Source organism: Aquarana catesbeiana, linkage group LG02, assembly GCF_042186555.1.
Source record: "Aquarana catesbeiana isolate 2022-GZ linkage group LG02, ASM4218655v1, whole genome shotgun sequence".
NCBI classification, from domain to species: domain Eukaryota; kingdom Metazoa; phylum Chordata; class Amphibia; order Anura; family Ranidae; genus Aquarana; species Aquarana catesbeiana.
The window spans coordinates 551259751-551385573 of record NC_133325.1 but is presented as its reverse complement, the minus strand read 5'-3'; the positions used below and the strand labels follow the sequence as shown (position 1 = coordinate 551385573).

The following is a 125823-nucleotide window of genomic DNA, read 5'->3' as shown; positions in this document are numbered from 1 at the left end:
AGGTATTGAATTTATTCTTCTCCTCAGTCTTCACGAGGGAATCGGGGGGCTTCAGTAATCAAAACTGTAGTGTTTATCCTTATGACACATCAAAGGAAACACCTCCATGGTTAATAGAGGACAGAATTAAAATTAGACTTGGGAAACTTAACATTAATAAATCACCGGGACCAGATGGCTTGCAACCGAGAGTACTTAGGGAACTCAGTCAAGTAATTGCCAGACCATTGTTCCTAATTTTTACTGACAGTCTACTGACTGGAATGGTACCAGCTGATTGGAGAAAAGCCAATGTGGCACTAATATTAAAAAAGGGCCCAAAATACATTCCTGGGAATTACAGACCAGTTAGCCTAACATCAATAGTATGCAAACTCATGGAGGGGATGATTAGGGACTATATACAAGATTTTAGTAACAAGAGATGCGACGAATTGCACAAATACCGTCCAATATCGTTGTTGAACACAGACCTCAAGATCTTTACCAAGATTTTAGCCAATCGTCTGATAGCGTTTGTTTCCAAGTTAGTTCACTATGACCAAGTTGGTTTCGTCCCAACTAGAGACGACACAAATAGGGCCTTGAACCTTATGCACTTGGCCCAGTCCAGGAAAACTCAGATGTTGCTGATTTCAGCTGACGCGGAGAAAGCCTTTGACAGGGTCAACTGGCTTTTTATGAAACGCACTTTGGGATACCTGGGCCTGGGACCCCATATGTGTCAATGGATAGAGGCAATCTATTCCCACCCCTCAGCAGCAGTCCGGGCCAATGAAGCAATCTCCTCTCCCTTCTTTCTGAGCAATGGGACGAGGCAGGTTTGCCTGTTATCGCCCTTGATATTAATATTGGTACTAGAACCCCTGCTGGTAAACATTAGGGAAAATCAGAATATTAAAGGCATTGGCGCAGGCAACGCACATCACAAAGTTGCGGCGTACACCGATGATTTATTATTCTTTTTTTACAAGCCCCGAGACTTCTATCCCCAATTTATTGCAAGCTCTTAGAACGTACTCTACCCTAATTATAAAATTAATGTGCACAAATCAGAAGCCTTGAACATAAATTTACCTGAAGTGACCCTCAGGAACATACAACAGAATTTCCCATTCGCATGGGCCCGCCACAAAATCAAATATCTGGGCGTATATCTAACTCCCTTATTGTCTGAGGTTTTTCAGGCAAATTTTTACCCCTGGCTCACTTCCTTACGCCTAGATCTTCAACGTTGGCACAAGAATTCTTTCTCCTGGCTTGGTAGGAATAGTATTTTAAAGATGACGGTCCTGCCAAAATTATTGTTCCTCCAAATGTTACCAATAGCAATCCCAAGCCACTTCCTTCGCTCGGTCCGTGGGGAGTCTTTGAATTTCCTATGGGGCTACAAATCTAAAAGACTATCCCATCGCACCCTGTCCTCATCAAAAGACAGGGGTGGTATAGGTTTCCCAGACCCATTTAAATATTACTATGCGGTCCATCTGACGAGAGCCCTAGACTGGACCAAACATGCCTCAGAGAAGGAGCGGGTGGGGGTGGAACAGGCAATGTCCCTCTTCCCGCTGTCCACTTTGTTGTGGCAAACTTCTACCTTGCCGGTACCTCTAAAACCCCACCCATTGATTGGAACTACATTAGTGGTAGTAGCAAAATCGGAATGCGTCACAATGACCCCCCACACCCCCTCACCTTTGTCACCGGTTATTAGAGCCCAGGAGTTTCCTTCTAGTTTATCGGGAGGAGGTTCAGGAATTTCCTCTCGTCCAACAGATATAGACTTCAAGACTTTCTTCAAGTGGACTGATGGTGCACTATAGAGGAAATCCAAGCAATGCTGTCGCCCCCGCTGGACAGATGGCAAGCGACACAGATTAGACACTTTCTCACTGCCTCACATTTTGTGCCCTCCGCTAGCTACTCCACACCTGAATTTGAGAGGTTATATCTAGAACCTGCCCCTCTCCGCCATCTACTGTCCTTAATGTACAGGATGCTGATTGAGCCCCAAGACAGCTACATACCTCCCTTTCTACTGAAGTGGGAAAACTACCTGAATCGGGCTTTATCAAAGGACCAGAGAGAACGCATTTTGTTTTTTGCTCACCATTCCTCAATCGCAAGTAGGTTTCAAGAGGTGGAGATTAAGTTGCTGACCCGCTGCTATAGAGTACCCACTCTCCTACATAAGATCTATCCTTCAGTTCCCTCTTCCTGCTGGCGATGTCAACAATCTGACGGTACACTACTGCACGTATTCTGGACATGCCCTTGGGTCCGCCCCTTCTGGAACAATATCAGACAGGTGATTTTCAGACTGACAGACATTTCACTGGCAGATGACCCCGCGCTGTGCTTACTCCACCTCACTCCGATGTCAAGGCGTCGTTATAAAAAGTCCCTAATGATACATCTCCTTAATGGTGCTAAAATATGTATCCCGCAAAAGTGGAAAAGTGTGGAACCCCCCAACGATTGGTCAATGGATAGCTGTGGTGAATGAAATTAACCAGATAGAACAATTGACGGCCGCATTACATCGAAAAGAGGAAAAATTCAATAAAACCTGGTACTACTGGCACGAGTTCCGGTTCTCTCAAGATTATAACACCTCTGTGACCCCCTCGGTAGAGTAATTGTAACCATGCATGATTCACGATTCCATAACCACCTGCTTTTACAACCAACTCCCCCCCCCCTTTTTTTTTTCCCCTCTTCCCCTAACTCTACTCCCTCCTCTTCTTATTTCATATGATCCTGTTCTCTCCACTTATCCTTATCTTTCTGCCATCTTCTCTCCGTGACAAAGAGCTTCTTCGTCATGCTTGAAAAATTGTTTGGGTACACCTGACTTGTGGCAATAAAGTCTTATTTTATTTTAATGTTTCTGTACTCATTCCCATATAGGGTTGATGGAGCCATACGAACAACCACCGATTTGTTAGGCTCTTATTAAGGGTTGCTATATTTTTATTGCTGTACTCATTACCCCATTTTTTAATGTACAAACGTATGTTGTTGGACTTTTTTGCCCTGTCTGTTGTGCTCAATAAAAACTTTTAAATAAAAAAAAAAAGAAAGATTTTAGTAACAAGAAAGGTATCATTAGCAGTAATCAGCATGGATTCATGAATAATCATTCTTGCCAAACCAATCTTTTAACCTTCTATGAGGAGGTGAGTTGCCATCTAGATAAAAGGAAGGCCCGTAGACGTGGTGTATCTGGATTTTGCAAAAGCATTTGACACAGCTCCCCATAAACGTTTCCTTTACATAATAAGGTTCCGCTGGCATAGACCATAGGGTGAGTACATGCATTGAAAACTGGCTACAAGGGCGAGTTTAGAGGGTGGTGATAAATGGAGAGTACTCAGAATGGTTGGGGGGAGGGGGGGGGTAGTGGGGTGCCCCCCAGGGTTCTGTTCTGGGACCAATCCTATTTATTTTGTTTATAAACTATGTGGAGGATGGTGTAAACAGTTTAATCTCTGTATTTGCGGATGATATGAAGCTAAGCAGGGCAATAACTTCTCCGCAGGATGTGGAAACCTTGCAAAAAGATCTTAACACATTAATGGGGTGGGCAACTACATGGCAAATGAGGTTTAATGTAGAAAAATGTAAAATAATGCATTTGGGTGGCAAAAATATGAACGCAATCTATACACTGGGGGGAGAATTTCTGGGGGAATCTAGGATGGAAAAGGACCTGGTGGTCCTAGTAGATGATAGGGTCAGCAATGGCATGCAATGCCAAGCTGCTGCTAACAAAGCAAACAGAATATTGGCATGCATTAAAAAGGCGATCAACTCCAGAGATAAAACGATAATTCTCCCGCTCTACAAGACTCTGGTCCAGCCGCACCTAGAGTATGCTGTCCAGTTCTGGGCACCAGTCCTCAGGAAGGATGTACTGGAAATGGAGCGAGTACAAAGAAGGGCAACTAAGCTAATAAAGGGTCTGAAGGATATTAGTTATGAGGAAAGGTTGTGAACACTGAACTTATTCTCTCTGGAGAAGAAACACTTGAGAGGGGATGATTTCAATTTACAAATACTGTACTGGTGACCCCACAATAGGGATAAAACTTTTTTGCGGAAGGGAGTTTAACAAGACATGTGGCCACTCATTAAAATTAGAAGAAAAGAGGTTTAAACTTAGACTATGTAGAGGGTTCTTTACTGTAAGAGCGGCAAGGATGTGGAATTCCCTTCCAGAGGCGGTGGTCTCACCGGGGGGGAATTGATAGTATCAAAAAACTATTAGATAAGCACCTGAACGACCACAACATACAATGTAATACTGACATATAATCACACACATAGGTTGGACTTGTGTCTTTTTTCAACCTCACCTACTATGTAACAATGTTGATGTCCCTTATTAATTTTACATTGTATTTTTTTAAAATGTAACTGATTACTCCCAAAAACTGTCATCTGAAGTAAAACACATAGCCAAGTATTATTCTCCACAATTTTTTTATTGTGCATTAAAAAAAGACAACAAATAAAATTAGACATGCTATCTGCCAATAGAACGTAACCAAAAAGTGCATTCTATGCATCCAAAAATATAGAAAATATACCAAATCAAATCATTATTCAACCAAAAAATAAAATAAAAGCCTCATGCATGTGTCCTGCTTCTTAACATAGGGGGTCAACAATGCAAAGAATTGGTGAAAGCAGGGGTCTGTCATCTGGAGATAATTCTGAAAATCATCTGGATTATTCTCCTGGAGCTCCCGCAGCAAAGGCATATGACATAATTGGTCACGATTAATAAAGCAACCAATTTTTGGTCCAAGAAATCCTCCTCCTCTGGTTCCTGGACTGGAATTGGGTCAAAGCAATAACTCCAAGGCCAATAATAAATAACAGGTTATCTCCTCCGATTCTGCAACATGGCTGGTTGACGAACAGCCGTTCAGAAATAAACTGAAAAGCGTAAAATGAAAAGCGTGCAATGAAAAGTGCAAATCAACATTCACCAAACTTCTACTAACACAAAATTAGCAGAAGGAGCCCAAAGGATGGCGCTAAAGAGCTGAAAAACCACATAGTGCGTCACTACGTTCGTGTTTGTTGGCCAACAATTGTGTGCCGTTTGTATGAAAGACAAGTTTGGGGCCAACGCCCCCTTTGGACAAAAGTCCGAGGTTTTGTCTGCGGAAAATCCGATCGTGTGTACGAGGCTTAAGGAGGAGATTTCCTAAAACTGGTGCGCACAGAATCTGGTGTAGCAGTACCCAATCAGCTTCTAGGTTTTATTGTCATGGCTTGATTGAACAAGCTGAAGTTAGAAGCTGATTGGTTATATTGCACAGTTGCACCAGATATTCTGTACACCAGCTTTTGTAAATCTCGCTTACTGGGCACTTAAACCCCCCTCCTGCCCAGACCAATTTTCAGCTTTCAGCACTGTCACTCTTTGAATAACAATTGCACGGTCATACAACACTGTACCCAAATGAAATTTTTATCATTTTTTTCACACAAATAGAGCTTTCTTTTGGTGGCATTTATTCACCACTGGAGTTTTTATTTTTTTCTAAACAAAAGACGGAAAATTTTGAAAAAAAAAAAAAAAAAAAAGATCATGTTTTATAGTTTGTTATAAAATTTTGCAAAAAGGTCATTTTTCTCCTTCATTGATATGCGCTGATGAAGCGGCACTGATGGGGACAGATAAGGAGGTACTGATGGGAACAGATAAGGCAGCACTGATGGCCACTAATAAGTGGCACTGGTAGATAACACTGATGGGCAGCACTGTTGATGAGGCACTGATTGGTGACATTAATAGGCGGCACTGTGGGCAGATAGGTGACGCTGGTGCTCACTGATAGGCAGCACAGATGAGCTGGTGGCTGCTCTCCTTGATCTGGACTGTATCCCTCTGACAGCTGCCAGTGATTGGCCTTTTTTTTTTTCCTTTTAAATAGCCGATTACCGGCTCCGTTTACATCACATGATCAGCTGTCACTGGCTGACAGCTGATCATTCCGATCTGCGCACGTCCAGCAGGGGGCGCGCAGGCCGCTTGAGCACGGGAGGACGTCTATTGACACCCTCCCGGCAAAGTAGGTCCGCGCTGTAGCTGTAATTCGGCTATAGCGTGGGTCTGAATCGGTTAACCTCCCTGGTGGTATGATTATTTTGGATTTTAGGTGCTGAAAGCGGTACAATTATTTTGCATGGAAATTTGGCGTTTTATATTGTAGACCTGTAATTCTTAACAATAACACACTTAAATCTGTCCAAACAAGAGTCTAGTAGATATCCCGGGTATGATGAAGTTTGAAACACAAAAACATAAAATTATAATATAATAAATAAATATAAATAATAAAAAAAAATAATATGATAATAAAATAAATTCCCCACGATTCACTATTGCTCAATTCTGCAAGTGTTCTAATTTACTATCGTTGTTTTTTAGCTGGTCTAAAGCCACTTTTGATGTAAAAGGACACTTTTTGGTTGCTATGGACAATCTCAAGTTTCCAGGCAGAAAGAACAGTATATATAAAACTGCATGCAGGGCATGGGAAAAAGCACTGGGGATAAAAGGGATGTGAAATAATTTCATACAGTACTGTAATCACTGTATGTGTTATGGTTTGTACATTTTTTTGAATTTGCCGCCAGGGTCCGTCCCCGTGCGTCGTGACGCTCACAGGGAACGGAGCCTGGCACAGAGAGGCTTCGGAGGAGACAGAGCCCGCAGACACAGCGGGGAACATCGCAGGATCCTGGGGACAAGGTAAGTAAAGCCGCACCAGGATCCTGCAATGTAATCCCGAGTGTGGCTCGGGGTTACCGCTAATGGTGCTGAAATTTAACCCTGAGCCACACTCGGGAATACCGTCAGGGAGGCTACTGAAGAAGTCCAGCCTGAGCTCGTTTGGCTGGGCTTCTCCTATGGGTCTCCTTTGCACTCCTGTGACCTGTTTTCAGCAGAGAGCCGACTGAATTCCACTCTCTGCTGATGTCACTGGAATCAATCTAGGCACCACAACAATTGGACTGATGCTGCATCCACCTAGGCAAATTCGATTATGGAAAAAAAAAAAAAAAAAAAAAAAAAAAAAAAAAAACACCCCACACACACACCATACTATCCTTTTAAGCCTTTTTGTGACACTTACAAGTTAAAATCAGTATTTTTTTGCTAGAAAATTACTTGGAACCCCCAAAAGTAATATATATATATATATATATATATATATATATATATATATATATATATATATATCACACACACACTTTTTTTTTTTTTTTTTTAGCAGAGACCATAGAGAATAAAATGGCGGTTGTTGCAATATTTTATGTCACACTGTATTTGTGCAGCTGTATTTCAAAAGCAAATTTTTTGGAAAACAATACACTTCGATGAAAGAATTAAAAAAACAGTAAAGTTAGCCCAATTTTTTTGTATAATGCGAAAGTTGATCTAATGCCAAAAAAACACGATCTAATTTTAGCCAGAATCGTTCAGTTCTATGTGGGTGTAAAGCAATTCAAATGTCGATACCATGCAAACAAATGAAATTAAAAAGAAAAGTGCTTATTTTTTTATATTAGCTTGTTTGGTTTTTTTTGCTTTCCCTGACGTTTAAAAATATTTGCTTTTTTTTTTTTGAACTTTTAAAGCATGAATCCACTGTATACTTTGCATCCCCTTGACAACCCAGTTGTCAGGGAATTCCCTGCCTCAGCAGAGACTAATAAAACCCACCGTATGATGAAGCAGCAGCAAAACGAAGCCAAATAACATGAACCCCGAGATCATTCCCACACATGTGTGCCCGCCACCTTCTCAGGGGATCTATACTAATAAAAAGACAACTAGGACGGCTGTAAGATGTGGCGGATGATCTCCTCCGGCCCTTTTTCTTCCAGCAGTCGATGTCCTTCTGCAACCAATGGCTACGTGTTTTATTGGACCGCCGTGTAATTGTATAGACAATGACCTGCGCCCATACATCGAGCCATGCATGAATTAGCATAAAGAATCTTCCTGACGTCAGAGCGGAGGTGTGAGCACCGGGGGGAAACTGACATCACTGCAGCCTCTGCCGGCTGGTCCTCCAGGTGGAGCCGCTCTATCCCGAGCCTTTTTGTCGTTGATCCTCCGTCTGTGACCTCTGACCTCGACGGGGAGGCCTGCGCTGCCTGGGGTGGGGGGGGCTGCGATGTGAATGTGACCGGGGTGGTGAGAGGGGAGGGCCGCCGGTGAAGGTGGTGATGACAGGAGCAGACATGTATGGATGCGTGTATACTGGGTGAGAAACATTAGGCAGCTTTGTGCTTTCATCATGTACCAGTGCACGTACGCAGCATCCTATCCAGATGTTTGTATGGACACACAGACACAATGCATTCTTCCTCTATGGACCCATCACCAGAGACACTGAGCCTCCTCCATACACAGCTGCTGGCCTTTCCTATACATCTATTTATCCCATCTGCATCATTGTCCTGGCCATATCAGCAGTGAGATGCTGAAAAGAAATACAGTGACAAACAAGCACATGCACCCAGGATGTAAATGGCAATGGAGGCTTTTAGTTCAGGAATGCATTAAGTGTTATTGATGAGTGATCAGTGTTTTTTTTTTTTTTCCCCCCTTCATGGGCAGATGTTTATCATGTAGCCCTGTTTGGCCTCGCTGGATCCAGGTCATCAAGCAAAGAGATGATACTCCTAGCCGGGATCTGTAGACCCTGAACCCGCAAAGAAGAATCCTCACCCATGGCCACATCACGGTAAACTTCACTTTTGAATAGCAGCCGGGGTGGTAGGCAGTGTGGTTTTCTACACCAGTGCAGGCCATTTAGAGGGGAACTCCGGGAATGATCATTTTTAAAGATTATTTTTAAAACTTTCCATCTATTAAATCTTCTGCCCTTGTTGTTTCAACTTTTTAGATAGTAAAACATTTTTTTTTTTTTTTTCTGCCAGTAAATACCCTATACAGCCCACTTCCTGTTTCTTGTCTGACAAAAAGCCTAGGCTTATGACATCATGCACAGCTCTCTCTCTAACTTTCGTGAGAGTTTGCGAGGGAGGGGTGAGTCATAAGAGGGGCAATGGAAGCTGCAGAGCTGGAGGTGTGTGTGTGTGTCTGTGTAAATCCAGGAAGTGAACAGGCAGCAGCTTCATCTGCCCACAGTTAAAATTGTCGTCTGCGGACTGGTCGGTAAGTAGGCTTGGAACTTTTCCTTGGATTTATCCTTGGCCTTGTTTATATCTATTTTCCCTCTAATGCTACTGCAATGGCCAGTCATAGGTGGGGGTGGTGGACCCATTTTTTGCAACAATGTTATATTTAGTGTTGTCACCTCGTCCCTTTACAACCAAACATATATGAATTACACAGGTTCTGTGGCTGGTTAAGGTGGCAATTAAACTCACTTGGTGCCTTATCTGCATTAAATTAACCTCAACCTGTGTAATTCATATGTGTTCTGGTTTAAAGGGATGAGGTGGCAACCCTAGTTATATTGGTCAAGTAACGCGCTGACACCTTTGCAGCCATTGTGCAATTTGCTGGGTGCTCAGTGTGCACCTGTACCTTTTTAAGAAGGGGTGGGCTCCCTTCAGTCCATCTGCCCTCCACCTACTCATCAGAATACATGTGCCTCCACTGTGGAGTTACTCATCAGTCAGTGTCAGTGATAGGAACTACAGATACTAGGATGCCTTGGCGGGGCCTGTAGCTTACGCATGTACAGTAAAACCTTGATTTGAGAGCAACTTGGTTTGAGAGCATTTTGCAAGACAAGCAAAATTTTTTAATAAATTTTGACTTGATATACAAGCGAAGTCTAGATAAGTAGCGTCATGCCACAACTGAGTGTAAAAGAGCAACTCAAATGGTTGATTAAAACGGGAACATCTAAGTATGCAGACATCCGGGGTAAAGATGTCCACATAGATCGTCCTCCTCCATCGCCATCAATGTCATCCCTTCCACGCTGCGCTCCACGAGCGCTTCAAGCCTCGCTTTCAGATCGCTCTACTGCAGGGTAGTCTTCCCGGTCATGATTGAAAATTGACAGCGGTGAGAACCGGTGGTGCAGAGGATGATCTATGTGGACAGCTTAACCCCAGATGCATGCATACTTAGATGTGTCAATTTTAATCATCAACCATGTGAGTTGCTAAATGTTGTACATGTAATCATATTGCTCCAATTATAGGCGCCTTTCTTCTTATTTACACTCTGTAGCTCCTGCTGGATTTTGCTTCTAATCCCATTGTGGAGGCTTCCATTTGTGCATGGACATTTTTGGTTACACAACCTATCACATTGCTATAATCTTTTTACATGGACCATAAACTGAAGGATTTATAAATAAATGGTTTTGGAACGAATAATTGGAGTTTCCATTATCTCTGGGGAAATACACAAGTACTTTGAATTACAAGCATGTTTCTGGAATGAATTATGCTTGTAATCCAAGGTTTTACTGTATTTGCAAATGTGTGCAGGCTAAACCCCTGTTTTTAATGCATATTGTTAGACAGGTTGATTCGGTTGTCCTATCCTTGGCCTTGTTTATGTTAAAATGGATGCAGCCAGACTCAATGGAGGGAGGTTTCTGCAGCAGCATATTTGGCAGGTACAGAATCATAGTATATATATAAAATAGTATGCAAATTGGTTGGAGGGAAGCTTCAGAATAGCAAAGATGTTTTTATTACAAATTATGTGATCAGACTGCAGTTCCTCTTTAAAGGGTAAGTTCACCTTTACAGAAAAATCTCTAAGGTGAACTTGCACAGGGCCCCCTCCTCACCCCCCGGAGCTTAATCTCCCAAATGTACCCCATCAGGAGGGATGTTTAGGAGCATTCTAATTGGTCGGCGTCGTCACATGGGCTGCGCCAACAAATCGGAACCCCCGTAGCCCGTCTTCTCAGCGGGGAAGAAAAAGCGTGAATGCCGAGGGGATGTCTAAGCCCCGGAGCTATGAGGTGGCTATAGCAGGGCTCAGAATGGGAGATCGCTGCGCTGCAGGTCAGCGGGACTAGGTGGGATGAGGAGGGGGTCCTGTGTAAGTTCACCTTACAGATTTTTCTGTAAAGGTGAACTTACACTTTAAACTTACATTGGTCCATCTTGGTTACACCTAAAACTGGGAATGCACAGATCGAAATTTGGCTGCTTTTGCAGGAACCAACTGAATCTTGATCTGTGTAACCCTCTGTTCAATAAAAGTGATCGTTAGACCAGCTTCTGTCAAACAGTTCTGCTGGAAAACCAGCCACTGCAGCCCTGATCAGTAGAAGAGTCCCAGCTGTCACAATACGATAGTGCAGTGGGGGGAGATCCGTGCATCCACATCACTTGTGTGGATGTGGGAATCTGTGAGGTTTTTTCAGCCCACTGGTGTGTGTTCCCAGCCTAAAGTTGAACTCATTCCCCCAATCAACAAAAAAACATTATTTTTAATTCTCATGCTGCTAGTAAATAGATCGGAAAGTATATCATATTTGCTTGTTTTACATTTTGTTTTGTGTTTCCTTTTTTTTTTTTTTTTTTTTTACATTTCTGCAGTTACTTCCTGGTTTCTTGCCTAGGCAAATTATCTGATACATCCCAGGAGTCTTCAGGAGGGGAGGAGGAGTTTTCTCAGCTTAGCACATTCTCCTGCATGAGCCTTGAGCTAAGGGAAGATGGATTCCAGGAAGCAAATGCTACATGAATCCTTTGCCCTTACTCAAGATAGCCACGGCTGGGGGGTTGTTTTTAAAGTGATTTCTCAACAAAATAAAGCATGGAGACATAGATGGATGGGCAAGTTTGCTTTGAACATTAAATATTAACTTGTGTTTTTGGTTTGTGATGCTCAGATGCAGTCAAGTTCTGCTTTAAGTACAGTGGCTTAGTGGTTAGCAGGGATGAGCTCCAGTGTGTTCACATCCCAGTCATGTCCCTGTACTGGGCCAAAAATAAGCGGTCAAGGCATTCCCCATCACGCAGTTGTATGTACATATGCCTCTTTAATATGTGGGGGCGGGAATGCCCCAGCTGCAGATAATTGGCCCAGTACTTTGACAGCTTCCTGACAGGTCTACTCCCATGTGTTTGCAATAGCATTCAAACATGCAGGTAGGTTAAGGAGTAACTCCACTTTTGTTGAGAAAAATAAAACATTCCCCTCTGGGTGATCTTTGTACATTGCAGAGATTTTTAACAAACTTTGTTGCAGATTCTTACCTTTTTGTTATTCTGAAGAAATAGCTGTTTGTTGTGTCCATATGCAGAGTGAATCTGTATGGGAGTGCTTTTATGATTATCAATCGGCTGTACCTCCAGGGCTCTAATGGGGAAAGCTGCAGGGTCTGCATCCCTTTACACTTTTCCCTTTTGGAGTATCCTAACTAAAAATGTAGATTTTTGTTGTAGGGGATGCCTAAAATCTAACTTAGTGCAGACATCTGGGAAAATCATTAAGTCACACAAGCAGGAAATGATAATTCTGGGGGGCGTTCTATACATCATCTGTGTACAGAACATCTCCAGGTTGCCACATTGCATTGCCTTTTACAGAAAAATACAGCTCTGCAGATTAAAAAGGAAAGGTAATTTTTAATTCTATTCAATTACAATATGACTTGTGTAGCAATTGTATAAGTGCTGAAGTGCAGTCTCCTGCAGTAGTGTGTGTGTGTGTGTGTGTGGGGGGGGGTGTTTCTGTGTTAGTTGTATCAGGTGCTTTCCTTGTGGAGCCTCACCACTGATCTTGTCTTCTACCAGCTGTCAGCAGGGGATCTCAGCCCCCCCCCCCCTCCCACTGCAGTGATCGGAGCAGTGGAAGACAGCTCCGACAGGCCATGGAAGCGCCGAGTGGCGCTCAGCTGATCTGTGCTGCTTTTCTCTTCTCCCGGGTGTCAGCGAGGGATCTTGGCCCCCCTCCCTCTGCAGTGCTTGGAGCGGTGGAAGATGGCTCAGGTGGGCCATGGAAGCACCGAGCGGCCCTGTAAGGGGGTATTTGTGAGGTTTTATTGCAGGGGCACACCCCTTTTGCGTTGTGTAGTCCTGTGGTGGAGGGAATTCTGGCATTATGCAGCCACTTTACTATGTTCACACTGGGGATTCCTGACAGGCAGGGAGGGAGAGGGGGAGAGAAGATAGCGCATTGCAGGGCAAGCCCTACCCCAAAAATAATCCCTACTATGTTTTTTTTTCGTTGCCAAAATTTAATATAATACCTGGGCTTATTTTTGGGGAAACACGGTATATATGTGTGTTATTTATTCCCACACAAGTGGAGTTACCCTTTAAATGCTAAGTTCACTGTTTATTTTTTGTTTAAAAAAATAGTAAATGCATATGTTTTTTCAAGTAAAAAAAGTAGTTAACTCCCCCCCCCCCCCCCCCCCCCCAGGAGCCTGCATAGCATTGCACCGGCACAGTTATGCCATGTGGGGTTAGCTTCTTCACCGCCCCCCCCCGTATTATTTTCTTTTTGCACCCCCTTTTTCACGCCCTATGAGCACTATAACCCTGACAAAGTCTATTTTTAGATGAAACATGTAGGGTTTTTTCTTTGAGGATTGTTTTGCGGGGAATTTTTCTTTTGGATTGTGGGTTTTTTCACGCCTTTTGTGGGGGTATACACCTGGGATTAATGATGGATGAATGGTGATAGTTCCAGAGATTGCAAGTACAGGTAGTTCAAGATCAGAAAAACTGCAGAAATACCTTTTTAGAGACCCAGCAAGTTTTGCTTTGGGGCCAGCTACAGTTCCTTTGAAAGCCTGTTACCTCTGTCAGACAGTATAGCTTTCTCAAAGCAGATATAGATAGTCAGTCTGTGTTTGAGGGCCAGCTGCATTAAAAACAGAAAGGGCTAAGAATCGTAGATGCAGCCAGCAAGAATTGCAAGCAATTATTTGGCAGTATTCAGATTAACTGATTATCCGGTATCCTTATATAGAGTAGACCAATGACCACAGTTTTAATCTCTCATTTCTCATTTCACTTAAAGGTGTCCCCTTTAAGTGAAAAAATAAAAATAGTTAAATATATATTCTCACACTTTTTCATTTATTTTATATACTGAACAATAAAGGTTACGTTTTAGACCAATTGGTCACGGTGCGGTGGGTCACGCACCCTCGGTTTTGTATGAAACAAACTATAAGTGCAGTTAGCTGCACAGATACCACTTACACCTGGCATCTCCTGTTACTTTCCTAAAACAAAGGCTCCAACAGTACCAAGGCCATTTGAAGTTATAATTTCAGGCACGTAGTCCTTGAATTTTGATTTGCTGTATACTGGTCAAGGTAAATATGGCCTGAATGTATTACTTGCAAATAACCACATGCAGATCATTGGACGACACCTTACAATGGCAATGCAAGCATGCTGATTTTATGTCATAACTAGATAGGTAGCAATCATTTCACAATTTCAGCCATTTGAAAAGCCACCTGCAATGTATTTTTGACACCGACAGTTCTAGTTGTTCTTAATTTACTTATTATTATTATTATTATTATTATTATTATTATTTTGTGTGGTTGGGTGGAGAATAAGACATTGCCGATTCTACTCTAGGCTACAAGATGGAACAGTTGTTAATGGCTTCTGACAGCAGGAAGGACAGGTCACACATTTTTTTTCCATAGGAGGCGGTATAACATTTCACACCAGCCTTCCTTCGTTCTTCCCTCCCCTTTTTAAAATGCTAATAATATGTTTAAATACAATCTTTCTATTTCACTATATATCTTATTTTAGACTCGGTTATGTCATCAGTGGGACATTGCGGGACTCTGCTTCTCCATGCATTGCAAGTGGATCGTGACTGGTGGGAGGGGCCCGCAGGGTGTTGTACATAGCTTCCTGAAAACATCACACCACCCTGTCTCAGAACTCCTCTCAAGAGCCCTCAGCCCCGATGCAAGCAGTAGGCCAGCTCTTGATTGGTGGATGTCTGTCTGGATGAGTGGGCATTTCTAGGCAGATTGCGTTTGCATGCAGATTGTTCTAGGTAACTCCCACCTGTCATGCTCAGCCTCTATGGTTGAGAAAAACTTAAATCCAATGAATGAACAATGCAGGCCAAAGGCAGTAGGGCTGGAGAGGAAAAGCAATAGATGATGTCCTATAGCCATGGAATAAGGTGGACTCTGAATTCCTGCAGCTTCTAGTGCATACTGTGGGAAACTCAGTGTGTAGTAAAATCAGTATTCAATTTAAGTACAGGAGAGTAGCTTGTACAGATGTGTAGGACTAAGGTAAGGTTGGAGTTCAGCTTTAAATGGAACATGGCATACTTTAAAATTCCATGAGTCTGAGACGTGTTTTATATTTCTGAAATTATATGGGAATCAGTTGGTATTTTGGACAGTATCAGAAGTTAAAATAAGTAAGGGTGCAAATAGAAATCCTTCATAAGTAAACTTGCACAGTTAAAGTTTGTTAGGACTTAATATTCAAATTCTCATATAAGCCTAATTTTGGCTGTCTCTGTAAGCATTTAATAACAATACAGACTTTTGGATCACCCCTCTTATTAAATATACCAATATAATGACTTCCACTTATGATCAGCTTCTTAAGAATTACATTTGAGGCTATATACTTGTGTATAAGAATAATTTTAAAATATCTGTGTACATTAAATTAAATGGTATTTTGACCTTGAGAATGCACAGGTAAGTAGGTAAATTACCGGAAGTCTAACTTGGCAATACTAAAAGTATGTTTGTGTTTTTGTTCTTCTTTTTGTCCATATACACCAAAAACTTCTTTAGAATCCTTTCACATGGCAGGCAGTTGATCTACATTTTTACTACCCCTGACCACCCACCTACAAGCGAACACGGTGGTGCTTGCATGGGCACACCTACTGCCACCACAATGTGGGAACATACCAAGTTTTGACAAGTGACACTGTCTGCATCTACCATCAGTGGTACTCTCCCTTTTAAGTAAATGGGACAGGGCCTGACAAATTGCCTTGAATCTAGGAGCCAGCTAAAAATGAGCCAGTTTTTTTTTAACCACTTGCCAACTGGTTACTTTCATCCTCTTTCTGCCCAGGCCAATTTTGAGCTTTCAGCACTGTCACACTTTAACCACTTGCTTACTGGGGACTTAAACCCCCCTCCTGTCCAGACCAATTTTCAGCTTTTAGCGCTGTCGCACTTTGAATGACAATTGCGCGGTCATACAACACTGTACCCAAATGACATTTTTATCATTTTTTTCCCACAAATAGAGCTTTCTTTTGATGGTATTTCATCTCCTCTGTGGTTTTTAGTTTTTGTTAAAAAAAATTGAAAAAGACAATTTAAAAAAAAAAAAAAATTATATTTTTTTTATATTTTGTTATAAAATTTTGCAAACAGGTAATTTTTCTCCTTCGTTGATGTACGCTGATGAGGCGGCACTGATGGGTGGCAGTCATTGGCACTGATTGGCACTTGTGGGCATTGATAGGTGGCACGTGTGGGCATTGATAGGTGGCACTGCTGGGCACTGGCAGGTGGCAATGACAGCAGGCACAGATGAGGCATATATGCCTCCTTCCTCTTCGGGACCAATGTTCCTTTGACATAAGCTGGTGATCGGCTTTTTTTTTTCCTCCTCACGCTGTCAGCGTGAGGAGAAAACGAAACCGATCACCGAGCTTTTGTTTACATCATGTGATCAGCTGTCGGCTGACAGCTGATCACATAGTAAGGGGCCGGGACCGGCCCCTTACTCGGATCTGTGATCATCCGAGTCTCCGTGACTCGGTGATCACAGCGCGCACACCGTGCGCCTTGCAGGGTGCGCGTGGTGCGCATGCACAGGGGAGGACGTCCCATGACAGCCTCCCGGAAATTGAGGTCCGCGCTGTAGCCGTCATTCGGCTATGGCCCGGACCTCAAGTGGTTAAAAGAATTGTGTAGTCATGCAGCACTGTACCCATATGAAATTTCTATACTCAGTCGGGACCTGTCTGAGGTGGAACCAAGGCGCTCGGGGGTGTCTGGTTCAGAGCCTTTGCTGAGCCTGTTCAGTGATGCAGGTTCCTGCCCCGAGGTGAGGCTGAGAGTCTTCTGGACAGATCGTCCTGGACCCGCACCCAGTGCTCCTGTAGGAGGAGCTTCCGGAGCAGGAGGCTCAAGTGTACACCACCATGGTGTCACTTCCTGCCAGGTGCTCCAGTTCACCCCTGTCAGCTCCGCACAACTGCCCTTCCTACTTTCCTACAGCCCTGCACCTCCCCCTAACCCGCTGTTCACAGTCCCGCCCTTCTCCTTTTAACTTGCCCTCTCCATCCCCCGGCCTCATACACACATGAAGCACAGTGACGCCTGCCTTCCGGCCACCCGCCCGGCGCTGGCAGGGCTGCAGTCTGTTCCGCAACACCTATTCAGTGACTCCAGTTGTGCCCAGCTGCCTCCCATGCTACCCACTGGGGCTGACAAATGGCCAGGTGCCAGGGAGCAATTTTTAGCTGCGATGGCAATCTGGCGCCTGAGATTTGGCAAGCCAAATGCTTCACTCCCAGTTGAGGTTCAGTCCCACAATGCAAAATCGCCATTTGGCAGTAGGGAAAAAAAAAGAAAAAGGAATTGGGTGGCAGCATCCTTTCTAGGTCCTCTGAAAACCGATGTATTATGGATCATTTTTTTTGGAGGGGGTTGCAGTAGATACTGATGCTAGTGTGAATGGAGCTTTATTAACATAAGGGGTACATGACCTTGTCTTTTAAATCATGCTACATTTTAAAATTTAATTTGTTAAATGTTTGCATTCTGATTATGGACTTATGCCGCGTACACACGGTCGGACTTTTCGTCTACAAAAGTCCGACAGCCTGTCCGACAGACTTCCGGCGGACTTTCGGCGGACTTGCAGCAGACTTTCTAACGAACGGACTTGCCTACACACGACCACACAAAAGTCCGACGGATTCGTACGTGATGACGTACACCGGACTAAAATAAGGAAGTTCATAGCCAGTAGCCAATAGCTGCCCTAGCATGGGTTTTTGTCCGTCGGACTAGCACACAGACGAGCGGATTTCGGGGTCCGTCGTAGTTACGACGTAAAGATTTGAAGCATGTTTCAAATCTAAAGTCCGTCGGATTTGAGGCTGAAAAAGTCTGCTGAAAGTCCGGAGAAGCCCACACACGATCGGATTACCAGCCAGCTTTAGTCCGTCGGCGTCCGTTGGACTTTTGTAGACGAAAAGTCCGACCGTGTGTACGCGGCATTAGAGTCATGTATACAGCAATCTCATACAATATTATGCAATCTATGTCGCTCCAAGAAATTTAAAACTAAAATGGTTTTGTATGTTTGTTACAGAGGAAACCTAATGCACTGATATCATGGGAAGCTGCTGCAGTTGTCGAGAAGGACTCCCAGACAATCACCCTACCAAGTTTAAAGTAAGATACAGTGGTATATATAGTAGATTGCAATTTTAGGGTTCTAACTGAATGCATATAGATTGGTCAAATAGTTCAGTATATGAGTTTACTTTTCTTTGATTAGTTTGGTCACTACTTGGCCACGGCACCATTTTAAAATGCTTCTTGGTGGGGTTTGTGGCCTGTAGCAGCATGTGGTGATATGCACACTCTAGGAACTCTGTTTTACTTGTGTCCTATACTGCTGAATCTGCTTTCTGAGCAGCAAACTTTTACCCATATAGTTTGGAGTTTTTCCTTATTTTGAAAAGGACTGCCTGATTCCCCAGAGGGAGATTCTAAGCTATACAGATTTAGGCACCAAGACAATAATGGAGGCAGACCCCGTCTCAGATGGCGAACTGCTCTTTCTGGTTTCGTAGTATACACAAACTGCCATGAAAAAGGTGCTAGAGGCTATTTCTCTTGAGCAGCTTAGAAGACTAACTTCCTCCCTTACACCGGAACTGTACCAAATACAACTGCAGGCTGTCATGCAAAGATAATCTGGAAAACGGACTACAATGAGGTAATCTCCAGGACTGCCAGAGAAAGTGGCGATATCAGATCCTAAAGGATTTCTTGAAACACCCCTGATTGCCATATCCAGCATAAAGAAGTTCTTTCCCACTTTTGCGTTGGCCACCACCACCCAGTGCCCTCTTAGAAAATTCAAAGCCAAACTACCAATCTTCTTACAAGGGAAACTGGTAAAATTCTGTTTAAAAACAACATATTCTATTCCAAAATTGATGTATATCCTGCAGTCTTTATTGAACGGCAAGCTCACTGCACCAATTTTTTAGAATAACTTTGTATCCTCTTATCTAAAATACACCATGCTTCAGCACAGGTATGTGTTATTAAAGAAGACCGGTTCTTCTTTGCTCAGCCTGATGGAATGCATCAGTGGCGTGACCATTTGCTGTGAAGAATCAGCTTGAGGCCATTACGTTGAGTACTTCTCTTTTCTACTACCTCATTTTCATGGAGACATCATCCTTTTGTATGATGCTAACTATTTTTTTTCAGGGTCATCATCCGATATTTTCTTTTGGTTGATAATATTGATACCGCATTTTTTTTTCCAGGCCATAGCTATGGATATTTTGGCTCTCAACAGCATAAAAAGGATACATTTTTGGGTATGTTTGGGGATATTCGGGATGGGATGGTTCAGTGGAGCTATTGTTGGGTTGATCGGGATCCAGTATCCAATGACTCTGCGAGCGAGGTGGAAGATTTTCTTCCACTACCCCCTAATTTTCGGGCATTCCCACTAGACGTGGATCATAGTGCCAAGCATGTGGCAACCCCTGAAGCATAATGGGGAGGAGGAGGGATATATGGCTGCTAGCCTTGTGGGGACTAGGTACCATCTAGTGATGACCTTAAGGTTAGCTTCTATTAGAGAGGAGTTAGAGATTCCCTTAAATGATCTGGAGAAAGACAAGTGCCAATCCTCCAGTTCCCATTCGTTTTGAAGATCCTTCTCCCATGCCTCCATGCATTGAAGTTTAGAAGTTTGCCTAGCTAGTGACAAATAGATTATGGAGCGGTCTCCTTTTTGCTCTATGACCTCCCCACACCATCTCTCATATTCCGTGAACGCCGGAGGATTAGGTTTGGTCTTCCATAGTGTGTAAAAAGTGTGCGATTTGATGGAATCTAAATTGTTCTGAGCTGGGAAGTTCCAGTTTATTTTCACAATGTTTGAGTAAGAAAAGAAGTGTTTGATTTGGTACATGCCCTTATCTAGCCACCATTTGAATGATTTGATGTCCATGCCAGGAATAAATTGGGGATTATGAAAAATGTGAGCTAGAGGTTGGATTTCAGAGACCAGAGAGGGAAGGTTTTGCATAGTATCCCACAAGAAAAGCGAATGAGATGGAGTTGGGGACATTATAGGGGGTCTATTCTTCAGGGGGCACCACAGAAGGAACATCGGATTGAACCTTTCATCACTTGTTCCACAACCGGTGTGGTGTTTCTATTGCAATTCCCGGGCTGTAGTATGTGGGCAGGACCAAACGCACCATGCAAATCTGTCTTGGGGAGCATATTACCAACATTAAAAATGGATTCAGATATCATTCAGTCTCTAAACACTATGCCAACCCTCATAACAAGAATCCGGCCAATACCTTGTTCATAGGGATTGATAAATTTAGTGCTCATTGCAGGGGTAGCTCCTTAGTCAGGGAACTGTCCAGATTGAAAATGGCCTGTATACACAGGGTACGATGCTACACTCTGTACGGCTTAAATGTTGATGTTGACGTCAATGCGTTCATCGACAATGCTTGAGGTTACAGCATATTATTTGTGAAGTACACTATATGTGAACCTGTTTTGAGTTCCCAGCTGTTTATATTCCTTTGATCTATTGGCCTTTTTTCATAGGACAATTTTAGGGTGAAGGATTTGGGGGTTTGACCATATTGCTCTCTTGCAGTTTCTGGGTGATGCTACATTGTGGACATTTTGGGTAATTTTTCTTCATTTTATCACATGAGCTGGTCAACTATGACTTTTTGGTGGTATAGTATATCACCACTGACCGTTCTACGTTTTCAACTATTGAACCATAGTGTGTTCCTAATACTCATGGTGGCTCTTTGATTAAGTGCCATCATGTGTTGCCACTTGACTCTAGGGGATCCCTTTTATGGTGATTCTTACTGCTGATTGGGTCATTGAGTATTAGGGCCCTACATGGCCCAACATTCCCCTGGTACGACCATAGGTTGCCATTGTAGATTAATTGTAGATATTTTGATTTAAAATTAAAATACCGTATTTATCGGCGTATAACACGCGTCGGCGTATAACACACACCCCAAGTTTAGGAGGGAATTTTAAGGAAAAAAAACTTACATTTAAATGGCCATCAATGCAGCCTTGTCAGTGCAGCTTTGCCCCAGTGCAGCCTTGTCAGTGCAGCTTTGCCCCAGTGCAGTTTTGCCCCAGTGGCCAGTGCAGCCTTGCCCCCAGTGTCCATTACATGCTTGCCTTGGACAGATCGCCACCGACATACACAAAGTGTGTAGTTTTAAATATGGTGCCGCGGAGTTCGGAGGAACTCGGTGACTGAGCGGAGCCGAGATACACATAGCTGAGTGTACTCGGCTCTTCTCGTTGCCGCTCAGTCCCGCCCTATGATGGACATAACATAGGTCCAATGGCGGGACTGGGCGTGACTGTGAGTGGCGCCGGAAAGAGCCGAGAGCACTCGGCTATGTGTATCTCAGCTCCGCCCAGTCACTGTGATCTCGGCTGCGCTCGTTCAGCTCCGCCGAGTCCCTCCGAACTCCGCGACGCCATATTTAAAACTACATGCTATGTGAATATTGGCGACGATCGCTCCGATAGATCACAATTAGCGGGGATCGGCGTATAGCATATAAGGGGAAAACAGTGTGTGTTATACGCCGATAAATACGGTATTCATTGTATTTTTCTCTCTCTCTCCTTCTTCCTTTTTTTTTATATCGTATGTATGTATATTTGAATATATATCTCTATCTCTCACACAGTGGGGATGGAAAGTATTCAGACCCCCTTAAATTTTTCACTCTTTGTTATATTGCAGCCATTTGCTAAAATCATTTTAAGTTCATTTTTTTTCCTCAGTAATGTACACACAGCACCCCATATTGACAGAAAAACACAAAATTGAAAATTTTGCAGATTTATTAAAAAAGAAAAACTGAAATATCACATGGTCCTAAGTATTCAGACCCTTTGCTGTGACACTCATATATTTAACTCAGATGCTGTCCATTTCTTCTGATTATCCTTGAGATGGTTCTACACCTTCACTTGAGACCAGCTGTGTTTGATTATACTGATTGGACTTGATTAGGAAAGCCACACACCTGTCTATATAAGACCTTACAGCTCACAGTGCATGTCAGAGCAAACGAGAATCATGAGGTCAAAGGAACTGCCTGAAGAGCTCAGAATTGTGGCAAGGCACAGATCTGGCCAAGGTTACAAAAAAAAATTCTGCTGCACTTAAGGTTCCTAAGAGCACAGTGGCCTCCATAATCCTTAAATGGAAGATATTTGGGACGACCAGAACCCTTCCTAGAGCTGGCCGTCCTGCCAAACTGAGCTATCGGGGGAGAAGAGCCTTGGTGAGAGAGGTAAAGAAGAACCCAAAGATCACTGTGGCTGAGCTCCAGAGATGCAGTCGGGAGATGAGAGAAAGTTGTAGAAAGTCAACCATCACTGCAGCCCTCCACCAGTCGGGGCTTTATGGCAGAGTGGCCCGACGGAAGCCTCTCCTCAGTGCAAGACACATGAAAGCCTGCGTTGAGTTTGCTGAAAGACTCCAAGATAGTGAGAAATAAGATGTTTTGATCTGATGAGACCAAGATAGAACTTTTTGGCCTTAATTCTAAGCGGTATGTGTGGAGAAAACCATTATATAAAGTGGGTGCAGCGCTATAAATTCAAAGTGATTCAAGAAAAAAGTGAACAATTATGAATATTAATATATAAACAATAAGTGTCCATCATAAATAAATCCAACAGTCCATCTTGATAGTGAGACACTAATAATCACCACGTGAGTGTATAGTGAACACAAAAGGTCAAAATAGTCCCCCGAATGATGGAAACAAATCATGAATATTGGGCATAAAGATGGTTGATGCTATAAGGCTTTATAAGTCTGGTGGCAGCCGTGCCAATCAGGAGAAAAGAATGGAAATCCAAAAATGGAAATAAAATTATATAAACAATCTTGGTGACCTTCTCCGGGGTTTGATGCAACAGAAAAAGATGTGCAGATACCACCACCCATATGAAATGGAGGCTTACCAAAAAGTTGGGACCCAAAGCAGCGTATGCTGTATGAGTCAAGAAAGCTTAAAAGTTGCCCCCTGGCGGATGATAGGGAGATCCCAACGGTACTCTGGAGTCCTAGGGATGCCTCACCGGGGTGTCTTTTCTGTGTAGAGTTTAGAGATGTCCTACACACATATACTGGCAGAGGGTCAGTCTGGGGCGGGTTAGGAAAGGGTTCATTGAAGAGAGCAGGAACCTCTCCTTCAGACCTGCTTACGGTCAGCTGAGCTGAAGATGTTAGAGGAGAGTGTGTTTTTAGAGAGAGAGAGAGAGAGAGACACACACACACAGGGGCATGCTGTGTCACAGGATCTGTGGAGAAAACCAGGCACTGCTCATCACCTGTCCAATAGAGTCGCAACAGTGAAGCATGGTGGTGGCAGCATCATGCTGTGGGGGTGTTTTTCAGCTGCAGGGACAGAACGACTGGCTGCAATCGAGGGAAAGATGAGTGCGACCAAGTACAGGGATATCCTGAAGGAAAACCTTCTCGAGTGCTCAGGACCTCAGACTGTCTTGTTGGAAGGTAAACCTTTGGCCCAATGACCCTAAGCACACAGCTAAAATAACGAAGGAGTGGCTTCACAACAACTCTGTGACTGTTCTTGAATGGCCCAGCCAGAGCCCTGACTTAAACCCAATAGAGCATTTCTGGAGAGACTTAAAAATGGCTGTCCACCAATGTTTACCATCCAACCTGACAGAACTGGAGAGGATCTGCAAGGAGGAATGGCAGAGGATCCCCAAATCCAGGTGTGAAAAACTTGTTGCATCTTTCCCAAAAAGACTCATGGCTGTATTAGATCAAAAGGGTGCTTCTACTAAATACTGAGCAAAGGGTCTGAATACTTAGGACCATGTGATATTTCAGTTTTTCTTTTTTAATAAATCTGCAAAAATGTCAACAATTCTGTGTTTTTCTGTCAATATGGGGTGCTGTGTGTACATTAATGAGGAAGAAAAACTTTTAATATATATATATATATATATATATATATATATATATATATATATATATATATATATTATTTTTTTCTCTTTTTATGCTTGATCCTCTTCCCAGGGGGTGATGGGATATAACTATTGAGCTCTTTCCTTGCATTTTAGGAGTTAGCACCGATGTTTCAGTGCGACTTTTTGAGGGCGTTGCGGTGTAAGTGATGATCACACTCATAGTGCAATACCATTTTTATATTAAATCATTTTATCATCTATATCAGATTAAGAGGGAAATATGAAATGAGAAGGTGCAGGGAGCCAGGGCCATATAAATACCTTGGATTAGTTGCATAGGGGTTTAGCCAGGGAGGAAAAGGAAAGAATTGGGTTTTTTTTTTTTTTTGTTTTTTTTTTTTTATTTATTTATTTTTGTTTAGACTGCTGTCTCTCCCCCCCTCCCCCCTGTCCCTTTTACCTGTATAATGAGATTCCTGATTTGGTGAAAAGGGGGAGGGAGGTGGCAAGGTGAATTTTCTTGTGTTTTTTTTTTTTCTTATTGTTGTTTAATGTGCTGGTTTGTAAGCGCATGGTGTAGGGAACGTCACTAAGGAAGGGGATATGAAGAGTGAAACACACAATCAATGGGAATTATGCTAATCACCTAGGGTCTTTGTTTTTTTTTTTTTTTTTTTTTTATTTATTTTTTTTATAGATGTTATATTTAATATGGCCGTTAGTGGCCTCTTACACAATAGGGGGTAACACATGAAGGTATTTTAGGATTAATTGGATCACTTTAAATAAATTACTTAATAGAAGTGAGGAACTAGGCCATGATTGGCCAATAAACATAATTATGGGATAATTAACAATAACCACAGGGTATGTACAGGTGTGGTGGGTTTTCTTTTTTCTTAGAAGTGAGGAACAATTACGGAATAACAATAATAAACACGGGGAATGTATGGACGGGGCTGGGGGTTTTCCTTTTTTTTTTTTTTTTTTTTTTTTTTTTTTTTTTTGTTGGTATGTTTTAGGCTTGTTTTAATATGTTGGTTGTAGGGGGTGGGGGTGTCAATGTGGAATTGGATACACAGACCGATACGCACAAATATTGGGAATCTCATCAATCACAGGATATATTTGGTTGTCGAACATATGTTGGGGGAGGGAGGGGGTTGAGACAGGCAGCGGTTTTCTCATTCCCCTTTTTTTTTTTTTTTTTTTTTTTTTTTTTTTTGGGAGGGGATAGGGTCAGTTGTAAGAGAACGATGTTACCAATTGGTCTCTTATTAATGTTTAATATGTTAATCCTGCGTAATTATTGTAAAATATGAAATTAAGGATGTTTAATTGTGAATTGTGAAAAGTATAACAGAAAATAAAAAAATTTTGATTATAAAAAAAAAAAAAAATCATTTTATCATCATCCTTTTTTTCACTTTTTATACTATTGAGAATCATTCAATGTATATTTGATATAGTCGCATCCGGTTGATACATCTCGGCCGTGGGCTATTTGAAGGAGGATATCATTATAATTCTCATTTGTTTATTGTCATTTAAACATATTGTTTTCATAGTTGGTCTAGCCTTTCAGGTTTTTCCAATAATATGGATAACCAAATTTTTGGATGTGGGCTTATTGGCCTGTCTCGGGATGGCGGATCTAACTCAGTCATTTTGGTTAGCGCAAGCCGTGTTCTGTTATGAAGACCTATATAAGGTGGTGAGTCAGCACGCTGCCTGTGCCCCAGGACGACATCAGGTGTGACGAAACATACGTAGGGAGGAGCGACATGCTGACGTCACCACCTGTACGCGGATCCCAGGAGCAACGGGCTGCTATTGAGAGCCAGCCGGCTCGATTTCTAATGCCATTTTATTACAACTAAATTGTAAGTGCAATTTTGTTCTTTTAATTGAATAAAATAAGGATTTACACCATGCAAGCCTTTATTATCTTTCCATGGGGACCTTCTGAATACATGTGTATATGAGGCTATCCATTTGGTGAAAACGCTGGAAGCATTGGTGTACAGCACAGAGACCCGAGGCGGGGTAATAAGCCACAGGCGCATCTGATCTCCCGTAACAGGAGATAATTTACAGATGGTAAGAGGCAGTACGTGTAGAGGCGGAGGCACTATTAGTTTAACTTTTTCTGAGGTGTTGCGTTTGCGTGCCACTGTGGAAGATCACATTGAACTAGTATTTTCAACACATGGACTTTTTCTGGTTCTTCACCTGTCTTGGATCAATCAGTGACTTTTTCAACAATTGTTTAGGAGTATCTATTAATTCTTTTCACAGGCTGCGCAGTTATTAATTTGTGTATGTGTCACAGATTTAAGGTATTATCCTTATTCACTATCAATCAGCGCAACTTTGTATTTTAATTTTGTATGGTATTGTGTGTGTCTCACATAAAGTTGCAGCAGAGTTTTTTTTTTTAAATTTATTTGTATATGAATTTCAATTATTTTTGTTTCACAGATAGCGCAGTATTTTATTTTTGTTGTATTTTGATTTTGAATGTTGGGGTTGCCTGTCTCTGTATTAGCACCCAGTTGGGTTTTTCTAATCTAGAGTAGATGGTGGATAGTTGCGCAAGTCTGGCCACCTGATAGTACCAGAGTATGTTAGGGAGACCCAACCCACCTTGGGATTTAAGGCTAAAGAGGATTCGTTGCGAAAAGCGGTATCCTTTGTCTTCCCAAATACATTATTTTTTAATATTTTACCCTGAAAGGCTTTTATATGATTTTTCCTTATCTGGATTGGAAGTGATCGAAATAGGTATAATAGTCTGGGGAGTAGAGTCATCTTGGCAGGATTGATTGTAGTACATCTTTTCACTTCTATTTCTCCTAATTCAAGCAGGATTTCTTCATATTCGCTCAGCCTTGCTGATGACAAATGTTTTGTCCTTGCTCTTTTCAAGATTTCATTTGCATATTTCTTCATAACATCCATTCTAAAACATATCTTCCCTTTTTTGTACAGCACCTCTGGCACAGGTTGCAGCTGCAGTTTTCTTTTTGTGTTTCTTGGTGCATCCACCAACCGGATCTACCGTATTTATCGGCGTATAACACGCACAGGGTATAACATGCACATTCATTTTAAGAGGGAAGTATCAGGAAAAAAACTTTAAATTTTAAATAAGGAACTTTGAAGCAACATAAGTGTCTGCCCATCTGCAGCCTCACCATTGCCATCAATGCAGCCCGATCAATGCCCATCTGCAGCCTCATTAGTACACATCAATGCAGCAGCCTCACCACTGCTTCGATGCAGCAGCCTCAACATTGCCATCAGTGCAGCCTGATCAATGCCCATCTGCAGCCTAAAAGGGACAGGGAGGGGGGGCGGGACGAGCGCCGACAGATTACATACAGTGAGAATCTCTTATGATAGAAAGAACAGTGGTCCAACGGCAGCCCAGGAGACGGGACTTCCTATTACAGAGGCCGCCAAGTAAACAGCAGATTCTCACTGTATGTAATCTGACGGCGCTCGTCCCGCCCCCCTCCCTGTCCCCTACGAGGCAGCTAAAATTGAAGTATTGGCGTATAACACGCTATTTGCACTCGATTTTTAGGGTGAGAAAGTGCGTGTTATAAGGCAATAAATACAGTATTTCATACATGGTTTGAAAGGGTTTGCTGGCAACAGGGCAGGATGAGGAGGTTTTACACCATTTAAAAATTCAGGATATACAGAAAACGTGACAACATACTTCTGGAAAGCCAGCCTCCAGGGAAAGACTATTCAGACAAATTGGACACCTCTCAGTTGAACTTAATGCACCAGTCCCATCTTTGCCTTCGTCACCATCCTTTTCTTCATGTTGCTGGTCTCTAGCATCAGATGAGCAACATTTGCTCCTTCAAACCAGAAAGCAAAGAGTTCTTGGCTGTCTTCATCCAAGGCGACAATGAAGAAAGCATTTGCCAGTTCTATTACGGTGTACACCAGTGTTCCTATAGGTATGTCATTGGGCAACGTACTGGGATTTGGGACAGCAGGATTGCCTTCCTCGATGATTTGATTGATGGCCCTTTAAATCATGTACCATTTAATATACTGGCTTTTCTCCCTTTTTGACCTTTTTCTTTACAGGAAACAATGGCGTCTGTGCTCTACTTTCTGTTTTCTTTATGACACCTGCTTCAAGTAATTCTTTCATTTGTGCTCGTACACCAGCGAGTTGATCTGGTGACAGTGGATACTGTGATATGTGTGGGATTTGAGCTCCTGCTTTTATTTTGACTTTAACCGGAGGGACTTGTAGAAGTCCCACGTCATATTTTCCCTTGGCCCAGAGAATATCAGGTATTTGAGCAACAATTTCAGGTGGAATATTACCTTCAATCTCTTGCTCTAATTCAATTGATGTCAATCCACATATAATTTCTTCATCTAATTCTCCAACATGTACTTCTACTCTGTTGGGTGTATAGTGTACACAGGCTTGTAAGTAACTCAGTAGGTCTCTTCCCAATAGGTTGCATGGTACGGTGTCAGACAAGCAGCTTATGAAACAGATATTGTGGATTCCAATTTGTATGGGGGGCTTTTCCTTGAGAAGGATAGACTTCCCTCCCACTCCAACTGCTAGTGGCCCAGATGTAAGAAGGATGTCTTTTGGTAGGTAGACTTTTGAATTATAGTCCCGGCAGAGCCAGAATCGACTAAGTATGAAATTTCCTGATCTGTTAGTTGTGGAAAGCATAATGTTACAAAAGCGTCTTTAACATCCGTCTCAGAGATGCACAAATTAACTTCTGTGTGCTCATAAAGTTTATGCTGCTTTACTAACATTTATCATCATCTGCCTCTTTCTTCTGCATCTTCTGGTTTCTGAGAAACGGCTTCAATGCTACTGCACACTTCTCTTAGCAAAGCCCATTCAAATACTTTCCACTCTGGTTTTGCTGCCATCAACCGTTTCCTTATTGCTTCTCTGATTCCCATCACAACAGCATTCCTACAACCTATTGCAGTAACGTTAGTGCGGTCAGCCAGATCCACTCCTACTGTCTCTGCTATGGTCTGGACACGTTTAAAGTAGTCAAAAACATCCTCAGCCTTTTCTTGTCTCACATCCATCAAGCCACTTGATAATTCTACAACATTCTGTTCACTTTCTTTTACAGTGCAATTCACTTTCATGTTTCCTATCTTCTCCTTTAAGCCATCAATAACCTTCTGATTTCTCTCTTCTGTATTGTTCAATTTTCTCATTTACAATTTTCTATAGTACTTAGATTTAAAAAAAATCTCTGGCTTCAAACGGGCACAATCTTTTAAGAAAATATCGGCAAACCGCCTGTTTCCCTTTTCTACAAATACACAATTTTACACAGGAACATGAAGGGGAGGGTCACCTCACTCCTTTCTTACACAGAGAACAAGCGCAAAGGAGGGGTGTGGTGTGGAAACTGCAAGCAGGCTTGTCTCATTAGAATTATACAAATCATCCAAATGTAGCTTCGCAAACATTTCTTAAACATTTAGATAACATTTGCATTGCCTGATCTAATTCTCTTTTGCTAGACCCATCAGTGATATGCATTATAAAAACTTTGACAGACTCATAACTAGTTAAAGTTTCATCACATTTCATACTTTCAAAAATCCAATATTGTACACTAGGGGTGCAACGGATCAAAAAACTCACGGTTCGGATCGTTCCTCGGATCAGGAGTCACGGTTCGGATCATTTTCGGATCAACAAAAAAAAAAATCTCCCCCACTGTAATATCCACAATCTCCCTATTGGCAAGGTTTGGCAGGGCATTGGTGGGTATATTGGCGGGTATATTGGCAGAGTATTGGCAAGGTATTGCAGACTATTGGCAGCGTATTGTCAGGGCATTGCAGAGTATTGTCAGGGCATTGCAGCAGGGTATTGCAGCAGGGTATTGCAGAGTATTGTCAGGGCATTGCAGCAGGGTATTGCAGAGAATTGGCAGGGTATTGCAGCAGGGCATTGCAGAGTTTTGGCAGGGTATTGTAGCAGAGCATTGCAGAGTATTGGCAGGGCATTGCAGAGTATTGGCACTGCTGCCATCCGATCTCTCCCCTCCACTGTACAGATCAGTACACAGAGGGGAGAGAGGAACCGGCGTCATGATGTGATGCCGGTTTGTTACAAGTGATCGCTCCGTCATATGACGGAGCGATCGCGTGCTAAACGGCCACCGGGTGTACCAAGATGGCCGCCGCTCCGGAGCTAGGCCGAAGCCGCGGCCTTTCCTATGGCCGAGGCCACAGAGCGCTCCGCGGATCGCGGGTGTCCCGTACGGATCAACCTCCGCGGATCGGATCACGGATCGATGACGATCCGTTGCACCCCTATTGTACACATTTAATCACCTTGTCGCTCTGTCAATCTGCCATAAAATTTAACATACACAGAAACCCAAATTGATCATAACTCCTTCTGGTATTAGATCAGCTCTGTTTTAGTCTTGGTGTCATTTCTTAACCACTGTCCATATCTTTTTTGTCTGTCATGTCAGTCATAGGACTTACTTGTGCAACATCTACCTTTCCCGGCTTGAAGGGTCAATGGGAGAGTCCTCACTCTCGAGTCTCTAACAAATTGAGGGTCGTCACCCAAAAATTGTGTGTATATATATTTTTCTCCAGGCTACACACAGTATCCGTCAAATGGCACTTATTACACTTGGCCACACAGGCCTGTACACTTGCCACATAGGCATTACTCGCCACACAGGCTCGCAACTACAGTCCTCTGGTCAGACCTTCTCATAAGTCTCATAAATCTATTGACACCCCAAGCATAGAAACAAAACATCTGCATTGATAATTATCAGCTCTATTATTTCTGCAACAGGTAAAGTAAAGGAGTTATTTGGACCAAACTGTGTAACATCAACATTACTCTAATTTACACTTAATTTTACCTTTTAATCTCACCATCTCATCAACAGCATAAGACTTCTTCAGCCAATGGACCCCAGACACCGACTAATTACTCGCCACAGAGAGCAGAATAAGTAAGAATTATGCCCCGTACACACGGTCGGACATTGATCGGACATTCTGACAACAAAATCCTAGGATTTTTTCCGACGGATGTTGGCTCAAACTTGTCTTGCATGCACACGGTCACACAAAGTTGTCGGAAAATCCGATCATTCTGAACGCGGTGACATAAAACGCGTACGTCGGGACTATAAACGGGGCAGTGGCCAATAGCTTTCATCTCTTTATTTATTCTGAGCATGCGTGGCACCTTGTGCGTTGGATTTGTGTACACACGATCTGAAATTCAGACAACGGATTTTGTTGTCGGAAAATTTTATTGCCTGCTCTCAAACTTTATGTGTCGGAAAATCCGATGGAAAAAGTGTGATGGAGCCTACACACGGTCAGAATTTCTGACAACAAGGTCCTATCACACATTTTCCGTCGGAAAATCCTACCGTGTGTACGGGGCCTAACAGTTTCTTACTGTGGCCACTTGTCTGCTCAACGTGAGTTTCTAGTCTCTCTGGCTAGGAGCCCACTGGACTGTATCCAAGCTCAGGCACCAGCTGTTAAATCCGATTTAGGGGTCTTCAGACAAGACATTTAGATGAGATAGTGAGTCCAGATCTTAGGATAAGATAAATAGGTTTTATTCACTGCAGTGGAGAGAAACAACACACTGATATTTAGCACTACCAGGCCAAACAAAGAAGGAAGTGTCTCTGACTTAAAAACATCAAGTTTAACAATATATACGTATGAATGTGTATAAGTTATAGGTGTGATCATATAGATTAAGGGCAAGAGGGGGAAAAGGGGGTTGGAGAACCCCGGGACTTTTAAGGTGCTTATATATCACAAAGGATAGAGTAGGAAGACATATACAGTTTATCCATAAAAATAATTTTTATTTATTACAATTAAAACAAATACATAGCAAAAAAGATTTTCACTTAAAAACAATATAAGACTATCAAAAATACCACCTCTAGTGGTGAGCAAGCAGTTGGAGGAATACCATTTGATTGAATACCACTCAATTAAATACCACTCTACATGTTTCGCTTATTTTGGAGCTTCCTCAGGAGTTTTGACATAGATTGTGGTATACTGTAGTTTGTAGAAAAGACAAAAATATATACAATTTTACTGTTGTGTTGAGACAATGCAAGATTTTTCAATGAAACAAATATACAATTCTTTACTAATATTTAGATATGGATAAATAATTAATGCAATTGAAAAACATCCAAAAAGTCTATTGATCACGGAAGTAATACAACAAAAAAAATCATAATCTTACCAGGCTGCTGTATATACAGGATAAATTCTATTCGATAAACGATGCCAATAAATAGCACCAATAATATGGGAAGTTTCAACTACATCTCTCTCACATCAAAAGCTCCTGTCAATTTTTGGCCATAGAGGGATATATAAATTGTGTATCCTTTTATGAAAAGGAAAAAAATAAACAACAAATCGGAGTCCATGTATGAAAAGGGCAACCACACTAGCCATGATGTTGAAAAAACAAGAGTACAAACCTAAATCTCGCAACTTCCCAACACTACAAGGAAATCCTAATGTATGGGCCTTCACAAGCCTAGTAACTAAGGAAATCATGGAGACCAAGTGGAAAAACATGTCCCAGTCTAATCTGACCTCCTTCCCAAATGGAAGCCCTTAAATCTTTAGAGCAAAATAAAAACATTACAATCAAATCCTCAGATAAGGGTGGAAACTTAGTGGTGATGAACAATTGCCAGTATGAATCCATGGTGATGGCCATTGTCCAAAATCGTGAATGGTACCATCTACTCATCTTGCTTTAACAATTACTCGTTACCAACATTTAATTGGCACAGCTTACCACAAGGGTCTCATAAATAAACAAACTTGGGAATTCCTAAATGTAACTTCTCCTCGTACACCGACCCTATATGCACTCCCCAAAGTCCACAAAAGCACAACCAGGCCACCCAGCCGCCCCATTGTTTCCGGTAATGGCAGTCTTACTGAGACTGCCAGTGAGTTGATTGATGACTTTTTGAGACCCCATGTTGAAGGATTGGTATAGTATCTCCAGGACACCAATGACCTCTTACGCATCCTGGATGGAATTTCTATTCCGAAGGACTCATGGCTGGTAGCCCTCGACGTGGAAGCCCTCTATAATTCTATCCCCTACCAGTTGGAGGTGGATATTGTGGAGGGCTTTATTTTGGAAAATCCAGAAGTACCCAAGCAGTACAACAGGTTCATTTTGGACCTGTTACTATTCATGTTATCAAACAATATTTTCTTGTTCGGCGGCTCCCACTACCTCCAGGTACAGGGGGTGGCAATGGGGACCAAATGTGCCCCCTCTTATGCCAACCTGTATCGGGGGGGTTGGGAGCGCAAACTTTTCTTTAGAGATGACATGCAAACCTACTTTGGACAGATTCCCATATGGAGAAGATTCATTGATGACATTTTCTTCATCTGGCTGGGTACAAAGGATACTCTTCTCCTATTTCTTGACAGTCTTAAGTTTAACAATTACAACTTGAAGTAGTTCACATTTGAACTTAGCCAGCACAACCTTACCTTCTTGGATGTTCAAATCTTAGTTAACAGGGATGGGAATATAGGAACAACCCTATATCGTAAACCATCGGCGGGCAATTCCTTGCTCCACGCCACAAGCTCTCACCCTTTTTCGCTTATAACCAATGTGCCCTATGGGCAATATCTAAGAATTAAACGCAACTGCAGTGCAGACTCCGATTTTGAAAGAGAGACTATGCTGCTACAGTCGCGCTTGACAAAACGCGGCTATAGCAACAAGTGCCTCAAGAAAGCTTATTTGTGTGGTTTTATTTTCCGCCAGTTCTAAAGATGGGCCCCTTTGGCTTCGACTGCCTCTGAGACACGTTGTGCGCACGCGCAGTGGCAGCCGATGACACTCCCAGCGTCATGCCCATGACGCTTTTACTCCCCCCATTCATCCACGCCCCCGGCTTCCTTGTTACCCGCCCACATCACGGCGGCGACGTTAGACGCCGCCAGTGATGGAGGGCATAAAAACGCGGTTTATACACCGCTATCCTCTGCTACAGGCTCCTCACATAGGGGGAGAGTGTATGCCTCTCCTCAAACCCCTTGTCTGCTTGACCTTGTGAAACTGGTAAGTGCCCCTTCTGCAGCTGTGTTTGACACATACACAGACTGGACTTAGGGCTTCTTTTTTTTTTTTTTTTTTTTTTTTTTGAGAAACATTTTTCTTGTTTCTCCTTGCTTCTCAGGAACACTGTCTAATTTCAACTTCTGGATTTTCATGTTTATGAATCCCAGATGGTGGATTAGGGCCCCCTAGTGGACACTGATTATTTATGGCTTTTCAAATTTGTAACAAGGTGGTTCTGCCTTCAACACAATCAATCTTTGATTCTATTAAAGGTACCCTTTTGTTTATTTACGTTTTTCAACATCACGGCTAGTGTGGTTGCCCTTTTCATACATGGACTCTGATTTGTTGTTTATATTTTTCCTTTTCATAAAGGATACACAATTTTTATATATCCCTCTGTGGCCAAAAATTGACGGGAGCTTTTGATGTGAGAGAGATGTAGTTGAAACTTCCCATATCTTTGGTGCTATTTATTGGCATTGTTTATCGAATAGAATTTATCCTGTATATACAGCAGCCTGGTAAGATTATGAATTTTTTTGTTGTATTACTTCCGTGATCAATACTTTTTGGATGTTTTTCAATTGCATTAATTATTTATCCATATCTATATATTGGTAAAGAATTGTATATTTGTTTCATTGAAAAATCTTGCATTGTTTCAACACAACAGTAAAATTGTATATATTTTTGTCTTTTCTACAAACTACAGTATACCACAATCTATGCCAAAACTCCAGAGGAAGCTCCAAAATGAACGAAACATGTAGAGTGGTATTTAATTGAGTGGTATTCAATCAAATGGTATTCCTTCAACTGCTTGCTCACCCCTAGATGTGGTATTTTTGATACCCTTATATTGCTTTTAAGTGAAAATCTTTTTTGCTATGCATTTGTTTTAATTGTAATAAATAAAAATTTTTTTTATGGATAAACTGTATATGTCTTCCTACTCTATCCTTTGTGATATATAAGCACCTTAAAAGTCCCGGGGTTCTCCAACCCCCTTTTCCCCTCTTTCCCTTAATCTGTTAAATTATATGGGATGTGGTGCTAGATGTTGCCTATGTTTGCCCTTACTACTGAATTTGTGTGATCATATAGTTTAGTCCAATCAGCATTCATATCTTCTTAGGAGCAAGGAAACAGTTAAATGGGTGGTTACATCATGTAACTGGCAAAAAAATAGATTTCAGCACTATCTGGTCAGTTCAGACTGGTTTTGGTACGAAGGCCTATTTTGAGCAGCTTTCTGGGTTCTTATCAGTAGTTGTGTCGTCACATATCCAACAGTTTTAATTTCTGAGGAATTGAAACAAAGAAAAAGGAGAACATCTAGGGAAAGTAAAGTGACAGTCGCTAGAGATATATATATATATATATATATATATATATATATATATATATATATATATATATATATAGATATAGATATAATATAATTCTACTCAAAACGTTTTGCCTATGTCTTGTTCTCACTTCGTCATATAAAACTTCAAAGTCAGAACATTACAGATTTTAGAGATGTGGCCAGTGTGCTTATCAAAGGACCTACACAAATACTCCATCAAGGTAGATGTGGTAATATCAGATGTACGCTGTAGGGATTTCAAGAAATGCACATAATAAAAAAGTTTGGGAGTTGATATTTGTCTCGTAAGGGTTTCTTTAGATAAGATCCCTCTGTGATTGCAAAGGTCAGCAATGCGCATTAAACCCTTGTTGGTCCACCAGGCAAAGGTGTAGGGATTGAGAACTGGAGTGACGTCAGGATTGCAGACCACGGGAGCCATGGGAAAATGTGGGGACTTAAAACCGTGAGGCTTTGTTAATCTATCCCACAAATGTAATGAATGATAATGTGGGACACATCATAACCAGCCTGTCTTTTTGATTTCAGCCACATTTAAATGGCTATATGGGTTTTGTGGGATGTAGAGAGGATTCCAATTTCATCCAAGTGGGTTGAGGTGATAAAGAATGGAAATGGATTAGTTGTGCCGCATAAAAGTATTTAGCTAAGTCCGGGATTCCCAGGCCACCTCTTAGCTTGGGCATATATAACAGCTGACTAGTCTACCAGCATAAAGCGGTTATTAAATTATCCTGACTATGCTGGTATCATGGAATCTTGGACTTTAGGCATGTGAACTTTAACATCCTGTTTGGCATTTACCCAGTTTCCTTGTGCACCTTCTGGAATTGCTGATTGTATACTGAGAGTGGTTAAATGATGAGGTAGCATTTTACACACACGGTGTGTGATTAGGAGCCTTTTGCTGTGACCCAGCAGTGAATCACTTATTTACCTTACCTCAGTTTTTCTTCTTTATATCCCATATAAGGCTTCTTTTTCAGTTGTATAGTTTTTGTTTTACGTTACTATTATAATTTGGGTAAAAAGTTCCTACTAGTTTGGCTGTGTATAGCCGGGAGAGAATAGGAACATCTGCTTTTTTGTTTTAATGTATGGCCTTTTCAATACATGAGATTATTTATTTATGTTACTGTTACACTTGATGTCACATTGCCTACAACATATCAATTTACACCCATTAAATGTAACCTAATTGTTAGAAACGCAATTTACAATAAAGGAAATTTTAAACATCTATTTGCTCTCTCTTTGATAGAGCTAAATCACCAGGCGCTGATGGTCTACTTATAGAATTTTATGCTACTTACCTTGATTTTCTAGCCCTGAAACGACTTAATCTTTACACAGCAACATTTGAAGCTTCCCTCTGCCTATCTCAATGGAGGAAGCATTCATTTTATATTAATCCCAAAACCAAATAAGTATCCATATCACCCGGAGCTCTAAAGATCTTTCTGTCTTGCAGGTAAATGTGAACATTCTATCCCTTTGCCTAAACTAAGTTATTGAGTATTTAGTACATCCAATCTAGACCTAGTTTATCCCTGGGTAAACACCACCCTAAATATCCACCACAAATCATATATAAATACCCTGGCATAGACTCAACACTCCACCTAGAAGTATCATTAGGTAAAAAATTCTAATGTCATATGGTAATACTGAAACCCTATAGAACATACATCAAAAGAATATATATAGAACAATAACAGATAAGTCTTAATCCCAAATTGTTATAACCCATGCAAAATATGGCCATCCAGCACTTGATGTGTTCTATATGAATGACACTTTCTTAGCGCTTTAGTATCAGCAACTCCTCCCCTTGCTGATGGCATTTTAGATTTTTGCTCTGGGACTTTGGGGTTTGTAACATGATTTTTTTTTTTTTTTCCTTTTATATAAACTTGCAAACCACCCATGATTAGGTAGGTCCTAGAGTGGTAATACATTTAGATGCTGTTAAAGCATTTAACTCTGTAGAGTGTGATTTCTTGTGGAAAATCCTGCAGCGTTTCGGCTTTGGCCCCTAAAATCCTGAAAAGACTCAATGTTCTATTTCAAACACACCGTTCACTGTCATTGTGTGGACTTTGTATCCTTTCCCCTAGACCACGGAAAAATGACAGGGTTGCCACCATTCCCCCATTTTATACACTTTACTGGTGGAACTTATAGCCACAATACTGCATACAAAGTCTGGAATGAATGGACTATATAGTTGCATTTATGTAGGTGGACCATACACAAATTACTTGCTGCTTTACATGACAGATCAGGGACCCTGGTTACAGTTGGCTCTTCCCTTTTTTGTTAATTTTTTAATCTTTTTGTTGAATTATCTGGCCTGTCAATTAATTGGTCCCGCTCTGGAGAAAAACTCGCTCCCAGTTACCAGTACAAGCTCTATATTATATTTAGGAATACAGGCATGCGGATATCCATCGAACTACCTTAATTTAAAGTAGAACCAAAAAGTAAACCGTTTTTTTTTTTTTTTCTTTTTTTTTTTTTCCATTTTTGATAGATTAGAGGGGGTTATAACCCCTGTCTTATTATTATTATTATTATTATTATTATTATTATTATTATTACATTTATTTATTTATTTATTTTGCACTCTGTGTCCCATTTGGGGAGTTTTTCCTTCACTTCCTGTCCCTTGGACAGAAAGTGAGAGGAAATCCTTTCAAAGTGAGTGAATCCCCTAGTGTCCCCATTGGAAGGTTTCTCCTCTATAAGACCCCTTTCACACTGGGTGGTTTTCAGGCGCTTTAGGGTTAGAAATAGCCTCTGCTAAGCACCTGAAAACCGCCTCACATTCACTGTACTGTGACTTTTCACACTCGGGCGGTGCACTTGCGGGACATTACCAAAAGTATTGCAAGCAGCATCTTTGGGGCAGTTTGGGAGTGCTGTATTATTCACAAAACACCCTGCCCACTGCAATGAATGGGCAGCCCTTCTAAAGCGCCTTTTAAAAGCGCTTTAAAAGCACTGCAAAATGGGAGTTCTTAACCCTTGTTCTGGGGTTAAAACCGCCCCACTAGAGGCCGAAAAGCGCTGCTAAAACAGCGCTAAAGCGCAGCTCGGCGGGTGCTGTCAGTGTGAAAAGGGTCTTGCTGTCCTGGGGGCAACCCAAAATTTGGGATTTTCTTTCACCTTCACTTTTGGTGATAGCCGTAAACGGGATAAATCAATGAATTTATTTACCAGGGGCACAGACAGCAATAAAAACCTGACAGGTGTTTTAATCCCTCCCCACTCTATACACAACATTTTATACTTACCTGCTCTGTGCAATGGGTTTGCACAGAGAAACTTTGATCCACCTTTTTTTTTTTTTTTTTTTTTTGGGTCCCCCACAGGCGCTTCTGACTAAACCACCCCCCCTAGTTCCCCCAAAACAACCCACTGAGCCCTGTTCTGAGTTTCTATGAGACACACAGAGTGAGACTTTTTACATGTATATCTGCTGTCTTCAGCTTTATACAGTATACTGTTTGGAAAGTGCACGTCCTGTTAGCATTTTCTCTTCCTGATTCACCTGTGGGTGTGGATTCTTGCCGTACACTGTGAGACAGCTGATTGGAGGAGAGGCGCTCACCCCCCCCCCCCCCCCCACATAGAAAGAGACTTGCAGAGCTGTGCTGTGAATAGACTAGCTCTCTGCTAATCTATTTATAGCACCCACCCTGACACAAAATTTAGGCTGGTTTTACATGTCAGAAATTATCATGCCGATATCCGAAGAACAGAGCAGGAGAAAGCCGCGACCCAGGGCTTTGAAGAGAGATAAGAAAACACTGCAGATATATGTGCCCAGCTCAAATTTCATGAATCAGTTTACATCCACTTTAAGTCATAGACAGATCAAAATTTGGCCAGTTCAGCAGGAACCGACCAAATTTAGATCCATGCATGGTAGAGCTGCACGAATAATTGTTAAAAAAATCACGATCTTGATTCAATCCCCCTCACAATTTTTTGCTAGAAAATTACTTTGAACCTCTAAACATTATATATACAGTATTTTTTTAGCAGAGACCCTAGAGATTAGAATGGTTGTTGTTGCAATATTTTATGTCATGGGGCGGCACAGTGGTGTAGTGGGTAGCACTTTCACCTAGCAATAAGAAGGGTCGCTGGTTCGAATCCCAACCATGACACTACCTGCCTGGAGTTTGCATGTTCTCCCTGTACCTGCGTGGGTTTCCTCCGGGTACTTCGGTTTCCTCCCACACTCCAAAGACATACTGGTAGGGTAATTGCATCCTGTCTAAATTGACCCTAGTATGTATGAATGTGAGTTAGGGACCTTAGATTGTAAGCTCCTTGAGGGTAGGGACTGATGTGAATGTACAATGTATATGTAAAGCGCTGCGTAAATTGACTGCACTGTAAGTACCTAAAATAAAATAATGTCACACTGTATTTGCGCAGCGTTCTTTCAAATGATTTTTTTTTTTTTTTTTTTTTTAAATACACTTTAATGAATAAAAAAAAAATACTCAACAGTAACATTAGCCTGTGTGTGGGGTTTTTTTTTTTTTTTGTATAATGTGAAAGATGATGTTACGCCGCGAATCGCGATCTTTTTACTTTACTCTACTTTAATCTAAGCAAAAAAAAAGTGATTCTCCTTTTAGCCAGAATCGTGCAGCTCTAATGTATGGGCAGACTGGTTGTAAGTCGATTTTATGAATCTTCACTACAACCAGCCTGTTGTGTGTGGTTTTTTTTTTTTTTTTTTTTTTCTTCATTCAGTCACTGCCAGCATATATAGCCTCAAGCAGTAATCGCATTCTGATGGCTGGGAAAGGTTGAAGGAAAGAAAACTGCTTAATTTATGACCTGCCTTAGATCTTGCTACAAAGTGCCTTGGAACACTGTGTAACAATTTTTTAAAACAACTTTCTGGTCTGAATTCATTAAATATATGATTTGTTATATAGCAAGTATGGTAGTCATAATAATTTAGAGTTTCTGTTTTGCAAAATATGTGATGTGTTGAAATCTTGTTTCAGGTCACCAATGTGGACGATGAGGGGACAGAGCTGGGTTCTGGTATCATGGAACTAACACAGACCGAGCTGGTCCTGCACACCCGCAAGCGGGATGCTGTGAGATGGCCATACCTCTGTCTTCGTCGCTATGGATATGACTCTAATCTCTTTTCCTTTGAGAGTGGGCGGCGGTGTCAGACTGGTCAGGGTATGGTGTTTCTTTTTTCTATATGATTTACATACTGACATATCTATTGCCCCTCTAGTATCTCTCAGCAAGACTGCATAACATAAACAAATTAACCACTTCAATACCAGGCACTTACACACCTCCCTGCCCAAGCCAATTTTCAGATTTCAGCTCTGTCGCAGTTTAAATGACAATTGCGCGGTCATGCTACACTGTACCCATACAAATTTTTTTTTTTTTTTTTAGTTCTGAACTGAGTGGAGAGGGATTAGAATACCTGTAAGTTTTTACTCCTGTCTGTGCCCCCGTTAGGGAGATTCACACTCTTTTTCACCCTCTTACAGTTTGCCATTATCATTGGAAGTGAAAGATTTCCTCTCACTTCCTGTTTGGCTATGGGACAGGAAGTGAAGAGAAATATCTGCAATGGGACACAGATGGTGAAAGAAAAATCTGACAGTGGTTATAACACTCTCTTACGTTATCCAATATGGGGGGGGGGGGGTTGCCTACAGTTCTACTTTAATTTTTTTGGCTTTTAGCCCAGGCCTGGAAAAATCTCCACCAGAACTATGAGCCAAAATGTAGGAGCCAGCAATATGCAACTTGCTCCTTGATTGGATAGATTGATAGCAGCACAGCCATTTGCTCCCGCTGCTGTCAATCAAATCCAATGATGCGGGCGTTGGGGGGCGGGGCCAAGTCTGGCATTCGTGTTTGTGAACGCAAATGCTGGACTCAGGAGCGTGGCCACAAGGTAACCCCTTCGGGAGAGCACTTCTCCTATGGGGTTATCTGATGCGGGGAGGAGCCACGAGAGCGGCCGGGGAACCCCAGAAGAGGATGTTCAGGGTCACTCTGTGCAAAACGAGCTGCACAATGAAGTTAAGTATGACTTTTGTTATTTTTAAAAAATAAAAAACAATCCTTTACAATCACTATACATAAAGACAATATCTGAGGGAAAGGGAAAAAAAGGAAAAACAAACGCACAAACAAATATGCACGCCAATGGTAATAAAACTAGCCTAGTTAGTGAGATGAGACTGAGGGAAAGCTATAGACTGGGGGGGGGGGTGAAAGTCACAGAAGAGGTTGTAAAACTGTTGGATAATGAGTAAGAAAACCCATATCTAAATTTTAGTGTTCAGTGCCTTTAAAAGTATTCATACCCCTTGAAATTTTAAATGTACAGTAATATCTTGGTTTACAAGTAATGCGGTATACGAGTGTTTTGAAAGACTAGCGACTTTTAAAATTTTTTTTTTTTTGTCTTGATATACGAGCAGTAGTTCTACTGTAGAAAAGAAAGAATTACACTCACAATGTTAAGGAGTCTGGTGTTCATCCATGTAAAGCCACTGTGTATATGTACAGTAAAGCTGTCAGACACCCAGAGACAATTCCAGCTGGGTGGGGCGGGGGAACGTGTGTTCGGAGCACCCGGAAGTGATGTCAGCAGTTCGAGAGTGTCTCCGAGTTCTCCAGGAAGCGTTGGGAGCCACCATTGCCCCCAAACCTCTGGCCACATATAGCGCTGTATATGGTACACCAGCGGCTTTACTGTGCATATACACAGCAGCTTTACAGGTATGAGCTCCAGACTCCTTAACATTGTGAGTCTAATTCTTTTAATGTAAAAAAAAAAAAAAGATTCTTTTTTTTTTTCTCAACAGAGGTACAGTTCAGTATTCCTACTACAGTACTGTACAGTGTTAATATGAGCTTTTGCTCATATTTTGATAATTTGTTCCACAACCATTTATTCATATAAAAATTATCTGAGTTCCCATTATTTTTTATGGGAAAATTTGCTTTGATATAAGAGTGCTTTTGATTACAAGCATGCTTCTGGATTGAATTATGCTTGGAAACCAAGGTTTTACTGTATTTTATTGGGATTTTATGTAAAGAACAACACAAAGTGGCACATAATTGTGAAGTGGAAGGAAAATGATAAATTGTTTTCAAATATTTTTTTACAAATAAATATGTGAAAAGTGTGGTGTGCATTTGTATTCAGCCCGCCTGAGACAATACTTTGTAGAACCACCTTTCACTGCATTTACAGCTGCAAGTCTTTTTGGGTATATCTCTACCAGCTTTGCACATCTAGAGTGAATTTTTTTTTTTTAAAGCTCTGTCAGATTGGATGGAGAGTGTCTGTGAACAGCAATTTTCAAGTCTTGCCACAGATTCTCAATTGGATTCAGGTCTGGACTTTGACTGGGTCAATCTAACACATGAATATTGTAGCTCTGGGCTGTATGTTTAGGGTCATTGGCCTGCTGGAAAGTTAACCTCTGCCCCACTCAAGTCTTTTGCAGACTCTAACAGGTTTTCTTCTAAGATTGCTCTGTATTTGGCTCTATTCATCTTCCCATCAACTCTGACCAGCTTCCCTGTCCCTGCTGAAGAAAAGCATCACCTGCTACCATCATGTTCCACGGTGGGGATGTATTCAGGTTGATGTGCATTGTTGGTTTTCCGCCACACATAACGTTTTTGCTTTTTAGGTCAAAAAGTTCAATTTTGATCTCATCTGACCAGAGCACCTTCTTCCACATGGCTTCATGCAAACTGAACTTCTTATGGCTTTCTTTCAACAATGTTTTTCTTCTTCCCACTCTTCCATAAAGGCAAGATTTGTGTAGTGCATGACTAATAGTTGTCCTGTAGGCAGATTCTCCCACCTGAGCTGTGGATCTCTGCAGCTCCTCCAGACTTACCATGGGCCTCTTTGCTGCTTCTCTGATGAATGATCTCCTTGCCCGGCTTTTCAGTTTAGGTGGATGGCCATGTCTTGGTAGGTTTGCAGTTGTGCCATACTCTTTCCATTTTCGGATGATGGATTGAACAGTGCTCCGTGAGATGTTGAAAGTTTGGGATATTTTTTTTATAACCTAACCCTGCTTTAAACTTCCTCACAACTTTATCCCTGACCTGTCTGGTGTGTTCCTTGGCCTTCATGATTCTGTTTGTTCACTAAGGTTCTCTAACACACCTTTGAGGGCTTCATAGAACAGCTGTATTTATACTGAGATTAAATTACACACAGGTTGACTCTATTTACTAATAAAGTGACTTCTGAAGGCAATTGGTTCCACTAGATTTTAGTTAGGGGTATCAGAGTAAAGGGGGCTGAATACAAATGCACGCCACACTTTTCAGATATTTATTTGATTGTAAAAAAAAAACATTTGAAAACCGTTTATCATTTTCTTTCCACTTCACAATTACGTGCCACTTTGTATTGGTCTATCACCTAAAATCCCAATAAAATACAAGTTTTTGGTTGTAACATGACAAATTGTGGAAAATTTCAAGAGGGTATGAATACTTTTTCAAGGTACTTCTTGTTTTGTGTTTGTTTATTTTTTCCTTTCCCTCGGATTCTTTTTTTTTTTTTTTTAACATTCTGCTAAAACTTTTGTGAATTAAATTAGTACTGCTGGGCCTTGAAGAAGGGGACAAACCCCAAAGCTTGTCCTGAAAAAATGTATATTCATGCAAATAAAAAAAGTATCATGGACTGTACTCACACACACATATATAGTGTGTGTGTGTGTGTATATATATATATATATATATATATATATATATATATATATATATATATATATATATATAATAAGAAAGTACCCCTTTCACGCTTGTGTTCTCCTTAGAAACCTAGAATAGAGACGGCAGAAAAAAGTGGTCCATCAAGTCTGCTCCTGCTTGTAATAGCAGTTTGAGAATTCCACTTAATGTCAGGCATGTTGAAGTCACCCAAAATCAAAACCTCTCCCTTAATTTCCATTTGAGTGATCTCTTTAATCAGCAAGTTATCATAATCTTCAGTCTGTCCTGGGGGTCTGTATACTACAGTCCTTAGCAACACAAACCCTCTCATTTGTTTCAACCTGCTGGGGGCAGAAATGCTACTCTTCAATTCCATTTCTACCCCCATTTCTCAGTTTAAATGCTTGCCCAAAAAACTCCTAAATTCCATACCAAGAAGCTCAGTGTCCTTGTGTGAGGGATGCAGACCATATCTTTTGTACAGCTCAATATCAGACCACCTGCTAGCATCATGACTAACCTAAATAAAACCTTCAGCTTTGCAACAATCCTTTAACCAAATATACCTCTGATACACAAAGTACTTTCACTTGTTGTTTATTATGAACAGGTAAGACCTCTAAAAATGTAAGAGTACACCCTAACTGTTGAAGATCCTGGCCCAAAGTCCTTCTGTGCAAAATTTACGTCTTTCTGAGACATGTCATTTGTGCCAATGTGCACAACATCAGCATTGCACTCTTCACTAGCTTTTTTGCCCATCATTAAAATGCGCCTTTTCTCTCTTCTAGGGTTGTCCCGATACTGAGCATTTGCGCGAGTACTTGTACTCGCACAAATGCTCCCGATGCCAGATCCGATACCTGGGAGAGATAAATAAAGCGACCCGGCACAACCGGAAGACAGTGGGCGGAACAACGAAAGTGACGCTCCGTGACGACGTCAGCGGTTGGACATCCCGATGCCCATCTTGCTACACCCTGCACTCGGCCGCAGTAAGCAAGCAGCGGACATCTTGTTACACCCAGCCAGCCCATATAGTTCAGGCTGGGTGTAACAAGATGGCCGCTGCTACCTTTATGTGGCCAAGTGCAAGGAGTACCAAGATGGGCCGTCGCAGGCAGCCTTTCCTCATGGCATTTCAGTGCCTGCCCATCAATGCCCATAAATGCCACCTATCAGTGCCCAATGCCCATAAGTGCCTCCTATCAGTGCCCGCCATCATTTATTGCTCATCAGTGCCACCTAATCCTATCCGTGCTCATCAGTGCTGCTTAATCAGTGCCATCTATCAGTGCCCATCAGTGCTGCATATCAGTGCCTCCTAATCTGTATTGTGCTTTGAAATCTGTCACATGACATAAAAAAAGTATCAGTACTTGTACTCTGTCTTAAAAAAGTGGTATCGGGACAACCCTACTCTCTCCTAACAGTAGTACCAGGTAAACTCCTAACTTCCTTTGACACTTCCGTGTGATTAAGAAACACTTCTTACAATTGAATCACCAACAAAATGACTTCTCCTTTTAGGAGCCTTTGCCACAACACTTGCCTGCTTTGCAGCTTCAGAAAAAACAGTTTATTTTGGCAAAGCAATGTTTTACAGGGACCTCCTTACTATGCAGAGAAGGGTTGCCAATCTCACAAGCGGCTAGATTTGAAACCTTTGTATCTCCTTCTAGCACATAAAGAACAATATAACCATTTACCAACCTCGCACTGTACATTTACTGCGACAGTGCAGGCTGGCTGCGCAGAATCGTTTGCATGTTTCTGCATCTCCGGGTAAGGGGTGTTCGCAGGCCCCCCCTCCATGATCACCGCACATGCCGATCACCGGGTCCCGGCCAGTGATTGATTGCCGGCAGCCAGCCATCAGCTCTGAGCTTCACAGAACTCAGCTCTGGGAGTGTAAACAGCACAGAGCTGTGTTCAGTGACGGGATCTCGTTGTTTTCTTACTTCCTTTAAAACAACTAGATCCCCAATTAAAGCAGCACACAAACATGTGATCGTGTATATTATTAGCACTGATCACTGTAATAATGTCACTGGTGTTGTCATTTGCAATTAGTTCCCACAAAGTGTCAGTTAGTGTCAGATTGCCCACCATCCCGCTATTTGATTAAGATTTGATTTTTTTTTAATTGAATTTTATTTGATCTGTTTTTATAGCAGAAAGTAAAAGAAAAAAAAGTAAAAAAAACATTGTGTGTGCTTTTTTTTTTTTTTTTTTTTTTTTTTTTTTTAATTGTCAGTCTTTTTTTTTAATTTATATAATAAAAAAATAACAGTGGTGATCAAATACCACCAAAAGAAAGCTCTATTTGTGTGAAAAAAAAAATGTAATAACTTTCATATGGGTACAGCATTGCATGACTAAGCAATTGTCACTTAACCAATTAAGGACCGAGCTTCTTTCTGAGATTTTTTGTTTACAAGTTAAAAAAAACTTTTTTTTCTTTATCGTATATCACGGGACACAGAGCACCATAGTAATGACTATCTGGGTTTATATGCTACCTTTAGGTGATTGGACACTGGCAGCCAATAGTAAGAAGGTTCCTCCCATATAACCCCTCCCATACAGGAAGTACCTTAGTTTTTTGTCAGTGTCTTAAAGGTGTTGGTCACGGCTGTGAAAGCTCTTTCTTCAGATACTGTCCCAGTGAGGATGTTATAATCGGATCCATTCGGATGGCATATCATGATAAAGTGGATGGTACCCGAGCCCTGGTTCAAGAACAGGGTCTTGCCTGTAATGTTTCCTTATGGAGCTGGACCCTTGTGATATGGTATTCCTGGTCTTTACCCGCGGTGATGGGGGAAGATTGGGCCTATCTCAGGCCCTGCTGCGAGGATCGGTGAGTGCTTCCTTTGGAGGCCCATTTTTTACATTATTTTCCAAGTAATGTTATGCAGATTGTGCCAGATTGTGGTGTCTGTGTCCATTGTGAAGGTTCAGAGAGCGGTGCACTCGGACTAAGGTTCCCGCTGGGGACCGCGCGGACAGGTCGCGGGCGTGTGCACATGGGTAGCACGCACGTGCAGGTGGCGCGTGCGTGAGCAGCCCGCTCCATCCTGTGCATGATCTAGCGTTTGCGATGGCGGCATCGCGGCCGCATGTTTCTCGTGGGTGTGCGCATGCGCAGTAAGTCACGTGACGGCGCACGCACATATAGGGACGTCAGACACCCACGTGTGTCGGTGCTGTTTTTGTTGGCTCAGAGGAGCCAGGAGCCGATCGCAGTGGGACACAGAGCTGGGCACGTGAGTCGGGCATTTGCAAACTTTGTAAGGAGGCTATAGTGTTGGCTTTGTAAAAAATGGACAGTTTCCCCGGTGGGGCTTTAGACAGCAAAATCTTGATATTCAGAAATAATAAAAAAATGTATAACCAGTAAGTGCTTTTATTGAACCATGAACAATTGTAATGCTATAATTCAATTGGCATTACAACATAGAGCACTGGCCAAGTAGTACAATACATATTCCACAATATAAAGTCAACACATCTTTACACAAAATTATATACAGTCATACATTTCCGGGCTGTTGACGGTATAAATCCCCGACGCGTTTCGACCTGTGTACGGTCATCATCAGGGGGATAGTTGGTTCTATAAAATACATTGAATATCTTCAAAATTTAAGAACATGTCATCATAAATCTCATTGTAAGGTTAAAAGTGGTAGTATATTTACCGCTGAAAAGTAGAGGGAATAATCCTTTGGCCAGTAAAAGCCGTAAATGGATCCGGGGGGCCCCCATATTCGCCCCTGTCTCCCCAGAGCGCATGAGTCCAGCCCAAGGGGCTTACAAGGAGCCACATAGACGCCCTCCAGGGGAAGGAGAAGTCAGCACCTGCGACAAATACCCAATCAGTCAAAATGATTCTCAGCACATTGGCAAAAGTATGAAGTGTATGGGCTAACTGCAATCCTAGTGATCAATATATATTGATCTGGTGTCCTAAGGTTTCATGATTATAATTAATTATATAGAAAGTGGCACAACCATAAAAGAAATGGTTGTATAGTTATAGGGTTGTTTGAGTGGTGTGGTGTGTAAACACAGGTGAGTGGGAAGTGATATGTGGTACAAGGAATATGAAAAACTCTGAGTGATAAAGTAAAATTAAATGGATGGCCAGCGCAATGCTGACTACAGTGCCATGTCCAGGTGAATGAAATGAGTGTGTAGTGTCAGCCAACACATGGTGGAATAAAAGTGAAAAACAAATCAAAAGGAGAGTGTGTGAATGAGTAAAACCAAATGAAACAATCAAAAACATGTGTGGAAGATCTAAACTGATTATAGGAATAGGAGTATGAGTGTAGTGTTGTAATATCAGAGTAGTAAGGGTATATGTATAGTATAATAATTTACCTTGTGCCACAGTGTGGCTGATGTAGTAGAGTTTGACTTGTATGAACCAAATTACAATGGAGCAAAAAAGGTAAAAGGCTGGAGCCAAAAAAAAGGGTTTGTGCAGTGCCATCCATTACGGTCTGCGTGGAGTCATAATAAGACTCACAGGCAGCCGATCATGGATATATGCCTAAAGTAGGCAATTAATTGAGTAGGCACAGGTGCTGATCTCCTCCCCCCCCAGAGTAAGCAGCCCACATGTGGCTCCCCCGGCATCCCTGTAGGCGAAAAAAAAAAAAAAAAAAAAAAACAACCCCGGCAGCTGCCGTCAACTCCGCCACAAACCGCGAGATGTCGCGGCGCCGTGCACACGCCAAAGTAACTCGCACATGCGCACCTCGCCGCGGCTCATCCGGAGGTGATCAAGGGATGCCGCCGGCAGAGTGAAGCTCACGTCGGCGGACGATGAATACAAACGTCCGTCAATCAGAGCATGGGGGGGAGAGCTCAGATCCTGCATCACCCCCACATTCTCACCCTGCCGGGAAGCCTTCAGTTGGACCAGGACTCACCTCCATGAAGCTGACAGGGGCGGCAGAGGTCCACCATGATCCATGACGGCCATAATCTAAAGTACATATGTAAATGCAGTAGGCACTAAATTGTAGATGATAAGGTGATCATTGAATTTATGCAGGAGCTCCTGCCAATTTAGTGCCTACTGCATTTACATATGTACTTTAGATTATGGCCGTCATGGATCATGGTGGACCTCTGCCGCCCCTGTCAGCTTCATGGAGGTGAGTCCTGGTCCAATTGAAGGCTTCCCGGCAGGGTGAGAATGTGGGGGTGATGCAGGATCTGAGCTCTCCCCCCCATGCTCTGATTGACGGACGTTTGTATTCATCGTCCGCCGACGTGAGCTTCACTCTGCCGGCGGCATCCCTTGATCACCTCCGGATGAGCCGCGGCGAGGTGCGCATGTGCGAGTTACTTTGGCGTGTGCACGGCGCCGCGACATCTCGCGGTTTGTGGCGGAGTTGACGGCAGCTGCCGGGGTTTTTTTTTTTTTTTTTTTTTTTTTTTTTTTTTTTTTTTTTCGCCTACAGGGATGCCGGGGGAGCCACATGTGGGCTGCTTACTCTGGGGGGGGAGGAGATCAGCACCTGTGCCTACTCAATTAATTGCCTACTTTAGGCATATATCCATGATCGGCTGCCTGTGAGTCTTATTATGACTCCACGCAGACCGTAATGGATGGCACTGCACAAATCCTTTTTTTTGGCTCCAGCCTTTTACCTTTTTTGCTCCATTGTAATTTGGTTCATACAAGTCAAACTCTACTACATCAGCCACACTGTGGCACAAGGTAAATTATTATACTATACATATACCCTTACTACTCTGATATTACAACACTACACTCATACTCCTATTCCTATAATCAGTTTAGATCTTCCACACATGTTTTTGATTGTTTCATTTGGTTTTACTCATTCACACACTCTCCTTTTGATTTGTTTTTCACTTTTATTCCACCATGTGTTGGCTGACACTACACACTCATTTCATTCACCTGGACATGGCACTGTAGTCAGCATTGCGCTGGCCATCCATTTAATTTTACTTTATCACTCAAAGAGTTTTTCATATTCCTTGTACCACATATCACTTCCCACTCACCTGTGTTTACACACCACACCACTCAAACAACCCTATAACTATACAACCATTTCTTTTATGGTTGTGCCACTTTCTATATAATTAATTATAATCATGAAACCTTAGGACACCAGATCAATATATATTGATCACTAGGATTGCAGTTAGCCCATACACTTCATACTTTTGCCAATGTGCTGAGAATCATTTTGACTGATTGGGTATTTGTCGCAGGTGCTGACTTCTCCTTCCCCTGGAGGGCGTCTATGTGGCTCCTTGTAAGCCCCTTGGGCTGGACTCATGCGCTCTGGGGAGACAGGGGCGAATATGGGGGCCCCCCGGATCCATTTACGGCTTTTACTGGCCAAAGGATTATTCCCTCTACTTTTCAGCGGTAAATATACTACCACTTTTAACCTTACAATGAGATTTATGATGACATGTTCTTAAATTTTGAAGATATTCAATGTATTTTATAGAACCAACTATCCCCCTGATGATGACCGTACACAGGTCGAAACGCGTCGGGGATTTATACCGTCAACAGCCCGGAAATGTATGACTGTATATAATTTTGTGTAAAGATGTGTCGACTTTATATTGTGGAATATGTATTGTACTACTTGGCCAGTGCTCTATGTTGTAATGCCAATTGAATTATAGCATTACAATTGTTCATGGTTCAATAAAAGCACTTACTGGTTATACATTTTTTTATTATTTCTGAATATCAAGATTTTGCTGTCTAAAGCCCCACCGGGGAAACTGTCCATTTTTTACTATTATTGTTTCGGGGTGTGCAGCGCATGCGTCTCTCCCACATGTGTTTTTCTCTTTATAGTATTGGCTTTGATACAACATATAGCACAGTGAATTGCCTCAAAAAAAAAACACCTGTAAGCGATGTCTTCCAGAAAACGAGCTGTAGGGAACAGGGCTAATACAAGGGTTAAAGTGACTCCTTCAAAACAGGAGATCAACCTCAGGCTACTGCAGCACCTGTCTCCCCTGAAAGACCTGCGGCATTTGGCCTGGCTGAGCCATTGCATTTGTCAGGCGTTGTGGCCACCACCAATATCCCTGCTTCGGCTTATGTTACTAAGGATGACTTAAAGTCAGCTCTCGCTGGTCCTGAAGGCAAAATAGCGGGTATGATTGCCTCAGTAACATAGGGAGGGAAGAAACGAAATAGATCTCCCTCTCCTGAGCCTGGTCCCAGTGCTGAGTCACTTGAGCACCAGGACTCCCTTAGCCAATTGGGTCCTTGTGATTTGGATCCTGAATGGGCAGAGGATTTTGAGGAGGTGGCCATAGGGGATAAGATGCTGAAGCAGAGGAGTCCTCAGCGGGGGACTCAGGTTCTGAGGAACCGTTGTCAGCTTCACAATCCCAAAAACTGTTTATCCAGTCTTTAACCGAAATGATGAGAGCAGGTTTCAAGTTGCCCCCTGTACAAGGGCCAGAACTTTCCTGTTCTACATTGGGATCCTTGCGACCTCAGCAAGGTTCTCAGGCGTTTCCTGTGCATCCATTATTGGAGCAGTTGATTTACGCTGATTGGGAACATCCGAACAGAATATACTTACCTCCTAAAAGGTTTTCTTTTTTGTACCCGATGGAGGAAAAGTTCAAAAAAAGGTGGGATACGCCTTTAGTGGATGCTGCTATTTCTTCAGTAAATAAAAGCTTAACCTGTCCAGTGGATAATGCCCAAGGATTTAATAATCGAGCTGATAAAAAGCTGGAATCCTTGCTAAGGGCCTCCTTTGCGGTGGCCGGATCAGCAGTACAACCAGCTGTTGTGGCTATTGGGATCTGTCAATCCCTGAAGGACCTTTTTAAAAGACTGGTCAGGAACCTACCTGTTCAGGAGGAATATTCTGATGAATTAACAGAACTTCCTCGCGCTTTGTTTTGCAGTAGACGCATTAAAAGACTCAATCCAGCAGATGTCTCGCTTTGTGCTACTCGCAATACATAAGCGGAGAGTTTTGTGGCTAAAGAACTGGTCAGCCGAGATGCCATGCAAGAGGCTTTTCCCTTTCATGGGGAACGTTTGTTTGGAGAAGATCTGGATAAGTATTTCCAAAAAATCTCAGGCGGGAAGAGCTCCTTGGTTCCTGTCAAAAGAAGGAATAAGCAGCCTTCCTTTAAAATTCCGAACACTCCTGGGCCAGGCGCATCTTCTCCCAAGAAGTATCGACGGCCTAAACCACCTGCCTCTAAAAGACCTCAAGGTCAGAAAAGAACTTGGACTCAGAAGCCGAATAAGGCCAATGCCAAGTCCTCCTTGTGAAGGGGCGCCCCCACTATTACAAGTGGGGGGGCAGACTGCGGCGGTTCGCAGATGCTTGGGCAGGGTTGGTACAGGACAAGTCGGTTATTTCCACTATAACGCAAGGCTACAAAATAGAGTTCCGAGATTTTCCCCCAAATCGGTTTCTGAGATCAAGAGTTCCTTCGGATCTAAAGAAAAAGAAAAGCCTATTCCTAGCCTTAGAACAGCTAAAAAGGCAGGGGGTGATTGTCAAGGTTCCGCACAAAGAAAAGTTCAAGGGGTTTTATTCAAACCTATTCACAGTGCCGAAGCCAAATGGGGAAGTAAGGCCCATTCTGGATCTCAAATCCCTCAATTCCTTTCCAAAAGTACGAACCTTCCGGATGGTCTGGCTACGGCCCCTCGAGTCTTCACAAAGGTGTTGGCTCCGGTATTGGCTTCTCTAAGGCCCCAAAAGATATCAGTGATAGGATATCTGGAGGACCTTCTGTTGAAGGACCAGTCCTATTCCACCCTGTTAGAGAACGTTTCAACTACAGTTCATGTTCTGAGATGCCTAGGTTGGATTCTAAATATGGACAAATCAGCTCTTCATTCAGTTCAAATCCTAACATATCTAGGCTTGATCCTGGATACGACCCAGGAAAGGGTGTTTTTACCCCCCTTGATGGTCAGCTCAATAGTAGAGCTGGTCAGGAAAGTCAAGAGGGTAGAAAGACCCTCAATTCGATTGTGCATGAGACTGCTGGGGAAGATGGTGTCATTCAGCGCAGTTCCTTATGCGCAGTTTCACTCCAGGTTGTTCCAGGGAACAATCCTGGAGGCTTGGGACAAGTCTGTCCTAGCCTTGGATCATCCAATGTCTCTATCCCTAAGGGTAAAACAGGACCTCTCTTGGTGGTCAAAGACCAGCAACTTAAAAAATGGGAAGTCCTTTCCACCAGTAACTTGGAAGGTGGTAACTTCAGACGCCAGTCGTCTTGGCTGGGGAGCAGTATTGGAAGAGGCCTTCGTACAGACAAAATGGTCCCAGGTAGAAAAAACCTTGCCGATCAATCTGTTGGAAATTCGAGCAGCTCGCTTGGCCCTCGTATTCTGGACGGCCAGGCTGCGGGGGTCTCCGGTCAGAGTCCAGCCCGAAAATTCCACAGTGGTGGCATACATCAACCACCAAGGGGGTACCCGGAGCTGGGCAGCCCAAAAGGAATAAATCATATTCTGACTTGGGCAGAGAGACACGTGCCATCTCTGTTGGCAGTCTATATTCCGGGGGTGGACAATTGGCAGGCAGACTACCTAAGTCGTCAGCAGTTGTTACCAGAGGAATGGTCCCTTCACCCCGAAGTTTTCCTTCAAATATGCCAGCGTTGGGGGATGCCAGAGGTGGATCTCCTGGCATCTAGGTTCAATGCCAAGGTGGACAGCTTTGTGTCCAGAACCAGGGATCCACTTGCCGTTGGGACGGATGCATTGGTGGTTCCCTGGGATCGGTATTCTCTCATTTACGCCTTTCCTCCAATACAGATGCTGCCGCAACTGTTACGCAGGATGCAGGTGGAGCAGAAAACGGTAATTCTGGTGGCCCCACGATGGCCAAGGAGGTCTTGGTACTCACAGATTGTGAGGTTGGCAGTAGGGGACCCATTGTGTCTTCCATTACGGCCAGACTTGCTGTCCCAAGGTCCCATATACCATCCTTCTTTACGGTCGCTGAATTTGATGGCATGGCTATTGAGACCAAAGTACTAAGAGACCGTGGTATCAGTGGTTCTGTTCTGGCTACTTTGATAAATGCTAGAAAGCCAGTGTCTAGAAAAATTTACCATAGAGTCTGGAAGTCATACATCTCATGGTGTGAGAAGAGAAGATGGCACCCTCGCAAGTATACAATTGGAAGGGTTCTTGCCTTTCTGCAAGCAGGAATTGACTTATAAACTTATCCTTAGGAACCATTAAGGGACAAATTTCAGCCTTATCGTTTTTTTTCCAGAGGCCAATCGCATCTCATTCTTTAGTACGAACCTTTACCAAGGGAGTACTACGTTTAGGGCCACCAATTAAACCGCCCTTGTGCCCATGGGACTTGAACTTGGTGCTTTCAGCTCTACAGTGTCAACCCTTTGAGCCTATTAAGCGTATTCCTTTGATCCTACTGACTAGGAAATTTAGTCTTTTTGGTGGCTATAACCTCAGCAAGAAGGGTCTCTGAGTTGGCCGCCCTTTCTTGTGAGAAACCCTTTCTGTTTATTTATCAGGACAAGGTGGTAATGCGGCCCCGTCCCGATTTTTTTTACCCAAGGTGGTTTCCAGTTTTCACTTGAATCAGGATATCATTTTACCTTCCTTCTTTCCTAAACCTAAGACTAAGGAGGAAAGATTGCTCCATTCACTGGATGTGGTGAGAGCTATCAAGGTTTATTTGGATATGTCAGCCCCTTTTCGGAAGTCTGACTCTCTTTTTGTTCTTCCTGAGGGTCCTAAGAAAGGACAGGCAGCAGCTAGTTCTACAATCTCTAGGTGGATTTGTCAGGTCATTATCCAGGCCTATGAGTTGAAACACAAGGTTCCACCTCGATATCTCAAGGCTCACTCTACCAGAGGAGTTAGTACGTCATGGGCAGTGCGCCAACAGGTGTCGATGGCTCAGATTTGCAAGGCGGCCTCTTGGTCTTCAGTTCATACATTCACCAGGTTTTACCGACTGGATGTTAGATCTCAAAAGGAGACTGTTTTTGGCCAGAGCGTGCTGCAAGCAGCTTTATAATTTGGAGCCTAAAATAAGGGGGATTTAGGTATGTTCCCTCCCCTCAAAGGCATTGCTTTAGGACATCCCCAATAGTCATTACTATGGTGCTCTGTGTACGTGATGTACGATAAAGAAAAATGGACTTTTAAAACCGCTTACCTGTAAAATCCTTTTCTTGGAGTACATCACGGGACACAGAAGTCGCTCCCCTCTTTTTCTGGGATCTTCATTGTTTGCTAAAAAACAAAGGTACTTCCTGTATGGGAGGGGTTATATGGGAGGAACCTTCTTACTATTGGTTGCCAGTGTCCAATCACCTAAAGGTAGCATATAAACCCAGATAGTCATTACTATGCTGTTCTGTGTCCCGTAATGTACTCCAAGAAAAGTATTTTACAGGTAAGCTGTTTTAAAGATCCATTCTTTTGCTAGGAAATTACTTAGAGCCCCCAAACATTATTATATATTTTTTTCTAACACCCTAGAGAATAAAATGGCGGTCGTTGCAATACTTTCTGTCACACCGTATTTGCGCAACGGTCTTACAAGCTCACTTTTCTTGGAAAAGATACACTTTTTAAAATAAAAAAATAAAAAGATACACTGAAAACAAAATAAGACAACAGTAAAGTTAGCCCATTTTTTTTTTTTTTTTTTTTATATTGTGAAAGATAATGTTACACTGAATACCCAACATGTCACGCTTCAAAATGTCCCGCTCATGGAATGGTGACAAACCTTTACCCTTAAAAAATCTCCTTAGGCAACATTTAAAAAATTCTACAGGTTGCATGTTTTGAGTTACAGAGGAGGTCTAGGGCTAGAATTTGGGTGGGGGCCATCTCCCCTTCTCTTGTCTCCATGTCACACAAGGGGAAACATCCAATCGCCTCCGCCGCTGCCGACGGCTCTGGTAAGTGGCGGAGGGCACCGGAGGGGGGGTGGCCCTCTCCCACCGCCGATAAAAGTGATTTCACTGTGAATCCGCTGCAGAGACCACTTTTATCTTGAAGCGGACCGCCCACTGAAGAAGAAGATACCGGGGTTATGGCAGCTAGCTGCTGCCATAACAACGATATGGATAATGGATATTGTTGCGCTACTAGAAAAAAGGTTATGTACAAAATATAAAAGCAGCCAGCATCACCAGTGTAGTAACCGTGTAAACATGTAAACAAAAAATAATCAATGCAGCGCTAAGTGAAATGGAAAAAAATAGAAATGAAGAGGGTGAATGGCCACCCTAAATATATTTAGGATGTGTGTAGTAATCAATCGTACACATAGTGGTGATTACAAATCACAGTAAATAACGTAAAAACACAAACTTCAGTTGTTAGGAGCAATGTCCATAGTGCAATATGAATTCATCAACAAAGACAATGCGGTGTTCAAAGTGAGAGGAAAACACATGTGAATGATGTTCTTACGTCGAGTGGGTAATCTTCATGTATTCGCGGTCCACACGTAAATATAAGGGGTAAATGCGCTTACCAGAAGGGCTGGACACGCTCACCGTACGGCGGGGTGTCATTCAGGCTTGTGGATCTACCGATCCTGGGAATGCTTGTTGGAAGGTGCTGGTGGTGGGTTCCAGTAGTCACATCCGAGGCGGCCTTGAATAAGGGATGGTTTTTGGATCCTCAATGGATGGATGGATTCCCCTCTTGCAGCGAACAGGTGGCTGAGAAGTGCAGCTTTCACCATATCAAATAAGGATTCATGCAGGGAAAAGAAAGAATCTCCACATGGTGCATGAACTTGGCTATGGAGATGTAAGAGTTTCAATATCGAGCCTAGCGGGTGTACGTGTACCAGACTGGATTCTGCATGAATCCTTATTTGATGTGGTGAAAGCTGCACTTCTCAGCCACCTGTTCGCTGCAAGAGGGGAATCCATCCATCCATTGAGGATCCAAAAACCATCCCTTATTCAAGGCTGCCTCGGATGTGACTACTGGAACCCACCACCAGCACCTTTCAGCAAGCATTCCCAGGATCGGTAGATCTACAAGCCTAAATGACACCCCGCCGTACGGTGAGCGTGTCCATCCCTTCTGGTAAGCGCATTTACCCCTTATATTTACGCGTGGACCCCGAATACATGAAGATTACCCACTCGACTTAAGAACATCATTCACATGTGTTTTTCCTCTCACTTTAAACACCGCATTGTCTTTGTTGATGAATTCATATTGCACTATGGACATTGCTCCTAACAACTGAAGTTTGTGTTTTTACGTTTATTTACTGTGATTTGTAATCACCACTATGTGTACGATTGATTACTACACACATCCTAAATATATTTAGGGTGGCCATTCACCCCTTCATTTCTATTTTTTTCCATTTCACTTAGCGCTGCATTGATTATTTTTTGTTTACATAACAACGATATCCCTCTTCAAAGTACCGACGTATAAAGACGGTGGGCGGTCCGAAAGTGGCTAAATTTACCTGCTTGCTGTGAGGGCACTCGGCAGGAGGGCAGGAGCATGAGCGCCGGCAAGGGACCTGAGAAGGCGCAGGGAAGCCACCTGCCTAGGACAAGCGAAATCTGTCTTACATAATATATTACAGTTCTGTCTGAAAATCACCAAAACAGTCTTAATTTTTTTAATTTTTTTTCATTTAATTAAAAAAATTGATCTCTGGGTCTGAGGATATTTACCAGATTCAACCTTCAATAGTATATACAGTAGATCTCTTCTGTCTGTTTATTCTCAGATTGGGTTTGAGATTTTGCTCCCTAACCATATAGTTGGTTATTTATATTTACCACTGCATAAAGATGATAAATTGCATTGTTTTTTTTTGTTTTTTTTTTTTAAACTTTACATATTAACTAAATTATACACCACACTTTTTTTTTTAAGGTTATTAATCGAAACAATAATCTGCCAACTAATCGATTATGAAAATAATATGTAGCAATAACTCTCGGTGGAGCTGCTGGTTTAAGCAGGCTTGTTACCTTCACTCTCCTTCCCTCTGTTTCACCGTCACCAGGTCTAGGGTTCCGTTGAGTTTACCTCTGGACGACACACACACCAACACTTGAGTACGTTTTCAATGCTTTGTTAAACCATCAATGAAGGAAGTAGCAGGAAACAGGCAGAAGAAGAACTGCAGAGGAAAACTCAAATACCTTTTTAGTAAGATTCTTGACAAATGTCCTTGGGGTTGGATATTTCAGTAGAATGCACTCCCTTGGTGGAACACACTCCTTGCACGCCTGGATAGGCCTCTCTCACTAGCCTAGCAGCCAGTACGTAGCACAAACAAAAGTCTCTGCCACAGACTTATTTGGGATAAATCCGTACAATCCTCTGCCACAGGATGTATTGGTTTTCTTGTGGTGAATGTCAGTCACAGTGCTTGAACCTTTAAGCCAACCCGCCAATACTATGCTGTATAATTACTTTAGGATACGTCCTCCAACCGAGTCACCAGGCCCCCTCCAGACCAGCACGTTGCATGATCCTTCCATGACGGGTCCTCCCCTGGGATCTTCTCGGTTGTCCAGCGTCCTCCCTTTGGATAAACAGCTCAGGACCATTCCTCGGCCGCTGTGGTAGGCCCCAGACAAGTTTCTGGGCCCACCCCTGCGCCGCAGCAACGAGGCCCACGAGATAGCTCTAACGCATACCTGTCGGCCAGGAGGGCCAGCACGTGGCTGTAAAACGAACCCCAAAATATGGCGTCTGTCCCATAAATACCCTCGCCCAGAATGCAACTCGGAGGACCACCTCCACCGAGTTGTCTCCGGGACAGAAGAGCATCCATACGCTTAGACACATTGCCCTTCCAACACTAGCCAGCGGTAACAGCGACACCCATGACTCAGTATGGAAACACACACGTTAGCCAAGCTGAAACAGAGGCAAATCTAACCTTCCTAACGAACAAGTTACTAAATTTACCTATCAGATGGTAGATCGCAAATCTACCAGCGCTACAAATAGTTAGTTGCAGCCCTAGGTAAAACCCAGCAGTCTAGTTTGTATCCAAGTTGATCGATCAACTTGGTACATTCAGCCTGCCCATAGACTGAATCTCCTGCTGAACTGTCCGGGATTCGAACTGTTTCTTAACAGTTTCTTAAATTTGTTCTGGGTGTTCAATACATCAGTCTACAGGACTAATAGTTAAAAAATGTCTGATTAAAAAAAAAAAGGTCTTACGTTTGCAGTGTGCGAACAAACACCCAGAGAGGTATTGAGGTGGGATAATGCATGTATCAGAAAAAGTATTTACGGATTGACAGCCTGGTTTTGCTGGTATAGGTAGCCTGTATCAGTATCACATATGTGATTTTAAAGGATAAGTTCACCTTTTTATAACATGCTACACCCATATTCAGGTTTACCTGCAAAAAATGTGCATTTATTATTTTTTTGTAAAGGTGATCTTCTCTTTTAAAGTTTGACTATTGCGCTATTTAAATTATTTCTGGTGGTTATTATGTTGCCCCTGCTTACTCTTACTACTTTTCCTTTCCCAAGGAATATTTGCATTTAAATGCACCCGGGCTGAAGAAATATTCAACCTCCTGCAGGAACTTATGCAGCGAAACAGCATCAGTGTAGTAGAGGAGCCAGTTATGATCACCAGGACTGGACATCCAGTGGAAATGGACATGCCTCGTACCCCTCAAACCCCTGGAGGTGAGCCAGATTAGTCACAAATACAGTTGCATGTGTTTTATTTTGATATTTAGAACAGGCTACAGATGTATGGGCATTTCTAAAAAAAAAGAAAAACTTTCGGAACTACTGAGGGCCACTAACTTTTACAGAGAAGTGTGTAAACAAGGTTTAAATTTAACTTAAAAAAGAATAAATAAAAAATCACCGTCAGAATGTTCTCTGTAGTTTAGCTTTGCTTACATTTCCTGCTCCTGTCTGCTGCCTAGATCTCTTCTGAAGTCTCCTTCAAAAGCTCTGTACTTACTTGTATGAGGGAACACATTACATGCTTCCTACCTTCCCACAATGCAGTGCTCAGTGTCTGAGTGGTCAGTTTAAATTATGTTGCATGGTAAGTGGAGGCATTTGCCTTGCAACTTTGTAGATTCAGTGTTGTTTGTCTAACATTTTTATGAAGGCTGTAATGGTGATCCAGTGGGTGACACAGTGGGAGATGGACAAGAAAAGTAAGAATAGCAGAGGGTGTCCACCTTTTGATAGTTAGGGTTTTTTTTGGGGTTTTTTTTGTGTCAGATTTTTACTTCTGTCTGTCCCTATCTGTGTCCCCATTGGTAGATTTCACCTTAGAGAACTCTTCAAAATAAGCAAAATCAAAAAATTTTGCCATGTCTGTGTGTGGTCGCTCTTGATGCACTGACTCCAGCCTCAGTCCACTCCTTGTGAAAGTCCCTAACACTTTTGAATGGCCTTTTCCTGACAATCCTCTCCAGGTTGCGGTCATCCCTGCTACTTGTGCACCTTTTTCTTCCACACTTTTCACTTGTACATCATTTTCTATTAATGTGCTTTGATACAGCACTTTGGGAACATCCAACTTCTTTTTCAATTACATTTTGAGGATTTCTCTCCTTATGGAGGGTGTCAATTATGGTTTTCTGCACAACTGTCAGGTTAGCAGTCTTTCTCATGATTGTGACTCCTACTGAACCAGACTGAGAGACCATTTAAAGGCCCAGGAACCCTTTGCAGGTGGTATGGCTTAAATAGCTGATTAGAGTGGGACACTTTGAGCCTAGAATATTGCACCTTTTCACAATATTCTTATTTTCTGAGATTGTGGATTTGGGGTTTTCATGACCTGTAAGCCATAATCATCACAATTATGACAAATCGCGGCTTGAACTATCTTGCTTTTCATGTAATGAGTCTATCTCATATATTAGTTTCACCTTTTAAGTTGCATTAGTGAAATAAATGAACTTTTGCACAATATTCAAATTTTTCGAGTATCGCCTGTATATGGAGGGTAGCTGTTTGGTCCAAATTGTGAAATAAGATGTGAACATATGTACAGTGAGGGCGAAAAAAGTATTTGATCCCCTGCTGATTTTGTACGTTTGCCCACTGACAAAGAAATGATCAGTCTATAATTTTAATGGTGGGTTTATTTTAATAGTAAGAGACAAAATAACAAAAAAAATCCAGAAAAAACGCATTTCAAAAAAGTTATAAATTGATTTGCATTTTAAGGAGTGAAATAAGAGATTGATCCCCTATAAATCAGCAAGATTTCGGGCTCCCAGGTGTCTTCTATACAGGTAACGAGCTGAGATTAGGAGCACTCTCTTAAAGGGAGTGCTCCTAACCTCAGCGTGTTACCTGTATAAAAGACACCTGTCCACAGAAGCAATCAGATTCCAATCTCTCCACCATGGCCAAGACCAAAGAGCTGTCCAAGGATATCAGGGACAAGATTGTAGACCTACACAAGGCTGGAATGGGTTACAAGACCATCGTCAAGCAGCTTGGTGAGAGGGTGACAACAGTTTGTGCGATTATTCGCAAATGAGAGACTGTCAATCTCCCTTGGTCTGGGGCTCCATGCAAGATCCCACCTCTTGGAGTTTCAATGATCATGAGAACGGCGAGGAATCAGCCCAGAACAACACAGGAGAATCTTGTCCATGTCCTCAAGGCAGCTGGGACCATAGTCACCAAGTAAACAATTGGTAACACACTACGCCGTGAAGGACTGAAATCCTGGAGCGCCTGCAAGGTCCCCCTGCTCAAGAAAGCACATGTACAGGCCTGTCTGAAGTTTGCTTATGAACGTCTAAATGATTCAGAGGAGAACTGGGTGAAAGTGTTGTGGTCAGATGAGACCAAAATCCAGCTCTTTGGCATTAACTCAACTTGCCGTGTTTGGACGAGGAGGAATGCTGCCTGTGACCCCAAGAACACCATCCCCACCGTCAAACATGGAGGTGGAAACCATTAATTATTCTTTGGGGGTGTTTTTCTGCTAAGGGAACAGGACAACTTCACCACATCAAACGGATGATGGTCGGAGCCATCTACCGTCAAATCTTGGGTGAGAGCCTCCTTCCCTCAGCCAGGGCATTGAAAATGGGTCGTGAATGAGTATTCCAGCGTGACAATGACCCAAAACAAACGGCAAAGGCAACAAAGGAGTGCTTCAAGAAGAAGGTCCTGGAGTGGCATGTCATTTTTTTGAGGGGGGGGTGGGTACCTTCTTTCCTTCCTGACCCACTTCCTCCTTCCACTTCTCGGCCACCTAGGCGACTCTTCCTCTCCCCCTATGACACGTCACAGGTCCTGGAAGATTACCTGGCCAATAGCAGAGCGCAGCACGACTCGCATGCGCAGTGCACGCCTGGCCATAAAGCCATAAGCTGTCACGGCTGGGTGCCCACAGTTGCTATGACTGCGCCGTAGGGAGGAGGGGGAGAGGAGCGAGGCTTCAGGCGGCCGCATCGCTGGACCATGGGACAGGTGAGTGTCTGTTTATTAAAAGTCAGCAGCTACACTTTTTGTAGCTGCTGACTTTTGATAAACTAAAAAACGGGTGGAACTCCGCTTTAAGTCATGTTTTGCGAAGAGGTCAAATACTTATATATTTGCATTTCAGTGAGTGAAATAACTTTTTTGTTATTTTGTCTCTCAGTGTTAAAATAAACCTACCAATAAAATTACAGGTTGATCATTTCTTTGTCAGTGGGCAAACGTACAAAATCAGCAGGGGATCAAATACGTTTTTACCCTAACTGTAATTTTAAATTTAATTTTTATAAAAAATATTTTGAATGCATTACCAGCCATTACATCTTTTATAGAAATAGACTATTGTACATCTTCTGCTACTGTGCATCAGTTTGTTTTACATTATGGTGTAAACAGACTAACCCAAACTCTCATATCATACAGGAGAAAATATAGGTGTTCTCTTGCAGAAATAAACATGTAGAAATCTTTACGCCCTATTTAATTTTAAAGGATAAGTGCACTTCAGAGAACCTGTGCTTAGTAAAGCAGGGACAAGGATCCATGTCTTTCCCCTAGTAAAAGCACCTACCACACTGTAGAAAAGCACAGGCTAGGCATGCAGTTAACCCTTTGATCACCCCTGATTTTAACCCCTTCCCAGCCAGTGTCGTTAGTACAGTGACAGTGCATATTTTTTTTAGCACTGATCACTGTATTCGTGTCACTGGTCCCCAAAAACTCTCAGTGTCTGCATGTCTGTTGCAATATCGTAGTCACGCTATAGGTCGATGATCGCCGCCATTACTAGTAAAATAAAAATAAAAACATTCCATAGTTTGTAGACGCTATAACGTTTGTGCAAACTAATCAATTTACACTTATTAGGATTTTTTTTTTTTTAACCAAATATGTAGCAGAATGCATATTGCCCTAAGTTTATGAAGAAATTAGATTTTTTAAAAAACAATTTTATTGGATAGGTTTTATAGCAGAAAGTAAAAAAATATATATTTTTTTTTTTCAAAATTGTCAAGCTTTTTTTGTTTATAGGGCAAAAAATAAAAAACGCAGAGGTGATCAAATGCCACAAAAAAAAAGTTTTATTTGTGGGAAAAAAAGACATACATTCTATTTGGGTACAGCGTCGCATGATCGATCAATTGTTAGAGTAATGCAGTGCCGTATCGCAAAAAATGGCCTAGACATGAAGGGGGGTAAATCTTCCCGAGGTCAAGTGATTAAAGGGGCAGCAAATGAGGTAAGTACTGCTTCTTAAATCTGAACTCCACATCTGTTGACAGAACAAGAAAACCATTTTCTCCTGGTTCGTTGTATGCATTGCAAGTGTTGTGTGTTTTGTTTTTGTTTTTTTTGTTTTCTTTTTTCTAAACTTCATTGCAAAATGTATATTATCTGATGATCAATCTCATTGTTGTAATAAGAAAAACTTCTGGGAAAAGCCATCCGGTAAATAATATTTGCAGGAAATATGATTGCACTACATCTGCAATCGTTAACAGCTGTTGTGATTTTTTGCTGGCTACAGATTCAATATGTGTTTTTTTTTTTTTATAATTCTCTGCTGCTTATTTGTGTGGCTCAGGCTGATGTTTTATCGATCGCATAGATCTCTCTTGATTCTTCTGTGGCAATGTGCCCCTGACCCCCTTCTGTAGTTGAAAAGTAAGACCCCTTTCACACCAAGGCGTTTTTGCAGCGTTTTAGCGCTAAAAATAACGCTATTAAAACGCTCATAAAACGCTCCTCATGCATCTCAATGGATCCTTTCACAACGAGACATTGTGCTGGCGGGGCGTTGAGAAAAGTCCTGCAAGCAGCTTTTGGGCATTGAAAAAAGCGCTTCAAAAACGCCCCTCTCCATTGAAATGAATTGAAAACGCTGTAGAAAAGTCACATGATCTCACAAAAAGGTAAACATGCAAGCAGAAAAGAGCGCATCTACAACAACAGGACTGAAATTGTGGGAAGGTCAGAATGATTAAACAGACCATCAAAGTGCCAAAAAAACAAAATTAAAGTGCCAAAAAAAAGGAATTTATCCCAGAAAAATGAAGATTTGAAGTAAAACAAGACACTGCTTGTTTTACATGATCTCACAAAGGATAAACATGCAAGCAGAAAGATGGCTTCAATAACGCTTGAAAAAAGCTGTTAAAACGCCTGCAGCGTTGCGTTAATTTTACCGCTAGCGCTCCTAAAACGCAGTAAAAATGCGGTAATAATGCTAAGGCGTTTTAGGGCGTTTTTGAAGCGCCTTGGTGTGAAAGGGGTCTAAGCGTTTCAATTTGTATGCAATCAGGCAGGCCTTTGCACTGCATGGTTTTGGTAAATCTGAAGACAAAAATCTGCAGAAAATCTAATAGTGTGTATGAGGTCTAAAGCCTCGTACACACGGTATGATTGTTGGCCAACCGAGCGTCTGATTTTTGTCAAAAGTGAGTATGCCAGGATCTTGTCTTGCATACTAACGGTACACAATTGTCATGCAACAAACACAAACGTAGTGACTTACTACAAGGAATTTCAGCTGTTGAGCGTCACCCTTTGGGCCCCTTCTGCTAATTTCGTGTTTGGTGAGCATTTATTCCGAGCATGCATGTTTGTACTTTCGACTTTTGTGTGACGGATTTGTGTACTAACCATATGAAAATCTGACATCAAACCGTTGTCCGTCAAAAATTTACTAGCCTGTCATCCAACATTTGTTGGCCGAAAGTTGGACAACAATTGTCAAAAGGAGCGTACTAACGGTAAGATTTTAGGACGGCAGTCTGTCGACAGACATTCCCCTGCCAACAATCGTACCGTGTGTACGAGGCTTTAGAGTACTTTTGGACAAGTGCTCATATCAGATCCACCTGTCAGTTTTCTGGTGGATGTGAGCAAAATCTAAATGTTTATTCATATAAACTGAATATAAATGGAAAAGGTCTGCATTCCTTGTATTTTCAGACCTGAGGGTAATGCACTATAGGTAAAAGCATGCAAACTGATGCACGTCTCATTTACATATAGACCTAACAAGATTGCTATAAAAGTGAAATCCATTCCTTTATGCTTTGATCCAGCAGGAATCCGCTTATCTGAAAGGACCCTTACATTGAATTACATCATTTTACAGCTAAAATACCCTAGGAACTGTATTATTGCTTGTTTCTCGGGATTAAACTTTGTAAATTGCAATTTTTACTATAAAGTTTGAAATTGCCATATTATTTTTCTGAGATCAAGCAGGTGCTGCCCTCTGGCATAATGCAGCCTACAGTAGACATGATGTATACCCCTTGAAGGCCTAGTGCTCTCATATTGGACATTTACTTGTTCAGATTGCTTTAGAAGATGATGTGCCGATTTTGACATAGTATGTTCTTTACTACAGAATGAATCTTCCACACCTAGCATCTCATTGTACAATGGTATTAGGCATCCTTTCAGATTTTGGTTTGTCATGGAAATCATAATGAAATGTAATAGCCCTCTCTGAAACACCTAAACATGACCTAAGGTTTTTTTTTTTTTCTGTGATATTTTTATTTTTTATTTCATAGCATATTTCAGTAGGTTTTCAGCCCCCAAAAAAGTGCAGCCAATTGGGAAATGATAGATGTAATTGGGCTTGACTTTAAACGGAGTTCCAGGCAAAAATTTAACTCTGTTTGAAACAAAAGTACACTCCACCCCTCGTTTTTGGATTTTTTTTTTTTTTTTTAATGCCTTTTTTTTGGTATTTTTTCTTCGGAACTTCTGTCCCACGTCACCGTGGCAAGGCATGTCGCTTCCGCATTTTTGTTGTGCCCTCCTCCTTCCCCCACTCCCTGTCGCCTTCTAGGACCTGTGTGTCCCCCAGAAGATGATGGGATCATTCAGAAAGAAGCGTGCAACTCACGCATGCGCAGTAGGAAAGAGGCTGTGAAGCCCCAAAGCTTCACTTCCTGTTTCCCTTAGTAAGGAATGCCGGCGCCTGCACCCGGAGCCGATGGAACGGTCGGCTTCGGTGCAGAATCACAGGCTCCCTGGAAAGGTAAGTGTCCTTATATTAAAAGTCAGCAGCTACAGTATTTATAGCTGCTGACTTTTTATTTTTTTTCACCCAGGCTGGAACTCTGCTTTAATAAAAAGAATGGAGGTTACTCACTGCAAAGTAAATGCACGGTGAAGTAGAGTGAAACTAAACCCAAAGATTTAACAGTTTCAGAAAACTGTTATGGTACATTCTCAGCACTGTCTGTGGCTGTGTACTCAACCAAACTGTCAAACCATCAAATGGCTGGTGTCCTAACTGATCACACACATGTACAGGATCATGGCAGTTGAAGATCAAACAGAGGCCAAGATGGCAGCTTCCTTGGCTGAAAACAATAGAAGGGTTTAGTTCCACTTTACATAAGACAAACATCCTCTTCATGCAGTGCGGGTATTCCAGGAGATAGGATAGGAGATGGAGAGCAGACTTCCCCCCCCCCCCCCCCCTTTTTTTTTTGTTTTTTTTTGTTTTTGTTTTTTTCCTGCCCACCTTTCTTCTTTTTGTTTATTTCTGTTCTGAAATACTACAATTTCTTTATCGTACATCATGGGACACAGAGCACCATAGTAATTACTATGTGGGTTATAGGCCACCTTCAGGTGATGAACACTGGCACACCCTAAACAGGAAGTTGCCTCCCTATATAACCCCTCCCATACAGGGAATACCTCAGTTTTTTTCGCCAGTGTCTAATGCCGCGGCAGAAAAGGTCCGATGGAATAATTTTGTCTGACATTCTGATTGTGTGTGGGCTTCATCGGACTTTCTTTCTAAAATCCTGACGGACCTAGAAATAGAACATGTTTCAAATCTTTCCAACAGAATCCGTTCCTATTGGGAAAACCGCTCATCTGTATGCTAGTCCGATGGACCAAAAACAACGCAAGGGCAGCTATTGGCTACTGGCTATTGAACTTCCTTTTTCTAGTCCCGTTAAAGGTCATCGCATTCTAAACAATCAGACTTTGGTGTGATCGTGTGTAGGCAAGTCCGTTTCAGCGGAACTCCGTCGGGAAGACCGTCGGCGTCTATTCTGCCGGAAAGTCCGGTCGTGTGTACGCGGCATTAGGTGTTGGTCACGAGTGAAGATGTGCTCTGAGGAGCTCCAGGAGGGATCCATGCTGGATTTAAATAACCTCCACAGACCGGATCCATCCAAAGTGCCACTGAGGCCAAAGTGGATGGTACCTGGGCCTCGTATCCGAAAGCACAAGGTTTTGCCTGTAATGCCTCTCTTTGCAGGGTTGGACCCCGGGACCCAGAGCTTTGGTCATGCTACGTTACCTAAAGTTTTTTCTGGCGGGTTGCTATTACAGGTCCAAGGGAGTGGAACCCCGATAAAAAGGGCTACGGTCCTTGAAGGTTTGCTAAACGCAGCCTGCCGTGATGGGTGAAGGTTGGATCTGTCAATTCAGCAAATCCTGCGGTGAGGATAAGGTAAGGGAAGAAACCTAGAAACTAAAGTCCACCTAAGGTTTTCTTCTGTAGGGAAAAATGTTGTTATGCCTTAAATCTCCACTAGAGGGAGTATATGCACATACCTTAATTTGTTGTCTTCACTTCAGCTCAGTGTCAGTCTGTGTGTGGCCGCAGCAGCTTGCACAGGGGATTCCTCTTAAGGTAAGAGATCTGCCATGCTTTTCTCTCCCCTGAAAGGGACCAGAAGGGTTAGGGAATCAGCAGTTGTACCCCCCTTGCAATACCCCCCCTGCGGTCCCGAGTTTTGCTTCATATGTTTTTTCCTCTGCCTGCTTCGGTCATTGGGCTCTGCCTCTTCCCCCCCATTGTGTTGGGTCTGCTGACCCGAAAGCCGCCCACGCGGGAGCTTTTTTCAAACGAAAAGGAGGGGGCGGGTTAACGAAGGGGGTGGGACCTAGGCACGGTGCCAAGGACACACGGCACAAGCACAGGCTTAAGGATCAGCTGGAGCAGTCGCTCTTTAGCTGATAGCGAGGAGGAGCAAGCAGGCTACACTCGGGACACAGGAGCGGTGGGGCAGGTAAGGGCTGAAAGTTTCATTCCTAATACGGGAAGGGCATTTTTCCCAGTGCTAGGCTGAACTTGTATAGCGGCATTATACTGTCAGACTATGTTCAGCAATTAGTGCAATTAAATATTGCCTCTGCTTTTGTGCTTAGGACTATGCGTACCAAGAAAGACACCACAAAGACCAAAAAGATACCAAAGGTTTCACCCCCAGGCGCTTGGCACTCCATACTGTCACCCTTGCCTGAAATACCAATTATGGCAAGCCAGGGTGAGTCATTGGAACAAATTTGAGGTGCAGCTGCTTCTCTCATCTCAGCTCCTGTATACGTAACTGAAGATGCTTTTTCCTCCACCCTGCAGGGCCTAGAAGGAAGTTTAGCGGCTTTAATCGCATCCTCCATTCAAATGGATAGAAAGTGTGTTAGACCCCCCTCCCCCACCTTAGACCCTTTGCAAGGGGAACAGTGGGTACAGGATGAGGTGTTACCCTCAGGCGATCAGGAGGAAAGACAAACCGATGACTCCTCTGCAGAGGAAACAACGGTGGATGAAGCCTTTTCAGCCTCGCAATCTGAGAGTTGCTGATACAATCTCTTACAGAGATGGTTCGTTCTACTTTCATGCTACCCCTAATGGAGTCTGCTGAAAGTTCGGTTTCTTCCTTGGGTTCCTTAAAACCTTTACAGCCTTTGCATGCGTTTCCTGTCCATGCATTACTAGAACAGCTTATTTATGCTAAATGGGATCACCCGGATAAGCATTTTCTCCCTCCAAGGAGATTCTCAACTCTCAATCCTATGGAGGAGAAATTCACCAAAAAATGGAATGTACCAGCATTGATGCTGCGATTTCCAGTGTGAATAAAAGTCTAACTTGTCCAGTAGACCATGCACAAATGCTTAAGGATCCAACAGATAAAAGGTTGGAATTCCTGTTAAAATCCTTTTTCTTTGGCAGGTGCCGTTACTCAGCCTGCAGTCGCTGCAATAGGAATCTGTCAATCCCTAAAGGACCAATTTAGACAGGCCCTTAAAGAGTTCCTGTACTTGCGTTGTATTAGTACACATGCGTAGAATCCTGTGGTTAAAAAATTGGTCAGCCGAAGCACCATGCAAAAGCTCCTGACTGGTTTTCCTTTTCGTGGGGATCGGCTATTTGGGGATGATTTGGACAAATACATCCAAATGATTTCCAGTGGGAAAAGTACTCTTTTGCCAGTCAAAAAGAATAAACATCCTTCATTTAAGTGGACTCTAGGCAGTGGCGACGGCCTCCGCCGTCAGACTCTAGAGGAAGACCTCAAGGTCAGGCCCAGGCACAAAAGAAGTCCTGGGGCCGGAATCCTGCAAAACAGAATTCTAAAGCCTCATTATGAAGGCCCCCCCCCCTCCCCTCTCGCCAGGGTGGGGGAAAGACTTCTGCAGTTCTCAGAAGTCTGGCAAGAGGAAATTCAGGACAGATGGGTCATCTCCACGGTAACTCTAGGGTACAAGCTGGAATTTCAGGACTTTCCACCGTCTCGTTTTCTGAGGTGAAACGTTCCCAAAGATCCAGGGAAAAGGCAATCTCTGTTTCGGGCATTAGAACGATTACTGGCTCAGGGGGTGATCATGCAAATCCCCACAGAAGAGCAAGGTTTGGGGTTCTATTCAAACCTCTTTACAGTACCAAAACTGAATGTAGATGTCCGACCCATTCTAGATCTAAAAAATCTAAATCCGTTACTGAAGATCCCCTCCTTTCGCATGGAGTCAATCAGGTCATTGGTTTCTATCCTACAAGGAGGAGAACTTCTGGCATCTATCGACATCAGGGATGCATACCTGCATGTCCCTATATTTCCCCTCACCAAAGGTTCTGGGATTTTGAAGTAGAACAACAGCTTTTTCAGTTTGTAGCCTTGCCCTTCGGGCTAGCTACAGCACCCCAGGTGTTCACAAAAGTGCTGACCCCACCTCTAGCCAGGTTAAGGGTACAGGGCATAAGTCTTGGCGTACCTAGACGATCTATTGCTAATAGACCAGTCGGTGGCTCGTTTGGAGCAAAGTGTATGCATTACAACCAGTTACCTGGAAAGTTTAGGCTGGATTCTTAACCTAGAGAAGTCTTCTTTAAAACCTCTAAAAAGGCTGGAGTACTTGGGACTGATCATAGATATAGCCCAGAAAAGGGTGTTCTTGCCTCAGGCAAAGATCAATTGCATAAGAGAGCTGGTGCGGATGGTCAGGTCGAAAGGAGATCCCTCCATTCGCCTTTGCATAAGGTTGTTGGGAAAGATGGTGGCTGCATTAGAAGCGGTTCCCTATGCCCAGTTCCATTCGAGACTGTTGCAAAACAGAATCCTGTCTGCTTGGAACAAAACGATTCAAGCTTTAGACTTGCTAATGCGGTTGTCCCCAAAGGTGTTCCAGAGCCCCAGTTGGTGCCCGGTATCCAGGAATCTGCAGAAGGAAAAAACCTTCATACCAGTTACCTGGAAAGTGGTAACGACAGATACCAACCTTTCCAGTACTGCTCCCCAACCTGAAAAGACAACTGTCCATGGATAGAGGTCCAGAACCGAAAAAGCCTTGCCCATCAACATCCTAGAGATTTGGGCAGTGCGTCTGGCTATGAAGCCCTGAACCTTCAGGTTATGGGATTGTCCTGTCAGGATCCAATCCGACAATGCCACAGCTGTGGCCTATATCAATTGCCAAGGGGGCAGTAGCGGCCACGCCGCTCATATATTGTGGTGGACCATATTCTAGCTTGGGTGGAAAAGGATGTTCCTTGCCTATTGGCAGTCTTTATTCCAGGAATAGAGAATTGGCAGGCGGACTACGTGAGTCATCAGCAGTTGTTCCCGGGGAAGTGGTCCCTTCACCCCAAAATCTTTCTGGCTATATGCCAAGGATGGGGGATCCCGGACGTAGATCTTTTGGCGTCCAGGTTCAACATGTAGTTGGTCAGCTTTATGTCAAGGACAAGGGATCCACTCACATGCAAGACTGATGCGTGGTGACCCCATGGGGTCAGTTTTCACTGAGTTAGGCTTTATTCTCTATTCAGTTGCTGCCACAGCTTCTTTGCAGGATCAAGCTTGAAAGAAAGCTGGTAATTATTGTAGCCCCATCATAGCCCAGAAAGTCCTGGTATGCAGAAATCGCAAAGGTGGCGGTGGAGGATCCATGGTCCCTTCTACCAGTTTGATGATTTGGCTATTGAAGCCCACATTCTGAAGAGACGTAGTCTCTCCGGGTCAGTGATTTTTACCTTCATTAATGAAGCCGACTTGCAGAGTTTTTTTATTATAGACTCTGGAGGGCTTATGTTTCCTGGTGTGAATCCAAGGGTTGCCACCCTCAGAAATATAACATGGGTAGAATTCTTGTTTTCTCTACAAGTACAAAAGAAGCTGGCCTTGAGTACTATTAAGGGCCAAGTCTCCGCTTTATCGGTCTTATTTCAAAGACCGCTTGCTTCGCATTCTTTGGTCCGGGGTTTTTATACAAGGGGTAATGCGGCTTATTCCGCCAGTTAGACCACCCTTGAACCCTTGGGACTTGAATTTAGTTTTTTGTCGGTACTGCAAAAACAGCCCTTTGAACCGTTACAGCATACTCCCTTGGTCCTTCTAACAAGGGAAATAGTGTTTCGGGTTGCTATACCCTCTGCAAAAGGGTATCGGAGTTGGTCGCTCTTTCCTGTAAAGAAGCCATAGTTAATTATTAAGGTGGTTTTAGGTTTTCACCTAAACCAAGCCATTGTCCTACCGTCATTTTTTTTTTTTCCAAAACCAGGGTCTAGGGTAGAGAACTCGCTACATTGTCTTAAGGTAGTGAGAGCGGTCAAGGTCTATTTAAAGACTGCTCAGGTCTGAAAGACTGATGTTTTATTATGCTGCCAGAGGGTCCTAGGAAGGGATAGGCAGCGTCGAAATCCACTATTGCTAAGTGGATTTGGCACATTATAATTCAGGCCTAATGGTTAAAAGGTAAGATTTCACCTTTTCATGTTAAAGCGCACTCTACTAGAGCGGTTAGTGCTTCTGGGGCAGTGCATCACAAGCCTCCATGGCTCAGATCTGCAAGGCTGCAACTTGGTCTGCAGTCCATACATTCACCAGATTCTATCAAGTGGATGTAAAAAAGGGGCATGAGGATATCGCCTTTTGGCGTAGTGTGCTGCAGGCAGCAGTATAAGTTCTCAAGTCTGTTGGCACCCTACGGGTTGTGTTTCCCTCCCCTCAAATAGCATTGCTATGGGACATCCCACATAGTAATCCCTATGGTGCTCTGTGTCCTGTGATGTACGATAAAGAAAATAGGATTTTTATAACAGCTTGCCTGTAAAATCCTTTTCTTGGAGTACATCACGGGACACAGAGGTCCCGCCCCTCTTCTTCTGGGGTATATGTATATTGCTTTGCTACAACTGAGGTGTTCCCGGTATGGGAGGGGTTATATAGGGAGGCAACTTCCTGTTTAGGGTGTGCCAGTGTCCATCACCTGAAGTCGGCCTATAACCCACATAGTAATTACTATGGTGCTCTGTGTCCCGTGATGTACTCCAAAAAAAGGATTTTACAGGTAAGCTGTTACAAAAATCCTATTTTTTTTTTTGCCAGCTCCCCCTCAAACTATCTTTCCCTCTCTCCTCCAACCTAAGCCACACCCTTACCCCCCCCCCCCCCATTCACATTGTGGATCACATACATTTCTCACCCTATAATATTCCTTGTTTCTTGGAGGACAGGTTTACATCACGAAACATTAGGTGATAAAACAGAGATCTACATGATCCATCATTTTTTTTTTTTTTTTTTTTTTTTTTTTTTTTTTTTACCTGGACGGATATAATGTCTCACCGTTTTTTTATTACCTTTTATTCCATGTGATTATTTTAGATCCCTGTACTTGATAACCTATTTGTCTTCACAAATACAAGTATTAAAAAAGAGAGGACAAACACTGTGATGTGCTAGCAAAAGTCCTTTTTTCACTTTCCCTTGCACACAACTGGGTATTCAAGTGAACATCGTTTTTACCTTTTAGTTACTATCGTTCACGTTACAAAGGAAACCTGCACATACACTATATTACCAAAAGTATTGTGATTTACGTGCACATGAACTTTAATGGCATCCCAGTCTTAGACCATAGGGTTCAATATTGATTTGGCCCACCCTTTGCAGCTATAACAGCTTCAACTCATCTGGGAAGGCTGTCAACAAGGTTTAGGAATGTGTCTGTGGGAATGTTTGACCATCCTTCCAGAAGTGCATTTGGTACTGATGTTGGACGAGAAGGCCTGGCTCGCAGTCTCCGCTCTAATTCATCCCAAAGGTGTTCTATCGGGTTGAGTTCAGGAATCTGTGCAGGCCAGTCAAGTTTCTCCACCCCAAATTCGCTCATCCACACTGTTGCCAAAAGTTTTGGACCACCCCTCCAAATCATTTGGTGGAGGAGGGATTATGGTGTGGGGGTGTATTTCAGGGGTTGTGCTTGGCCCCTTAGTTCCAGTGAAGGGAATTCTTAAGGTGTCAGCATACCAAGACATTTTGAACAATTTCATGCTCCCAACTTTGTGGGAACAGTTTGGGATGACCCCTTCTTGTTCCAACAAGCAAGGTCCATAAAGAAATGGATGAGCGAGTTTTTGGTGGAACTTGACTGGCCTGCAGAGTCCTGACCTCAACCCGGTAGAACACCTTTTGGATGAATTAGAGAGGAGACTGTGAGCCAGGCCTTCTCGTCCACATCAGTGCCTGACTTCACAAATGTACTTCTGGAAGAATGGTCAAACCTTCCCATAGACACACTCCTAAACCTTGTGGACAGCCTTCCCAAATAAGTTGAAGCTGTTATAGCTGCAAAGGGTGGGCCAACGCTATATTGAACCCTACGGACTAAGACTGGAATGCCATCAAAGTTCATGTGTGTGTAAAGGCAGGTGTCCCAATACTTTTGGTAAATATAGTGTATAAAAGTGAACATTCCCTTGCTAAGGGAACAGTAAATGATCACCATTATACCCAAGCAGATATCTGATGTTAGTTGATATCTTAATTGTATAGTACGGGACACAAGACTTTTAGTCATAGACCATGGGTTATATTCCGTTCCCTTCAGGTGGCTGGACACTGGCAAAAGCTTTGCTGGAAACGTTCCAAGTGCACTTTCGAATAACACCACCCAGTCCAGTGTTTCTTAGGTGATTGACATCCTCTCCTATGGAGAATTTTCTTTATTCATTTTTTTTTTTCACTACTTCAGCTGACACTTTTGTTAAGATCCAGCTGCCTATTGCCTTAGGGCTCGCTAGCAGTTTCCTGATCCGTTACCCTTGGTACATATATTTGGAACCATACCCAGATTAGCAGCAGAGCCAGTCTGTAATTTTTTCTTCAGGCACTGGATCGTGCATTAGGTGCTTACCTTGGCATGTGATGAAACCCAAATGATCTCCAGGATAGAGATCGCCTTGATGCCCCCATATAATTAGAGGAAGTGCAGGCTGCCATGATGTCCTTTCCCTCTGCCAAAACCAGCTGAGTGGTAAGGACTGGTATGTTGAAGAAATTTCCCCACTCTTTTGGGATCTCTATGCCCAATGTCATAAGCGAGGGACCCATCGTGACACCATGTATGGCTCCCATGTGGTCCTCATACAGAAACATAGACGGAGTAAAGACCACTTATGTTGTGGCTCCTACCGCCCAACCTCACTACTAAATATGGACTTCAAAATTCTATCAAAGATCTGAGCTACTCGCCTGTCCCAAAATGTAGACCTGCTTTTTGATACTGATCATGCCAGTTTGTTCCTCCAAACTCTATGGACATTAATATCTTTTCAGCAATATTCAAGCCTCTTATTCCAATATGGATAGGCGGTTGGCAGTGACCCTCGATATCAAAGGATTTCGATTCGGTAGATTGGGCCTACAAGCGTGCGGTACTGAACATTTGGGATTTGGTCCCTCTTTCCTGAAGCAGGTGGACCTCCTATATAGACCCGCGAAGCATTGATCAAGTTGGGAAATGTGGTAACAGCCCCCAGTATGGTGTAATGGGGTACACGACAGGGCTGTCCCTTGTCTCCCACAATTTTTGCCTTGATGATTAGATCCTTTAACTGTGGCTTTCCAAACTAACCCTTCAGTGAGAGGACTTAAACTTCATAATCTTGAGGAAAAAGGAAAAAGTGGCATTATACGCCGATGACATGCTCCTTTTGCATAATGCCTTGACAATATTGGATACTTTGTGCCAGCTTCTCAAGGCTGAAAGTCAACTAAAAGACTTTCCTCCAATTGATCCAATACTACGGGTCGATTGTGATGTTGCCCTACCTCTCCAACGGGTGACCCTAATTAAGTACTTGGGGGTGCAGTTAATGATCAGGCCGAATTTATCCTAATTAATTTTACCCCCCCCCCTTTTTTTTGATGATGGCAAAATCCAGATTTGAGTCTTGAAAGTCACTGCCCCTCTCACTTATGGGCAAGATTATGCTACTCAAGATGAAATTGCTCCATGTCTTTTTGTACATTCTTAGAAATGCACTTGTTTCGATCCTCCAGTGTCTATTCAGACAATGGATGCAAACATCTCCTTTCTGTGGAATAATAAACTCTTTAGACTTGCAACAAAAGCATCTGGTAGCTACCGGGGGGGGGGCTAATCCTCCCCAAATTCTTTTAATATTTCCTAGCCAGGCAGCTTGTACATGCTCACAACTTTCTGTCACTGGATAAAGGGAAAGCCTCAATGGTGGGGGAGGCTACGGTGCTTGGTCCTGCGAGGCACTGCAATCGCTCCAATCACTCCTTTTTGTACTGGTTGCCGAGCCCCATACCCTCTTACTCAAACCATGAGGGCTATGGTTAGGGCATGGAAAAGAGCTAGCGTGGTTCATCCTGAGATTTCCTGCTCATGGTCTCCTCACCTTCCGCTGTGGAACAACCCAAATCTTCCTCAGTTATTTCTGGTCTTGGAGCCAGTCATTTGGGTGCTTAGGGGCATCAAAAAGCTGGGTGATATAATAATTAATGGACGTCTTCCATCATTTTGCAGTATTACAAGCAGGGTGGATTTGATTTAAATTACCGTATTTATCAGCTTATAACATGCACCTTCAATTTAAGAGGGAAGTTTCAGGGAAAAAAACTTTTTTTTTTTTTTTCTTTTTTAAATAAACCACTTTGTAGCAAAATAATGGTCAGTGCCCAGCAATGCAGCCTGATCTGTGGCCATCTGTGGCCATCTGCAGCCTCAACGCAGCCTGATCTGTGGCCATCTGCAGCCTCAATTCAGCCTGATCTGTGGCCATCTGCAGCCTCAATTCAGCCTGATCTGTGCCCATCAGCAGCCTCAATTCAGCCTGATCTGGGCCCATCAGCAGCCTCAATTCAGCCTGATCTGTGGCCATCTGCAGCCTCAATGCAGCCTGATCTGTGGCCATCTGCAGCCTCAATGCAGCCTGATCTGTGGCCATCTGCAGCCTCAATGCAGCCTGATCTGTGGCCATCTGCAGCCTCAATGCAGCCTGATCTGTGGCCATCTGCAGCCTCAATGCAGCCTGATCTGTGGCCATCTGCAGCCTCAATGCAGCCTGATCTGTGGCCATCTGCAGCCTCAATGCAGCCTGATCTGTGGCCATCTGCAGCCTCAATGCAGCCTGATCTGTGGCCATCTGCAGCCTCAATGCAGCCTGATCTGTGGCCATCTGCAGCCTCAATGCAGCCTGATCTGTGGCCATCTGCAGCCTCAATGCAGCCTGATCTGTGGCCATCTGCAGCCTCAATGCAGCCTGATCTGTGGCCATCTGCAGCCTCAATGCAGCCTGATCTGTGGCCATCGGCAGCCTCAATGCAGCCTGATCTGTGGCCATCGGCAGCCTCAATGCAGCCTGATCTGTGGCCATCTGCAGCCTCAATGCAGCCTGATCTGTGGCCATCTGCAGCCTCAATGCAGCCTGATCTGTGGCCATCTGCAGCCTCAATGCAGCCTGATCTGTGGCCATCTGCAGCCTCAATGCAGCCTGATCTGTGGCCATCTGCAGCCTCAATGCAGCCTGATCTGTGGCCATCTGCAGCCTCAATGCAGCCTGATCTGTGGCCATCTGCAGCCTCAATGCAGCCTGATCTGTGGCCATCTGCAGCCTCAATGCAGCCTGATCTGTGGCCATCGGCAGCCTCAATGCAGCCTGATCTGTGGCCATCTGCAGCCTCAATGCAGCCTGATCTGTGGCCATCTGCAGCCTCAATGCTGCCTGATCTGTGGCCATCTGCAGCCTCAATGCTGCCTGATCTGTGGCCATCTGCAGCCATAATGTAGCCTGATCTGTGCCCATCTGCAGCCTGATCTGTGCCCATCTGCAGCCTGATCTGTGCCCATCTGCAGCCTCAATGGAGCCTGATCTGTGCCCATCTGCAGCCTGATCTGTGCCCATCTGCAGCCTCAATGAAGCCTGATCTGTGCCCATCTGCAGCCTGATCTGTGGCCATCTGCAGCCTCGATGCAGCCTGATCTGTGGCCATCTGCAGCCTCGATGCAGCCTGATCTGTGGCCATCTGCAGCCTCGATGCAGCCTGATCTGTGGCCATCTGCAGCCTCGATGCAGCCTGATCTGTGGCCATCTGCAGCCTCGATGCAGCCTGATCTGTGGCCATCTGCAGCCTCGATGCAGCCTGATCTGTGGCCATCTGCAGCCTCGATGCAGCCTGATCTGTGGCCATCTGCAGCCTCGATGCAGCCTGATCTGTGGCCATCTGCAGCCTCGATGCAGCCTGATCTGTGGCCATCTGCAGCCTCGATGCAGCCTGATCTGTGGCCATCGGCAGCCTCGATGCAGCCTGATCTGTGGCCATCGGCAGCCTCAATGCAGCCTGATCTGTGGCCATCTGCAGCCTCAATGCAGCCTGATCTGTGGCCATCTGCAGCCTCAATGCTGCCTGATCTGTGGCCATCTGCAGCCATAATGTAGCCTGATCTGTGCCCATCTGCAGCCTGATCTGTGCCCATCTGCAGCCTCAATGGAGCCTGATCTGTGCCCATCTGCAGCCTGATCTGTGCCCATCTGCAGCCTGATCTGTGGCCATCTGCAGCCTCGATGCAGCCTGATCTGTGGCCATCTGCAGCCTCGATGCAGCCTGATCTGTGGCCATCTGCAGCCTCGATGCAGCCTGATCTGTGGCCATCTGCAGCCTCGATGCAGCCTGATCTGTGGCCATCTGCAGCCTCGATGCAGCCTGATCTGTGGCCATCTGCAGCCTCGATGCAGCCTGATCTGTGGCCATCTGCAGCCTCGATGCAGCCTGATCTGTGGCCATCTGCAGCCTCGATGCAGCCTGATCTGTGGCCATCTGCAGCCTCGATGCAGCCTGATCTGTGGCCATCTGCAGCCTCGATGCAGCCTGATCTGTGGCCATCTGCAGCCTCGATGCAGCCTGATCTGTGGCCATCTGCAGCCTCGATGCAGCCTGATCTGTGGCCATCTGCAGCCTCGATGCAGCCTGATCTGTGGCCATCTGCAGCCTCGATGCAGCCTGATATGCGCCCATCTCCCATCAATGCATCCTCACCATCTCTCATGCAGTAAAATCATGCAGGAAATCACCAAGCCGTTATCTCCTGCTTACTCGGTTCTCAGTCGGCAGTCACATTCACAGTCCCGCCTCCGCCATCGGCATTTGACCAGCTCCTGTGATTGACAGAACACTGGTCCAATGCCGGTGGCAGAGGCGGGACTGTGTGTGTGTGACATCCGAGCCGAGTGAGAGCCGATTATACAGGAGATGACGGCTCGTTGAATTCCGGCGGTGCTCGTTCCCCTCTGAGGTACACAATCGGCGTATAACACGCATCCATGATTTGCCCCCTATTTGCAGGGGAAAAGGTGCGTGTTATAGGCAGATGAATACGGTAAGTCGATTTTAAATCATGATTTAAATCCCTAGTAAAAAAAAGGCTTGATTTAAATCATCTCGATTTAAATCATAATTTTTAAAGTGCAACTGTCATCTCTGTCCCACAGCGGCTCCTCTGACCCGCTGTTGACTCACCGACAGTTCCATTCACTTTAATGGGATGGCTGGTGATGCGGCAGTGACACAACAAGGTGAGGGAATGTGGTGGCAGCAGGTGAGTGGATGCCCACTAACAGGCGCTGCCATGACTGATCTGAAATGACAGGTGCTCTTTAAATGTAAGGACTCATTCTTGCTGGTAGTTAGAATCTTTAATATTTGCAAACAAAATTAAGGTTTCCTATTTAGAATAATAAGCTGTCAAGTTAGTAAAACGGCGATATCCGAACCGATTCAGTCATACAGTTTTTAGTGTACATAGATTTGCAAAACAATGGGATAAAGGAATATTCCTGATCTTTGTTTTATCTCATGGTCACTGTGAAATTGTGTGAATGTTATCTCAGCTTGCAGAGCTTGGATTCATTGAACGAGTTTACCAAAAAGGTAAATGTTGCAGAATATGCAGCCTCATGCTACATAACTAAGCTCCATTTTATGCTGAATAAACTCCATTATTAATTTTGATATCTGCAATTACATCAGGCAAGCTTATCACAGTTTGGTTCAGTCACTATTGTTCTTCAAGCCACTGACCTGGAATCATTGCTCTGCACTGAATCCCTTCCTAAGCCCCACTTGACACTGTAAAGGGCCTGCAGCCACCTCTAATCCAGGCATTACGCAAATGTAGAGAGAAGTGGACGTTGGACATTCAAAATCTAGACAAGTCTTGGACGATGTTTGGGACTAACCCTTCCAATATCTTATTTTGAAGGATAGATTGATTTCACTTAAAATTGTTCACTGGTTTTACCTCACGCCAGATAGAGTGGGGAAAATTAATGACTCTGGAGTTATGTTGACAGTGTTCCAGCCCACAGGCAGACTTTCTCTATATTTTCTGTACCTGTCCAGTGATTGTTAATTACTGGTCACGGATTATACAATTCATCACAGCTGTAACAGCTATTCAGATACCTCAGGACTTGAAGGTCTGTCTGCTGAGCCTAGTGAAACCCTTGCTCCTAGAAAGGTCATGGGAATACTTTTAAAGCAGAGGTCCGTCCAACGCTGCAAAAATTAAAAGCCAGCAGCTGTACATACTGCACCTGCTGACTTTTAAAACTCGGACACTTACCTGTCCTGGGATCCAGCTATGTCAGCACTGCAGCTAATGTTTCCATGAGATGTTGGGTGTATGCCGCTTTCATTGTAAGGGAACCCAGCAGTGTAGCCTTCCGGCTTCACGCTGGGAACCCTACTGCGCATGCAGGATAATACAAAACAAATTCAACTGTAGTAAATCGCTATAATCACTGGAGGGACTAAAAAGAAACCACATTTATAACAACTTTATAAAAACTTGTAAAACTGTAAAAAAAACTGGTAAAATCTATACTATATATAGAGAGAAAGATTGCCATATCTCAATTATTAAAACAGTTTAAAAGGACAGGAAATAAAAAAAAAAATGTATGTGCATGTATATGTGTATATGTGTGTGTGTGTATGTGTATATGTGTATATGTGTATGTATGTATATATATATATATATATATATATATATATATATATATATATAAATAAAATATATTTTCGTACGAATTTCGCACCATTAAGTGGGCTGCAGCATCGGCCGATTTTCGTGCGGCAATCAAATTTGAGGAATCGGGCATGTTGGAAATTTTTTTAAAAACGAACGATTTTCTAATCAATGGTGTGAGAATTGTGCGAGAAATGTAATATAAAAAGAAAATTTACGAAGAGAAAAGAAGATTCTCGGCCACGAAAATTTTTTCTGTAGCAACATGAGGTGAAATTGAAGGCTTGGTTGGCCGAATTTCGAAAATCAATAGTGGCATCATCGGATCACAAAAAAAACAAACTTTCTGATTTTGAAAAGAAAATTTGTTTGCAATTCGACCATGTATGGCCTGCTTAAATAAATAATGTAGTTAGGGAGGAGAGGCGAGGGACATCAATATCACTCCTAATTGGGGTCTTTAAATAGTGGGGTATAAATGTCCTCCAGTGGGTTCCAAAATCTCATGGATCCAAGCACAAAGCCGTCACTAAGCATTATTCAAATTAGATTTTTATATATTTTTGCAAACAAGATCTATAGGCGTTATGGGATGACGGCGGGAGGTACATGTTGTTTGATGTGATAGTTTTACACATTTTAACATGGTTTCAATTGACAGTGTTTGACTTCTATATACCACTATCTACCTTTTAAAATCCCAAGTAGCTGAATTGTGTCGGTTTAACATAGAGACGAGGATACTCCCACACTAATGGGTTGATACCCTTTGTTTTTGTGGTAAATATCTAGGTTTGAATAAAATCCTTTGAAGCTTTCCTCCTGCGGGAAATAGGGTTGGCACCTCTTGTGCCTGAAGCTGACTGCCAGATTGGAGGTTAGGAATTGAGGAGGGGGCATGGATAGAAACAATTTTGTAGGCCCTGGAAATGAGATTGAACCCAAAGGTCTGGGACTTCTCTGATTCATACTGGCACAGTTGTCAACAGAGGTCCCCCCCTTACTCTGGAGCGTGAGGGTGCCCCCTCATTGTAAGAAAGGTTTCTGGGTTAGGTTTGCATGGTTTTGGGATGCAAGAGTTGTAAAAAAAAATATGCACCTGTTTTTGACTTCGAGGAGGATGCCTGGGTGGAATGAAAAGACCTCATTCTATGGAAGGAGGTAGTAGCCATACTAGTAGTAGGCTTAGGCTGTTCTTTTTATGGGGTAGAAGCAGTTTCCCTGCCATAACCTTATTGATAAATGTTTGGTGAATCCCTCTATAAATTAAAATGTAACACAAAAAGCAGTGCTGAGTGCATGAGCTGCAATTGTCTCAGAAGAACAGGGTTCTCAAAGACGGGATTGTGTTCTCTATTCATTTGTCCAGTACAGTTAGTGACTGACCAACAGACCTAGCCGCATTGGCCAATTGCAAGGCAGGGCCAGTAAAAAGGTTGCTTTCAAACGAATTCTAAGCCTACATGAACAAAATCCTTATACCTTTTTAAAAGGAACAGTGAGAAGCTTGCTGAACAGAAATGGCAGATCCACTACTGGAACTGACCATTTTTTCATAAACTTTCCATAGGATATAACTCTGCAAAGGGTTTTGGAGAATCGCTCCACTACCTGTATGTGGTCTGTGCAGTTAGCATCTACCTAGCTGCAACATCTTCCCTTAGAAAAAGAAAGAACTTCTGGCCACAGAGAATATATGGTCAAAACCAATATAAATCCTATGACCCGGATAATAATAATTTATCCTATAATAAGTCCATAAATCTCTCTGATTCGTGGTGGAAGAAATTAGAGGGGGCACAAGACTACCTGTGGCTGCAGGCCTGTGGTAGGAGCCGGTTGTTTCTAGTGCATAGTCTTACTCTTGACTGGTCCTCCCATGCTTCCGCTGATGTCCCTTCCGCCGTGCGTTCCACGCTGGTTGCCGTGGTCTTCCGGGGCTCCTCCAGGCTCTTGAGCCCGCCATCACCATCCCCGGAAGCCAGAACCGATGCTGGAGAGACTAACAGCTATAATCCTTGTATCAGATGAGCATAGCTTTTTATTTTCTCTGTGAGTGTTTGTTTTTAATCCCTTACTAATAAACCTTTTACTGGGATACTACACTTAGCTAGCGCTTCATTCCCTTTTCTCTCTCCCATATTTTTCGAGAAAAATAGAGTTTCTCTTTGTTCTTCCTGAAGGTCCTAGGAAGGGACATCCTGCTTCCTCTTCCACCATTGCTAGGTGAGTCCAGCTGCTCATTTCCAGAGCTTATGCCCTCAAGGAAAGGATTACTCCTTTCTCTATGGCCCATTCCACCAGATCTGTCTGTTTCTTCAACTTGTTGGCATCAAGCATCCATTTATCAGGTTTGCAAGGCCGCCACCTAGTCCTCTGTTATTACCTTCTCAAAGTTTTACCAGGTGGATCTCAAGACCTCTGCTGATGGAAGCTTTAGCTTTAGGTGCTTCAAGTGGTCATTGGAATGTTTCAGGCCTGTTGACCCTTATTTTCTGTGGGCCTGTCTGCTGCTGGTTGCTTTGTTGTTGCCAAGTTGTGTCTCCCTCCACTGTGTGCATCATATGAAACACAGCCCCATAACCTAGGCACTTCCCTTCTCCTACCCTCTCCCTTCTCCAAGCTAGCAGACTGACTGGAGACAGCACTGTCCACTGTTAAATCTTTCCTGTGAAGACCAGAAGTTCAGGGGAGTGGCACTGAGAGAGCAGGAGCCAGCAACATTGAGTGTTGTAAATTGCAAGTGCTGGGTAAGAATGTCTATAGTGTACTGGGGAATATTTGTTTTATTGTGCTGTGAGGGTTTAATACAACTTTTTTTATTTATTTATTTTTGAAAGGTGAACTTTTTAGTTCAATACGTTTTCTATTCAATTTTCAGAATTAGGTCTGACAAACCTAACGATACAGAATAGAAGGGATCAATATGCTCATGTAAACAAATGTATAGAAAAGTGGCACAACGCATTACACAATCAATACTAGTTTCGGTATCGGTGGCGATACCGATTATTTGCCCAACTTGTACTCAGGCAAATGCTCTATCCGATACCTGGACAGTCAGGGGTGATCGGTGCGGCGGTGGGGGGAGTTACAAGCACCGATCCCCCCTGTATAGATCTCAATAACGTAGCTGACAGCCGCTTTTCTTCCTCTCCCCTCTGCGGCTTTCAGCTGCTTTATTGAAATCTGTACAGAGGTGATCGGTGCTTGTAACTCCCTCCACCGCCGCCGCACTGATCACCCCCTGACTGTCCCTGTATACTCCTCCAGTCCCCCTCTGTATCCTTCTCCAGGCTCCTCCGGTCCCCCCTAGTGTCCTCCGCTCCGGTTCCCCCTCTCCGTGTCCTCTGTTCTGGTCCCCCCTCAGTGTACTCCGCTCCGGCCCCCCCTCTGTGTCCTCCCCTCCAGTCCCCCCTCGGTGTACTCCACTCCAGTGCCCCCTCCGTGTCCTTCGCTCCGGTCGCCTTTCGGTGTACTCCGCTCCTGTCCCCCTTGTGTCAATCTTTCAGGATGGAGAGCGGAGGAAGGAGCTAGCAAAGCTGTCGGCTCCTTCCTATTCCAAATGAACAAAGTCAGTGATCACTGACTCTGTCCATTCATAACTGAGCATCGTTAACTGTGTTTACGATACTTCAGTTTATGTGTGGAGAGAAGCCGCTGTCTCCTGTATATCTCCAGTGCAGCTGAGGCTGCTGAGAAAGGGACATGGGAATCTCTGTCCCCAGTCACTTCCTGCGTTTCACAAAGGAGATGTCGGGGGTCTGTTAAGAGCCCCCCCCACAGGGCTGATAAAAAAAAAATAAAATAAAGAATTGTAATATATAAATATTTAAAAGGTTAAATTGTAACAATAATTAAAAAATAAAATAAAAAAACACTGACACTGTGCACTCCCCCCCCCCCCCCAACAAAGAAAAAGCATTGTAAAAAAAAATTGTAAAAAATAAAATTGTAAAGAAATTGTAAAAAATAAAATTGTAAAAAAATAAAAAACTGCTGACACAGTCCACGCATCATCAGTAATGCATATTAGTGCCACTATCACGTGACATTAAAAAAAAGTATCGGTAATCGCTATCGACGAGTACTTGAAAAAAAGTATCGGTACTTGTACTCGGTCTTAAAGTGGTATCGGTGCAACCTTAATCAATACAGAAGTGGACCAGGGTGTCAAAATGAGATAACATAAAGGAGATATATATATATATATATATATATTTACAATTTAGTTAGCAAAGCACAATACAGAGGCCTTACAAAAGAATAATGTTTGGGTAGGATATGAGCCCTGTGTTCTGGGGGGTGAAGAAAGCAGTATTTTATGCAACCTAACACAGGAGGAAAAAGGTTCAGATTACAGCTCCAGCCCAGTACAAGAAGCTCTGACCTCCAACCTTTCAGGGGAAAGAAAAAAAGGGGTGGGGAAAATAGTAGTTCTCAATACCAAGGCACCTCTGGGTTCCACCCTCTTATAAAAGCATTGACTCTGAGTCGAAAGAGGGCAGCATATAGGATTCAGTCAATGGTTCCTGTGTTTTCACTGTCATTTTTTCAAAGATCATTATCTGAGAGACTTGGTGTTTGACTTCAGTGAAGGGAACAGTCAGGGTCTTCCAAGCTCTAGCCATTACCTGATTTGCTGCCGTGAGAATGAGCACGGTTTAATACTACTAAATAATTAGCAGGCCTTCTCATTTTGGTACCCCCACATAAATATGAAATATTTATATAGTATGTAGTGTTTCATATTTACCTGGTTGCAAAAATACTTTTTAAAATATTTTTTTACTCAACATAAATTGATATGTAAACTAAAACTTTGCCCTCTTTTGATGATTTTTCGTTTATTATATTTTTAACTGAAGCTTTAGGATACACAGGTTTTCCCAATGGGTTTCAACATTTTCCTCGAGATGGACCATCTTACCCATCTGTACGCCACCCATCAATGGGGAATCTCAGACACCCTTCGGTTGGAGAAGATTCTACACATGGCTTGATTACACCAGATGACCAGGTACCATTTACTTTTTTATACTTGTGTTTCAAGCCTGTACTCAGAACTAAACATGCTGAAAGGAGAAAAGAAATCTGCACAAATTAAACAGAACTAAAGTTGACATGGTTGGTGGGCTTTTGCCATAATATGCAAGTATGCACAGCATATTGTAAAACAAATAAGCGTGCAACCTATTTAAATATAACAGTGCTAAAGCGCTAAGCAATAAGAAATTTCCACATTTAAAAGTGTCATTGAAATCTCATAGTAAAAAAAGTGTTCAAAAAAGTGCTCTTTGTGTGAGTTCATACACATCTGTGCTTAAAACGGTGCTCTCTCCAACACAAAGGGAATCATGCGCCTCTTACCAGAAGTAGTGGATCCTAGATGATAGGGATCTCACACGCTTGCTATGATTTAAACCAGCTGCGATGTTCCACTCCTGAGACTTCGGTAAGAAAGCTCCCTCCTGGTAGGATATTAACTTCGCCTGTATACGAAAATATTGCATTTATACCCTGTTCCACTGATCATCCTGCTGTTAGTGCTCTCTGGCACAAAAGGTATCAAGAAGAGAGAAACTTCATGGTGTAGTATGAAAAAATGGGCATTTAGTAAAAGAAACTGGTTGCACTTACAAGAATTTAGATGTAAGAAGGCAAAAAAACAGGTACAGCCGTGGACCTCGTCACAGTGATGTCACAGAACACTGCTCCACCCGATGCATTTCCCCATGTGACTGGGAACGGAGACTTTTTTTTTTTTTGGACACTTTTTTTACTATGAGATTTCAATTACACTTTTAAGTGTAGACTTTTCTTATTTCTGAGCTCTTTAGCGCTTTATTTAAATAGGTTGCACTCTTATTCTTTTTACATATATTTAAGTTGAGTGTTTTAGACTTTTTTTTTTTTAAGTTGCAGCACCTTCATATGCACATTCAAATTGGTTGTTTTTTGGGTAAGCGCGAGATATCTACTTTATACATGCACAGCATATTATCATGTTATGACACTGTAAGGCATACTGAATACAGGTATCCAGTGGCAGCAGGGATGACCAGTTCAGTGAAGTTTTAATTAGGAAACTGGAATCAGACCGGGTATGATTAAAATAAAGTTTATTAATGCAAACAACATCTACCAAACACCAACAAACCAGAAGAAAAGCAAAAGTGAAAAATAAACGTGACCATGAAACAAAACCAAACCAAAAACCTAACTATAATGCACTATATACAAATTAACTGGGCATGCCTGGGACTAGGACCAAGGGGAGTAGAGATGGAGTAACCAGGAACTAGGTACAGGATATGGCAGGGATCAGGATAATCCGCCGAAAGCACTGATGCAAATCAAGGGAGGGGTTATATACCTTTCCAGCAGCTAGCATCAGGTGGAGCCTAATTACTGGGATCTGCTGGGAGACCGCCCACTGGTGGTCACCGGAACTGCTCCCTTCAGCTTTGGGAACCACAGTGGCACCTGCAGGTCATGATGGGCATACTTGCCTTCTAAAAAGGGTCCCCTCCCCTACAATGCAACATCTGCCATGCTTCTGTTTCGAAAATGTGAAAGTGAAACAGAACATATTCATGCTGAGATGCTTTTCATTGTACTAAACAGCTTCTCAAAAGCTGACCCACACAAACCATGAAGATGTTCTATAAGTGAGCATTATTCCAGTTGCTGGAGCCTTCCTGTGAATTCCACAGTTGTCATCATAAATCATGTCTGTTTGTAAAACTGCTCTGGGCAATTACTCCCAACATTTTCCCCATGCTTAATGGAGTGGACTATTTGGAGCTACACTATATTGTCAAAAGTATTGGGATGCCTGCCTCGTACATGAAGTTTAATGGCACCCCAGTCTAATGCCCCGTACACATGGTCGGACATTGTTCGGACATTCCGACAACAAAATCCTAGGATTTTTTCCGACAGATGTTGGCTCAAACTCGTCTTGCATACACACGGTCACACAAAGTTGTCGGACAATCCGATCATTCTGAACGCGGTGACGTAAAACACGTACGTCGGGACTATAAACGGGGCAGTAGCCAATAGCTTTCATCTCTTTATTTATTCTGAGCATGCGTGGTACTTTGTGCGTCGGATTTGTGTACACACGATCGGAAATTCCGACAACGGATTTTGTTGTCGGAAAATTTTATAGCTCGCTCTCAAACTTTGTGTCGGAAAATCAGATGGAAAATGTGTGATTGAGCCTACACACGGTCGGAATTTCCGGCAACAAGGTCCTATCACACATTTTCCGTCGGAAAATCCTACCGTGTGTACGGGGCATTAGTCTGTAGGGTTCTATATTGCATTGGCCCACCCTTTGCAGTTCTGACAGCATCAACTCTTCTGGGTAGGCTGTCCACAAGGTTTAGGAGTGTGTCTATGGAAATGTTTGACCATTCTTTCAGAAGCGCATTTGTGAGGTCAGGCACTGATGCTGGATGAGAAGGCCTGGCTCGCAGCCAACTCAAAATTGAACCTTACAGACTAATGCCCCGTACACACGGTCGGACTTTGTTCGGACATTCCGACAACAAAATCCTAGGATTTTTTCCGACGGATGTTGGCTCAAACTTGTCTTGCATACACACGGTCACACAAAGTTGTCGGAAAATCCGATCGTTCTAAACGCGGTGACGTAAAACACGTACGTGGGGACTATAAACGGGGCAGTGGCCAATAGCTTTCATCTCTTTATTTATTCTGAGCATGCGTGGCACTTTGTCCATCGGATTTGTGTACACACGATCGGAATTTCCGACAACGGATTTTGTTGTCGGAAAATTTTATATCCTGCTCTCAAACTTTGTGTGTCGGAAAATCCGATGGAAAATGTGTGATGGAGCCCACACACGGTCAGAATTTCCGACAACAAGGTCCTATCACACATTTTCCATCGGAAAATCCGACCGTGTGTACGGGACATTAGACTGGGATGCCATTAACCACTTCCGGACCGCCGCATGACGATGTGCGTCCAAACTTTGAAGGGGGATACCGGGGTTATGGCAGCAGCTAGCTGCCATAACCCCGGTATCCCCGTTTTCATGCGGCGGCTGGCTTTCTAATAAAAGTGGACCCTGCGGCGGATTCACCACGAGATCACTTTTATCGGGTCCGTCTCACTCCTGTGCCTGGAGACGAGTGAGGCTAAGATGGCGCCCACTCGTCTCCATGACACTGCTAGGCGGAAGCGACGTCAAAACGCCTCTTAAAGACATATTTTTTCAATGTAATTTTTTAAAATTACTTAATTTTTTTTTTTTATTGCATTTTAGTGTAAATATGAGATCTGAGGTCTTTTTGACCCCAGATCTCATATTTAAGAGGTCCTGTCGTGCTTTTTTCTATTGCAAGGGATGTTTACATTCCTTGTAATAGGAATAAAAGTGACACAATTTTTTATTTTTTTTTTAAACCGTGTAAAAAAAAAAAAAAAAAAAAAAAAAAAATTCTAAAATAAATACTAAAAATGAAAAAAAAATTTTTTTACCCCCCCCCCCGTCCCGACGAGCGAACGTGCAGAAGCGAACGCATACGCAAGTAGCGCCCGCATATGAAAACGGTGGTCAAACCAAACATGTGAGGTATCGCCGCGACCGGTAGAGCGAGAGCAATAATTCTAGCCCTAGACCTACTCTGTAACGCAAAACATGCAACCTGTAAAATTTTTTAAACGTCACCTATAGAGATTTTTGAGGGTAAAAGTTTGAAGCCATTCCACGAGCGGGCGCAATTTTGAAGTGTGACATGTTGGATATCAGTTTACTTGGCGTAACATTATGTTTCACAATATAAAAAAAATTGGGCTAACTTTACTGTTGTCTTATTTTTTTTTTTCAAAAAAGTGAATTTTTTCCAAAAAGTGCGCTTATAAGACCGCTGCGCAAATACGGTGCAAACAAAAGTATTGCAACGACCGCCATTTTATTCTCTAGGGTGTTAGCAAAAAAAAAACATATACATATATATATATATATATGTATGTATGTATGTATGTATGTGTGTGTGTGTGTGTGTGTGTGTGTGTGTGTATATATATATATATATATATATATATATATATATATATATATATATATATGTGTATATAATGTTTGGGGGTTCTAAGTAATTTTCTAGCAAAAAAACCTGTTTTAAACATGTTAACACCTAAAATCCAAAACGAGGCTAGTCCTTAAGTGGTTAAAGTTCATGTGCATGTAAAGGCAGGCACCCCAATACTTTTGACAATATATTTGAGAAAAATGTATTCATAAGCACTTGCACCTTTTATAATTTTCATTTAATTTGCATGTCGTAGCTTTTGATTTTGAACTTTTGTACATGATATATTTAGTTAGAGTGAAGTGAGGCAAAACAAAAATGGATTATTTTTCTATAAAAATCTCTAATTCCCTGGTAAGTCTACAGAGGCTGCTTAAATTGAAAATTGACAGCGTGAATAGATGTCCATTAGGTGGCAGCTGCACCTTAGTCTTTCCAAAATTGGCAGTTTGGCATTGCATGCCATCTTGTGGTGTCTGCATTAAGGAAGAACTTTAAAGTGGTTGTAAAGCCTAAACATTTTTTGCCTAATGCATTCCCTGCATTAAGGTTAAAAATGTTTCAGTATGTGCATCATCCCCCTTAAACTTACCTGAGCCGATCTCCATCCAGCGATGTGCTTGTCTGTAGCTCTCTCCTTGTTCTAAGGCTTTGTTGAGAGCAGCGGGAGCCATTGGCGGGGTGGGGGTAATATGTATAGGAGAGGAATGCGGAGGGCCTGACAGCAGATGGCACGTTCAGGAGATGTGTACATAAAGTATGATGGTTGGCAGTATGTGCAAGGGAGGGGTGCATTTAACACATCTGCTGGCAACTGGCTGCTGAGGGGTTAATGCACATAACCTGGAGACATGCATGCTGAGGGGTTAACCCACGTGAGCAAGGTGCTGAAGGGTTAATATATTAGGTGGTGTTAGCTGCTGCTAGGCCAGAGATTACAGTGCCTTTTGTGAGCCAAAGCAGAAGTGCGTGTGGGGTGGGGGGGGGTGGTTATCCCACTGCATATGGCTGTTGCATCTTCGGGATCTAAAATGGCCCAGATACCGGCACATGCGAGTTAGCCACATAGTGTTATTACTCACCTGCCACTACAGTTCATGCGCCAAGTATTGATTTAGTTTTGGCTTATCCCAAAGTTTTTTTGACATAGGAATTATTTTAGGGCTGATGCACACTGCTGCAAGAGGGCCAACTGTACAGCGTAAATTCAGATGTAATTCTCAGCCTGAAAGTCACAGGTGCAGTACAGTCTACTGCTAGCAGCCTGTCAGAATCCATGACCAGCAGAAATGCGCAGCAGCCGTACACTGATATATGCACGTTCAAGGTGTATCTGCATATAGATATGTATACACTACCCTAAATGTTGATTGTGTGCATTTGGGGCTGAATATATGTACCTGTACGCAAGTACAGTATCTCACAAATGTGAGTACACCACTCACATTTTTGTAAATATTTCATTATATCTTTTCATGTGACAACAATGAAGAAATTACACTTTGCTACAATGTAAAGTAGAGAATCTACGGCTTGTATAACAGGAAATAGACGTATGAGTGCTGCCAGCAATGCTGCAGAGGTTGAAGGGGTGGGGGGTCAGTCTGTCGGTGCTCAGACCATACGCCGAAACACTGCATTAAATTGGTCTGCATGGCTGTCGTCCCAGAAGGAAACCTCTTCTAAAGATGATGCACAAGAAAGCCCACAAACAGTTTGCTGAAGACAAGCAGACTAAGGACATGGATTACTGCCTACAGTCAAGTATGGTGGTGGGAGTGTCATGGTCTGGGGCTGCATGAGTGCTGCCGGCACTGGGGAGCTACAGTTCATTGAGAGAACCATGAATGCCAACATGTACTATGACTTACTGAAGCAGAGCATGATCCCCTCCCTTCGGAGATTGGGCCGCAGGGCAGTATCCCAACATAACGACCCCAAACACACCTCCAATACGACCACTGCCTTGCTAAAGAAGCTGAGGGTAAAGGTTAATGGACTGGTAAAGGTAATGGAATGTCTCCAGACCTAAACCCTTTTGAGCTTCTGTGGGGCATCCTCAAACGAAAGGTGGAGGAGCGCAAGGTCTCTAACATCCACCAGCTCCTTGATGTCATCATGGAGGAGTGGAAGAGGACTCCAGTGGCAACCTGTGAAGCTCTGGTGAACTCCATGCCCAAGAGGGTTAAGGCAGTCCTGGAAAATAATGGTGGCCACACAAAATATGTGTATATGTGTAATATATATATATATATATATATATATATATATATATATATAATGTATATGTGTGTGTGTGTGTGTTGATTTATTTTGAGGGGACAGCAAATTTACACTGTTATACAAGCTGTACACTCACTACTTTACATTGTAGCAAAGTGTCATTTCTTCAGTGTTGTCACATGAAAAGATATAATAAAATATTTACAAAAGTGTGAGTGGTGTACTCACTTTTGTGAGATACTGTGCATATACAGTGCCTTGAAAAAGTATTTATCCCCCTTGAAATTTTTCACATTTTGTCATGTTATAACCAAAAACGTAAATGTGTTTTATTGGGATTTTATGTGATAGACCAACACAAAGTGGCAGTTAATTGTTAAGTGCAGGGAAAATGATGAATGTTTTTTTTTTTTTTTTACAAATATCTAAAAAGTGTGTCTTGCATTTGTATTCAGCCCCCTTTACTGATACCCCTAACTAAAATCTAGTTGAACTATTTGCCTTCAGAAGTCACCTAATTAGTAAATAGAGTACACAGCCAAGAGGCCCATGGTAACTCTGGAGTAGCTGCAGATATCCACAGCACAGGTAGGAGAATCTGTCCACAGGACAACTATTAGCCGTGGACTCAGCAAGTCTGGCTTTTGTGGAAGAGCGGCAAGAAGAAAATCATTGTTGAAAGAAAGCCATAAAAAGAGTCCCATTTGCAGTTTGCGAGAAGCCATGTGGGGTATACAGCAAACATGTGGAAGAAGGTGCTCTGGTCAGATGAGACCAAAACTGAACGTTTTGGCCTAAAAGCAAAACGCTATGTGTGGCGGAAAACTAACACTGCACATCACCTTGAACACATCATACCCTCCGTAAAACATGGTGGTGGAAGCATGTTGTGGGGATGCTTTTCTTCAGCAGGGACGGGGAGGGAAGCTGGTCAGAGTTGATCAGAAGATGAATGGAGCCAAATAGGGTACTCTTATGCTGCGTACACACGGGTGGGTTTCTCGACGGAAAAAGATATGATGGCTTTTCCGAAGGGATTCCGCTCAAGTTTGCCTTGCATACACACAGTCACGCAAAAGTTTGCTGAAATTACGACCGTCAAGAACACGGTGACGTGCAACACTACGACAAGCCGAGAAAATTAAGTTCAATGCTTCCGAGCATGCGTCGAATTGTTTCCGAGCATGAGTAGGGATTTTGCGCGTCGGAATTGCCACAGGCTAGGCATTTTCGGATAGGAACTTTTCCCGACCGAAAAATTGAGAGCATGCTCTCAATCTTTTGCTGGCTGTAATTCCGCCAGCAAAAGACCGATGCAGCATACACGCGGTCGCATTTTCCGATGAAAAACTCTCATCTGTCTATTGCGGGCCGAAATTCCGATCGTGTGTATGCGGCATTAGAAGAAAATCTGTTAGTCTGCAAAAGACTTGAGACTGGGGCAGAGGTTCACCCTCCAGCAGGACAACAACCCTAAACATACAGTCAGAGCTACAATTGAATGGTTTAGATAAAAGCATATTCATGTGTTAGAATGGCTCCAAAGTCCAGAACTAAATCCAATTGAGAATCTGTGGCAAGACTTAAAAATTGCTGTTCACAGACACTCTCCAACCAATCTGACAGAGCTTGAACTATTTTGCAAAGAGGAATGGGCAAAAATGTCACTCTCTAGATGTGCAAAGCTGGTAGAGACATACCCAAAAAGACTTGCAGCTGTAATTGCAGCCAAAGTTGGATCTACAAAGTATTGACTCAGGGGGGCTGAATACAAATGCACGCCACACTTTTCACATATTTATTTGTAAAAAAAAAACTTTGTTTTGGTCTCTTAAGTAAAATCCCAATAAAATACATTTACGTTTTTGGTTGTAACATGACAAAATGTGGAAATTTCAAGGGGTATGAATATTTTTTCAAGGCACTGTGTTTACATATAGAAGCTGCATATTTCAGCCTGTCATTGATTTTGACAGCCTGCTGGCAGCAGATTGTGTCCTGACTCCTGAGCAGAGAATTACATCCAATTGTATGTTGCACGGCGCTCTTGTGGCTCTGGGAGCCCTTAAAGTGGATGTAAACCCTCTCCTATACCCAGTGAAGTGAACAGCCTCAGATGATACAGAGATGAAATTCCCTACATAAGTTTTACATGTATATCTGCTGTCTTCAGCTTTCTATATTCTTTAGAAAGGGAACATAGTGTTTGAATGTATACTTCCTCTTTCAAAATTACAATTTGTCTAGCAATTGCTGTTTTTTTTTTTTTTACTTATTATAATAAATCTAGTTTATTTTTGTCTCCCTTTTTTATTTCAGTCACATACCTATGTGAATACAGCCAGTGGTGAAGAGGAGACAGGAGGGCGACACTGCATGCACTCTTTGCCCGAGTCACATGCGCCATACCATGAACCACCAAGGCACATGCTTGGCTCAGGTTGCTCCATTGAAGAACGCAATCCCCAGGTCTTTTTGCAACCAGGAGAAGTGAAGTTTGTACTTGGACCAGCACCAGCCTATAGACGAATGCCTCTAAGGGGAGACAGCTTCTGTAGACACCACAGGGACTGTCAGGGCCATGTCTGTGCTGGTGACAGAGAACCAATACCACCACATAACAATAACAATGAATGCAAAGATCAGTGGAGTTCACACAAGTGTGCATATGAGAATATCAATGGCCTAGTACCACCAGGAAGTATAGCTCTTCGTAGCCGGACTGGTAATAGGGGCCTCAAGTTGTCAGCAGAAGGTCTGCCATACAACAGCTGCTCACATCGCAGGACGGCAATGTTACACTATGAGAATCTACCCCCTCTACCCCCTGTTTGGGAATGCAGGTCCATGCACCCTGTTGAAGATGATGATGATGAAGAGGAGGAGGAAGATTCTGCAGATGCTATGACTCCATCTCTTAATGGTTACCATGATGACCCTGTGCAAAACTATGTGAATGCTGAAAGTGCCACTGCATGTGGTGGTTACCACCACCATCGTCCAGACTGCCAGCCACATAGGGGATGCCCATCCAATGTCTTCAGTTTTGATTTCCGACGGCCACGAACAGAGCAAAGGCAACTCAACTATATCCAGGTGGAGCTGGAGGGCAAGAGTGAAGGAAAAGGAAGACAAATCCCTCAGATAACTTGTACCCCAGCTTCAAATCATCCGCCGCGTTGTGCAGACTCTTATGCTGTCATTGACCTCAAAAAGACAGCTGCTATGTCCAGCCTACAGAGAGCTATGCCCCGGGATGATGGCACCTCCAGAAAAACTCGACATAACAGCACAGACCTTCCCCTGTAAATGATGCTGGTTCTAGTGTTGTCTCTCTGACCTTTTACAAAAGCCATCTCTGCGGCTCTTACCTGTCTTTTCTTTGTTTCCTATATCTGACTTCTTAAACTGTAGTTTGTGTAGGTTCTGTTTTGTTATTCTTCAGAGCAGACCTATTACTGAACAGAATGTGAACACTCGTTTATCAAGAGGAGAAAAATGGAGGGATTGTTAAAAGCTACACAAGAATACTCCCATATATTTCCTCTCTACAAATGGGGCCACCTGAACGTCTGACTGATGACTGCGACCATGTTGGCATCTTGCTGAAAATGTTCTTGAATGAAATGTTTGTGCTTATTTTTAACATTCATTTTTTTTTGTTTATTTTTTTTTTATTACTGTTGCATTTATAGATGGCATTTTCTGCATTTACTGATTAATTTATTTAACTTATTTTTCTATTTATTTTTGTAAACATCCCATGCCATATTGTGCCCTAAATAATCGGACTTGCTCCGAAACAGATGCTTAAGGTCACTACTACTTTGACCAACGTGCTTCATTGATTTGAAGCTTGTACCTCTTGTGAAAGCATCAAGACATTAGCATGTGACAAACTAAGAAATGTATATACCCCTTGATTGCATTTTTGCATAATCTAGGCATAATCTTATATTGAAAAATAAGCCTTCATCAGCATTTGAAAAGTAAAAGTGTAATATATGTACTGTATATATATATTTGTGTGTGTGTGTGTGCGCGCACGCATACGTGTACAATAGTGGAATGGGGAGAACTTAAACATTTCAGAAGCTAAAGAATATTTACTAGATGTCATGCCCATGTTTTTGCATTTACTTGAATGATAAGTGCCAAAAATTTATACTTGTGCCATTTTAAAAGAAATCTTTCTATGTACTGTTACTTAACATAACTCATTGGTCACACTTAGGGTTTCCCAAATGTACATAGTGTACAGATGGAGAATATAGCCAGTGTTAAACTCGCTGAACAGCACTCTAGATGATGGTTATTCTACACGTTTTGTCACCTTATCTTGAATGAATGTTTATAAACCTAGAGATTTAAAGAGTAATTATATCTTTCTGAAAAAAGGCAGGAAAAGGGTATTTGCCTAGTTTGTAAACCGTGCATGAAATTATATTAAAGCTTTTCAGGGAGCCATTGCTTAACTAAAGAGTCATAGGGGTTGATTTACTAAAATTGGAGAGTGCAAAATCAGCTGTGCATAGAAACCAATCCGTTTCCAGTTTTTTTTTGTCAAAGCTTAATTGAACAAGCTAGCAGCTGCTTATTTACCATGCACAGTTGCACCAGATTTTGCAGTCTACAGTTTTAGTAAATCCAACCTATAATTTTTCTGCATTTGTCTGTGAAACACATACACGCAGTTTTTTTTCTCTTTTTGGACATGGACTCTTGGACATCATCGATTTAGCTCCCCGCACAGTTGATTAGTTACCAGACTAATTATTCCAACAAAGATCTTCCCATAAGATTATATTTCCATTTAACATATTTTGTTTTTTCATGTAAAAGCCTCCCTTGTGTAGACATTGAATAGCCCTGAGACTACTGATGTACGCAGCCATCTTGGATGTGAGCTATCTTAGAGTTTTAATTCAAGTGACACTCTATTTTATTCCCCTTTGCTTCTCCCCTAGCAGCCTCTTAGGCTGGGTTCACACTGGTGCGACACGACAGCCGTCCTACTTTGGATCCGACTTTGCCCTGCGACATGAAGCCGGCATGTGTCCGACTTTCAATGAACGGGGATCCGACTTGGATCCCCGCCACTGCCGGCACTGTGTTTGGTATGAATCTTTAGGGGGGAACTCCACGCCAAATTTTAAATAAAAAACCGGCATGGGTTCCCCCTCCAAGAGCATACCAGGCCCTTGGGTCTGGTATGGACCTTGAGGGGAACCCCCTACGCCGAAAAAACGGCGTGGGGGGTCGCCCCCAAGCCATACCAGACCCTTATCCGAGCACGCAGCCCGGCCGGACAGGAATGGGGGTGGGGACGAGCGAGCGCCCCCCCCCTCCTGAACCGTACCAGGCCGCATGCCCTCAACATGGGGGGTGGTGCCTTGGGGGAGGGGGGCGCGCTGCGGCCCCCCCACCCCAAAGCACCTTGTCCCCATGTTGATGAGGACAAGGGCCTCTTCCCGACAACCCTGGCCGTTGGTTGTCGGGGTCTGCGGGCGGGGGGCTTATCGGAATCCGGGAGCCCCCTTTAATAAGGGAGCCCCCAGATCCCGGCCCCCCACCCTATGTGAATGAGTATGGGGTACAGCGTACCCCTACCCATTCACCTAGGAAAAAAGTGTCAATTTAAAAAAAAAACACTACACAGATTTTTAAAGCATTTTATTAGACAGCTCCGGGGGTCTTCTTCCGACTTCGGGGGTCTCTCCGGTTCTTCTCCACGCTCTCCGGATCTTCTGCCGGGCTCCTCCGCTCTCTTCTGCTCTTTTGCCGCTCTTTTGCTAAAGCGGAGGAGCCCGGTCTTCAATCTTCTGCCTTCTGCCTTCTGCCTTCTGCCCTCTTCTCCTGATGTTGACACGACGCTCTCTGGGGCTAGAATGCTCTCTGTGCGCTCTGCTCTGACTTATATAGGCGGTGACCCCGCCCCCTTATGCCGTCACAGTCCCTGGGCATGCTGGGACTGTGACGTTTTAGGGGGCGTGGTCATCGGGTGATGACCACGCCCCCTAAAACGTCACAGTCCCAGCATGCCCAGGGACTGTGACGGCATAAGGGGGCGGGGTCACCGCCTATATAAGTCAGAGCAGAGCGCACAGAGAGCATTCTAGCCCCAGAGAGCGTCGTGTCAACATCAGGAGAAGAGGGCAGAAGGCAGAAGATTGAAGACCGGGCTCCTCCGCTTTAGCAAAAGAGCGGCAAAAGAGCAGAAGAGAGCGGAGGAGCCCGGCAGAAGATCCGGAGAGCGTGGAGAAGAACCGGAGAGACCCCCGAAGTCGGAAGAAGACCCCCGGAGCTGTCTAATAAAATGCTTTAAAAATCTGTGTAGTGTTTTTTTTTTTAAATTGACACTTTTTTCCTAGGTGAATGGGTAGGGGTACGCTGTACCCCATACTCATTCACATAGGGTGGGGGGCCGGGATCTGGGGGCTCCCTTATTAAAGGGGGCTCCCGGATTCCGATAAGCCCCCCGCCCGCAGACCCCGACAACCAACGGCCAGGGTTGTCGGGAAGAGGCCCTTGTCCTCATCGACATGGGGACAAGGTGCTTTGGGGTGGGGGGGCCGCAGCGCGCCCCCCTCCCCCAAGGCACCACCCCCCATGTTGAGGGCGTGCGGCCTGGTACGGCTCAGGAGGGGGGGGGGGGCGCTCGCTCGTCCCCACCCCCATTCCTGTCCGGCCGGGCTGCGTGCTCGGATAAGGGTCTGGTATGGCTTGGGGGCGACCCCCCACGCCGTTTTTTCGGCGTAGGGGGTTCCCCTCAAGGTCCATACCAGACCCAAGGGCCTGGTATGCCTCTGGAGGGGGAACCCATGCCGGTTTTTTATTTAAAATTTGGCGCGGAGTTCCCCCTCAAGAACATCTGAGCACAAGTCGCGTGCCAAAGTCGGATCATGCAAGACGGCAATCCGACTTTGATCCGACTTCAATGATAGTCAATAGACTGAAGTAGGATCAAAGTCGGACCAAAGTAGTACAGGGAGCATTTCTAAAGTCGGAACGACTTGTGTCGGACCAGTTAGGACGGCTCCCATAGGGAAACATTAAATTTCACACGTCATGCGACATGAGCTCCCAATGTCGGAGCGTTTGTCGGACCAGTGTGAACCCAGCCTTAGAAGGTTATGTAGGCAGGGGTTGAGGAGCCAGGCCTGCACAGTAAATGATTAAACACTCCCAGGTGAGGAGAGGGCTATGATGTGCCAGAATGGAGGTGCTGTGCTAAGGCATTGCCTTTTCCTGAAGAAGTCAAATGTTCTAGCACATTTAAAGGTACATTGCAAGGCAACATACGGTAAATGTTGTATTGAAGGAAAATACTTCAAATAAGCTTTTAAAATACTAGATTTTTCTGTGCATTTATTTGCAGTTGTTTAGGTTGGTGGCAATCTTGAAGTAGTCTTTTTCTACTTTGAAATCAATTAAAAGAAGTTCACCTTTTCTATTAAAAAAAATAAATAAAATTTAAGTGCACATTTTTTGCAGGTAAAAAAATTAGCATTTTTTTTTTTTTTTTTTACCTTTTGAGCCTTTAAAGCATTGCACCCGTGATCAGCAGATCGCAGGTGTAAAGCCAGGATCCTGCAGATTCTCAGTACCTGTACCTCCGATATGGCCAAGCAGTTACTGTATTTCAGGAAGAATCAATGAGCTACAAGAGTGCTCACCAGTGCCCTTGCAGTTCATTGAGAACTATAAGCCGTAGGCCACAGAATGAATAATGTGGCCATGTGGGCGGAGCACCGCATGGCTTTGCTATGTTTAAATTGACAAAAAAAGGGTAGTGGCGCTTGAAGTGGATACTCAGTATATGTGGTGGGGGAGAGATGAAGAGGGGAGACCTGTATAGATTACTTTTAGCAGTCCAAAACAACCTTGGCAGCCTTTGAGGGGGGAGTTGAAAGCAGACTCCGGATATGCAAATGAGAAGAGAAACACAGGCGCCTCTAGGTTAGAACTGTAAATATTTTAATGAGATACAGGTGCATTATCCACTTACATGGAGGTTACGGAAGTAAGGCACGAGTCCATCCACACTGGTGTGGTGGCGTTCACTGCAGAGCGGCGTTCTGAACAGCTGATTTTTTTGCCTGTGGGGGAGAAATCCTAGCCAGCGGGATCTCTGGGACCACAGCGATGAAACCGAGGCTTGGATCAGGCCGATGGTAAGGGCTGGAACGTGGTGCTGGACGTGATGACGTCACTAAGTGGATAATGCATCTCATTAAATGTTTATAGTTCCAACCTAGAGACGCCTGTGTTTCTATTTTTAAATGAATACTGCGGGTGCATTGAGAAGATCCTCCGCCTGCTATCACAGGGACAGGGGATGGGGGAGAAGAGGCAGGGGTTGGAACATGTTGCATGTTCCATCCTAAGTACTGATGGAACATGTAATCTGTTCCAAAGGTGAACTTAGCCTTTAAATCTTAACAGCATCTCAATGACAGGAAACTGGATCAGTTTGCATTTGTACACCCACATGTGTACTCTATCACATGGTTTCCTACAGTGCAATTCCCAGCATGCTTCTCACTAGATACATCTTACTAGTTATTTCTGATCAAGCCCAGCCACAGCATGAGCAGTTCATCATGCTTTTCCTTGACCAGGGGTCAGAGTATCAAATTATTCAAAGCTAGCAGTAAGATATTTAGTGACGCATTTGTCTCTAAATGGCCCTCTTTACAATAACAGGCTCCAGAGCAGTGCTGTGGTAGCTGAAAAGCAGCAGAGCAGAAAAAAAGCTGTAAAGCTGGTCATAGGTGGATCGAAATTTAACCAGTTCAGCAGGGACTGGCTAAATTACGATTCTTCTTTGGCCGTTCTCGCTCAAGAAAAGTTGACTTGATTGGCTTCTCTCGAATGGGAATGTTGATTAATTTTTATTCGCCGGCAGCACTTATCAGTGTATTCTGCCATGGATGAGTCCTGCTGTCAGAATACAATAGCCCATCGGGGAGGATTCTTCCATCCACCCTGCTTGTCTGGATGAGGGCAGCCATACGTTTATTTTTGGGGAGGAAACAGATCTATCTGCAGCCAGCTTTATTGTTGGGCATAGATCACATCCTTGGTAACACTGATCCAAAAAAAAAGAGAACTTGGAGCCTGTTTTAACCACTTCAGCCCCGGAAGATTTGGCTGCTCAATGACCAGGCCATTTTTTTTGCGTTACGGCACTGCGCCGCTTTAACTGACAATTGCGCGGTTGTGCGACGTTGTACCCAAACTAAATTGAAGTCCTTTTTTTCCTGCAAATAGAGCTTTCTTTTGGTGGTATTTGATCATCTCTGCAGTTTTTATTTTTTGCGCTCTAAGCAATTTTGAAAAAACACAATATTTTGTACTTTTTGCTATAATAAATGGCCCCATATTTTTTTTTTTTTTGAAAAAGCAAATTTTTTTCCTACGTTTAGGCCAATACGTATTCTATATATTTTTGGTAATAAAAATCACAATAAGCGTATATTGATTGGTTTGCGCAAAAGTTATACAAAAATAGCTACGTCTACAAAATAGGGGAAAGATTAATGGCATTTTTATTATTATTATTATTTTTTTTTACTAGTAATGGTGGTGATCTGAGAATTTTATCAGGACTGCAACATTATGGCGGACAGATCGGACTTTTTTGGCACAGTTTTGGGACCATTGGCATTTATACAGCGATCAGTGCTATAAAAATGCACTGATTGCTGTGAAAATGTCACTGATGGGGAAGAGGTTAACAGTGGGGGGCGATCAAGGGGTTTACTGTGTTACCTAGGGAGTTATTCTAACTGTGGGGGGGATGGAACTGCCTGGGTGAGGAGAACGATCGTTGTTCATACTTGGTATGAACAACAGATCGCTCTCCTCACCCCTGACAGCACGGAGATCTGTCTGTTTACACTGACAGATCTCCGTTCTGTTTCTGTGTGGAACGCGCGCACCCCCCCTTTTGGTAAAAAGGCAAGCCGACGTATAGCTATGGCGGTTCGCCCAGGGGAGCCAACCTGCCGCAGTATAACTGCAGCGGCAGGTCGGGAAGAGGTTAAAGGGGACAGAATTTTATTTAATTTATTTTTTTTTAATTTATGGTGAATATGTAACTTTCTGCCTTACAATACCAAATTTGTCCCAATGGCAGTGTCAGGATTTATATTACTGAAAATACAGTATTGGGTGTGTTAAAGCAGTTGTATCTATATCGATGGGGCATAGTCATGAGGGGGAAGGGGAGAGGATTATTTGTGATGATTATTGGAGACGTTCAATGGACTCCAGCCAGTAAAACATCTAATTGCCAAAACCCTAAATGTATATACACAAACAGTGTACTTCCTGATTTTCAGATTATTTATCTAACGGCTAAGATAAAGGTCAACACCAAGAACATCCAATGTGGTTGCCTAATATACTATGTTTAACTAAATCAAATTCTTACATTCTATACTGCCTTTCTACAAGCTATGGCTAAAGCTATTTCACAGGTAAATACAGATTGTTTTTTGCCATGAATGTCCGCTTACGTTTAGAGTGATGGGCAAATTTGATTTCCCGTTAGCTTGATGCGATGTCTATGGACTATTAAGACTAGCATACCTAAGGTGGCAGTTGCTGCCAAATGTATGTATTACTTGTTAAGCATCGGCATTATGTGATAAAGTTTACTTGTGTTCTCTTAACATAAATTGTCAGAGACCACCATTGTGTTTACGCAGGCAAGTCAAAAGACTGTTTTTAATCTGTTTTCACTTTTTTTGTTTGCTGCTACTCACACGTGTGTCATGATCATGTGTTTACGTGTTTCAGGAAACAGTATTTTACCAGTAGGTGGATAAACTCATACAGTTTACAATATACTCTTTGATTGGGTCATATGTCAAAGGAAAAATCAACATGTAGATTCTGGTATGTTACAGGTGTATATATTCCTTCCGATGGAATCTTGTCACGTTCAAAGTCGTTTTGGCACGTTTTACGGCAACAGAAACACAGTTTAAAAAAGAAAAATGGGTGGAGGGAGGAACATCTTTTCTAGTCTTAGTGAGAACTTGTTTGGCAACTTGCCTATAATTGTAAAAGTTGATGTTTAAACGTTAATGTGACATAACACTGAAATATGTATGCTGCTAGCAGTTTTTAATCTCTGTAGTCTAATTGTTTCCACTGTGAAATTAAAGGTGTGTATGAGTTTATCCCTACAGAAGCACAGGTGTAGTAATAGATTCACTTTACACCTAGCTTGTCTGAGCCATTGTCTGCTAAATGGGGTAGGCAAGCAGTGCCATCTCTTAGCCTAAGCAAGCCTATACATGGGCTGATTATTGTGGTAGATTATGCATTATTGTACCTAAAATAGTTTGATGCCCTGTATATTGGGTATAGAACTCTTGGACCAAGACCAATATCTGTTTGGAACAGTTGGATCGGTGGTATTCTTACAATGACTAGAGCTGCGCATGGTTATTATATGACCACTTAAGTTGCCCACACTCGATCTGGACCATTTTAAAGGTTATGAACAACATACAAATAACATTCATGGTGTTACTGGACTCATTCGTTAAGAAACTCCTAGATTTGCCTTGTTTGTCATGTGGTTTGATGTGAAGAAAGGTGGTTTATTTCTCTTGGTTTATTTGTTCAAAGAGAAATTTGGTTAGGTTTGGGTTAAAAGCTTTAAATTCGTATTGGTTGTTACAAGTGGAAAATTCTTTCCTAGTTCCAGGTACCTTAAGTACTAGGCTTTAGTTTTATACCACAAATATTCTTTGGAGCAACTGTAACATGTCAAACCTACGTTTTTTTATTTATTTATTTTTTTTTATTTAGTGAAGTTGAGAATCAAGATGCTTTCAGACTGACCTAAATACTGTGCAATCAAGTACAATGCTAAACACGGTAACTCAATAAAAGGTGCCTGATTCTCAGTATTGTACGTTCAGATTGAATTACACATTTTCTGTAGCCACATGTAAAACAATATGTCTAAGGTTGTTTGACTATAGACCCAGCATGTAACGTGAAGTTGTTTTTAGCCTCCAGAAAGAAAAGAATAGAGGAGCTTTGCATTTGCAGCAGGTTCTTGACTGGGTTTTTGGGAGAGTCTAACATAAAAAAAAACAAAAAACACACATTACTAAATTGTGCAAAATCATTGAGCAAGCACAAAGACTGTGCTCCAAGACCAAATGTTTTGGTTTGTGAGTGGCTCGTGAATTTGACATTTTTTTTTGGTTTCTACTTTCTCTAGTGTTTGCATTTTATATGCAATATTGTACATTCACATTCTCTGCAATGTGTGTATACTGTTTTTGTTTTTTTGTTTTTTTTTTTTTAATTCTGTTTAAGTCAGATGTGTGAATTTTAATAGCCCACTGGGCAACCCCAGATGAACTCTGTGATTCTGTTGTACCGATCTGTGTTGTGCGTTTTAAATATTGAATATTTCTGACACAGGTGCGGAAGAGATCTCCCTGTTTCAATTCCATTTCAGGCTACACTTGGAACCTTTTCATTCCATACCTCTTTATATACCATCTATGAAATTATTAATGGAAAATAAAACTAAACCAGTAGTAACATACTGGAGAAAGCTACTGTCTTATTGTGCACTTGGAGTGTATAAAGAATAAAGCGATGCGGAAATGATCCATTTTGCTACTATGTACCTCATTTACTTTGATTTATTGCATGAAATGCTTATGTTCATATTTATGTTTGTTTCTCTCCTTACATACTATCACATGTTTGACTTGTGTTGATATGGAAGCTGAAGTTTAGTTAAAAAAAAAAAAAAAAAAAATCGTCTTCAGCTTTGGTTATATCACTTACCTGCAATGAGGTATGTCTCACTATGTTCAGGCTTCTGGATTTTGTAGCAATCATCTATCTTTTTCTGACCCGGGGAGGGGGGGTTTACCAACTTTGGTTTTCCAGGCTCGGCTACACTAAAGATGTTCTGACAAGGAAACACCCCCTCCCCGCCCTCTTCGTTGTGAAAAGTTCTTTCACGGATTATACTAAAAGGGGGAGAGACTCCTGTGATTTGACCAGACTCCCCCCTATTCATAGATTGTGTTACAGGCAGTGTAATCCATGAAAGAACTTTCCCCAGTGGAGGAGAGGGCAGGAAGGGCACGACCTGTCGGATCATCTGTAATGAAGCTGAAGTCAGAGACCTGAATAATTGAAGTTGTGGGTTTTACATAGTGGTGTACCACCATCCCTGTATATACACTAGAGCAGACTTTCCCAACCTTTTCAACACAGAGGAACCCTTGAAATAACTTTCCAGTTTTAGGGAACCCCCTGCTAAAATTACTATATCTAGAACTCATAAAGCATTATTGTGATGGTCAGTGGGAAGAATGTTTCTTACACTTGTGGTCATTGGGAAGAATGTCCCCCTTTCAGATAGCTAACAAGATAATTGGTGTCAGTGGGAACTTATCACCAATGGGAAAAATTGGTCATTGCTCGAGGAACCTCTAGCAACCTTTTGGAGGAACCCTAATTGAGAAAACCCAACAGGTACCTATAAGAATTTGGTTGAAAGTACATCACCAAAATATAACCATTTTTTATCTCGTTAAAAGTTCTTTACATTATAATAATACAAACAGTACAGTTAAAACACAGTGACAAAATAATAGCTGATGATATATAGCCATTTGGTATTACAAATCACAAATATTTATCACTACAAAAAGATATTGTAAGTCTCATGTTACAAGATTTATATGAGGTAACTGAATTTCCACTGGTTTAGCTGTTAAGCACCCTTCACAAACATCCCCTGGATAGGGAAGGTAGTTCTCAATGCATCTCGTGAAATTCAATTCACTTCATCAGGAGGTATCGATAACTATAATCTGAAACAATGGCAACCTAACGCTAGTTATAGCAATATACTTTATATACATAGGAATCACAATATGGATGAAATTTAAAAGACCTGAACAAAAGAGTATCACTTACAATCAGCTACTGTTTAAAAACACATACTGGTCTCCAGGAGAGAAATGGCAGGTTTGGTCTAACCTGGGGGCCATGTGAAAGCAGGAACCCTCACACACCAAGAAGAGGCGAAGAGAGTAGGAAGGCAGCACGGTCTTTCTTCCTCTGCACTCCTCTGTGTTTGAAGGTCCCTGCTCTCCTATGGCTCCCAAGTTAGACCAACCCCAGCATTTCTCTCCTGGAGACAAGTGTATTTTTTTTAACCATGTCTAATTGTAAATAACATTGTCTTGGTGGAATAATTTGATAAACAGCGCCATAACTTACATTAATGTTGTCATTGTTTTCAGATTATTGTAAATGGCAATCTCCTGATGAAGTGAATTTTTAATTTCACAAAATGCATTGAGAACTAGCTTCCCTATCTAGAGGATGTTTGTGAAGGGTACTTTAGGGCCAATCCAATGGAAGTTATATTACATCAAATAAATCTTGTAACACAAGACTTACCTTATCTTCTGGATGGATATATATTTGTGTTCAATTGTAATACCAACGACTATACAGCGGGTAAAATAAGTATTGAACATGTCACCATTTTTCTAGGTAAATATATTTCTAAAGGTTCTATATACATGAAATGTTCACCACATGTCGGTAACAACCCATGCAATCCATACATACAAAGAAACCAAAACAAATAAGTTCAGAAATTGAAGTTATGTGTAATAAAATGGAATAACACAGGGAAAAAGTATTGAACACATTAACCACTTGCCGACCGCCGCACGACTATATACGTCGACAGAGCGGCACGGGCAGGCAAAAGGACGTATATGTACGTCCTTGCCTGCCCGCGGGTGGGGGGTCCGATCGGACCCCCCCCCGGTGCCTGCGGCGGTCGGCAAATCTCCCCCGGCGATCGGAGGTGAGGGGGAGGCCATCCATTCGTGGCCCCCCCCTCGCGATCGCTCTCAGCCAATGGGATCATTTCCCTGCCTCTGTATTGTACACAGAGGCAGAGGAAATGATGTCATCTCTCCTCGGCTCGGTATTTTCCGTTCCGGGCCGAGGAGAGAAGACTGCAATGTAAGTGCACCAACACACTACACACAGTAGAACATGCCAGGCACACTAAACACCCCGATCCCCCCCCCGATCCCCCCCCAATCACCCCCCCCCTGTCACAAACTGACACCAAGCAGGTTTTTTTTTTTTTTCTGATTACTGTATTGGTGTCAGTTTGTGACAGTTACAGTGTCAGGGCAGTGAGTGTTAGGCCCCCTGTAGGTCTAGGGTACCCCCCTAACCCCCCCTAATAAAGTTTTAACCCCTTGATCACCCCCTGTCACCAGTGTCGCTAAGCGATCATTTTTCTGATCGCTGTATTAGTGTCGCTGGTGATGCTAGTTAGGGACGTAAATATTTAGGTTCGCCGTCAGAGTTTTATAGCGACAGGGACCCCCATATACTATCTAATGAATGTTTTAACCCCTTGATTGCCCCCTAGTTAACCCTTTCACCACTGATCACTGTATAACCGTTACGGGTGACGCTGGTTAGTTTGTTTATTTTTTATAGTGTCAGGGCACCCGCCGTTTATTACCGAATAAAGATTTAGCCCCCTGATCGCCCGGCGGTGATATGTGTCGCCCCAGGCAGCGTCAGATTAGCGCCAGTACCGCTAACACCCACGCACGCAGCATACGCCTCCCTTAGTGGTATAGTATCTGTACAGATCAATATCTGATCCGATCAGATCTATACTAGCGTCCCCAGCAGTTTAGGGTTCCCAAAAACACAGTGTTAGCGGGATCAGCCCAGATACCTGCTAGCACCTGCGTTTTGCCCCTCCGCCCAGCTCGGCCCAGCCCACCCAAGTGCAGTATCGATCGATCACTGTCACTTACAAAACACTAAACGCATAACTGCAGCGTTCGCAGAGTCAGGCCTGATCCCTGCGATCGCTAACAGTTTTTTTGGTAGCATTTTGGTGAACTGGCAAGCGCCAGCGGCCTAGTACACCCCGGTTGTAGTCAAACCAGCACTGCAGTAACACTTGGTGACGTGGCGAGTCCCATAAGTGCAGTTCAAGCTGGTGAGGTGGCAAGCACAAATAGTGTCCCGCTGCCACCAAGAAGACAAACACAGGCCCGTCATGCCCATAGTGCCCTTCCTGCTGCATTCGCCAATCCTAATTGGGAACCCACCACTTCTGCAGCGCCCGTACTTCCCCCATTCACATCCCCCACCAAATGCAGTCGGCTGCATGAGAGGCATTTTTATGTCCTCCCGAGTACCCCTACCCAACGAACCCCCCCAAAAAAGATGTTGTGTCTGCAGCAAGCGCGGATATAGGCGTGACACCCACTATTATTGTCCCTCCTGTCCTGACAATCCTGGTCTTTGCATTGGTGAATGTTTTGAACGCTACCATTCACTAGCTGAGTATTAGCGTAGGGTACAGCATTGCACAGACTAGGACACACTTTCACAGGGTCTCCCAAGATGCCATCGCATTTTGAGAGACCCGAACCTGGAACCGGTTACAGTTATAAAAGTTACAGTTACAAAAAAAGTGTAAAAAAAAAAAAAAAAAACACAAACAAAAATATAAAATAAAAAATAATAGTTGTCGTTTTATTGTTCTCTCTCTATTCTCTCTTTCTCTATTCTCTCTATTGTTCTGCTCTTTTTTACTGTATTCTATTCTGCAATGTTTTATTGTTATTATGTTTTATCATGTTTGCTTTTCAGGTCTGCAATTTTTTATACTTTACCGTTTACTGTGCTTTATTGTTAACCATATTTTTGTCTTCAGGTACAGCATTCACGACTTTGAGTGGTTATACCAGAATGATGCTTGCAGGTTTAGGTATCATCTTGGTATCATTCTTTTCAGCCAGCGGTCGGCTTTCATGTAGAAGCAATCCTAGCGGCTAATTAGCCTCTAGACTGCTTTTACAAGCAGTGGGAGAGAATGCCCCCCCCCCCCCCACCGTCTTCCGTGTTTTTCTCTGGCTCTCCTGTCTCAACAGGGAACCTGAGAATGCAGCCGGTGATTCAGCCAGCTGACCATAGAGCTGATCAGAGACCAGAGTGGCTCCAAACATCTCTATGGCCTAAGAAACCGGAAACTACGAGCATTTTATGACTTAGATTTCGCCGGATGTAAATAGCGCCATTGGGAAATTGGGAAAGCATTTTATCATACCGATCTTGGTGTGGTCAGATGCTTTGAGGGCAGAGGAGAAATCTAGGGTCTAATAGACCCCAATTTTTTCAAAAAAGAGTACCTGTCACTACCTATTGCTATCATAGGGGATATTTACATTCCCTGAGATAACAATAAAAATGATTAAAAAAAAAAATGAAAGGAACAGTTTTAAAATAAGATAAAAAAGCAAAAAAATAATAAAGAAAAAAAAAAAAAAAAAAAAGCACCCCTGTCCCCCCTGCTCTCGCGCTAAGGCGAACGCAAGCGTCGGTCTGGCGTCAAATGTAAACAGCAATTGCACCATGCATGTGAGGTATCACCGCGACGGTCAGATCGAGGGCAGTAATTTTAGCAGTAGACCTCCTCTGTAAATCTAAAGTGGTAACCTGTAAAGGCTTTTAAAGGCTTTTAAAAATGTATTTATTTTGTTGTCACTGCACGTTTGTGCGCAATTGTAAAGCATGTCATGTTTGGTATCCATGTACTCGGCCTAAGATCATCTTTTTTATTTCATCAAACATTTGGGCAATATAGTGTGTTTTAGTGCATTAAAATGTAAAAAAGTGTGTTTTTTCCCCAAAAAATGCGTTTGAAAAATCGCTGCGCAAATACTGTGTGAAAAAAAAAAATTAAACACCCACCATTTTAATCTGTAGGGCATTTGCTTTAAAAAAATATATAATGTGTGGGGGTTCAAAGTAATTTTCTTGCAAAAAAAAATAATTTTTTCATGTAATCAAAAAGTGTCAGAAAGGGCTTTGTCTTCAAGTGGTTAGAAGAGTGGGTGATGTGTGACATAAGCTTCTAAATGTTGTGCATAAAATGCCAGGACAGTTCAAACCCCCCCAAATGACCCCATTTTGGAAAGTAGACACCCCAAGCTATTTGCTGAGAGGCATGTCGAGTCCATGGAATATTTTATATTGTGACACAAGTTGCGGGAAAGAGACAAATTATTTATTTTTTTTTTTTTGCACAAAGTTGTCACTAAATGATATATTGCTCAAACATGCCATGGGAATATGTGAAATTACACCCCAAAATACATTCTGTTGCTTCTCCTGAGTACGGGGATACCACATGTGTGAGACTTTTTGGGAGCCTAGCCACGTATGGGACCCCGAAAACCAAGCACCGCCTTCAGGCTTTCTAAGGGCGTAAATTTTTGATTTCACTCTTCACTGCCTATCACAGTCTCGGAGGCCATGGAATGCCCAGGTGGCACAAACCCCCCCCAAATGACCCCATTTTGGAAAGTAGACACCCCAAGCTATTTGCTGAGAGGTATAGTGAGTATTTTGCAGACCTCACTTTTTGTCACAAAGTTTTGAAAATTAAAAAAAGAAAAAAAAAATTTTTTTTTTTGTCTTTCTTCATTTTCAAAAACAAATGAGAGCTGCAAAATACTCACCATGCCTCTCAGCAAATAGCTTGGGGTGTCTACTTTCCAAAATGGGGTCATTTGGGGGGGGGGTTGTGCCACCTGGGCATTCCATGGCCTCCGAAACTGTGATAGGCAGTGAAGAGTGAAATCAAAAATGTACACCCTTAGAAATCCTGAAGGCGGTGATTGGTTTTCGGGGTCCCGTACGCGGCTAGGCTCCTAAAAAGTCCCACACATGTGGTATCCCCGTACTCAGGAGAAGCAGCAGAATGTATTTTGGGGTGCAATTCCACATATGCCCATGACCTGTGTGAGCAATATATCATTTAGTGACAACTTTGTGCAAAAAAAATAAATAAATAAATAAATAAATTGTCACTTTCCCGCAACTTGTGTCAAAATATAAAATATTCCATGGACTCAACATGCCTCTCAGCAAATAGCTTGGGGTGTCTACTTTCCAAAATGGGGTCATTTGGGGGGGGGTTTGTGCCATCTGGGCATTTTATGGCCTTCAAAACTGTGATAGGTAGTGAGGAGTAAAATCAAAAATGTACGCCCTTAGAAATCCTGAAGGCAGTGATTGGTTTTCGGGGCCCCGTATGCGGCTAGGCTCCCAAAAAGTCCCACACATGTGGTATCCCCATACTCAGGAGAAGCAGCTAAATGTATTTTGGGGTGCAATTCCACATATGCCCATGGCCTGTGTGAGCAATATATCATTTAGTGACAACTTTTTGTCATTTTTTTTTTTTTTTTTTTTTTATTATTCAATCACTTGGGACAAAAAAAATGAATATTCAATGGGCTCAACATGCCTCTCAGCAATTTCCTTGGGGTGTCTACTTTCCAAAATGGGGTCATTTGTGGGGGTTTTGTACTGCCCTGTCATTTTAGCACCTCAAGAAATGACATAGGCAGTCATAAATTAAAGACTGTGTAAATTCCAGAAAATGTACCCTAGTTTGTAGGCGCTATAACTTTTGCGCAAACCAATAAATATACACTTATTGACATTTTTTTTTTACCAAAGACATGTGGCCAAATACATTTTGGCCTAAATGTATGACTAAAATTGAGTTTATTGGATTTTTTTTAGAACAAAAAGTAGAAAATATCATTTTTTTTCAAAATTTTCTGTCTTTTTCCGTGTATAGCGCAAAAAATAAAAATGGCAGAGGGGATCAAATACCATCAAAAGAAAGCTCTATTTGTGGGAAGAAAAGGACGCAAATTTCGTTTGGTTACAGCATTGCATGACCGCGCAATTAGCAGTTAAAGCGACGCAGTGCCAAATTGTAAAAAGTGCTCTGGTCAGGAAGGGGGTAAATCCTTCCGGGGCTGAAGTGGTTAAGAAAGGGAGGTGCAAAAGGCATGGAAAGCCAAGGTATCACCTGAAATCTATCAGGAATTAGAAAGCAATCCTGCCCCTTGTCAGTGCAAATTAATATCAGCTGGTTTAGTCTCAACTGATGACATGTAAAAAGGTGTCTCATTACCAAGGTGTCAGACAAGAAACCTCTCATGATGGGTAAAAGCAAATAGCTCTCTCAAGACCTTTGCACCCTTATTGTTGCAAAACATACTGATGGCAATGGTTACAGAAGGATTTCTAAACATCTGAATGTTCCAGTGAGCACTGTTGGGGCCATAATTGGGAAGTGGAAAGAACATAATTTCACCGTAAACTGGCCATGACCAGATGTTCCTTGCAAGAATTCTGACAAAGGAGTGAAAATAATTTTCAGAAGATTTGTCCAAGGGCCACTTGAGGAGAGCTTCAGAAAGACCAGGAAGCGGCAGCTTCAATTTATTCAAAGAAAACAAGTAATGCACCCAACCACCATGGCCTGTATGCACGCTTACCATGCCAAGACTCCATTGCTGAAGAAAAAGCATGTTGAAGCTCGTTTAAAGTTTGCTGCACAACATTTAGACAAGCCTGTGAAATATTGGGAGAATATAGTCTGGTCAGATGAGACAAAAATTTAGTTCTTTGAATGCCATAATACACACCATGTTTGAAGGTAAAATGGCTCTGCACATTACCCCAAAAACACCATACCAACAGTGACGTTTGAAGGTGGGGAACATCATTGTGTGGGGCTGTTTTTCAGCATACAGTACTGGCAAATTTCATGTCATTGAAGGAAGGATGAATGGAAAAATGTGCCAAGACATTCTTGATAAAAATCTGCTGCCATTTACCGGGATGATGAAGATAAAACAAGGGTGGACATTTCAGCAAGACAATGATCCCAAACACAAAGTCAACGAAACTGGTTTCAAAGAAAATAAAGCTGCTATAATGGCCCAGCCAATCACCTGACTTGAATCCAATAGAAAATCTATGGAAAGAACTAAAGATCAGAGTTAATAGAAGAGGCCCACGAAACCTTCAAGATTTGAAGACTGTGTGGAAGAATGGGGTAAAATCACACCAGAGCAATGCATGAGACTAGTTATTTTTCATACAGGAGGCATCTTGAAGCTGTCATTACCAACAAAGGCTTTATTACGAAGTATTAAATGAATTTCAGTTAGCGTGTTTAATACTTATTCCCTCTGTTATTCCATTTTATTACACCTAACCTAATTTCTGAACTTCTTTGTTTTGGTTACTTTATCTGTATGGATTGCATGAGTTGTTACCGACGTGAAAATGTAATTTCAATAGCGCCTTAAGGGCCAGTTCACACCAGACGCAGTTCCGTGCGCTTTTTTTCTGCACTAAAAATGCACGCACAGTGTTTTCACTGTATTCCAATGGCTCTAGTTCACACCATGCAGTCAGTTTCCGGTGCAGAAACTGACCCGAAACTGACTGCATGGTGTGAACTAGAGCAATTGGAAAACATTGAAAACACTGTGCATGCATTTTGTGAAGAAAAAAAGCGCACCGAACTGCGGCTGGTGTGAACTGGCACTTAGAAATATATTTACCTAGAAAAACGGTGACTTGTTCAATACTTACCGTATTTATCGGCGTATAACACACACCGGCGTATAACACGCACCCCAATTTAGGAGGGAATTTTAAGGGAAGAAAAAACTTTTAGGAGGGAAGTTGAAGGGAAAAAAACTTACATTTAAATGCCCATCATTGCAGCCTTCTCAGTGCAGCCTTGTCTCAGTGCAGCCTTCCCCAGTGCAGCCTTGTCAGTGCAGCCTTCCCCAGTGCAGCCTTCGATCCTCTATCCCTGCCATCCTGGGCTTCAAAATCGCCGACCGCGATTTGAAAATGGCGCCGAAATACGCAGAGCCGGTCCTCGGCTCTTCCCGGCGGCTCTCGTTCACTTTCGGCTCCACTCGTAGTCCCGAGCGGAGCTATCCGAACCTAGCCGAGTAGGTTCGGATAGCTCCGCTCGGGACTACGAGTGGAGCCGAAAGTGAACGAGAGCCGAGGACCGGCTCTGTGTATTTCGGCGCCGGCGGTGCCATTTTCAAATCGCGGTCGGCTATTTTGAAGATGTGACCGCTCGGGATCGCAGGGGATTGGCGTATAACACGTAGCTGCGATTTTCCCCTGATTTTAAGGGGAAAAAAGTGCGTGTTATACGCCGATAAATAGGGTATTTTACCCGCCGTGTATAATCGGCTACTATTGTCACTGTTCTTTTGTTTTTTGGACTGTTTGTAATAATAAACCATAAAGGGCTTTTAAAGAGATAAAAAGTTGTTCTATTTTGGCAAAGAACTAAAATCCCATGGGTATCTGTTGGTTTTGCTCTTGGAGACCTGAAGCTGGTATCCCTCACAACACCAGCAGTTCAGCAGCAGGAGTTTCTACAGAATCCAGCAACCTGCACATTGCTGGGTATCCTTCATTACAGGCAAGTAAAGCTTGCGAGATTTTTTTTTTTTTCTTTTAGGTTAAACTTCAGCTTTAACTTTATGGAACTTGGCTAATCTTCTAAAATCAGAAATGTTAGTTTTTGGTAAATGAGGAACAGTTAAAACACATGACAATTTTATTTTTCTGGGACTTTTGACAAAATACTGAGTTTCTTAATCTGCACATCTGCTGTTGCTGTAAAATCACTTTTGGGCGGATTGATGTTTTAGGTAATAAAAATTATATTGGTTAGAATTACCTAAAATTCCCTGGTGTGCAGAGACCGTAGGAGGCATTGCTGCAACATTGGGGAAAATTGTTCCACTGGACAAAATAGACCAGGTACAAAGAAACCTTCTTTATAAGGGTTACCTGAACTTGGTCTAAGACCCTTTACTTGTCATCAGCACAAACTAAATATTTGTTAAATTTTTTTTGTTTATTTATGGTTGCACCGGGCTCGAGTGCAGCCTCTTATCTAATATTGCCTATACAGTTAAATAGGCAGTTAGTGGCAACTTCCAAAACCATATTAGTTATTTTACATGCATTCATGATCTTGGCTTATGATCATTTTTAGATCAAAATGTTTAATTCTAAGATATTAAATTTTTTGCTTTTCTTAATGAAATGAACATTTAACTAAAGGCCAATATTTCTCATAAATAGGTGTTTTATCTCAGAATTCACTGTTCTGTTCCCATCTCCTGCTCTCCATACACTTCGTAAAAACTGATTGATAGCAGCAGGAAGCTAGTGCTATTTTGAGTAATTTGTGCGATGATCACTGACTTTAAAGTTGAAATCTGGTTAAGAAAGTTACCCTTCTAGCTAGAAAATGCTGCAGCATTTAAAAATAAAACATAAACGAAATGCCTTTAAATACCTTAAATTCATGGCCACTTAGTATGTCTAGTCTTCTCTTTCTTGCTGCAGAGTCCTTTTTTTGAGTGTCCATGCTTGTTTTGTGATATGGACACGTCTATTGGCAAAGATCTCACAGGTCCTGAAAATTCCAGCAAAAGCAGTTGAGTGTCATCATAATAAGGGGTGGCAAAGAAATTTGTCAGTTGTGGGTCCAGGCTGCAGTGCTGGATCACCAGTCTACCAGTAAAAGAGGCACCATTGAGGGCCACATGATTGTGGAGTCAGGTAAAGTGAAAAAGGTTCTTAGTGGGGGTTTTTTGTCAGGAATCAAAATAATCAGTAACCTAAGACACATAATTTTAGCAGATTAATGCAATAAAAAAATAAGTCCCAAACTTGCAATTTTTGCATAAGAGTTTCAACACTGCATGCTGTCACGCTTTTGTGATGCCAAATAATGATTAATGAGAAAATAAGACTTTTAACAGTTAAATGCCCATTTCAGAAAATAATGATATCGCACCAAAACAATATTTCTGTTTTGTGAGTTGAATATTTTTAGGGGAAAATTAGCACCAGTTATAAAACTTAATGAAGTTAATCTATTTTAGCCAGTTGAACCGATTATCATTCTGTTCTTGGGCTTAAAGTGGTTGTAAACAATCACCATGTAAAACGGCCCATTCTGTTTGAAATATAAATGAAAGGCAAAACATTTATGTTGCAACCTCAGAACACCCAATCAGAAGACAGTATGCGACCGGTCTAAACTACGTGGCATGTTCACCAATGCCAGTAGTCTGGCGGACAAGATGGGTGAACTAGAGATACTGTTGAACGAGGAGGATTTAGATTTTGTGGGAATTTCAGAGACCCAGTTCAACAGCTCTCATGATTAGCTGGCAACAATTCAAGGCTATACCTTTTATCGCAGGGATAGAGAGGGTAAAAAAGGGGAAGGGGTATGCCTATTTAGCAAGAATAATGTACAAGTGAATGTGAGATGACCTCAATTAGGGAGGAGGTGGAATCCTTATGGGTAGAGCTCCAAAGGGATGAAGCTAAGAGGAAAATAATACTGGGAGTATGCTATGGGCCCCCTAACCTGGGGGAGGAGGGGGAGATGGATCTCCTATCACAATTTGGATTTGCAGCAAGAATGGGAAGTGTTATAATGGAGGATTTTAATTATCCAGACATAGACAGGACGGACGAAACCACGCATTCGTCTAAGGATCGCCAGTTCCTAAATGTCGTGCAGGACAATTTCATGGGTCAGATGGTAGACGCACCAACTAGAAACAAGGTGTTATTAGATCTACTGATTCCCAACACTACAGGCCTGATCACGGATGTGGAAATACTGGGCAATTTAGGAAACAGTGATCACAGGTCAGTTGGCTTCAGTATAAATCACACAAATAGGAAACAAAAGGGGAACACAAAGACACTGAATTTCAAAAGAGCCAACTTCCCTAAACTACTAACCTTGCTAGAAGATATAAGTTGGGATAAAATCTTAGAGTTGAGAGATGGGTTTGCTTTAAGAGCATATTAAATAAGGGCATTAGCCAGTGCAATCCCATTGGGAAATAAATTTAAAAGAGCGAACAAAAGTCCTGGATGCCTTAACTCTAATGTAAAAATGCATATAGAAGCAAAGGAGAAGGCCTTAAAAAAAATACAAGGCTGGGGGATCATCATCAGCATTCAGACTTTACAAAGAATGCAACAAGATATGTAAGGGTGCAATTAGGGTGGCTAAGATAGAACACAAAAGACACATAGCAGAGGGGAGCAAAAAAAATCCCAAAAAATTCTTTACGCATATAAACAGTAAAAAAGGAGGACAGATTTATATTGGCCCCGTAAAAAATGAGGAAGGACATCTGGTTACAAAGGTTGGGGAGATGGTGAAGGTATTGAATGTATTCTTCTCAGTCTTCACGAGGGAATTGGGGGGGGGGGCTTCAGTAACCAAAACTGCATAGTTTGTCCTCTTGACACATCACAGGAAACACCCTCATGGCTAACAGAGGACAGAATTAGAAATGGACTTGGTAAACTTAACATTAATAAATCACCAAGACCAGATGGCTTGCACGCGAGGGTACTTGGGGAACTCATTTAAGTAATTGCAAGACCATTGTTCCTAATTTTTACTGACAGTCTACTGACTGGAATGGTACCAGCTGATTGGAGAAAAGCCAATGTAGCACCAGTACAAAAAGGGCTAAAATGCATCCCTGGGAATTACAGACCAGTTAGCTTAACATCAATAGTATGCAAGATCTTGGAGGGGATGATAAGGGACTACATACATTAACCTTCTATGAGGAGGTGAGCTGCCATCTAGATAAAGGAAGGCCCGTAGATGTGGTGTATCTGGATTTTGCAAAAGCATTTGACACAGTTCCCCATAAACGTTTACTATACAAAGTAAGGTCCATTGGCATGGACCATAGAGTGCATACATGGATTGAAAACTGGCTACAAGGGTGAGTTCAGAGGGAGGTGATAAATGGGGATTACTCAGAATGGTCAGGCGTGGGTAGTGGGGTCCCCAAGGATTCTGTGCTCAGACCAATCCTGTTTAATTTGTTCATAAACGACCTGAGGGATGGGGTAAACAGCTCAATCTCTATTTGCAGATGACACTAAGCTAAGTAGGGCAATAACTTCTCCGCAGGATGTGGAAACCTTGCAAGAAGATCTGAGTAAAAATATTTGGAAGGGAGGAAAAATCAAAAGCACCACATCCCGAAAAATACATTTGAAATGGAAAGGGACATTGAGGCCTTAAATTGGCCCCAGGGACTTTAAGCGGTGCTGGGATCAATAAGGTAGAGAGCATAGAATAAAATAAATTTTATTTAACAATCTTTAAAAACAGACATTGGCCAAAGACAGCATACAAATCTAATAAAGTATTTCATCAATACAGAGATTAATACCACTCTCTCAACATGTTTCGCTTTCCTAAGCTTCTTCAGGAATATATTGTGATATTATGGTCAACTATAAAAATAGAAAAAATATATATGTAAACAAATGTCTGCTTGTAAATTGCAATCATAATATATATTGATTTCATCATAAGGAGAAAATATAATAAATGAAAAATACAAAAATATATACATATCATACATAAAAAAAAAATATATATATATATATATATATATATATATATATATATATATATATATATATATATATATATATATATATACAACATAAGTGTATCAAAATATGTGTATCAAAAAGAATATTGTATGAAAAAAAAAAAAAAAAATCAACCACCACGTCACAATTTACTTTTATTAGTCTTACCTGTAGAAAAGATATAGTTAAAAAAATTTTTTTTAGGGATTTGTGCAATGGCAGATATTTTGCTCTTCAGTCCCCACCTCACTGAAAAGGCATGCAGAGAGGGATAAAAACTCTAGAAGTAAATGAAATACTCTAAAGAGAAGAAAAATCAAATACGTAGGTATTATAGTCATATCAGTGTAAATAGAGTTGACTGGTGATAGTATTATGTCTGGGAATAAAATCCAAAAAGGAGATATAAAAATGTACCTCTAATAGAATCAATTCATAGGTAGCAAGGGGTTACATCCAAAAGATGGTAAGGAGTTAAATTGCTGTGTATATGGAAGGACGGTTCTTATGCTGCAGTAGGATAGCAGTCGGAAAATGGGCAGTACCCAAAAAGGTAAACTACTTGCCCCTAAAGTGAAACTTTCAAGGATAAGTCAACTTTTACATGCTGAAGAAGAAGTAGGTAAAGAACTTACTGCTAATTGGACGAATTTTGTTTAAAACAGCATTGCCATAAGAAGCGTCCGTCTGCCCAGCGTATCAGCAGGGGGAATGACAGAAGCTGGTGGGGAAAACCCCGCTTTTAACGCCTCTCCAGCGTGACGACGTCTGACTCATTGTCACGCTGCGGACCGAAAATGACAACTGCGCATGCGCACGCATCCCGATTCTTCAACAGAAATAGATGTCAGCGGCGTCAGACATACAAGGCTGACCCGTGGCCATCTTGGAAAGTCCTGTGCCCTCAATTTGGCACTACGGAGGTTCATAAGGTTCAAAATAGAGATTTAACTATAGGTATAGGTAAAAGTGATACAAGCGGTATAGGCGCCGTCTGGTATGGCGTAACTGACCCGCAGCCTTCTTTAAGGATTCCATGTCCTAAATATGGCACTAAGGAAAACCTTGGGGCTAAAACCTAGATATTAATGCATAATTGTACCGTATATATATCGGGAGAGAAGGAAGCAGCACTAGATGTCAGCTAAAGGGCAACAGAGCACTCAAGACATTGATTAGGAAAAGATTAGCTAAGTGCCCCAGGTGTCCGTGCGTACCACAAAAATAGAGGGAAAAGGGACTGAAAGAAAAAATAAGAGCAAAAGCTCATACCGCACATCAAATCAAGATATATGAATAATAACATACAAGATAACAAATGTAGTTAAGTTAATTAATCAATTATGTCAATCAACCAATTATATATGTATGAAAAAAAAAAAAAAAAAAATATATATATATATATATATATATAACGTAGATGGTGATGAGGGAAAAAAAAAAAAATTGAATAAATTATAAAAAAGGTTTGTAACTCAAGGCATCATTGAGGCCTGGATGTTTCAAAGCATTAAGAGTGACAATCCACTTAGTCTCGCGTTGTAATAAGATCTTATCATAATCCCCCCCTCTTTCGTTTGGGGGGACATGCTCCAGGGCATAAAAGTGCATTTTGCTATCGTCAAATTGATGATGAAGACCCATATGTCGGCTTATGGGAGTCTCCATCTTTTTTTTGGACACTAGAGAGACATGGTCTCTAATCCGATGGAAGAAGGGACGTTTGGTTTTCCCCACGTAGAATAAATTGCATTTGCATATCATTATATAAACTACGCCGATGGATTGACATGTGGCTTGAAAATTGGGATTATAAAGCTGGCCATTTGGAAGGATGATATTGCGAGATGCGTAAATGTATCTGCAAAAATCACATTTGTGACAGGGTTTGGTGCCCTTATTTTTGGTAGTATCAGTTATGGACATTGGGGCATAGTGACTATGGACTATACGATCCCTGATTGATCGAGATCGTCGATAAGTGATCTCGGGATAATTTTTTAGATGTTTGGACACCTTCGGATCACCCATCAACAAATACCAGTGCTTTTGTAGCATTTCACGCATTTGCTGATGTTGTCTGGAAAAAGTTGTAATCACTCTTAAGGCTGGGTCTGATCTTGGTTTAGTATGCCCATGGATTAGTTGGTTACGGTTAGTTTTCTTGGCCCGATAGTAGGCTCTTTTTAAACATTTATTGCTGTAGCCACGTGCCTTGAGACGTTCTCTCAGTGCCCTGGCCTCGGATTCGAAGTGAGCGTTCTCACTGCAATTTCTCCTTAATCTTAGATACTGTCCGTAGGGAACATTGTTAATAAGTGGCAGAGGATGGGAACTGGTGGCATGCAGGAGTGAGTTTCCTGCTGATGCTTTACGAAAAAGGGTAGTTCCTATAGTTCTATCAGGATTAATGAAGAGGGTGACGTCCAGAAAAGTTAAGGTGGTCTGATTGGCTTCCATGGTGAAAGTCAAGTTATAGGGATTGGTTTTCAGACCCTCAAAGAAACAGGAGAGATCTTCTCTACTACCGGTCCAAATTAAAAACACATCATCAATATACCGTTTCCATATCGGTATATTTTCCACCAGGATTTGCATATCTTCTCTAAAGAAAAGTCTTTGCTCCCACTCCCCCAGGTACAGGTTCGCATATGTGGGGGCGCATCTGGTCCCCATAGCGACCCCCTGCACCTGGAGGTAATGGGAGCGAGCAAACAGAAAAATGTTATTCGTGAGGATAAACCTCAAAAGATCCAAAATGAATCCCTTATATGTCTGAGGGACATCACCATCGCGAGAGATGAAGCCCTCTACAACTGCCACCGCCAATTCATGGGGGATGGAGTTGTAGAGGGCTTCCACATCCAAAGCCACCAGCCATGCTCCCTCTGGGATGGTCAAACCATCCAGAGTTCTAAGGAGTTCACTGGTATCTTGTAAGTAAGAAGTTAGGCCTTCCACATGGGGTCTAAGAAATTCATCTATCAATTGGCTGGCATTTTCAGTGAGAGATCTGTTTCCGGACACTATCGGTCTGCCAGGAGGGTTATTTAGGTCCTTATGTACCTTGGGAAGGGCGTACAGTGTGGGAATCCGAGGACAGGGCACATTGAGAAACTCCCATGTTGGTTTGGTGATCAAACCCCGATGGTAGGCAGTCCCAATTAATTTTCTATAGCGTATAATCATGTTAGTAACATGTGTTTCTGAAACTTTCTTATACCAGTCTCGATTTTGTAACAGGCGCAAGACCATAGATTCATATTGTTCGGTAGTCATCACTACCAGATTGCCTCCCTTGTCTGAGGGCTTGATTACCAGACGAGAGTCCAACTGTAGTGACTTTAAAGCTATTTTTTGTTGGTTCGTGAGATTTGATTGTATTTTGCCCTTCCATTTGGTCCTACAGATGTCCTCTGTGACCTGGTGGATAAACGCCCAAACGTTGGGGTTGCCCTGTAGTGTAGGGAAAGTTTTGGATTTAGGTTTATACTCCCTAGGAGTAAAAGGGACTACTGGGTGGAGGGCACAGGGTTCATGATTGGGAAGGCCATCCCCATCAAGGGTATGGGCTTCCAAAAGGTCTGTCTTGTCTATGTGACCTTCGTCCCAAAGCTCCATGAGCTCTTCCATTGCTTTGATTTCATTTAGTGTGATTGTTTTCCACTGCGGGTTGGGAGTGAGGTAACGTAGAGTTGGATTGTGCGGATTAGTCAAACATAATGCGAAGCATTAGCTTGCGAGCAAATAAATTGAGATCTTTTATAAGTTCAAACTGATCAATTTTCTGTGTCGGACAGAAGGTTAACCCTAATTCCAAGACAGAAAATTGATCAGTACTGAGGGGGATGGAGGATATATTGATTATTTCAAATTTTTGGCCTGTTTCTGAGGACCTTCCATGGTAGTTATCTTTTTCGATTCGTGTACCGGTTGTGTAAAGATCGGGGCCGGACGAAAATCCGACTGAGTGATGGAATCATTGGTGTTATTAGTGGAAGGTGCCGATAACAAGGGTAATAAAGTACTTGTCTGAGTATTAGGAAGAGTGTCCCGGTGGCCCGGTGCGTGTGAGGCGTTATTGAATTTCGCCGTAATGGCTCTAGTGTGAATTGGTTTTCGATTAGTGTTTTGGTGTCGCTTACTTGGACCTGTGGGTGCGTTGGTATTGCCGTTGGTGCGTATTTTCGAGGATCCAGAATCCTTAGAGCCTTCCAGTGCCTGTGAAGAGAGGGAGGAAGCAGAGGAGGTGTCAGAATCATTGTGTTCGGAAAGCGTGTCTCTGGAAGTTTGCATTTTTGTATTTCGTCTCTTAGTTGTTTTAGTCTGTGTCCAAGCATAAGCTTGGTTATTATCATACGATACTTTATCTCTTAGAAATTTCTTTTCCTTTGTTTTTAGAATTTCCGCTACATAGGTCTCTATATGCGCTTTGAGGGTTCCCTCGCGGCTAGAAAAGAGCTCACTTGAAACAATTGAACTATTTTCAGCATATAGTTTTTCTATTTCCTTATCCAGAGAAGTCAATTCCTCATTATAATGACCACATAATAATTCCATCATTTTCATGGAACAAGATTGGAGATTGGTTTCCCAATTTGTTCTAAAGTCTGATTCTAGTTTACTCACTGTAGGAAAAATCTGGATTCTCAAGCCCCAAGGGGCAATCTGATCGTCCAAATATTTCGAAAAATACCATTTGTTCCAGTATACTCTTGCCTTCTTCTTCAGCATTTGCTGGAGACGAAGAAAAAAGCGGTCCATGGATAAACCACCCCCAGTGGCATTTTGGGATTTATGGATCTGATTCATAAATCCCTCAAATGCGTTGCCACAGTAGTTGGCCATGTGGAAAACAAAAATGAAAATACAAAACAAACCCAAATAGAGGAAAGAAACAAAAAAAACAGAAAAACACAAAAATTATTGATGTAATAAAGATAATTCTAAATCATTGAGTGTAAATCAATTAATATAATAGGTAATTCAATACATAGGTACATTTGAATATAGATTTGAAATTCCTCGACTTCCTAAGGGTGAAAGGTGGGTAACACCTCAAATTCGAATTGAGTAAAAATATTTGGAAGGGAGGAAAAATCAAAAGCACCACATCCCGAAAAATACATTTGAAATGGAAAGGGACATTGAGGCCTTAAATTGGCCCCAGGGACTTTAAGCGGTGCTGGGATCAATAAGGTAGAGAGCATAGAATAAAATAAATTTTATTTAACAATCTTTAAAAACAGACATTGGCCAAAGACAACATACAAAGCTAATAAAGTATTTCATCAATACAGAGATTAATACCACTCTCTCAACATGTTTCGCTTTCCTAAGCTTCTTCAGGAGATATATTGTGATATTATGGTCAACTATAAAAATAGAAAAAATATATATGTAAACAAATGTCTGCTTGTAAATTGCAATCATAATATATATTGATTTCATCATAAGGAGAAAATATAATAAATGAAAAATACAAAAATATATATATACATATCATACATCAAAAAAAAAATATATATATATATATATACAACATAAGTGTATCAAAATATGTGTATCAAAAAGAATATTGTATGAAAAAAAAAAAAAAACACATCAACCACCACGTCACAATTTACTTTTATTAGTCTTACCTGTAGAAAAGATATAGTTAAAAAATTTTTTTTTAGAGATTTGTGCGATGGCAGATATTTTGCTCTTCAGTCCCCACCTCACTGAAAAGGCATGCAGAGAGGGATAAAAATTCTAGAAGTAAATGAAATACTCTAAAGAGAAGAAAAATCAAATACGTAGGTATTATAGTCATATCAGTGTAAATAGAGTTGACTGGTGATAGTATTATGTCTGGGAATAAAATCCAAAAAGGAGATATAAAAATGTACCTCTAGTAGAATCAATTCATAGGTAGCAAGGGGTTACATCCAAAAGATGGTAAGGAGCTAAATTGCTGTGTATATGGAAGGACGGTTCTTATGCTGCAGTAGGATAGCAGTCGGAAAATGGGCAGTATACAGGGCCGGAACGCCCGCAAACAGCTGGTGGGTGAGTCAGACCTGGAGATACGTCTGCAAACTACCACAAAGAACCTAAAGATATAGACATAGAAAGTAAACTAAGTTTTAGATCATGTAAACAAAGGTAGATGGTTGCTGAAGAAGAAGTAGGTAAAGAACTTACTGCTAATTGGACGAATTTTGTTTAAAACAGCATTGCCATAAGAAGCGTCCGTCTGCCCAGCGTATCAGCCGGGGGAATGACAGAAGCTGGCGGGGAAAACCCCGCTTTTAACGCCTCTCCAGCGTGACGACGTCTGACTCATCGTCACGCTGCGGACCGAAAATGACAACTGCGCATGCGCACGCATCCCGATTCTTCAACAGAAATTGACGTCAGTGGCGTCAGACATACAAGGCTGACCCGCGGCCATCTTGGAAAGTCCTGTGCCCTCAATTTGGCA

The 125823-nt window shown here is 42.5% G+C and overlaps 1 protein-coding gene across 1 annotated transcript; it reads left to right on the top strand.

The window, feature by feature from the left end:
- The first annotated feature begins 8178 nt into the window (after positions 1-8178).
- On the top strand, positions 8179-96439 carry FRS3 (fibroblast growth factor receptor substrate 3). The gene is made up of 7 exons (XM_073615927.1): positions 8179-8294; positions 8651-8777; positions 18340-18422; positions 40825-41011; positions 60120-60281; positions 86510-86661; positions 95256-96439. Exons 3-7 carry the CDS (start codon positions 18363-18365, stop codon positions 96243-96245), a joined length of 1551 nt encoding a protein of 516 aa, XP_073472028.1. The 5' UTR covers positions 8179-8294; positions 8651-8777; positions 18340-18362; the 3' UTR covers positions 96246-96439.
- Positions 96440-125823: the final 29384 nt, after the last annotated feature.

Bases quoted from the DNA above. Each gene is read 5' to 3' on its own strand.
- FRS3 (XM_073615927.1), top strand. From the start codon at position 18,363: ATGGGAAGCTGCTGCAGTTGTCGAGAAGGACTCCCAGACAATCACCCT. The intron at 60,282-86,509 runs GTGAGCCAGATT...TTTTAACTGAAG, and splicing joins TACCCCTCAAACCCCTGGAG to CTTTAGGATACACAGGTTTT. The intron at 86,662-95,255 runs GTACCATTTACT...TTTTTATTTCAG, and splicing joins TGATTACACCAGATGACCAG to TCACATACCTATGTGAATAC.